The following is a 117,365-nucleotide window of genomic DNA, read 5'->3' as shown; positions in this document are numbered from 1 at the left end:
TGAGTAACTTGAAGAATGTTATTTAACCTCTTTAGGCTCCTGTTTCATCTGTAAAATAGAGAGAACAGTACCTACAATATATAGTTTGGGGAGGAATAACTATGATAATGTATGGAAAGTGCTAGATCTGACACACAGAAAGTGCCCAACAAAGATTAGCTATTTTTATTCTTCTTTAAAGCTTCTGTCTAGTGCACAGCAAGCATGCCTATCAATTTGGTACAGAAAAATACTGTCTTTACATAAAACTCAGGGTACATATGCAAATGAATTCGTAAGCCTGTATTTTCCTAAAGTAGTTAAGCTAAGCTAACAGTTATCTTAGGTTTTGGAAAAGGGGGACCGTTTGTGTGAAACAATCAGTGCAAGGTATTCAGGGTTCAAGGGAATCCAGGAGCCCTGGAATCTACATGGAGGAGCTGTGTTTTGCACACAGGCATCCTTCCTCCCTCCTCCCAACCCCACCAAGTGCAAGCATTCAGGGCCAGTCTGGGAATGCCTTCTGTGGGCCAGGCCTGAGGGCACAGCAATGCAAAAGCAAGAGGGTTCCCAGGCCAAGGAAGGGAACTGAGCACTCCGAAGGCCAGGAATCCCAAGCCAGATTCCCCACCTACCAGGAGTTTAAAAAGTAGTAGAACCTCATGGCCCAAAGTCCAAGCATAGCAGGAAAGTGGCCAGAGAATCTCGTCAGGTAGACATCTGATATAAACTGTCAAAAAAAGTTAAAGTTGAAGAGCTCATAACACCCACAGGCCCAGAGAAAGGTCAGTGTGAGCTGAGCAGCTGTTCCATCTAGTGCCAGGGGCCTTGGCTGTTGTCTTGTACACCCATGCAGTTTGAGCCTCCCTGATCAGCCCCACCTAGAAAAGCCAATTCTGCTCTTAAAGGGGACTTGCTTGTTTCTGGTAGGGAGTTTTACTCTTAGTGGGCAAAGCTATCTCTTCAGTATGAATGGGGAAAAGGCGGCAGAGTGTGTCAGAGGTTCAGCTGGCTCCAAAGCAAGGAGCTTGTGGCTGGAGACTGAACCTCCATATTGGGAGGACTACGCGCTTTTCTTTCAGAACCAGGCAGGGGCCTTGGCTGCCAGGGACCCTGACAAGCCGCGACTTGAGCTACGCCTTAGAGACTCGGTTGGCTTGAGAGCGGCACAGAGGAGGGCGGGCATTCCTGGAAAGGGGGTGAGGTGGGGAGGTGAGGGGAACAGCATGAGCAAAGACACGAAGGAAGAATGAATCTGCTGTGCGTTGAGAATGGCATGGAGACTTCACTGATTGGAGCCTGGAGTTCTTGCAGGGGGATGGAGGCAGCTATGATTGGATAGCTAAAGTGGGGCCAGATTTGGAGGGCTTTGAATGCCCGACTGTGGAGCACTCAACCCAGCTCCTCCTGACTTGCGATTTCCGTTCAAGACTGAATTACCTATAGGGTGGTTAATTCCAACGGGTGTTTTTCTTTGGGGGCTTCTTTAAAGTCAGCATATCCTCTTATCTGCTTCAATTCTCTTCATTTACCTAGGGAAAAAAGTAATCTTCACTTGTGGAGAAGAGGGGGAATAATGTTGATTAATTTTACTTTTCTTGCTTTGAAGATGCAAAAAAAAAAAATCCCATTTCCATGCCAAATATTAAATTTGGTTTCTCCTCCTCCGCCTCCCGCAAGTCCTCTTTCTCTCGCCAGCACCTCCCCCACGCTTTCCTGCTCTCCTCCACCCGCGCGGCCAGTAAGCCTCCTTGCCCGGGCGGTGCACGTTCAGGGCCCAAGGGGCACCGCGCTCGGCCTCCACACCCGTGCATCCTCCTCCCAGCCCCCGTGCCGCGCCAGGGCACCCGCACACACTGGTCCACGCCCCCCCCCACCCCCGCCCAGCGGAGCGGTAGGTGTTTTGCCGTCTGTGCTGGGCCGCAGTGCGGCTGCGCGCACAGGGCTGCCTCCAGGGCTGGCTGGGCAGCGGCGGCCGCGGGGCCAGGAGCGAGCGGCAGCGGAGGCGGCAGCGGCGGCGGCGGCGTGGGGAGCGGTGTGGAGCTGAGCTTGGGGCTGCAGCAGAGCGGGGGCCCCGGCGTAGAAAGACCCGGGGGCAAGAAAGGAAGGCCAGGCCCTGAAGTCTCTGAGCAACCATTCTCCTTGGATTTGGGGGAGCCTTGCCCCCCACCTCATCTTCGACGACCCCTCCTTATCCCTTAGCCCCGGCCGCTGACGGGAGGAGGCGGCGGCGGGGGGCTGAGGGGCGCCGCCATGCCTCTCCCGCGGTGAAGCGCCCCGGCCGTAAGGAGCCTCTTGGTCTCCCCGGTGATGTCCCCCAGGCGGCAGGCGACTCACTCGAGCCCTGGGGTAAAGGCCTAGCTTATCCAGCTTCCTTCCTCCTCCTCCTCCTCCTCTTCCTCCCTTCCCCCCTCCTCCTTCTCTCCCCTGTCGTCCTCCCCTCCCCGTCTATTCCCTCACCCTTCCCCGCGCCCCCATCTTCCCTCCCACCCCTCCAGCAGCGATGGCAGAGGAACAACAACAGCCGCCACCACAGCAGCCTGATGCCCATCAGCAGCTTCCCCCTAGCACCCCCAACTCGGGGGTGGCTCTGCCAGCCCTTGTGCCTGGGCTGCCAGGGACAGAGGCCAGCGCGCTGCAACACGAGATCAAGAACTCCATCTGGTAAGAGGATCCACCATCGCTGGGGTAAAAAAGCCCAGGCACATTTCTGCTGCAAAGGGGGTGGGGGCGGCGGGTGGGTAGCGGAGGAGCAGACTGATGTATTCATTGAATGTGGGTATCCAGGGTCGAATGCATATTTATGGAGCCCCTGGAGGTGTGGGGACTTCGCATCAGCCCTTGGTCTCCATATCCCCAAAATGCTTTTGCCCCCTTCCTCAATTGTAAGTGCAGATAAACAAGTTATTTATGGTTTTCACTTACGTATAAGAGAAATATGGGTCGAAATTGTCATCCTGCACGATGGTAGCATAAATTTGGGACCGAGGAATACGAAATGTGTTTACTCCTTTTTGCAGTCATACAGGGAGGAAGAAGTGTATTGTGAATTTTCACCAAACAGACATTGTGCGTAGGAATATTAATAGGTAGCACAAAACCTAATGTGTCTCTTCCTTTCAGTTGCTTTAGCTGCTCTTTCTGAACGTTTTTGCCTCCTTTATTCTGAGATTAAATTTCTCTTCCAGGCAGTTAATTCTTTGCATTGATTGTGAAGAAAGGGCTTCTTTAGCATAAGGTATTTTATTTTAAGGTGGTAGTTTACACCGTGATATTTTTTTAATTTAAGAAGATATCTTTAAAATAAATGCCTCACCATTTCGTGTGTCTTTTTTAGAAACCATAGGTGAAATGTCCTTTGCTATTCCTGTACTTTCTTGTACGAGAATTTCTAATATTTCCGTATTAGATTAAACTCTGAAAGACTGGTGGCAGTCTTTTAATAATTAAACATACTGAGTTAAGTCTGTCCTTTTAGAGCCATTGCAAATATTCTTTGAACATGAACTTGCATTCTTTTTGTACTATTCTTCATTAACATTTTTTAAAAATGTAGTGCCATTTTAAAATTAAGAGACTACTTCTAATAGAAGTTTAAAAATAGAATTTAATTGATATTAAAAAGCTCTGATTTAAAAAATGAAATCCTTTATGTCTATTAATTAAATGACCAGTAAAATATCAAAACTCCTTTTGCATTGCAATTTAAAAATAAATGTGTCATAAAATAGCTGGCATTGCAGTACAGTATTTGCACATTTAAAATGTGACAATTTTTAAATATAAATTTAAGGTTTGTCATATAGTAATTTTCATTATTTTCCTGGTGTACATCCATGTTGTCATGATGCTAATATGAAGTAGGTCAGTGCAGGCTCTAATAGTTTTACTACTACAGTAGGTGGCAGCTGAGGCTTTCATTTTTAATTTTAAAATGAAGTTTATATATTTTAAAGGATAATTTATTTTTGACTTTGACAGTAGTCATGTTGTGGCAACCTGAAGAGGTCAGGAAAATAGTATTTAGTGTGTGTGAGAACGAGTGAGTGAGTGTGTGAGAAGGCTTTATTCTTCAATGGGTACCCTTATCCCCTTTTAAAAGCCACAATTTAAAGGTAGAGATGGTTCAACTCCTGCTTACCAGAACTGGAGTGATCCTCCCCATTAACTTGATGTAATGTAAGTGTCCCTGAAGTCATCATTACAATGAATTTAAAGCACTTTGGTGTTTACATTCAGGTAAGGGGCATCCAGGTTGAAAGGACTAAAATATTTTAAGAAAGATATATTTTAAAAGTTGAATTAGTTATGTATATTTTAATTTATTATGAGAACACTGGGGGAAAGGAACCTTCTTTTTATATTTTTAAAATAAGAGTAAGTTGTACAGGCATCTGACTGAAGTGTTTGAGTTATAATGATAGTAGAGTGCTCTTTTGGTAAATCATGTGATTTAATTACTTTTTTTCATTGATAATTTATGTTTACACATCCATTACAACTTAACTGTGCTGACTTTAGTGTGAGAAAACTTATCCTGAGGTAGAGTGCACTTTTAAGATTTTGGTAGCTGCCCTGAAAAAATAATGGGCAACAAATACCTTAACCTTAATTCCCAGATGTCCAATTTTAATCTTTACTTTAAAATTATAGTGGCACACTTACTGGCATTTAATTTTCAACTCTAGAAATCCTATTTGCAAAAATTATTAAAACTATAGGAAAACATTAGTGATCATAAACATTAGTGGATATATTTAATGTGTAGTCTCATATTCCATGCTCCACAAGACTGCATTTATGGTATTCATCAAGTAGTTATATAAAATAAAGACATTAAGAAGTGAAATACCTTTATTACCATCTTCTAAGAAATAGTATGTATATATGTGAACTTAAAATCACTTATAATAGATAAGGTTGCAATTCTTAGGTATCTCATTTCACATTTCTTGAGGAAATAATGTCTTACCAGTTTTTTTATTATCTGATAATGTTCTGAGAAATTAATCAGTTATTTTCTATATCAATCTTTGGTAACATTACTAATGAATGTTTAAAATTACATTAAACAGAAACATAGCATTTAAAAATTATTAATTGGGTTTTACATTTAGGTTGACCAGAGTTCATTGGACTTGCAGCTCGAAAACATGTCTGTACTTGTTCTCTTATTCTTCAAATATAAATATAGTATGTGATGTAGGCCTTTAGCTGGACAATGGATTATTATCTTGGTTCATAATTATTTATTTTTGTTTGTTAAACTAAAATGCTATTTGATAAAAGTATTCCCATGATAATTTCAAGCATCAAGTGAGTCTTTGAAAAAAAAGATTAAGTATTCAAAGTTGAAATTAAGGTACTTAATGAGATCAGAAACTGTATTTCTTAAAAATTGGAAATATGTATTTTTAAGATACTTCTAGCAAATACAGATTTTACTAACTTCATAGTGGTGTAATATTTGTATAATATATTTATGAATAGCTTCAACTGAAATCCAGGTTAACAAGCCTGCATGCACTTTTCTTGACCTTCCTCATTCCCACTCCACAGACAAAGGTCCAAATGATTTACACTACTCGCTTGAAAGGAGATGTGTTTGCAGAAATGTGTTTAATACTGAATATACTGTAAGAATGTTATATATATTTTCTAAACAATTGAATTACAAACTTTTCATTAAGAAAAAGAAAACTAGTAACCCATTTTTTTTGTAAATGAAGACTCATACTGGCAACCTAAAGCAAAGCCACAACCACACCTCACTGCAGACTTTAGCTTACATTGCACCCTTCTTTGGTTACCTAAAAAAAAAAAAAAGAATACCAAAGCAAGTTTTCCTTTCCTCTTATCTCCAAGTGTCTTCATGGTTTTAAAATTATATTTTGCTTAAACAAAAAAATTTGCTAAGGGCTTTTCTTTTCCTTTTTGAAGAAGTTTTACTTGAAATCCTTATAGAATAAAATTGCTATAGAAAAATTACATTTGTGTTCTCTCCTGCCTGTTTGTGATTAGTTATTTTAAGAATAATTATTTACCTACTTGAGTGGGAGTGATTAACATATTTGCTATTAGGCTGTGACCCAGAGACTACAAACCTTTTCCTAGGAATTCAAACAAAACCCTGATGTTTTCTTGTAAAAAATATTCTAATACTGTATGTATTCAACAAGCAAATTCAGGGATTCTTAAAAGAATTAGTGATTATTGTTAATATTTATGTAACTTTATTATCAAGTAAGACCTTGTAAACCATTTCTTAAAACAGTCTTATAAGATGTGTCATTGTTCTACCCACTTTATGGAAACAGATAAATCAAATGACAGGTAAATTACTAGATTCCTCTGATTAATTATCAAACCATGGAAGCAGTGCAGGGACCAGAGCTCCTTGTCTTTATTCAATCTTTTAAGTCATACAGACTTCTGAATCTGGTATATTTTAGATTTACAGTTATAATCAGGGTTGAATTACACATGTGGACCATTTTGGATGTTATCTAAATTCTAATTTAATCTCAGATTGAGGAATTTTGTTTAACTTCCTTATTTCTTAGTTACAGTGAGCAAAGTATGGTGATCCTAAGGTTTATGTAGCCATTCCACATTAGTCCTGATTTCTGTGCCCTCTCCTAGAACTTGGCAGTTTTGTCCTTGGTTCTGGGTCAGGTAGTTTATTAGCTCTGTTTGAGAAACAGTTATTGTTCCTTCATCTGCAGTAGGAAACATTTACTGTAAAGCTCCTCACCCTAAAGTTGACTTTAACTGTAGCTCATGGCCTTCATTTTGCTTTAAAATTAAAGACTGACTAGTACATCAACCGGCTTTCATGTATTTTCAATTAGTTGGTTGACATGCTATCTACTCTGAGTTCAGTCTGTCTTACATACACAGCACTCCAAAGACTTAGAGTGCGTTTTGCTGGTCTGCGTTGAGGCTACCTGTTATGGTTGTATCCCAGCACTTAGTGTTTCTGATTCCAGAAAGAAGGTTCTCCTCTACATGTGAAACTTTTGAATTTGTCTTCTCTATTGACCAGAAAGGCAAGTTAAACAGTTTCAAGTTCCTTGACTTTCTGGCCTTATTTAGCTTAGGCAAAGGATGTGTGCATGTTTGTGTAAGTAATTGACCAATTTGCTCTCCCCATTGGGAATTACCTTTAATGATGTTATGTACAGAACTGATTTAGTTTCTATATCACTATTAGTTTTTGGCCTTATTGGGGGAAATGAGTTTCACAGTGGTAGAAAAGATAGAAGTGTTTTCATTTGTTATGAAACAGGCTTTGAATAAAAACCTATGTCAAATTACTTTTTATGTTAGAAAAATAATGTTGCATGTTAAAATTGTACAAATGAAAATAATTAAAATGAACGTTGACATTTACTCAAAGTTGAGCACTTTATGCAAGAACAGTAACTACTTACCTGACTACCAGCTGTATGTGAAATACTATACTAGAGACTGGCATTTGAGGACCATGCATTCACTTGTACAGTAGTATTAACCTAAGCAAAAATGTGCAATGAAACATCTCTTTTATTCATTGAGGGGACCACGGGAAAAGGTGACAAGTGCCAGAGTGTTAACTGTAGTAAAAATAGATCTTAGTTTCCTTGTCTGGAAAATGAAATGTTCATATTAGATGACCTTGCAAGTTCCTTTAAGTTAAATTATGACTCTTGTTACTAAATTAATATTGACAGCGATAGTAAAGCATACCATAAGCGCATTGAAAACTAACAGCATAGCCCTGGCTGGTGTGGCTCAGTGGATTGAGCACCGGACTGCAAACTGAAAACTAACAGCATTAACTAATCACAGTCAATCAGCAGAACATTTCGATGGACAAACTATTAGGATTTGTCAGTATTCCTTTGGGTTTTTAGCTCTGGAGGACTGTCTGAAGGTGGTATTCACTATTGTTACCATGTGCAAGAGTTCTGTGTAAATTCAGTCTGCAAATATTTGTTGGGCATGTATTACATTTAAAGTATTCTAAGAGTTGTTGATTATGCAGAAATAAATGCAAGGATGTGCAGTAATCCTGTAGTTGCAAGTGGAGAGATTTCACTGGGGTTGTTATTTGTGTGCTTGTTTTGTTTTTAAACAGGTGTTCAATTCTTACAAACACCTTACACAGGAACATTTTTCTGTAATAATTAATATTTTAAGGCAGTGGTAAATGTTCTACTATAAATTTGGTTATATAAATAAGAAAGGTTTGTATTCTTTTCAGAATAATTTAGGGTAGGATTCAGCTTCACAACTTCTCTTCTAGGATAGACATTTTAATGTGTAGTAGTGACAGAGTGTTCTTTGTAAGTATAAAGAATAGGACAGTTAGATGGTTACTCTGTACCTCCTACCAAATTTGACCATTCTTATTTAGTGCCTATTTTTCCATCAGTCTCTGTGTATCTAGTTGCTTCTCTTCTGTTTTCTGAAGAGTCTAAGAGTTCAGGTTAAAGATGAGCAGCATAGACCTGAAGGAGGAAAATCATGCCCTGGGCAAAATAATAAAGGAATAATAATCTCTAAAGCCATAGTGTACTTGATTGCTGACTGTGAGATTAAGATAGTTAACACTTAACCTAACCCACGTGAGTAAAAACTAAAACATTTAATTTTTTTTCTTGAGACATTTACTTTGTTCTGTTTCATGGCTTATGTGCCCCCAATTTATAAGAGGAAATAGAAAACAGTGAGGTTTGGTTAATTATGCACAGTACCTCTGTCAGACATCTAATACAGTAGCTTCTGTATATATATAATAAAATGTCGTGTAGGTGAGATTTTTGTATTCATCCTATCACAGAACAGATTGAAACATATAGGTATCCCTTGCTACTTGAATCACTATTTGATTTTTGAATTCAAAGAGTGAGAGGTCAGAGTGACATATTGCAATCTGTTATTGGAATTTTGGAAGACAAGAATCCATATGGTGTGAACTACCATCTCCTCCAAATAGCCTTATCTAAAAAAAAAAATTTTTTTCACCTTAATCCATTCATAGTCCAGATTTGGATAGCAAGGGTTCACAGAGCAAAAAGGTACTTTCTTAGCCATGTCTACACAGGATTAGCAAATTCGCTTGAATTTGAATGTTAAATCTGTTTGATTAGTGATGCTTACCAAGGGCGTGAGGATAGGAAGTGATGGTAGTACATATGCCCTATAATTACTTTCCCCTTTTTTCCCTGAAATCTGTGATTTTTAGAGTGTGAGCTCTATTATACGTAAAATATTAAAACCATTGGTTATCTTCGAGGGTGATAGTCCCTAGTGTTATGGAATTGCCATTTAAGATATCTAAATTTAAGACACAGACCAAGCATGGAGAGCACTTATGTTTGTGGTTTTCTTTTTCTACTGTATTTTATTTTTCTGTGACTTTCCTACTTTGATCATCTGGTACTGCTAAGTAGCTACAAGATGAAAATAGGGGATTACTGTATTAAATGGCTTATTTCAGTTTGTACTATGTATAACCCTTTTTCTTTGTTTTCATTATCTTGTTTCTCTAATTATGCCTATGCTGGTCTCTTTACCTGCTACCTTAAGAACTTTTCTCCTTTTTCTACTGATGTAAGTGTCTTAACTTTAAGATCTAGCTCTTGTGCCACCACTTCAGTGAAACTCCCAGGGCACAATGATCTGAGTTGTATAAATTAATTTTTTTCAGTAATTTAGATTCATCTTACATGAGATAATTCCATTTTAGTGAATTTTTACTGAATTAATGAAACATTTCCTATATAAGCAATTCTAACATATAAAGTTTGTAGGATTTCAGAGACCAAATATGCCTGAAACAAAGCAATCACTACATAATAAGTAATTTATAGTGTGACAATAAAATATTGAGTAGCCAAGAACTTGCCATTGATTTTGCAGTATGTATGAAATCTTAAAAGTTAAATTGGATAAGAGTGTCACTTCAGTGACATCTGGCTGGAAGTAAAGTTTGTGCTTCGGGGAGCTTGGGAAATTAATTTGAACAAGATGCTTTAGTTAATGTAAGTGAATCACTTCCCTAATTTGATTGTAGTCATTAGATCTATTAAATCTAAAATTTAACTGTCAGATTAGTAAATGCATGATCCATTTTTCTGAAGGAGGAGATACTAGCAAGGAGTGTGTGGCCAAATTCTGTATACACACATTTAAAGTAGTGAGATGGTCAAAGACTAATCCTGAATTTACAGAATATAGTGGTAAAGGAAAACTGCATTAGTACATTTGTATTTTATTTTTTTAAAAGATTTTAGTTATTTATATTTAGAGAGGGGAAGGGAGGGAGAGAAACATCCATGTGTGGTTCTCTTATGCACACCCCCCCCCCACGGGGCATATACAGGCATAGGAAGATTAAAAGGTAATAAGACACTTTCTCTACCTTCAAGAGAGGCATCTTTTGGGTGGTAGTTTCATGCATCATCAATTGAATCTAACAAAAAGATTTTGTTAAATGCTTTGGTGTAACCAGTGGTGTAAACAAATGCAGAATTAGAAGGGAGAGATTTGGCCCTGGCTGGTGTGGCTCAGTGGATTGAGTACTAAACCTGCTGGGTTGCCGGTTTAACTCCCAGTCAGGGCACATGCGTGGGTTGTGGACCAGGTCCCCAGGTTGTAAGAGGCAACCACATAATGATGTTTCTCTCTCTCTGTCTCTCCCTCCTTTCCCCTCTCTCTAAAAATAAATTTTTAAAAATATTTTTTAAAAAAAGAAGGAGAGAGAGGGATTTGATGAGGACTCTGGGGGAGCCCTACCTGCAGGGTCCCCCCCCCCCCACCAGCTGCCACAGATGAGAATAAGTCTACCAAGACATGATCTGCTTGGAGAGGAAAGGTGGCCAATCTCAAAGGATAAGGGCCAAGTACCTTTTCTTCATTGGGCTTTTATTGGGTTCAGTTTGCACAGGTATACAGGTAAAGCTCATCAATCATTGTCAGGCAGTAAGGATCAAACAATAGATAACATTGAAAGAACTATGAGGGCTTATTCTGAGTCAGGGTCAGATAGCTAAAGGGCTATAAAACTTTGGGAAATGAACTCATTTCTTGCTGGGACCCTTATCAGAAAATTGAGAGCATTATTAGCAAAGCAGGTTTCACGAGATTTTTATGCATCCTTTTTTAGGCCTGATCACCTCAGGGAGCCCACACATTCCGGGCCAGGGCTTCACTGCCCTCTGTCATTGTTTCAGGCTTAAGTCAGGCAGGGGGAGTGAGGCAGTCAAGAGATTAGGAGACTTCTTGAAGAAAGAATGAGGACTCAGGCTATGTCAAAGCTGAGGGGTGAGGGTCCATCACCCCCTTTTTTGGTAGCTCCCAAAGTCCTTCCATGAGGGCCCTCTCATGACCATGCCTGTTTTATGTTGTCCCTCCCTTGAGGAATCTTACCCGTCATTGGCTAACCTCATTGGCTAACCTCATTGGTGAACCAGTCAGGCCTAGGACCAAGCAGCGTGAATTAAAAGGGGGCAGAGGCAGTGCCCCTGCCAGAGAAATAAGATTTGTCTCCTTAGTGGCTTAGGTCTCAAAGTCTCTCACTCAGCTTTAGCCATGGCAGGTTACAGCTTTTAAAATCAGGCAGGGTGGTCCCAACAGAGGACATAATATCTTTATTGGCAAAATTCAAGATAGTGGCCTTGACAAAAAACTAGGGGATGTGCTATTGGTCCAGATACACTCATCAGTGTGCTTACTGAGAAGTCTTTATTCTCACTAGCAGGAATGATACTGAGAATTGTGGATAATAGTAAACCTTGTTAGTAATGAGAATAATTAGAGAAAAATAGCTTGGGACAAATTTTGCCTGACTGAGGCATGGCTTTTCTACCAATCACAATCCTCTCACCTAAATTTTAATGTAGAAAGGTTGAGGAAAATTTATAAAGTAATGATGGAGAAGAAAAGGTTAAGTGTGAGTGATAACTGGGGCAGAGGACCAGGAGCTCCTCTGATAGGAGTCTTGGAAGAGGACTGTATTCTGAATGGACAGTCGGTGAAAGACGACCACTTTATGAAGAGGAATAGAATATTTGGTATGGGGTTCCTCATGTATCTCATTCATTCAGCCGTTACCCTCATTTTTGTATCTTGGCACCTGTGTCTGTGTACTTTTCCATAATCAGAGGCAGTTTGTTTTCCCCTTTTGGATTCATCCCTTTCCGTGTGTTTATGGAATTTGTTCTAACACATGCCCTGTTTCTGTCAGCATCATCAGACTGTTCTTTTCCACTGGCTGTTCTTCCTGTGACTTTATACATGCTTATGACTTTCTTAAAACATCAACAAACAACTTTGGAAGAAAAGTTTTTACAGTAAAACAAAGAGTTGATCTCTCAATGACCTAAAGAGCTCATTCATAGAGTTAAAAAAAAATGTCATTAAGGCCCTGGCTGGTGTAGCTCAGTGGATTGAGCGTGGGCTGCGAACCAAAGTGTCACAGGTTTGATTCCCAGTCAGGGTACATGCCTGGGCTGCAGGCCATGACCCCCAGCAACCGCACATTGATGTTTCTCTCTCTCTCTCTTTCTCCCTCCCTTCCCTCTCTAAAAATAAATAAATAAAATCTAAAAAAAATGACATTAGGTAAGTGAATGAAGAATGTAAATACTCATTTTATAAAGTGAAATATAAACAGTTAAAATATGCAAAAATCTTTACTGTCAATAATAAAAATAATGAAAGCAGAAAAGTAATATTTTGACCATTAAGAAAAAGATTTAAGAATTATAGTAACCATTGCTAGCTGATCTTGCCCTGGGTTTTGTTGTTTTCCTTATCCCTTTCCATCCCCCTGCAGTCTCTCAATTTCTATTCTGTTGTAGGATATGTAAGCCCAGTCATACTTTTGGTGGAATAAGTTTGAACATATATGTTAAAAGTGTTAACTATGTTTGTACTTAGGTGGTGGAACAATGTACAGTATTCCCCCCTACTTGATTATTCTTCAAATTTTCTTGAATGACTTGAACAGACACTTCTTCAAGGAGGACATACAGAGGATCCAAAGACACATGAAACGATGTTCAGTATTGCTAGCTATCAGAGAGATGCAAATTAAAACCACAGTGAGATACCACTTCACACCAGTCAGAATGGCCATCATAAACAAAGCAACAAACAACAAGTGTTGGAGAGGTTGTGGAAAAAAGGGGACCCTAGTGCACTGTTGGTGGGACCACAGACTGGTACAACCACTATGGAAAGCAGTATGGAACTTCCTCAGAAAACTAAAAATGGATCTGCCTTTTGACCCAGCAATTCCACTGCTGGGACTATATCCTGAGAGCCCTAAAACACCAATCCAAAAGAACCTATGCACCCCAATGTTCATAGCAGCACAATTTCCAATAGCTAGATGCTGGAAGCAACCAAGATGCCCATCAGTAAATGAATGGATCAAAAAACTATGGTACATTTACACAATGGAATTCTATGCAGCAGAAAGAAAGAAGGAGCTCCTACCCTTTGCAATAGCATGGATGGAGCTGGAAAGCATTATGCTAAGTGAAATAAGCCAGGCAGTGAAAGACAAATACCATATGATCTCACTTTTAACAGGAACCTAAACAACAAAACAAAGAAACAAGCAAAATATAGTCAAAGACACTGAAATAGAGGACAGGCTGACAGTGACCAGAGGGTAGAGAAGAGGGAATTTCAGGAGAGAATGGGTAGGGTTTACAGGAACAGATTTAAAGGACACATGGACAAAAACTAGGGGGAGGGTGGTAATGGGAGGGAAGTGGGGAGGGATGGGTGGGTGGGCTGGAATGGGAGTAAAAGGGAGAAAACTGTACTTCAACAATGATTAAAATAAAATTTAAAAAAAAATTTCTTGAATGAGTGAAGTATATTTTTAGTTTAGAAAAATATCCAAACAAGTAAAATAATGCCCTTTGTCTACCCTGCTGCTTTTTGTTTTAGTTGATGTCTGTCCATCAGCTTACCACCCCTGTATACCACTAGATCTCTCTGCTCTTGTCCTTTTAAACTCTTGCAGTCTGACTTTCTGCTTTTCTTGCCAACTTAGTGGTCCTTTTTCAGTCTTTATCTTTCATTATGTCTTTAACTTTTCTTCTTGTCACTCTGATTCCTTTGAAGGTTTGAAATTCTCATTCATTCCTTTTTGAGAGCTGCCTTTGTATCAGCTACTCTGCCTGGCATTAGGGATTCCATGAGCAAAGATGCAAAATCCCTGCTTTCTTGCACCTTACCTCTGATTAACATTTTATTTTTCCTGCTCTCTTCTTCTAGATGCTCTTCTGTTTTTTTTTTTTTTTTAGAACAGCTTTTATTTATTTATTTTTAGAGAGGAGAAGGGAGGGAGAAAGAAGGGGAGAGAAACATTGATAATGTGGTTGTTTCTCTCATGCTGCCATCTGGGGACCCAGCCTGCAGCCCAAGCATGTGCCCTGACTGGGAATCAAACCAGCAGCCCTTTTGTTCACAAGCTGGTACTCAATCCACTGAGCCACACCAGCCAGAGCTAGACGCTCTTTAATTGTGAATATCCAGACAGTTACTTCTCAGCCATCCATTGTTTTTTCCCTTTTCACGGCTTTGCTAACAAGAAATAGATGGGCTGAACAGGCAACTCTAACCACATCTACTCATTCTTTCACCAGAGTAGAGGCAGCTACCTACCACTGTCATCTTAAACTTGGCATTTCACAGCAACCTTTCTTCTGTGCCATTGTGCCTTGCTGCCTCAATTTGCTTTGATTTCCAGTTCTATTTTTGGTAGTAGATATCACTGTTTCTTCATTACATCAGGCCGGAAACATTGGTTTCATATTTGATTTTTCTCTCATCCCTGTGCCCAGTATTTTAACAAGTTGCCAAGTTTGCACTGTTGCTTAACTTTCTCCTTATTTTCCTATCTATACTTTGGACCATAATTCAGTGCTTTACCATCTCATTCCTGAATTATTCCAGCAGCAACATAGTTGCTTTTTGCCCCTGACCTTTACTCCCACCATTGAACTATGCTATATATTATTGTCAAAATAATTCTTCTAAAATATCCTTTTTCATGTAGTCCCCTTCTAAAAACCTACCATAATTTCACCTTATCTACCATGTCATATCTAAAGATTTCCATGAGGTTTCAATGGCCTGTGTAATCTAGCAGCATACAATCAATCCAACCCTATTTCTTGCTCTTAACCAGCATTCATCTTCACTTCAGTCTAGTGGGCACTTCACTGTCTACCTTATACAGGGCCCAGCACAAAAATGCCCCTTTTTATTACAAAATAATAAGCATGTAATTCTGTAACATAACAACATAATACTCAAGCACACCATGTGACATTTTAGGTGAAATGTTCAAATTAAAACTATAAATTATTACACCCATATTATTATTCTACCAACCACACTCAAGCAGGCGTTACTTCTGCTGGACCCTGTATTTTGTGGTTCTGTTTTATATCGTCTGTGGGACTTCCACTTCCCTGTCTCCTACTCCTAATCATGTTTTAACCATTTTTGAAGTCATAGCTCAAATCATTGTGCTTTGAAACATTGTTGGCTACTCTAGTTCACATTGGTCTTTTCTCAATCTCACATATAATGAATTCTGTACAGTTAAGCATTTAAACACTGTTAATTTTTGCTGTGCTATTTCTTAAACATTTTTTATTTTTCGATTAGTTGACATACAATATTGTATTAGTTTCAGGTGGATACCCAGTGATTAGACATTATGGAACTTACTAATTGATATCCCAATAAATCTTGTACCCATTTGACACCATGTGTAGTTATTAGAATTTTACTGACTATATTCCCTATGCTATACTTTACATTAATTAGCATGACTATTCTGCTACTACCAATTTGTACTTCTTTATCCCTTCACATTTCTCACCCAATCCCCTAACCTGCCTCCCATCTGGAAACCATTCAGATGTTCTCTCTATCTGTATCTATGAGTCTGTTTCTGTTCTGCTTATTGCCATTGTATTGTTCACATTTTTTATCTTCCTCCTCCTTCTCTTCTCTTCTCTTTCTCTTCCTCCTCCTTCCCTTTTTCCTTTTCTTCTTCTCTTTCTCCTCCTCCTCCTTCAAAAGCACCCTTTAACATTTCAGGTAATACTGGTTTGGTGGTGATGAAATTTAGCATTTTCTTGCCTGGGAAGCTCTATATATCCTTCAGTTCTGTCCTCTTTGGGACTCTGTACTTCCTGGACTTGTATGGCTCTTTCATAAGGCTCTTCCCTAGGTTGGGGAAGTTTGCTGTCATCATTTTTTCAAATAGGTTTTCAATTTCTTGCTCTCTTCTCCCCGCCATGATGTGAATGTCACTACTCTTGAAGTTGTCCCAGAGGCTCTTTACACTGTCCTCATTTTTTTTTTTTTGGATTCTTTTTTCCTTTTCCTATTCTGATTGGGTGTTTTGTATTCTTTATATTCCAAACCACTGATTTGATTCTTGGCATAATTCACTGTACTGTTGATTCCCTGTAAATTATTCTTTATTTCAGTTAGTGTAACCTTTATTTATGACTGGTTCTTTTTCATGATTTCCCTATCCTTTTTTTATGCTGTTGAAGTTCTCACTAAATTCACCTCTTTTTCCCTTAAGTTCAGCTGAGCATCCTTATAACCAGTGTTTTGAACTCAGCATCTATTAGATTGCTTGTAACCATTTTGTTTAGTTCTTTTTCTTGAGTTTTGTTCTGTTCATTTATTTAGGCCATGTTTCTTTGTCTCCTCATCTTGGCAACCTCCCATTGTTTGTTTCTATGTATTAGGTAGAACTGCTATGTCTTTTGGGCATGGTGGAGTGGCCTAATGTAGTAGGTGTCCTCTAGGGTCCAGTGGCACAGCCTCCCCCTTCACTGAGCCGGGCACTTCAGGTGCACCCCTCCCTAGCTCCCACATGGGCTATATACACTCTCATGTTGTTGTTCACCCTTGATTGCTATTGGCACATAAATGGGAGGAACTTTATCCCAAGGTCATTCAGATGTACAGAGGCCTACCCAATGGGGCAGGACTGACTTCAGGGGTGCTCTGATGCCCACTGAGTCTTCCCCTTGAGTATGTCACATGTGAAGATGGTGTTTTGATCTGCTCCAAAGCTGTCTACAGGGTGTGCTGACTCTGGGGCCTCCCAGGAGGTGTACACTAAGGTCAGCTGCTTGTGTTCTACCCAGGGCCACCTGGTATGAGTTACAAAGCAATCTGCAGATGGCTACAACTTTTGTGGTGCTTGGAGGTGTTCAGCAGAGGCCAAGCTTTGTACCAAGGCCGGCTGCCATCAGTGCCATTTAGGGATAGGTATGGGGTACTCAGAAGCCAGATGCTGCTTTTTTGAGAAATTTTAGGAAAGTCTGAGCATAAGGCAAGACAGGCTATTCATATGGAAAGGCCACTGGGAAACAACTTGGTTGGCAAATTGGTGAGTCGGGGGTCCCAGGGAATCAATAGGATGGGGCAAACAGTGTTAGCCAGGTTGATGGAGACTCAGATATAGTACCTGTCTGCCAGTTCTTTGTAGAGGGCTGAGAAAAGGAACAATGTCCTCTGTCTGTCTGAGAGAAAGCTGCCCCTCCAACTTGTACACCCTTTTGCAAGACACTTCAGTTCCTCCCTGTATGTCCCTGGTTCTTTTGGAGCTGCTGCCCCATTGCTGAATGAGTCTGAATACGTCCATGGGTGGGCCCTTGAAGAGGAACTGCTTGGGACTCCAGTAACCCTCCATCTTACTCAGCCATTTATTTTTACAGCCATAAGTTATGGAGGCTTCTCTTCCTGGCAGTGGAACCTTGGGCTGGGGGGCCTGCAGAGGGCTGGGACCCCTCGCCACTCAGGTGGCACCTCACAGCTGAGATATCCCTCCCAGTTTTTATCCCCCACACATGTGGGACCAGCGTGTTCAGTGTTTCCACCTCCTACCAGTCTCGATGGGGCTTCTTCTTTATGTGCTTAATTGTAGGACTTTGTTGAGCTAAATTTCAGGTGGTTCTGAATAATGGTTGTTCTGTAGTTGTGTTTTTGATGTGGTTGTAGAAGGACATGAGTACCACATTACCTATGCTGCCATCCTGACTAGAAGCTTTCCTATGCTGTTTTAATAAACAAGTCCTTTGAGTCTAGGGGCAGCACCTTCTGCATCTTTGTATTTCTTGTCTAGCACCAGTGCTAGTGAATAACATTTTTGTCTACTACATTCTTAGAGGCACTTTGTTTTTTTTACATATTCATATTTCTATATCTGATAATTTTAATGTGATAATTTCCCCCAAAACAAGTTATTAAAATCATGCTGCACTTTACAGAATAAAGGACTTACAGCAATTAATTTTTTTAATTGCATTGGCAAAACTAAAGTAATCATTTATTTAAAGTTTCAGTTCTACTAGTCTAATATCTTTTACTACATAAATAAATTTTAAGATAGCATGTCTCAAGTGAGAGCTATTGTGTCCCTTATTTTAAAAATACGGTGCAGATGTCAACTACATAGTTTAGTAGCCTTTCATGACTGAGTATGCAATAGTAGTTAGTTAGGGTTTTGTGTGGACTAATCAACTATCTGTGTCCCCTATTAGTTCCCAAGAGATAAACTTGGAATTTTGAAGGACGCCCTCCCTCCCCCAATGTAGCATTGAACTGGAAATAATTTCTTTTAAGTTCAGTCCTGGTAGGGGGTTGACCTATTCATTTTAGGAGCCATGATACAATGCTAAGTTAACTTGTTGAGTCATGGCCAAAGCCTGAAGCTGACAGCAGAGAAAGCCTGTGTGCTAAGGGCAAATAACCGAGGGTGATGGATTTATGTAGGAAATGAGGAGGGAATGACTAAAATAGGAAAACAATTCTGAGGTCCCATTGTGTTTCAAATTCATAAAACAGGCTAGTCTGAGGTACAGCAGCTCGATTATCTTAAAAGACCCTGTTAGCTTAATATTATATTTATGCGATGCATCACCTGAGAACTTGGAATGCAAATTTCAGAGCTCCACCTCAGATTTACTGTGACAGCAACTCTGGGGCTGTGACCAGTAGTCTTTGTTTTATAGCCCCTCTGGGTGGGTGATTCTGATAGTGAAGTTTGAGAACCACTGTCTTAGAGGATATGTCTTTTAATAAACAAGTATTAAGCCAAAGTACTTTGTGGCAAAACTTTTGTACTCTTAATTCCTGAGTACCTCAGGTAGAATTAATTACTTCTTTATTTTAATTTTTATTTTTTACATAATTTCACTATACCTGTCATTTACACTGTGTTGAAAGATTTCCACTAAACCAAAATTGTTAGTGATTGTATACTAAATGAATTGATGGATGAATTGATTAATAAAAATTAAACAGATAGTGCATAGTCATTTTGCACTCAGCCCTGGTCAGCAATTAAAAGACATACGTGCATGTTCGGGTGCACACCCCCCCCCCCCCCCCAACACACACACAATACCAGTGATCCCATGTGCGAGAAAGTATAGGATGTATAACCCAGGGGTAAGCTAGCTTTTTCTGCAAAGGGCCTGGTAGTAAATATTTTTGGTTTAAATATTTTTGGCCTTGTAGGCCATAGGGTCTCTTGCAACTACTTTACCCTGTCATTGTATCAGGAAGGTGGCCAGAGACAATATTTAAATGAATGGATATGGCAAGATTTGTTCCACTGCTGGCAGGATGTGGCCTTTGGATAGCAGTTTGTGGACTCCTGTATCCCATTGCTGAGAAAAATTACTCGGAGAATACAGATAACAGTTACCAGTCTTCGCTCCCCTTTATTGACAAACAGTGGGTGATAGTCACCAGCTTAATATTAATTATTTTGTAATTCTCCCTTGGGTAAACCCCGGATTATGTGTAAAGCTAACAACTCTTCTTAAATCCATCAGAAAATTGAGGTCACAGGGCACACTGTTGCTTACAGGTAGATGGCAGAAGCCCAGGAGTAGAAACCAAAAGCTAAAACCACTATAGGTAGGAACACTGAACTATAATTGATGAATTGCTGGAGACTTATTGTGGGCTAGCTTGAGTGTTCCAGCCTTAGGAAAACCCCACACTTTTCTGAGTTTTACCTCAGGAGCCCTACCAGGTTCTGCCTGTGGTACGAGAGAAAAGTCTCTTATTTTTTGCATGGGTGGAGGAAAGGTAAGGGGAATGGTGGGAAGAGGAGAAAAGTAACCATTTTGAAATAGCACAGAGTTCTCTCTTTTTTTAAACAAGGTCTGCAATAAGGGAAACAATTTTATCAGAACCTAACCAACTGTGGCATTACCAAAACCTCATTGGCCTGGGGGAATGGAAATACCCAACTTCAGCCCTCTCAGTCTTCCCTGTGGGGGAAGGGAAATGTCTAATTCTGGCTCACTAACGGACTAAAACCTAATCCCAGGACAATATCCCTACCCCAACTTTATCACCACGTCACTAAAACTCCTGTAAAATAGTAGGATTATTGATAAAACAGCCATAAGCCTCAGACTTTAAGGAGTCTTTAGGGACTCCCAAAGAGAACATGGGAGATAAAAACAAGGACATTAGAAAAAAATTTTAGCCTCAGAGACCACAGCTATGGCAAGCAGTAAATACAGTTTAACTCCTGGCCAGATATACATAAAACTTCATACTGAAGGCCTGCCTACCTCAGGTCCTTTTACTTAATGTCTGGCTGTTAGTAAAAAATTACAAGGCCCACTAAAAGGCAAAATACACTATTTGAAGAGGTAAACCAAGTATCAGAACCAGACCTAGGTATGGTGTAAATTTTTGAAATATCAGACTGAATTTAGAATCATTATGATTAATATGCTAAGGAATCTAATAGAAAAAGTGGACAACACGCAAGAACAGATGAGTAATGTAAGCAGAGAGGTTGAAACTAATAAATACAAAGGAAATGCTAGAAATCAAACACACAGTAACAGAAATGAACACCTTTGATGGCCCATCAGTAGACTAGAGAGACACACCTGAGGAAAGACTCAGTGAGTCTAAAGGTATGTCAGTAGAAACTTTCTCAGACAGCCAGAAATTCAGGCAATTTGTTACTAGTATACTTGTTTTGTATGAAGTGTTAAAAGAAGTTCTATAAAGAGAAGGAAACTGATATAGGTCAGAAACTCAGATCTATATAAAGAAGAGTTAGAATAAATGAAGATAAAATGTTTCCTGTATTTTTTCTAACAAACTTTTTCAAAGTAATGTCTGTTGATTATAGTTTATGGGAAAGTGAAATGAATGACAGCAATGTTGTAAGGGAGGGAATGTGGAGAATTGGAATATTCAAGGTACTTGTACTAATTGTGAAGCAGTATAGTGTTCGAAAGTGAACTTGAATTAGTCATAAAAGAATACTGAAAACCCTAGCAGGGGTGTGGGTATCCAAACTCTTGGTGTTTCTCTGGGCCACACTGGAAGAAGAAGAGTTGTCTTGGGCCACACATTAACTACACAAACACTCATGAAAACTGATGAGCAAAAAAAAGGTTTTAAGTAAATTTACAGTTTTGTGTTGGGCCACATTCATAGCCGTCCTGGGCTGCATGTGGCCTGTGGGCCTCAGGTTGGACACCCTGCATGATTGCTGAAAAGATTTTAAAAGGAAGTATAATTGATAAGAGTAGAGGGAAAGGAATCATGTAAAATGTTAAATAGAACCAGAGAAGACAAAAAGAAAAAAAGAACAAAGCAAATGGTCAATGAGTAATAAATAGTTACAAATATGGTACATATTAATCTATATCAATAATCACTTTAAATGTTAATGTTCTAACTGTTGCTGGTGGAAACATGGTTCTTTTGAGCTGTCACAGGAAAGACATTTTGGGGATACACACATAGGAGGGGGGTATTGTGGAAAGATTTATTAGAGCAAAAACAAAGGACAGCCCTCAAGTGCCCTATGTCTCATCCATGACCAGGTGGCTCAGCTCTGGCCTGCTGTGGAAGACGATGAGCCTCTGGGGCTGCAGGGCTGCAAGCCTGCACCTGCGCCTCTCAGGCCCAGGAGGGCCAGGACCTAGAGATTCAGAACTTCTGTGTGTCTCATATCCCGATCTGCATGTTCTCTGCTGCCAAGGCTGCACTTGGGCCATTGGGCCCAAAGGGCTGCTACAGGGAGAGAGAGTGACAAAGGAGCAAATTCACCTCAGCTTTGATTATATCTTGGGTTTGAGAAGGGTTAAGCTTTCTTTCAAACTAACCAATACCTTTTCTGGCTCTTCGTGGGCTTGTCCTGGGCCCTTCCACTAACCAGTTCCTTTCCTGGGTCTTTGGGGGTTTTGTGCCCTTACCCAATCGGATCCTTTTCCCAGAGTAGACTCCTGCCTATATGGTCACCTACTGTGCATCCCTTCTAGTAGAAGGACCTCCCCCTGTGCAAAGCCTGGGCAGAGGAATTTCCTCTATTGTATTTTATTTAGCCCACTCTGCCCCCCTCCTCCAGGCAATTGGCTGGTCCCCCCCCTTCATCTTCCTGCCTGCACCTGGATTAAGTCCCCTTTGGTGGCAGGTGTCACTGTCCCCTGGGATGTCTGAAGCTGTAACTTCCAGAGTTAATCAGGTTTAGGCTTAGCCAGTTTTGTTGCCTGCCTTTTTGTTAATATCTAACTAGATGACTGCCTGCTGTGATATAAATATACCAATTAAAAGACAGATACTGTCAAAATAGATTTAAAAAACAAGATCCAACTATTTATAGTCTACAAGTATATCATTCGCAGACTTTGGTACTTCATCATTTAGTAACCAATTACTTGTAACATATTTCAGAAGCTGCGCTGTACAAGCTGCAAGCAAATGGTGAACTTAAATTATAAAGAGCTCAAGGGGTAATGGCCACTTTTGTGCCCACTTTTGTTTATAAACTTTTCATGCCCTCATTGAGAATTACATTTTACAAGTAACTATTTAGCATTTCTTATGTAGATTCTGATTTTCTATTTGAAAAATTTTTTTAATTGTATTTTTTTCATTACCATTTAGTCCCTTAAACCCATACTCACCCCCACCCACAATCACCACACTGTTGTCCATGAGTCCTTTTTCCTTTTTGCTCAACCCCTCTTCCCCTAACCTCTCCCCGCCGCACCCCCCCCCCCATAGCTGTCATCCTGCTCTCTGTGAGTCTGTCTATATCTATTTTGTTTGTTAGTTCAGTTTGTTCATTAGATTGCACATATGGTGTTTGACTTCTCTGACTGGTTTAGTTCACTTTGCATAATGTTTTTTTTTAACAGCTTGAATGATTTACATGTCCTTAAAGTCACCTGTTTTAAGATGCAATTCAGTGGTTTTTAGTATATTTACAAAGTTATGCGATCATCACCATGATCTAGTTTTAAAAGGTTTTGATTTTTTTTTTTAGGTAGGGAATTATATTGACTGGGTTGATTAGAAGTGGTAAGGTTATTTAATTATTCTGAAGGTTCAAAGGCAGTGGGAGCATTTGAGGTAGTGTTTTTGTTTTACATGTTGAGGAGTCTTAACAACAGGATTTGGGTTTCTAGAAACTCAAAAGATGAAGTTGCTCTAGGCTGTATTATTTTTCTCTAAGGTCTTCTTTGTCTTTATTCTCTGTGGACCAGGTTTTCATTACTTTAGATGTGAAAAGACTTCTTCTATTTAGATACTTACTGCTAAAATAATTAAGTATTGAGCTTCATAACTCATCAAATACTGTGTGAGTCTTCCTATGGCACACATTATTTTCAGACATTTCTACTTTACATATTTATAATTATAGAGCACTATATGAGCTGTCACTTTTCTGTAACATTTTTATTCAGTGAGGTGATTGTACCTTAAACTTTTATCTTTGGGATGCTTAGAAAATTTCCCTGCCAAGCATAAAAACAAAATAGAGTTACTTTATTTTAAAAACCTAACATATTTAACAGTTTTAAAGTAAAAATAATCAGAATCACAAAGAGACAGGTGGTATAAGTCATTACAATGCATTATGAAGTTAGTTGCCTGGGTTTTGCTGCCCAAGTCACATAACCTTTTGAAGTTGTTTCCTTTTTCAGTAAAATGGAAATAACAATACCGTATTTTGCTGTGTATAATGCACACCCACGTTTTTGTGTGCAGTATACACAGGATTTATACCCATTATTATACCAATGGTATGTAACCATTATGCCCATGCATATTGTGCAGTATTATTTTCCCCTCAAAAATTTGGGCAAAACAGAGCACATTTTACATGGCAAAACATGGTAGATCCTATCTCATAAGGTTGTAGTGAAGATTAAATGGGATAATTCATCTAAACCATTTAGTTTAGAATCAGACATATGCTAAGTATTCAATAAATGTTAACTGTTATTTTTTAACCACCATGAAATTCAAAGAACTTTAACATACCATCTGTTTATGATATTATATGGTTACTTTTGATTCTTATTACTATATTACTGTACTGTAATAGAGGGAACCATGATGATATTTGAAGGAAGAGATTCTAGGCAGAAAAACAGCAAATGCAAAGGTCGTGAGAAGGCCACCCCAGGAGGCCATGTGGCAAAAGTATGGTAGAGTGGACAGTGATCTCAGGGAGTGGAGGGGGCAGATTTGTAAAGGGCCTTGCAAGTCTGTTAAGCACAGAGACAGGCTTTCGTTCTGAGATGGGAGCCACCATTAGAAGGCCCTGAGCACAGGCATGACGTGACCCAGCTGTGATTTAAAAGGCTCACTATGCTGCTACTGTGTTGAAGAAACTGTAGTGGGGCCAGGGCAGACACAGGGAGAACAGGCTGTGATGGGTTACTGACTTTACACTAGGAGTTGTGTGTATGTGTGAAAGATGACGTAAATATTTCTGAATAGTTGCAAGTGGTGGTCTTAGGGTGTTGCAGTTAGTTATGAGTAATTTCATTTTCCTTATGATTTTCTTTGTTTTCTAAAAATTTTAAGTATTTTTATAATCATAAACAACTTACCATTTTCTTTAAAAAGAGCCATGATAAAAAATTATGCAACATATTAGACTGATTAGTGGGACATATTGCATGTTAAGTACAGTGTCATAAGTGCTGTTACTAAATTTGAAAGATTTGCCATCAAAGAGACTAAATGTTCATAATCTGTTTACTGGAGTATAATGAAGTATCAGCAATTTGGAGTAAAGGACCTAACTAAACTAGCAAAAATGAGAATTTGAATATAAAACATTTTACATATAATACAATTATTTGAAATAACTGGAGTGAAACTGGATTAACAATAGAGGTTCTATTTTAAAGAAATGCAAATGATTATCATTATAACAATCCAGTAGCCTTACTGGTTTCCTCTTACATTGGAGTTTTGTAAATTACTGTCTTTGAACTCTCAAACTCTTGTTTAAAATAATTCCATTTAGATAGTGATTTCAGTACCCTAGGGCATGATTCTGGAATCTCTCATTGACCTTGTTCCTGCCTTTCTTCACCTGCTGTCCATTAGCCTGGTCCCTACCCTCCCAACTCTGATACCATTCCCTTACCACCGCCCCCCCCAGTAAATTTCTACTTACCCTTCAGAGCACAACTGAATTAACTATAAAAGGAAAGAGTCCTGAATCTTTAGGATAAGTTAGGTCCTTCATCACTATTCTTCTAAACTCTAATTCTTGTTGCTATACATTACAATGTTAATAAATAAATTGTTTGCATAAATTCTTAGTGTCTTCTGTTGGAATGTCAGCACTATAATGACAGGGATTGTATGTCTCACAGATATTTTCCCATATAGGATGAATGCATGCGTGAAGGCAAGAGTTCACTCAGTAAATACCATACATTCAGACTTCATTTGGGGATCTGGTACAGTTTTCCTTTTTTTCTTAAAGGTGTTATTTATTTTCAGAGGGGAATGGAGGGAGGAAGAGAGGAAGAGAAACATGAGTGTGCAAGAGAAATATTGATCAGTTGCCTCTCACACTGTTCCCAGCATGCCACTAGCTGGGGACCAGCCCGCAACCCAGTCATATTCCCTGACTGGTAATTGAACTGGCGAATTTTCACTTCACAGGCCAGTACTCAACCCACTGAGCCACACCAGTCAGGGCAAGTGTTTTCCTTCTGTTCCTCCTCCCACATTCCACTGTCCACTCCCTCATGTAGTGTTTTAAGTTATGTCACAATGTGTAGAAGTTATGAATAAAAATAGCAGACTTGTTTTTACTATTAAAAATCTTAAGTTTTCTTGATGTGCCATTTTCAACAGTATAAAAGTATAGCTGTTGGAAGTTTTTGTTTACAGATGAGCTTTTTGAATGTTTGATTTAGTGTTAATATAGACAGTATTACCAAAAATTAATCATTTTATAAGAATGCAAATTAGTATGTATAATCTCAAGTTGCGTCCTTTAGTTTGAAGTACGAAACATTTTTCTGAAATTCACTTACGTGTTCCCTTTTTCCCTACTATGGTAGATTTTAATGGTATATTCTGTGTACTGCCTTACAATGTTTTATTGTAAAGAAGTGTTCATTGCTGTTCATGGAGATTTATTAAATTTTTAAATAATTTCTCATTGGTGACATGGAGGAGGAGGAGAAGAAACAACTTTGTGGTGTCACTGCCACCCTTTTTCATTTTTAACTTCTGGAAATTACGACATATCAGATTGGTGTAGCCTGACTAACTGAAAACAAAGTATGAGGGAAGGTCGGGCACATTGACAACCTGTGTTTTTAGCTGTGATGCCTAAGGCTTAACTTGGGGGTAATATAGTTTCTTTCTTGAAGGCCGTTCCCAGAGAATTCAAGATTAACTACGTACTTATGCTTCTATGTCTGTATCAGTTCTTTAACAAATCTTTCTTAATCACTTTTTTCCCTGTTGGAGAGCAATAACATTATTCACTGTTTCTTGCTCCCAGGGATTCTTCAGTTTTCTTTTTAAGCAAACCAGAGAACTCCAAAAAAGTTTCTTCTATATAAAATAGATATGAGGAAACTCCAAACAGAAAGGTCCCTTTTGTTTTTTGGTTGGTGGTTTACCACTCTTACTGCCATCCCAGTGTTAGATGCCACTTTTCTCTGGGGCTGTAGTTTTGTTTTTATGCTCTTCCTCTCTGGAGGGTTTCATATAGTATGTGTACAATTATTTATAGCTTTCCATTCCATATTATCATGATAAGGAACTCTTTGGGTACAGACTTGAATAGTAGTAGATAGTTCACATTAGGACCACACTTTGGTTGTGCTAAATAGCAGGGCTTAACACAATGTGTAGGTATTTATAGTTGTCTCTCTGTATTAATTTCTTCTTCCATCTTTGCTTCTAGCACATTTAAGCCTGGGTCTTTTTTCTCAGTTCCTTTCATCGTTTTGTCTTATTTTCTCTAGTTCTGCTTCTGCGATGACACACATCTGTTTGTCACCCTTCCCTAAACTATTCCTTGCTTTCTGATTCTGGGTGACTACCCTCTGGATAACTGAGTTTGAATGTATACACCTGTACTTCCTCTTAATCTTTATAGTTAATCACCAGTTCCTTACCTCTCCATCCATTCGTTACTTTAGGCCAGTAGTTTTCCATCTTTTTCATCTCATTGCACACATAAACTAAACACAAAACATGCATTGTGATTCAATCACACCAGATGACTGTTGTTGTGTTGGCTCTTGTCATTTTTAAAATTTGACATTCTAAGGGAAAAGAGGTCATTGCCCCTGACTAAATAGTCAGGGATTGCATGCTTTAAAAATTCTTGCAGCACACTAGTGTGCCATGGTTCACCAGTTGAAAATCACTGCTTTAGGCAGATTCTCTCTGGTCCCAAAATATCTGTGTTGGTCTATTGTATCTACTTCTACAAACTTGTGTTTTGTTAATTCGGATCATCTAGACTAACACAGGACACAAAGTAATTACCAGCAAATTGTGAAGAGGAGTATTTCCTCACAGATAGTGCTCAGGTTACTATAGTAACTCTAGTTTGTCAACTCCCTGGATTTCTCTATCCCCTTTATTTTATTGTCTTGTCCTTTTTTGTTCTTATCCTTTCCCCCTTTCCTTTACCTTTTTATTTATCTCCCACCTTCCTCTCCCTATTATAAAAAAAATTATATAATTTATTTAAATGTTATGTCTGCTTTTCTTACATTTACAGTACAGGAAGTTGACAGTTTTCTATTTATCAGGTTGTTTCAAAGCCTAATCAGGTTATTTAAGAAAAGGCATGATGAAAGGTTATGAAAAAAGATTATGCAAAATTATTTAATAGTGTAGCATATACAAGGTGTGAGTCATCAGGCAAGTTTAACAGAAGTGTTCTAGGTGATTGCTTGCTGGCTTGCTTTAGTCTCCAGATATAAGGCTACCAAATTAAAACCGCTTGAAGATGGTGAAGAATTAAGCAAAAAGGACACTTCAGGATTCCTAACTCCTGAAGTAAGATGTGAAATGTGATTTCTCTAAAGTTTTAACTTATCGGGATAGGAGCACAACTTGTGTCTTGCTTTATTTAAGTAATAGAATAAGTTGTCTGTAGTTGTTGAAAATCAGTTTTTAAGGAAGTTGGAATTTGTAGTCCGGCAGTGGCAGTGCAGTATAAAAAATACGTTGTTCAGGCTACTGCTCTCCTCAATGTAGACAGTGAACTGTGAGGGACTATAACTGAAATCCAGCCAGAGAAATCCAGTTTCATAGGAAATTTTTCTGGGATGTCAGTGTACAGTGTGTTTGCTACTTGATTATGTAGCTGAGGTTACATGTGTTTAATCATTGTGATAATTTAAGAGATGAATGGGCTGTGGAGTGATTGTGGCAGATAGAAAGCAAAACAATTTTGGATCTGCATAATTTGGATATTTTGGATTGCAATTGTTCATCCCTTGAGTTCCAAATATAAAACTGTCACATTCAGTAATATTTAATAATGAAATCTATTAGTTAGGGTCATCATGCTTTTATTTAAAATTTAGAATCATAATGTAGTTGAATTTCAATTTGAAATGCAGAATTTACTGGATATGTTTAATGGAAAATTGGAAACTACAGAAGAAAACTTGAGTGAACTGAACCACAGAGGAAAAAGTAGAATAAAAAATTAACAAGGTGCAGTAAGCCATGGGTCAGTAATGGAGTGGTAGAACATATGTGTAAATGGAGTCGCAGAAAGAGAAAAGAGGCTGGAACAGAAGAGTATTTGAAGTTAGAATAGGTGAAAGATTTTCGAGTTGACGAACACCCACAGGCCTGTGGAGGTCATCAAAGGCAAAGCACAGTAAACACAAAGGAGGGCTCCAGTCAAGATGGAGTAGGCAAACGCTTTGCTTGCTTCCTCCAATGACTATATCAAAATTAAAACTAAAGTACAGCTAACCAACATAGAGAACTGCTTGAAGTCTAGCTGAACACAAGTCCTATAACTAGGGCTATACAGAAGAAGCCATGTTGAGACTGGTAGGAGGTGTACAGGCACAGAATGGGCTGGTTAAAAATCAGGAGGGTTATCTTGGCTACAAAGGTCCCTCTAGAGGAGAAAGGGGGCCCAGCCCCAGATTGGCCTCCCCAGCCTTGGTTTCTGTGCTGTGAAAAGAAGCCCCCATAACTTCTGGCTGTGAAAACCAGAGATTATGGCTGAGTAAGATGGAGGGCTTCTGGAGTCCCAGGTGTTACTTTTTTTTTAATCCTCACTCTAGGATATGCTTACTGATTTTAGAGAGAGGGGAAGGGTGGGGAGGAGAGAGGAAGAGAAACATTGATGTGAGAGAGAAACTTCTATCAGTTACCTCTCATACATGCCCCTTCCGTGGACCAAACCCACAATCTACGCATGCACCCTGACTGGGAATCAAACTTGCGACCATTTGGCCCACAGAATGATGCTCCAGCCAAGTAAGCCACACTGCCCAGGGCCTCACAGGCATTACTTTTAAAGGGCCTGCAAATGGACTTACTTGCTGATGGACTCACTTGCTGATGGGCTGACTTGCTCTGAGTTCCAGCATAGGGCAACAGCTCAAATGTTGCCAGAGATATATAGGGAGGAACTGAATTGTCTAGCTTTAGGGTGAGGGCTGGAGGGGCAGCTTTCTCCCTGACAGCAGTGCTGGCAAAAGCTTTTGTTCCTTTGCTGAGCCTGCCCATGCAGGCCCAGGCAAGCTTGATATCTGACTCTTTATCACCTTAGCTAACATCATTTACCCAACCCTGGTAATTCCTCCTGTCCCTGCCCAGCCCAAATTTCAGACCCACCCAAGCCACTTTCAGTGGCTTTTTCATTTTAATGGCCTGTCTTGGCTCATGCTGCAAAGTTTCCTAAGATCTCTGAAAGGTTCACAATTACAAACAGGCAACATCTGGCCTTGTTGTCTCTCATGCCTTGTGCTAAGCAGCCCTGAGCCCAGCACTGGGAACAGCCATTCTTTGTTTGCAGCTCAGCACCTCCAAGTCCAATACAAGTGACAAACATCTGCAAATCACTTTGTAGCTCATACCAAGTGGCCCTGAGCAGGGCACAGGCAGCAGCTGACCTTGGCCTTCATTGCAACCCCTCCCAAGAGGCCCAGAACCAACACACCTGGTGGCCAATTCAGATCACACCAGAGCACCACTCAACAACTTTTGCAAATGACAAACCCAAAGGGCAGCCTTGGCAGCCACCAGAGCCCTGCTTTATCTTACATGTAGGGTCAGCCTGTGCACAATAGTTCCTCCAATATAGTCGTGGCCAGTCCTCACAAGCAGTCAGCCTGAGGGTTAGTCCCTCCCACTGGTGTGCTAATAGCAGTCAAGGCTCAACTACAACAAGAGGGCACACTTGGAGCACCTGGCTTAGGTGACCAGGGAGACTGTGTGCCACTGGGGTCCACAGGACATATATTACATGACATCACTCTACCAAGGCTGGGGGTTGTAGCAGCTCTACCTAATATACAGAAGCAAACACAGAGAGGCAAACATATTGAGGAGACAAAGGAAAATGGTCCAGATGAAAGAGCAGAACAAAACTCCAGAAAAAGAACTAAACAAAACAGAAACATAATCTACCAGTTACAGAATTCAAAACACTGGTTATAAGGATGCTCAATGATCTTAGAACTTCAACAGATAGGAAACATAAAAATGGAGATACATAACAAAACAGAACCAGTCAGAAATAAAGAATACAATAAATGAAATGAATATATTAAAGGGAATCATGAGTGATTTTGAAGAAATCACCCAATCATAACAACAAAAAGAAAAAAAACATCTAAAAAAATAAGGATGGTTTAAGGGGCCTCTGAGACAGTATTATGTGTACCAACGTTTGCGTCATAGGGGTAACAGAAGGTGAATAGAGAGTAAGGAATTGAAAACCTGTTTGAAGAAATAATGACTGAAAACATCCCTAACCTGTCAAGGGAAATAGATGTACAAACCCAGGAGGTAAAGAGTCCCAAACAAGATGAACTCAAAGATGCCCACACCAAGACACACCACAATTAAAATGCCAGAGGTTAAAGACAAAGAGGGTTTTAAAAGCAGCAGGAGAAAGGCAGTTATTTACTTACAAGGGAGCTCTCATAATATGGTCAGCTGATACCTCAACAGAAGCTGTGCAGGCCAGAAGGGGTTGTCATGAAATATTTAAAGTGATAAAAAGCAAGAACCTACAACTAAGATTACTCTACCCAGCAAAGTTATTTAAAATCAAAGGACAGAAAAGAGCTTTCTAGACAAGAAAAAGCTAAAGGAGTTCATCATCACCAAACCAATATTACAGGAAATGTTAAAGGGACTAGAGCAGGGGTGTCAAACTCATTTTCACCAGGAGCCACATCAGCCTCGCCGTTGCCTTCAAAGGGCCAAATGCAATTTTAGGACTGTATAAATGTACTACTCCTTAACTAGGGGCAAGGAGCTCTACATTTGGCCCTTTGAAGGCAGCCGTGAGGCTGATGTGGCCCCCGGTGAAAATGGGTTTGACACCCCTGGACTAGAGGAAGAAGAGCGGCAGGATAGAGGGATTAAAAATATGAGTAATACAATAAATACATATCTATCAAAAATTATTTTAAATGTAAATGGATTAAATGCTTTAATCAATAGACATAGGGTGATTGAATAAATAAGAAAATAAGACTGTTAGGTATGCTGTCTATAAGAGACTCACTTCAGATTAAAAGAGATATATACACTAAAAATAAAGGGATGGAAACAGATATTTCATGAAAGTGGAAATGGAAAAAGAACAAGCTGGGGTAGCAGTAATTACACCAGACAAAATAGACTTTAAAGCAAAAGCAATAACAGGAAACAAGGAAGGACTCAGAAGTTCTACTTCTGTTTATTTATCTGAAGAAACCCAAAACACTAATTTAAAAAGACATATGCATCTGTATGTTGATCAAAGCATTACTTATAATAGCCAAGATATAGAAGAAACCTCAGTATCCATTGATAGATAAATGGATAAATAAAGAAGTATTACACATATACAATGGAATATTACTCAGCCATAAATAAGATTGAAACCTGACCATCTGCAATTACATGGATGGGCCTAGAGGATATTTTGCTAAGTGAAATAAGTCAGACACAGAAAGACTTTAAATACCATATGATTTTGCTTGCATGGAATCTAAAAAACAAACAAGCATAATAGAAACAAACTCATAGATACAGAGAACAGAATGATGGCTGCCAGATAGAATGGGATTTGGGAGCTGGGTCGAAAAGGCGAAGGGATTAAGAAGTACAAATTAGAAGTTAGAAACAGTTAATGGGACTAAAGTACAGGACAGGGAATATAGTCAGTGATACCAAAATAACTGTAGGGTGCCAGGTGGGCACTGGACTTGTCAGGGGGATCGCATTGTAAGTTTTATAAATGTGTAACCACTATGTTGTACACCTGAAATTTATATTACATTGAATGTTAACTATAAATGAAAAAAAGTTTTTAACTGGTTAAAAATTTAAAAAATAGACACCCCAGAAGCTATTATAATGCATTTTAAGTCAAATTTCTGAAAAACAACATAAAGAGAACATCTTAAAAGTAGCAAGAAGTAGGGAAAGACATATTGCATTAAACATATGGAACAGAAATAGGAATGAACACTGACTTCTCATAAAAAATGATCCAGGCTGAAGAATATATTCTTAAAAGTATTGAAAAAATAACCTGGAGTTAAAACCCAGAAAAATATTTGTTAGCATTATAGGCAAAATAAGATGTTTTCAGAGAAGCAGATACGAAGAATTCATCATCATCAGACTTCACTAGAAATATTACTAAAAAGTCATTCAGGCTAAAGGAAGTGCCATTCAGAAACTCAGCTGTAAATGAAGAGGGTCAGAACTGGCCTTTATATAGGTAAATATAAATAATTTTTTTCTTGTTTCTGTTTATAAAAATTCTGTAAAATTGACTTAAAACAAAAATCTAATGTGTGTTTATAACACATGCCAGTAAAAAACATGGCACAATAGCAGAGGATTGTAGGAAGACAGATTGAACTACATTGTTGTAATATTATGAAACCATACAATATTAATTGAAGATAGACTATGATGGGTTAAGGATATATGTTGCAAATCTGTAAAACAATTACTGTAAAAAAGTGGTATGGCTAAAAAAGCCAATAGCAGTGATAAAATAGAATACATACAAGATGAAACAAAGCCAACCATATCAATATTTACCTTCAATGTAAATGTACTGAAAACTGTAGTTATAAGGTAGAGAGATTTTCATACTGTATAAAATGCAAGGCCCAGTTATATACTGTCTACAGGAGATATACTTTACTTTTAAATTTTTTTTATTTTTAAAGTATATTTTATTGATTATGCTGTTACAGTTATCCCATTTTTTTCTTCCTTTTATTCCCCTCTGCCCTGTACCTCCTCCCACCCTCATTCCCTCACCTTAGTTCGTGTCCATGGGTTGTACATATAAGTTCTTTGGCTTCTCCATTTCATATACTATTCTTAACCTCCCCCTGTCTATTTTGTACCTACCATTTATGCTTCTTATTCCCTGTACCTTTTCCTCCATTCTCCTTCCTCCTCCTCTCCACTGATAACTCTCCATGTGATCTCCATTTCTGTCATTCTGTTCCTGTTCTAGTTCTATGCTTAGTTTGTTTTTGTTTTTGTTTTAGGTTCAGTTGTTGATAGTTGTGAGCTTGTTATTTTACTGTTCATAGTTTTGATCTTCTTTTTCTTAGATAAGTCCCTTTAACATTTCATATAATAAGGGCTTGGTGCTGGTGAACTCCTTTAATTTGACCTTACCTGGGCAGCACTTTACCTGACCTTCCATTCTAAATGATAGCTTTGCTGGATAGAGTAATCTTGGATCTAGGTCCTTGTCTTTCATGCTTTAAATACTTCTTTTCAGCCCCTTCTTGTCTGCAAGGTTTCTTTTAAAAAATCAGCTGATAGTTTTATGGGACTCCTTTGTAGGTAACTGTGTGCTTTTCTCTTGCTGCTTTTAAGATTCTTGCATTATCTTTAATCTTGGGTAATGTAATTATGATGTGCCTTGGTGTGTGCTTCCTAGGGTCCAATTTCTTTGGGACTCTCTGGGCTTCCTGGAAGTCTCTGCCTGATTGGAGAAGTTCTCTTTCATTATTTATTCAAATAAGTTTTCAATTTCTTGCTTTTCTCTTACTTTCTGGGACCCCTACGATTCAGATGTTGGAAAGTTTCAAATTGTCCCGGAGCTTCCTAAGCCTCTCTTCATTTATTTGAATTCTTGTTTTTTCATTCTGTTCTGGTTGAATGTTTATTTCATCCTTCTGCTCCAAATCGTTGATTTGAGTCCCTTTTTCTTTCCCTTTACTGTTGGTTCCCTATATATTTTTATTTCACTTTGCATAACCTTCGTTTCTTCCTCTATTTTGCGACCATACTCAACCATTTCTGTGAGCATCCTGATTACCAGTGTTTTGAACTCTGCATCTGATAGGTTGTCAATCTCTTCATCACTTAATTTTATTTTGGGAGCTTCCATCTGTTCTTTCATTTGAGCCATATTTCTTTGGGCACATCTGTTATGTTGTAAGGGGGCGGAGACTTGGGTATTCACCAGGACTGGGCAACCCACATTGCTGCTGTTGTGGTGCTGTATTTGGGGAAGAGGTGAGTGAGGGAACAATGCCCTTTGCTGGAGAACCTGCTTTCAGTCATTTACCCTGGTACTCACAAGCAAATTGGGCCCTTTTGGTGCTGATTTCCAGGTGGGTGGTTTTGTGTACATTCTAGGACCCTGTGGGTCTCTCCAGTGAACTCTCCTGTGAAGCTGGGAGTTTCTCCTGTTGCTGCCACCCCCACAGATTTTTACATGCAGAGGTTTTGAGGCCTTATTTCCCTGCGTTGGAACCCTTTATTTGTGTGGTCTGTCTTGCTCCCCAGTTGTTCCTCCTGGTTTATCTGCATGCAAATGTGGCACCTCCTGCCTGCCAGCTGCCTGCCCTGGTTGCCAGCCACTGCCTTGCCGTGTGTCCTCTCCACCCTGGCTGCCTGTCTGCCCCTCCTACCAGTCTGAATGAATGTTTCTTCTGTAACTCCTTGGTTGTTGGACTTCCATATAGTTCAGTTTTCTGGCAGTTCTAGTTATTTTTTGTTTTTAAATTTGTTGTACTTTTGGTTGTGCAAGGAGGCAAAGTGTGTCTACCTGTGCCTCCATCTTAGCCAGAAGTAGTGAGGAGTTCCACTTTAAAGACACAGACTAAATGTAAAAGGAAGGAAAGAAGACATACTATGTAAATACTAATTATCAAAAAACTGGAATGATTCTATATAAAACAAAGTAGTCTTCAAGACTAAGAGTATTACCAGTGATAAAGAGGGATATTTCATGATAATAAAAGAGCCAATTCATCAAAAGGACAAAATCCTGAGTATGTATTCATACCATATATTGGAGCTTCAATATCCATCACAAAGGAACTAATTAAACCAGTGGTTTTCAACTGGTGTGCTGCAAGAGTTTTTGAAACATGCAATACCTGATTATTTAGTCAGGGGCACTGACCTCTTTTCCCTTAGCTTGTAAAAAAAAAAAGAACATAACAATATCTGTCATATAAATGAATCGAAATTAATCATGGGCAAAACATACATTTTTTGTGTGCCACAGAATTTTAGTTAGGTAGTTCATGTGTGCCATGAGATTAAAAAGATTGATAATTGCAGGATTAAACTAAGGGAAGAGAGAACAGTACTTCAGTTAATAACTGAGGTAGTATTACATTTTAGCTTTTTATAATAAATTATCATATGTTGTGAACCTCTTGTTTTTTAAACATTTTATTTAGCTTTAGAGAGAGGGAGAGAAAGAGGGAGAGAAATACCATGTGAGAGAGAAACATTGACCATTGATCAGCTACCTCTGTAAGCCCTCCCCCAACCCCCACTGTGGACGTACCCTCAAGGCAGGCCTGTGTCCTGCCCTGGAATTGAACGGGCAGCCCTTCACCTTGCAGCCACCTGGGCCACACTGCCCAGAGCTGTTGTCAACCTCTTTTTCTCCGAATGTCATCCTGGCCACTAAGTTTTTTATTGGAACTGAGTTTCTTCATTCATTTACATTTGTTTGTTTCACTGTTTTGAAATACATTAACTCTCTAATTGTGCAGTTAGGTCTGTTTCTGTTATCTAGTATTGGCAAATAGAATATAGGTTTGTCATAAGACAGACCTAGATTGGAATTCTGGAATTTTCCTCTTATGTTCTCGATTTGTATAGTTCTTTGTACCTCATTTCATAATTAATGCACATAAAATACCGGGTCTTGGTACTCAGTGCATGATATCATTATCTGGGAGAGTTTTTATTTTGTTTTATTGTTATTATTGGTTTATTTCTTTTACATGGAGGTGATTAGAGCCTTCTTGTTGCTCACTGCACATGCTATTAATGTTGGGTCCACTTCCTTCCCACATGGAGAACAACTGTATTTACTTTGTTTTCCCTCCTTCTAGATGCTGTAGATCTATAAATCAGGCTTACTCTGTTTTCTCAAGTCTCCCAGTTCGTATGCCTGGCAGTCCTTTACCCCAGCTGTGGTTTTCCAAATGGGCTATTCACAACCTAGGGACACTGTTTTCTTCTGTTTTGGATTTAAGACCTCAGAGACTAATTATGTGGACAGTAGTCAGTAGTCAGTGAATTGTTGAAGGATTGATTCCTCAGGACTCTTCTTTTAGAGAAGGTATAGGGAAAGTTTAGAATCTCAGTCATAGCTGTACCAGGGAGGAAGGCAGGAACAAGGAATTTGGACCTCTTAATATGTAATTGAATTTTAGGATTAAACTTCGTGGTATTGCTCATATGTGATAGACATTGGTGCTGGCTCATTACTGGAGAAAAATAAAAATGAAAAAAACTGACAAATTAGTTGTGTGAAAGAGTATTGATTACTTCATTTACATGAGCTATTTAGCATTCGTGCCTGAATACTTTGCCACAAAAAACACAATTCTGCATATCATTAAATTCATGTCAAAGTTACAAACAAATTTTATATATCATGCAGTTCAGTTAATCTACTCAGACACCCTAACTGGCACTCAAGTTATATGGACTTTGACTCATAACTTAAAATCTTTAGTGTAAAAAATAAAGCATTTATTTTAAAATAGTCTGTGGATCATTCACTTAATGCCATCAAGAGGAAGCAGTCACACAAATCCAGAGTATGTGACATTTTGAACTCAGCTGTCCTGGACTCTTCAAAAAGTGAATAACCTAGGGAGAAAAGGTGGAAGGACTGTTCTAGACAAAAGATACAAGAGCCACTTACAACACATGAATCTGGATTTCATCTTGTTGTTGAACAAAAGCTCTATAAGGCATTGTTTCCTGAAAAAGATTGTGTAGAAGTGGTGTTAGTTCTTAAACATTTGGTAGAATTCCGTAGCATTTCTGAGCACTTATATTTAATTGTAAAATTTTCTTAATCTTGTGTCAACATAATGAAAGTGAAAGGGTAAATTGCAAAATGAGAGAAGATAGTTGCGACACATCTGATAGGTTAGTATTTGAAATATATAAAGAAGTCCTACATATTATTACTAAGAAAGAAACAAGCAAGCAAATAAATTTTGGCCCAAAGCATAATCAGGCATTTCGTAGAAAGGAAACATGGTAAAAAATAAAGCAGCACTAGAACTTGGGTTGTTGCTGCTCAGGGAAAGACAAATGAAGGCAACTCTTTCATACTGCCAGACTGGTAAAAATTAAATGTCCCCTGCTACTGGCAGTTACAGGTGTCTTAATACTTTGTTAAGCATTACCTTCACTTTATGTTTTCTCTCCTTTGATCATGTAGGGGAAGCATTTAATCCAGATTAGGGATTTGGAGAGATCACAGACTACTTTTTGGTCTGTGTTCTTTGCTTTACCAGTGATGCCTCCCACAAGCCATAGAAAAATCTCCCTCCTTTGGGGAAATAATTCCTTTTTTATTTTTTACTTGTATTGTGTTAAGTGATATTCTTACAGGGTTTTTTTGGTCCCTTTTGTTTCTGGACAGTGGCTGTTTTAGATGTTTCTGTGTAAATTAATTATTCTTACTGCTTGGTTACTTATTTAACTTTGTTCTGTGAAGTTCACTAAGTTTGTAGACATGCCTGGTTTCAACTGCAGCAGCTCTGAAATCAAGTGACCCACTCCCATTTGATTTTAATAAAGTTTCTTTTTTGGTCTGTAGGAGCATAGGACTAAAAGATGGTTTTGATAGGGTTTTAATTAAATTACATTTTTATTTCATCACTACTATTGAGTGTAGGAATAGGGTGGGTATTATAGCTCTACAGACAGACCTTTTATATTTGACCAAATTAAAAAGGTGTTCCTGATAATTGAGTCTTTACAGTCTGTGTTAGAATGTTAGGAACTACACCCTAGCCCCACAATATACTCTTTTTCATAAAGCCCTTACCAGTACTCTATCTAGCATTGATTTTCCCTGTGATTATGAGAGTAGTCCTACGTGTGCTTCTAGACCATTATTTTCCAACCTGGGATACTAGTTCCTCAAGATGATCCCTGAAAATATAAGGTATTGAGTTATTCGGGAAATGCTGGAAACTATAGCCCCCTTTCTAACTTATTCTAAATGGATACAGTACATAAAAGCACATTAAGATCTGTAAATAGTTTTCTTATAGGGACATAGAATATATTTAACTTTATTTAACTCAGCAATTTCTAACTTTACTTGAATATTGGCTACTTACCCATGGGATACCTATTTTTATTGGGAAAAACAGTCCTCCACAAAAAGATCTCTAGTCCCTAATGTATACATACTAACTTTGCAGTTCTCTGTTCCAGATGACTGGTTTCTAACATTTTCATACTCCTTTATACTTGACAACTATCTTTTGCCTGTGTTGTGATATAATCCCTTACTGACAACAACATATAAATGCTTTATCATCTTTGCCTGTGATTCTTGGCTTTAAGTGAAAGACACTAGGATATATTAGTTTAGTGACTTTTGTGGGTGGGGTAGAGGTAGACACCGGGATACTGGTCACTTGACTCTTCTTGTAAAATCTAGAAAGGACTTAACTCTGTAAGTCTCGTGGTTGAAGGCAGTCTACCCAAGAGATTGACAGTTTTATATACTTTTTAAGGAGTATGTCCTATAATTAACGAATAACTGATAACCTGTTTTGTCTCTGCATACTTAACTGTGAATTAGTCATCAAACTTTCTTACATTCTTTTAAGCATCATTCATGATATGTACTATACCATAGACCTACGTTGTCTGTACACTAGCCACTAGCTACCTGTGGCTGGGGCTAAATCATACTGAGATGTGTGGTTAAGTATAAAATGACATACTGGATTTCAAAGACAGTATTGAAGAAAGGATCTAAAATATTTCAGGCCCTCACTGGGTAGGGTAGCTCAGATGGTTAGAACATCATCCAAATATGTCAAGGTTTTGTGTTTGATCCCTAGTCAGAGGATCAACCAATGAATTCATGAATGGGTAGAACAACAAATTGATGTCTTCTCTTTTTCTCTCTCTCTACCTCTCTCTCTCAAACCAATAAATTTTTAAAAGTTAAAATATTTTAACATTTTATATTGATTATATAATAAAGTGGTAATATTTTTAATGTATTCATACTAAAATATTTCATTACAATTAATTTCATTGCTTTTTACTACTTAATATGACTACTAGATAACATAAGGTTACTTATGTGGCTTACATTATATTTCAGTTGGACAGTGAAATAATAGATGCTTTTCCCGTAAACTGACAGGTGTCAGAGACTGAACCTCATTATTTAGGTTTTTGTAAAGTTTTCTGCCCCAGGGAAAATCTCTGTTTTTATTTATGTTTAGAAAACTTTCATCTAAGATCAGATGATCCTTTATTCGGTAAGTGTCTTTGAAGTAACCCAAGAACAGATTACCCTCAGAGCTTCATGTGTAGAATTATACACTTTAGGCACAAGGAGAAAGATAAAAAATCTGTATCTTTCAAATTATATAATTTATAAATTATTTTACCTATTTTCACTGATAACTATTCTACCTTTAAAATATGTCAGTCTTGGTATCTTCTTCTCGAAAGCATCATTTCAATGCTGAGTATTCTGGAGTCTCCTTAGATAGTTTTCTACTTGATAGATTGAAATAATGTTTTTAGATCAGGCTTTCCACTATTGGTTCTTTCAGTGCTTTGGGAGAGAGAGTTTTAATATTAACTATGAAATTTATTTTCATGCTTGTTACCTTATGTTATGACAGAAGTCCTATGCTCCTGGGGATCAAATAGAAGACAATAGGGCATCAAACTTGGTGGCTTCATTTTTTTTTGGAACAAATAATTAGGATACTGAACCTTCCCTATATTGTTTAAACAAAATCTGGAAAAAAAAGTAGCAAGTCATGTCTCAAGAGTTACCTCAAGAGCGATATGAACTTCAATTTTAAGAATTTTAAGAATTATTCTTGTAGCGGTTTACATGAGACATTAACATAGTTTCCAATCAAGCGTCATTGCCTGAGTCTGCCATCTTAGAAGAAATTGCGGTTTAACTTCGATCCTCTATAGCCATTCCCATTTTGGTTTCCTTCCTTGAGAATCTCAGTTAATCATCTAATGATACACACCATAGGTTGGTTTAATGCTTTTCAGTTTAAAAAGACAACATATGTTATTACAAGTCTATTGGTGACACATAAGGTACATTCCCTGTCCAGTAAGAGGTCACTTACATTTATTCCCATGTTTATTTGTTTGTTCAGTTTAAAGATCTGCCTTATCTCTGACCAAGCTTTCTCATAACACACAAAAGAAGATAGATAGTAAGTCCATGCCTTTATGATTCTGAAGCAATGCAGTAGGGGAAGAAGAAGAATTTTCCCCACTGGGCTATCCTTATGATTCTATCTTGCTCTGTGTTTCCATTTGTTTTTTAAAGTTTTATATGTTTACATAAATTCAGACAAGGACAAAAAGTGTAAGAAGCTTTTTTAAAGTTTGAAAAGAAAGTAAAACCTCAAAACCTCACCTCCCAAGGAAAAGAGTCATCCTTATAGTTGGGTCTCTATGTGCATGTACCTACCTCATGTTTGTTTCGTTTCATTATTTGTATGGACATTGTTACTTGTTCTGTGCACCAGGTAGATCTGCCTGTGTTAGAAACCTGAGGCTGCTTCTACAGAGTAGCACTAGAGGGCATTGAAGCCCAGCGAAGAGTGTATGACTTGGGAACTAGCCAAAACCTTTATCTGGCTCACTTACTGGCAATATCTACTATTTTTTTTTTTTTGGAGAAGGAAGTTCCAAAATAATGAAACCAGGGTGCAATTTTTTTTCTTAACTAAAAACCCAGTGTCAAATAGAGACATTAATGTCAGGTATAATAGTGGCACTGTTATATAAATGGGACGAAATAAAAATCAATGTGTGACCTTGTACAAATCATTTAACCTTTTTGATTCTCCGTTTCCTTACTATAAATGAAAGGATAAGACTAGATTTGGTTTTACTTAACATTTACTAAGCATCTATTACTTGCTTGTTATTGCCATATGGTCTTGATATAAATCATCTTGTTTGATTTTCACAAAAACTTCGGAGCAGGTGTCATATACCTGAAGAAGAAAACAGTTCATCTGAGTAACAGGCATATAGCTAGTAGTGGTAGCATCAGAATTCTTTCTTTTAAAAACAAACCATGTGGAATTTTTTGTTTGTTTGTTTGTTTTGCTAAATATACCATGGAGTTTCTTATTAGATAAATTTTGAAGGGTTCTTTAACTTTCAACAGTTTGTATGAGCAGGTGCCTTTCTTTGAATTTTTATTATCAACATGAAAAATCTGTGTGCACTGAAAAAAACATGGGCAAGAAGATTGAGGCTAAAGAGAACAGCAAAATTTGTTTAGTGCCTTTGCTTCCCCAAAGTATAGATTTAGTGGTAAGATTCAGCATTTGGAGCAACCAGCAATTGTATAATGAAAGATGCCTATATGTGAAAGAAACAAAAAAGGAAAATAACTCAAAAGTTTTTTTATAAAAATGAGTCATTTTAGTCTAAACTACTACTACTACTAACATACTCTTTCAGTATCACTCAGTGTCTGTTTCGTAAACCTCGATGAACAGTAACTCAGTAGTTATTGGCTATAGTGGGTGAATCTGTAATCCTTGGTTTTCTATATAGTCTTACAGAGTTTAAGTCCTTCATATTTTTAATCAACATCAGAAGATTTTTAGGTCTTCCTACAGCTAAGAGGCTAGTTTATCTGCATGGTTGACATGCTTTGCTTTTGAAAAGGATCTTCTAAGAACTCCTCCCTTTCTAAACTTTTCATTTGGAAAAATTTTGTCTTTACAAAAGGGGAGAGATTGTTGGGTCCTTGTGTCTTCAGTTTCAACAACTAATCTCTTAATCTTATTTATATGTAACCCCATATACAACCCTCCATTGGTTATTTTGAAGGAAATCCCAGGCATCAAATTATTTCATATGTAAATAAATAGTTATATGATTAATCCACCAAAAAAGTGTAGGAATTCTTTAATATTAGCAAGCATACAGTCAGTGCTCAAATATGCACATCTCATTTTGTTTTGTTTTCTTTACAGTTAGTTTGAATCAGTATCCATACATTGCTGTTGGTTATTATCTCTTAATCTATAGGTCTTTTAAATTTTTTTCTTGAAGTTTTTTTAGTTTTGAAGAAACTGGATCATTTATCCTTTGGAGTTTCCCACAATCTAGGTTTTGTTGATTTCATTCTAATGGTGCTATCATAGTTTCTTCCCCTCTGTTTCCTACGTATTGGTAGTTAGATGTAGATATGGTTCCATATGTAGACATGTTTCACAGTTTTGGCAAGAATATTTCATAGGTGGTTGTGTAGGTACATGATGCTAAACCTCCTTATACTCTTTATGGAACATACTTCCTCGACTATAATGATTTCATAAGGTTGCTCTAGACAGCTATTTGTCTGTTGAGCGCCACCTAGGCAAAGTCATGCTAGGTCCCACTCCACTGTTGTTTTCTATTGTGCACCCTTGCCCCTCCCTCTCCATTTGACCTTCAGGTTAGAGCTGGTTGGAAGAGATTATCCACCCACCTGTCGTATGTTCCTGGGTTATTTAGTTAAGAATATATAAGTCAGATAACTATTCTGAATAGTAATAAATGGGTATGTCTTTAAACAGCTTTTTTGATCATTCTAGGTTTCCTGTGGTGCATATAGCACCTTTGTTGCAGGGAGAATTTAGCTACCATTGCTGTATCAAATTCTTGCTATATCTTGGCCCCTTATACCTAGGCTTTCATGAACACTCTACGAAAACAACCATAATAATCAAGTGATACCAAAAAATGTCATGGCTTTCTGGATTTTTTGACCAGTTCAGCACCAGCAAGACCATATTTTCATCCTAGGAGAGAGAAAGCAGCCTCAGTACCAGTTGCACATGAGCACTGTCTTTGCCTCCAGCACTCCAGAGTTCTAGAAGGCCCATCTTCCTTTTGTCTACCCCCTGAATCTGATTAATACACTGTGTCTTACTTGGTTATGATATAAATACCTACCATAGTTTGCACCAAGGACCAAGATCCATATACTTTTTCCCACACTCCCATTTCTACCTGGCTTCCCTTCCTCTCCCTTTTCTTCCCTCTGTCCCTCCTTTTATTGATCACAAATTGTATTGCCTAACGTGTACCAGAGAAAGTGTGAGGTTACTACACCTATACCTACTACACCTTTAGTTACCTGTCTAAGGAAGGAAAAAACTTCACACATAAAATCCTGGGAAATTCAACCCCAGATGTGCAAATCTAACATTTAGAAGGAAATAAATCTGTGACATCATGAAAAGGAAGGATTTTTAAAAACAAGACACCAAAAGCACTTCTTATAAAGAAAAATATTAATAAATTTAACTATATTAAAATAAAAGCTTTCTGTAAAAGCAGTGAATACCATGAAAGGAAAAACAAGTTGCAGATGGGGAGAAGATATTTGTAATTCAAATAATTAGGATTCAAAGTGTAAAGAGAACTCCCATAAGTAAATAAAGAAATAGTAATAGTAAAGAAGGCAAACAACCAAGTAGAAAAATGAATAAAGATATGATTAGGTAGTTCACAGAAGAAAGTTTAGTGGTCAGTAGACATGCAGAGATGTTCACTAATAGAGGAATGCATATTAAAACAAAATATTTCCCCCATGCCAGGATGGCAAAAGTCTGTCATTATCAGATTTTAGAGAGAACAGAAAAAAAATCATTCTCATACACAGCTGATGGAGTGTACTTTGAAAAGCAATTTAGCAATAATAGTTGAAGATCCACATACCAGAATTCCCCTGCAAGGTTTGTGTGTGTGTTTGTGTATGTTTGTCTGAGAAAAAGTCTCGCAATGGTATATAGCAAGATCCATGTGCCAGATGTCTGTTGCAGTATTATGTATTACAGTATAGAGCTGAACACGCCATTAAGAGTCCTTAAGTGAAAGCATGTATGAATAAAAAGTGGTATGTTCAAATAATGGAATAATAGGTGTATTATCTGCCAGGGTTGCCCTAACAAAGTACACAGTAGGTTGCTTGAACAACAGAAATGTATTTCTCATAGTCCTAGAGGCTAGAAGTCCAAGGTCAAGTTGTTGGCAGGGTTAATTCTTTCTGAGGGGTATGAGGGAAGAATCTCTTCAGGTTGCTTGCCTTGTTTTGTAGATGGCCTTCTGCCTATGTCCCTTCACACCATCTTCCCTTCATGTGTGTCTCTGTGTCTACATTCCCCTTTTTTATATATAAGCACACCAATCATACTGGATTGGAGCCCACTCAAATGACTGATTCATTCATTTCACCTTGATTGCCTCCATAAAGATCCTGTCACCAAATAAGGTCACATTCTGAGGTACTGAGGATTAGGACTTTAATGTGTGAATTTTGGAGTAAGAGGTATACCATTCAACACATAACTCTATGTGACAGTTAAAATAAGTAAAATAGAATGAATCAAAATAAACAAACCTCTTCTAAAGCCTGTTAAGTAAAAGGAAAAAAGTAGACTGTATATGCATCCTGACTTCATGTCTATAAAGAAAACAAAACTGCTTTACGTTGCTTATGGATATACTCATCACTTGTAGTAAAATTATAAACATCCATGGGAATGGTAAATGACAACTTAAAAAGAAAGTGAAATGAGATTGAAAAAGGGTCCATAGGGACTTCAGTTTTTCTGTAAAAATTTCCTTAAGGGGAAAAAAAGCAAAATGTTCATATTTGTTATATTATTCTGTATAACTTACCTATACACTTGCAACTTTGTTATTTTAAAATAATAATAGAAAAGAATAGCTTAATGAATGGATGTCACTAAGTTGAAAGTTTAATTTTATCAACAATTAAATAGTAGGCAAGTTACCTGGTGGTAGAGTTAATTTTAGTTGAAATTAGTTTTAATGTTCAGAGCAACAAAATGAGTTTTATGATAAAGTTAACAAACACTTATAATACCTTGTGTGAAAAGCAAGAAGTTCAGTTTTGATATGACTCATTTGTGGAACATTGTGCTGGGTATAGTAAAGAACTTACATGTGACTCAACACATAGTTCTCTGCAGTCTGTAGAGCACTGGTTCTCAACTAGGGGCATATGTTGGTATATGGGACATTTTTGGTTGTCAGAATATCTACTGACATTTCGTGCATAGCATTCAGTAATGCCAGATATCCCTTAATGCACAGGACAGACTTGCCAGTAAATGTCAGTGCCCCTTTGAGAAATGTTGAGGTACAGACTCAATTTCCTTTCAAAGGCACTTAAGAACAGGCAAAAGCTGTGGACAGTGACTGTTTCAAAGGCATTCTGAGTTATAAAAAGGAACAATTGATACTTTGTTCACTAGGCACTGGCAGTATCAAAATGAATTTTTCATGTTTTTATGATCATGTTTGCCTATCATTGAGGTAAAATTTATATAACATAAAATTAGCCACTTAAGTATGCAATTCAATGGCATTTAGTACATTCACAATGTTGTATAACCGTCACCTCTCATTATGTAACATTTGATCACCCCAAAATGAAACTCCATGTGCATTAAGCAGTTACTCCCCATTCTCCTCTGCCCTCAGCCCCTGGAAACTACCATCTGTTCTCCATCTCTGCAGATGTAGATATTCTGGATATTTCATGTACATGGAAGCACATTAAGTGATCTTCTGTGCCTTCTCTTAGCATAACATTTTTTATTTTCACTTATGTGTTAGCATGTATCAGTACTTCATTCCTTTTTGTGGCTGAAAATAATATTCCACTGTATTGATATACCACCTTTTGTTTATCCATTCCTTTCAATGACATACATTTGGGTTGTTTCCAGTTTTTTGGCTCTTGTGAATAAGTGCATCTATGAATATTTGTATACAAGTTTTGTTGTAATACCTATTTTCATTTCTTTGAGTGTATGTACCTAGGAGTAGAATTGCTTGCTGGGTCATATGTAATTCTGTGTTTAACTTTTTGAGAAAACACCAAACTGTTTTTCCACAGCAGCTATATGTCATCTAACATTACTACCAGAGTATACAACAATTCTGGTTCCTCCGCATTATCACCAACAGATGTGAATTTTTTTTTAAGATTTTATTTTTAATTTTCAGAAAGAAGAGAAGGGAGGCAGAAAGAAACAGAGAAACATTGATGTGTTGCCTCTCACACGCCCCCAACTGGGGACCTGGCTCACAACCCAGGCATGTGCTCTGACTGGGAATCAAACCTGCACCTATTGGTTCACAGACTGGCGCTCAGTCCTCTGAGCCATACCAGCCAGGGCAAATGTGAATTATATTTCAGACAACATACTAAGTAAATAAACTAAAATGTCCAGATGGGGGATTCAGGGTAATTTCTGTTTTCCTTTTTATAGTTTTTTGGCTATTCCCTTTAGTTTTTATGGAATTAATCACTGTTACTAAAGTTATTTTTATAAATTTAAAACTTTTGTTCTCATTTCAGCAAACTAAAAGTAACTGCTTTCCATTTGTTACAGACAAATATAAGGTAAATATATGTTTTGCTATGATGGACTGTCAGCTGAGTCATAATCCACAAAGAGGATCTGAAGTCAATAGATTTTTAACAGAATTTATTATTTTATGGGAGAGTTTCATTTGTTCTGGCAAGGCTACAATGTAAGAACTTTTTACATTTGCTATATTACATTGTACCCCCCCACCTCAAGATTTTTCGTGGGTGAAGACTAGTATCTAGTATTCAGAGATCTCTATTTCTGTAGCACAAGAATTTTGAATCAAATATATACAGATTATGAGTCACTCTGAATTCAGACTTGGAGAATCCAAATAAATATGGAAATAGTATTGAAGTTTTGGATAGAGGCCAAGCCCGGTATTGGAAGGGATGAGGGGGATTGTCTTAGAATGATATTATCTCCAATAAACGAATATTTTTAAAATTATTTTATTGTTGTTCAAGTACAGTTGTCTGCATTTATCCCCCACTGAACAAATAATTTTTAAGCAATTTGTTGAAGCAGGGAGACATAGGATCTGAAATGTTCATAGCAGCAAAGTCTCTAAATGTTCTTTTAGGCATATTTTTACTTACAGTGTATTACATACTATGTATGTTTGACCCAAGACTGCTAATTTACTTTCTTGTATCATGTTTAACTCTGAAGAAAGGGAGATATTAACATGGTATTTTGTGTAATGTTTCTGTAAGGTAAAGTAGGCTAGAATAAATGTTTTTTGTTGGTTCTGTTTTGTTTTTAAACGCATATGTCGTAAATACACTGTCTGTCTTTTATAGGCCCACTTAGTAAAAATGTTTTTCCCCAGCTTCACTCTGTAATTTGATTTAGGAAAAACAAAATGCTTTCTCAGACTTTATTCCTTAAATTGTTCTATGCTCTCTTTATGGGTATGTTTTCCCCTTTCTCCTAGGATTGAAGTTTACTTTATAATAATGTGATGATCTGACTTGATATGCAGAAACTTGAACTGAAAGATTTAGAAGAATAATTAGCGTGTTCCATAAACCACAGCAAAATTATGATACAATATTTTTATCTCATATCAAAATAGCAGATTGATGCTATTAAAAATTTTTACAAAAGTAGTAGTTAAAAAACAGTAAGACCAAACTTGTAATGCATATCAACAATTGTAAGCTTATCAACAATTTAGAAAATTTCAAAAAACTTGGAAAAATATTAAAGTTCAACATACACTATTATTTGAACATAAGTTATTTGTAGATAAAATTAATAAAATAAATTTATTCAAAGAGAATGAAGAACTTCTAAAAACCAAATTTTATCCACCATTTTTTTAAAATTATATTTTATTAATTATGCTATTACAGTTGTCTCGGTTTTCTTCCTACTTTGTCCCCCTCCACCCAGCATCCCCCATTCCTTCAAGACAGCCCCCACACCTTCATTCATGTCCTTTGGTCATACATATAAATTCTTTGGCTCCTCTATTTTTCTATTGTACTTTATATCCCCATGGCTAATCTGTACCTAGCTATTTGTACTTCTTAATCCCCTCACCTCTCCACCCATTCACCCAAACCCTGTCCCCCTCCCATCTGACAAACATCAAAACACTCTCCGTGTCCATGATTCTGTCTCGTTTCTTCTTGTTTGCTTAGTTTGTTTTTTAGATTCAATTGTTGATAGATACATATTTATTGCCATTGTATTGTTCATAGTTTTTGTTTTATTTTTCTTACGTAAGTCCCTTTAACATTTCATATATTAATGGTTTGGTGATGATGAACTCCTGTAGCTTTTTCTTGTCTGGGAAGCTCTTTATTTGCCCTTCAATTCTAAATCATGGCTTTGCTGGGTAGAGCAATTGTAGCTGTAGGTCCCTGTTTTTCATGACTGAATATTTCTTGCCCATCCCTTCTAACCTGCAAAGTTTCTTTCGAGAAATGAGCTGACAATCTGATGGGAACTCCCCTGTAGATAACTAACTTCTTTTCTCTTTCTACTTTTAAGATTCTCTCTTTATTTTTAATCTTTGGCATTTTAATTCTGATATGTCTTGGAGTAGGCCTCTTTTTTGCATCCATCTTGTTTGGGACTCTCCCTGCTTCCTAGACTTGCATGTCTATTTCTTCACCAAATTAGGGAAGTTTTCTTCCGTTATTTTTTTTCTCAAATAAATTTCCAATTTCTTGCTCTTTATCTTCTCCTTCCAGAACCCCCGTGATGTGAATGTTGGAACGCTTGAAGTTGTCCCACAATCTTCTTACACTACCCTCATTTTTTTAAAATTATTTTTTCTTCCTGTTGTTCTGATTGGTTGTTTTTTGCTCCTTTATATATCACATCATTGATTTGATTCTTGGCTTCATCCACTCTACTGTTGATTCCCTGTAGATTGTTCTTTATGTCAATTAGTGTGTCCTTCGTTTCTCACTGGGTCATTTTTATGCTGTTGATGTCCTCACTAAGCTCCTTGAGCTTCCTTATAACCAATGTTTTGAACTCTGCATCCGATAGATTACTTATCTTCGTTTCATTCCATTCTTTTTCTGGAGTTTCGATCTGTTCTCTCATTTGGGCCATGTTCTTTGTCTCCTTGTTTTGGCAGCCTCCCTCTGTTTGTTCCTATGTAGTAGGGTAGAACTGCTTTGACTCTGTGTCCTGGTAGTGTGGACTAATGTAGTAGGTGTCCTATAGGGTCCAGTGGCACAGCCTCCCCTATCACCCAAGGTGGGTACTTGAGGTGCACCCTTCATGCATGCTGAGTACACCCTCCTCTTGTAGTTGAGATCTGATTGCTGTTGGCTGGTCAGTTGGAGGGATTTACCCAGGCCAGTCAGCTGCAAGGACTGGCTATGGCCACTGACCACCAACCTCCATCCTCCATGGAGGATCAGCTGTGCAGGGGCAGGGTGGTGGTACTTCTATAGATTTCCACAGATTGTGCAGGCCCTGGGGTTTCCCAGCTGGTGCAGGCCATTGCCAGCCCCCACCTTTGTTTTTTCCAGGGCCACCCCACATGAACTGCAGATGCATGCTATTTGTGCTGGGCCTGGAGATTCCCAGGTGAAGCCAAGCTGTGAATCTGGGCTGTGCCTGGGGCAACTTAGCAGATATGGGGGTTGGGGTCTTGCTGTGGCCTGCTCTTTCTTGTTTGAGAGGATTTAGGAAGCTGTGAAGCCTGAGCCAAGAAGAGCAGGCCTTCATACAGAAAATTCACTGATAACAGCTTGAGTGGGCTCTTAAGTTGGGTGAGGCAGAGCCTCAGGGGATCTCCAGGGCATTGCAAACAGTGTTAGCCAGGTTGATGGAGTCTCAGATAAGGCACCAGCCTGCTGGTCTGTGACTCTTTGTGGGGTGGGTTCAGAAATGAGACAGTGGCCTCTGCCCACCCTTTTGTCTGGGAGGAAGCTATCCCCCAGGGCTTGCCTTGATGCCAGACAATTCAGTTCCTTCCCATATGCCACTGGTGCCTTTTAAGCTGCTGTCTGAGTGCTGTAGCTCAGAGAGAGTAAGTCTGTGTGTGGGTCCTTTAAGAGAAACTGCTTAGGACTCTAGAAGTTTCTTCCACAAACTCAATCCCCACTGCTTTTGCAACCAGAAGTTATGAGGACTTATCTTCCTGGCACAGGAGCCCTGGGCTGGGGGCCCTGGTGTGGGGCCAGGACATTTTGCTCCAGAGATATCTCTCTAAAGTTTTTATCCACCACTTGTGGGTATGGTACCAACCCATTCAGCGTCTCTGCCCCTCCTACCAGTCTTGATGGATGTGGTTTCTTTAATTCCGTAGTTGTCAGACTTTCATTCACCTTGATTTCTGACAGTTCTGAGTGATGGTTGTTCTATAATTTAGTTGTAATTTTGATGTGGTTGTGTGAGGGTGCAAACCGTTTTTACCTATGACTCCACCTTGTTAAAAAGTGCAGGCTGTGCACCTGTCGTTCATTATTGAGTGGTAGGTATATTTTTGTGTGTATTTTTCTTGCTACTGGAAACTTTTCTTAAAACGTAGCTACTCAGAGTAATGGTGAAAATATAAGCTAACTCCAAATATATTCATAGGTAACCCATATCTTGTTTGATAACTTTGAAATATTTGAATTTAAATTTGTATATGTTTGATTTCAACTTTTGAAAAGTCTTAAAAGAATTGCTAAGAAGAACCACAGTTCCCCAGCCACTAGCTCATTGCCTTTCAGAGAGAAACAAAGTGGAATAAGTACCTCCCATCCTTTCTTTCACTCTCTTATCTCCTTGTAATGACTAATATTGGCCCCCACTGGAGGGGAAAGGAGCCATATAGATACAATGCATAAAAGCCAGTCCTTTTGGTTATTACAAAGAGTGGAAGTTGGATTTGGAAGGGGGAAAAATAAAAAAAACATGCAGCCCAATAGTTTTAATTTCTAAGACATCACTTTTTAGCTCTCTCAAAGAGAGCTTGGTATATATAATTTTTCAAATTATATACTAAGGTCTGTCCAGAAAAAGTCCAGCCATTGTTACTATAATGAGAATGGTTTGTGCAACACTGATGTATCCTGGCAGCTAAGGAAAGTGAACTGGAATGCTCATGCATGACCAATGGCGACTTCACTGTACTAGTCATGGGGGCGGTAGATGCTGTTGAGTGAGCATGTGTACTGTGTGGCCATCGCATTCAAAATGACTTGAGTGAGTAGAGTAATGAATCTGCATCAAATTTTGCATTAAGTTTGTATATTCCTTTTTGGAAATTATTTGGGTGATTCAGAGGGCCACAGCTATGGGCAACTGGTAACAGCAGTTTCGTCATGACAATGCACCCGCTCAGGTATCACATCTCATGCAGTGTTTTTTGGCAAAACATCAAATCACCCTGGTGATTCAGCCCCCCTACAGCCCAGATTTGGTGCCCTGTGACTTCTGGCTTTTCGCAAAACCTAAAATCACCTTTGAAACGGAAGAGATTTCAAATCATCATGAGATTCAGTAAAATACAACGGGGCAGCTGATGGCGACTGGAAGAACTGGGCGAGGTCCCAAGGTACCTACTTTGAAGGGGATTGAGGTGTCATTGTTCTGTGTACAATGTCTCTTGTATCTTGTATCTTCTTCAATAAATATCTCTAATATTATATGGCTGGATAATTCCTGGACAGGCCTCATAATACATACATGTGTATCTGTGTATATAGTATCTAATTTTTCTGTTTTACTTTTGTGAGTATTAAATTTTTTTTTCTTATTCCAAGTAGGGGATATGAACTCCGTTTTTCAGGAGAATGTTCTTTCCTAATTGTGTACCCATCTTAATATATTTTAGAGAGAGGTACAAAAAGCTGATAAGAAGTTCTTTGCAGGTGGATAGGGCTTCTGCCTTCTGGTTCAGTAGATCTGGGGTGGGGCCCACAAATTTACCTTTCTAACTAGTCCCAGGCAATCCTAGTCCAGGAATCGTATTTTAGGACCCACTTTGTTAGGGAATGCTCTTGAGATTCACTTCTATGGAAGGAATGGACAGCAAGGAAGCAGAGAGAAAGTTAAGCTGTGGTGCTGGAGAGTTCTGAAGCTGGGATGACCCATCAGAGTTGTCCTTAGTCTAGACAACTACGGGCTTTTGGACCCCCATTGATCAGCCTCTGGATGTGGGCTGTCTCTGAAAGAATATGTGACCTTAGGAAGGGAAGTTTTCTTCAGCATAAGCAATCCCAGTAGGGGGCTGACAACTGAGCACTTTCTACTGAAATCACTTCAGCAGCTGAAGGACAAAGTCATTCTTTTCTGAGAACAGGAAATGGGGCAGTGTGTTACAGAGGCCATACAAGTTCTTTCCTAATTATTCCCGCACCCCATCCTGAGACAGCCACTGTTTCTCATTTTTCTTTTATCATAGATTAATGTTACCTGTTCTAGAACTTCACATAAATGGAATTATACAGAATGAGTTTTTCTTGGTAGTATCTTTGGCTTAGTATAATACACAGTAGATTCACCCATGTTCTGTGTATCAGAGGTTTTCTTTTATTTTTTTAATTGTCCAGTATTTCATTCTATGAATATAACACATTAACCACTTTTATATTGACTGCTATTCCATTGTTTCTAGCTTAGGACTAAAGATTAAAGATTTTGTGAACATTCTTGTACAAGTCTGTTTTGGGAACACATAGTGTCATCATTTCTTTTGCATAAATATGTAGGAATAGAACTGTGGTGTTACAGTATAGGTTTATATTTAACTCCTAGTTTTTATTGATTTTTTAGAGAGAGGAAGTAAGAGAGAAAGAGCCATCAATTTGGTGTTCCACTTATTTATATATTCATTGGTTCATTCTTGTATATGCCTTGACTAAGGTTTGAACCTGCAACCTTGGCATATAAGGCAACACCCTAATTGAGCTACCTAGCCATGGCTTAACTACTAAATTTTTCTAAAGCAGTTTTACCTTTTGCATTTCTACCAGAAGTGTATGACAGTGGTGGTTGCTCCAAATTCTTCTCAACTTTTGGTATTTTCAGTGTTTTTCATTTCAGCCATCCTATTGAATATATATAATAGTATATCATTAAAATTTTGATTTACATTTCCTTGATAACTAATGATATTGAACATCTTTTCATGTACTTATTGGACATATTTGCATCCCTTTTTTATGAATTATCCCTGGACATTTGTACATTTTTTTTCTTTATGAATTATCTATTCCAGCTGTTTGCTCATTTATTAATTGGGTTACCAGTCTTTGTTATTAGTTCTGTGAACTGATGGAACAGGAAAATGTGCTCCCTGAGCCAGAAGAGAGCTGACTTATATACACAGAGGTCCCTACCCTGGTCCCTAATTTATCCATCCTCATGCCAGAGAAGACTCCAAATCCTCGCAGTTTGGTCCAAAAAACACTATCCTGATTGGTCAGAATGCAGCCTTTCTGATTGGACAGGGAAAGCCTCAGTTCTATTGGTTCAAATACTATGTGAGGAATTCCTTTATAAGAGCTGGCTCAGATGGCAGAAACACACCATGGGAGGCAGGCAGCTTAGTGGAAGCTTCTCCCAGAAGTGTGGTTTGCATGAGAGGCCCCTGGTTAGAAAAGGCTGCTTAGGCTGTGCTTTTAAATTTGAGCCCAGATAACCTACCTTCTTGGTAGGTTGTCTTCTTTGAGTCCACAGTTGTAGGAATTCATTATATATTCTGGGCATAAGTCTTTTGTCAGATATATGTTTTACAAATATTTTCTTTTGATTAGTGGCTTATTTTCTTATAATGGCTTGATGAATAGAAGTTGGTTTTCATTTTGATGGAGGCTGATTTATTTATTTTTTAAATTGCTACTGCTTCTGTACCCTAAGACACCTTTGTTTATTCTCAGGTCATGATACTCTCCTAAGATTTCTTTTAGGCACTTTATAGTTTAAGCTGTTATCATTAATTTTATGATCCAACTCAAGTTTTTCTGTAGAATGAGGTATGTTCATTTGTTTATAGATACATCCAGACACTCCATCAGCCTTTGCCTGAAGGATTTTCCGTTATGTCCTCAACTGCTTTGATATCTCTTTTGCAAATCAGTTGACTAAATAGCTATCATTCATTCATACCACCTTTCACAGCATACAGTGCTACTTTACTCTGGCTGCCTTAAGATTTACTTTTCCTTTTTGTGTTTTTTATCCCTTCAACCATGATGCAACTTTGTGTGGTTTTCTTTATAATTATCTTGCGTGGAGTTTTTCTGAGTTTTGGGGGTATGTAAGTTTGTGTGTTTCATAAAATTTGGGGAAATTTGGCCATTTATCAGATACTTTACTGTCTTATTATCTCCTCTCCAGTTGTACGTAAGTTGACCACCTCTTACTGTATTACCAGTCTCTGAAGCTCTGTTTATTATTTTGAAAAAATCTTTCTCTTTCTCCTTTTGATTCAGTTAGATGTATTGATTTCCAGTTTAGTGACCTTTTCGTACTATATCTGATTTTCTGTTAAGGGGTCTCAGTGTATTTTTTTTTTTCATTTCATATGTACTCTTTAGTTTTAGAATTTCTATTTTTTTCATAGCTCCTATTTCTCAGCTGAGATTTCTTCCATGCATACATTTAACATGATCATATTTTCCTTAAAATACTTGAACATATTTATAATACCTCCTCTGAAGTCCTTGTGTAGATAATTTAGTTTTGGGTTTCTGAATTGTTTGTTTGCTTGTTTGTTTATTTTTCTTGACTCAGAATTCCCTTTTTCTGTTTATTCATTCTGGTAGATTTTGCTTGTGTGATGGGCATCGTGGGTGATACACTGTAGACTGTCGATTCTGTTCTGTTTCTCTGATGAGTATTGTTTTTGGTTGTTGTTCTGGCAGATAGTTAACATGACTGGAGCAGCAGAAGGCTCAACTCAGATCTTTACACCTTCAGGCTGTTGCTTTTTGTTGGAAACCTTGGCGTCTTCTTCAGACAAAGGTCATCCAAATATTTGGGCATGGTTTGCACAGAAATTTTGTGGCACCTCCCTTTATGGGATTTCATCTTTCACTGTACAGTGGCTCTGGCAGCCCCAGACTTTGTCCTCTGGCTCCTCTGCTGGCAAGACAGCAGATTTCTGCTTCAGTCCTGAGTGATCATTCCTGCAAGGGCAGATACATGCCCTCAGGCAACTGTTTTATAAACACAGTTCTTAAACGAAGTGTAGTTCCTTTGTTTCAAGGATAAATTCCCTCTAGTTGCTACCTGGTTTTGGTCACTTTCTTTCACCTTAGTGTTTGTATTTATATTTTGTCCACAGTATATAATTGGTATGTATGTATATGTGGGAAAGTTACTCCATTATAACTTAACTGTGTCATTTTCCAAAGCAGAGCATTACAATACTGAAGCATTATTTTGAATCTAAGCATTCAGTATTCAAGGAATATTTTAGGAAATTATAAAGCATCAATTAAGTGGAGTATTACAGTGTGTTATATCAGAATGTTGAAACAAAATTTGAGAAGAGAACAAAGATGTCAGCTATCACTGCTACTCTTCACTGTTAGACTAGGAATTTTAGCCAGAGTAATTACATAAGAAAAAGGAGTGGGGGAAGAGATATAAAGAATGGAAAGGGAGGAAAATATTTTCATTACGAGATTGTTACCTACAAGAGACTCTACATACTATTAGAACTAATAAGAGTCTAGGAAGACTGCTGGGTGTAAAGTCAGCATAGAGAACTAATAGTTTTTCTGCACACCAGCAAAAACCATTTGGAATTATAATAAGAAAAAAGATACTATTGACAGTATTTATAAGCTACCTAGGACTCTTCCTAACAAATGGTAAAGAGAAAATTACAAGACCTTTTTAAGGACAAAAATAAATCCAAATTATTAATCAACTCCCCCAGTTCAATCTATAATACCAGTATAGTTCAATGTAAATCTTAGCAGAACATTTGTGGAACTGGAACGACTGGAAAATGATAGGTCCAAGGATTATCAAGACTGTTCTGAAAATGGTCAAGGAGAGCCATGCAAGGAAATAATCAGACCTAATTTTTGAAACACTAATAAATTCCAAGTGTTGTGTTAGTTCAAGGATAGATGAGTGTGTTAATAATAAAACAAAAAAATCCAGAAATACATTTAAATATATATATGGAAATTAGGCTTAATAAAATAGTTGGCTTGTAAGATAGAAGAAATGTATATGTTATACCATACCACAAGAATAGATTCTAACTAAAATAAGTATCAAAATTGAAAATACTAATTTAAAAAACTTGTAATGAAATATATAATCTCTTTAACATCTTAGGTAGGATTTCTTAAGACAGAAAACATAAGTCATAAAGAAAAAATAAATTTGATTCAATCAAAATTTAAACTTTTGTAAATATCATTACTACTTTCACCTTATAACATATTAAAATATATCACTAACAAAGTTAAGTATATGTAACAGGATTAATATCCAAAATATAGTTCAAGAAATAGTTAACTCCATTTAAAAATGGGCAAAGGTCATGAACCAGCAGTTTACAGAAGAGAAAACTCATATGACCAATAGCAAATGGAAAGGTACACAGTACTGCTACTAACTGGGAAAATGACAAATTTAAAAATTTCATATTAGAATGGCAATTTTTTAATATGTGTATTTTATATATTGTGTATTAATTGTATATATATATATTTATGCAGGTTGTAGGAAAATAGGGACTATCATACACTGCTGATAGAAGTATAAATGGATGCAAGTGCTTGGGAGAGAAATTTGGTGATATATAATAAAATTGAAAAGATACATCCTTGAGCCCCTGAAAATCAACTTCTAGATACATAACTGAGAAATTTTTCCATGTGTATATCAGAAGACATGTACAAAAACAGTCAGCATTGTTTGTAGAGAAACTGCAAAGTACGTAATTGGCTTCCAATAGACAAATGGATAAATAAATGTGATGCATTAAATTCAGTGGAATACATTTTAGCAGTTAAAGTAAATGATCTTCATCTAAATGTATAAACATGGATAGATCTTAAAACCAATGTTGAACAAAAAAAGACAGTTGCAGAATACATACACTGTAGTGGGGTTTATATAAACATTTAAAAGCACTGAACAACATCACATGATGCTTACAGATAATCGTGTATATAATACAATTATTGAAATATCAGCTGAAGGTTACAGATCAGATGGTCGTCTAAAAAGGTGGGGAGATATGACACCAGAAGAACAAAAGGAACTTAAATTTCATTTATATCCTTCTGGTGTTCTTGTATTAAGTATGAAGTAAAAATAATCAAAGGATTAGATTAAGTGATTGCCAAGGTTCGTTCATATCTAACTCAGATGTACTTTCCTTTTACTTTATAAGTTGATTCTTTAAGAAGTGCCTCTTACATAGTATACTTTTTACAGATTTACTAGGTTGTTTGTTTGTGATAGGAAGACACAGTCATCCTCTTTGATATCCCATAGAGCAGTTTGTTTCTGGTAGAAGGGAGATATACTTAGATCTGTGGTTTAAAAAATAATCACTTTTTAAATTTTGTATTAATTTCTCTAAAAACTTTTTCTTAGATGATCACAGTCTTTCCAGAGTTTTCTGCATATGGGGGACTGCATATGTTTTTTGACATTTATTCATTCAGCAGATTTTATTGGACACCTAACGTGTGCCAGGTGATAATACAGCAGTGAGCAAAACAGACAGAGCCTTCTCTCAAGGAGTTTAAATGCTAGTCAAGGAAGATAGCCAGTAAACATACATATAAATTAATAAAAATATAAAATGACTGGTGAAAGTGCAATAATGAAAAGTAAAGCAGGGGAAGAGGGATAGAGAGTGACAGAGAGTATTTTATATGGGTAAGGCCAGGAAGAACTGTCCATCAAAGATAACATCAAACAAAGTCACAAAAAAAGTGAACAAATAAGTTATATGAGAGAAGAGTGTCAGCAGCTGACAGAAAAAGCTAGTGCAAAGGCCCTGCTCCTGCCTTGAGAAGTAGCATGGAGGCCAGTGTAGCAGCAGGAGCTGTGAATGAATGAATAGGTTAGTAGGAGATGAAGTTAGATAGCAGAGGATGAACCATCAGGGCTTTGTTGGCCGTGTTACAGACTGTGGAGCAGAGAACTAACCTGGTTTGGACAGAGAATCACTCTGGTAGCTTTGTTGAGAATAGCCCTTTGTTGGTGGAATAAAGACAGAAGCAGGATGACTAGCTAGAAGGTTATTATAACACTTTACATAGGAAATGATGGTAGTTAATACTCAGGTGGTGAGAATGGTTGGATTCTTGATATATTACTTTTTAGTAGCAATTCTGTGTCTATAGATTACTGTATTATGTGAGGGAAACAGCTATTAAGAGAGAAAAATAGCCCACTTTAGCAGTTAGTGGGTAATAAGCTATACAGAAGTATCTCTTGTTTGTTTTAGTCGTTCTGAACTTTGTAATTGTGCTTAATTCAGTTATACTTTGTATTTTAAAAAAATGAAATTTGAAATCTGAGTACAGATGTAAAGTTTTGAGGTTATTGATTGCAAACAAACGGGATTTAAATGCTGATTTTTTATTTACTGTATAGCTATATATCAAGGCAAATAGCCACTTTTTTGATATTTATTTGGCTCTAAACATTAACATCTTTTAAAATTATAGAACCTATTTCTAGACTTGGATGATTTCATTGCATTTTTACTTGAATGTATTATAACAAAATCCAAATGACCGTTTATTTTATATAGTCTTCATTTGTGTTAATGAAGCAAATATACAATAGTTCAGTTATATTCAATAGTTCATTTATAGTTAGTAGCTCACTTAAGTTAATATATATAGGCTATATTTGCATTACTTATTTCTAAATATATTCTTTCCCTGTAATTTATTACCATATTAATTAATCTTTGTTACTACTTTTATGTCTAGGGAATCCTTTGCTAGTGTATGTTTGTGTGTACACATGAGAGAGTGTGGGATAGTCTGTAACAAGTCTTTAGAAATACAGATAATGTTACACCATTGTGCCTCTTAAATGCTAAACAAGTTATTGTCCAGAATAGTAGGCATGCAGTAAAAATCATAATTCATTATAAACTCTGTGTCTTATATCTAAGTATAATAATACATTTACACTTTTATGTATCATTAAAAACTTATTTATTCAGAACATCTGTTAAAACAGTACTGTGCAATAACAAAGGTTGTCTGTAGCAGTGAATTTGAAAAACATTCTGATCATGCTTTGGAATTCAATATAGCACAATGAACGGGATATAGATTTTTAAATTTCTTAAAAATGCAATTTTAGGATACAGTGCCTGATCTTAATGGGTTTTGGATTATTTTTTCATAGTAGGGAAGACTAATTAGCCATCTGTTTGAGATATTTCAGGTACTTAATAAACGTATCATTCTTATTAACCTAACTTTGTTTTTCTTTCAGCAAAACTGTACAATCTAAAGTGGACTGCATTTTGGTAAGTAAAATAACTTACCTTAAAATTCTTTATAATAAGGCTTTACCATTATATAAAATATATTGGTCTTGAGTCAATATTTGTTTTAAATTGAACCCAATTTTAGTGAATAAAACTTGACGTCTAATTACAACCCTTGGGATGCACTGTCTATAAACTATCTACCTTCCTCTGTTTCATCAATAATGAAATAAAAATCTGAGGTAATTATATGTTTTTGGAACTTACACTAAAGATCCCTTAAACATTTAAAAAAGTAGATGTTTATTTTTTCTGTCCTAGTAACTCTAAAGGACTTGTTTAAAGATAAGATTTAAGATGTTTGATGGATTAGTTTTGTTGTGATAGCATGTTTTGTCATATTTGGGTTACTAGACTTTGAAAATTAATGCTGCAATAATAGTTTAAATTTAGTTTGTACTTACAGAACTCTGAGCATTTGTTTAAATGAAAGCTTTTTAAAGTGCCTCATCAGTTAGTTTTTGTTGCTATAATATACGTTTCATGTTTGGATTGCTGGCCTTCAGGAATTAATGTCATCACAATAATAGTTCAAATTTATATGGTATTTGTAGTTCCTTAGGTCTTCTCATAAACATGTGAGGGAATTCATGTGCAGCTACAAGGGCTACTGGAATAGAACTGACTTTCGTGAAATTTCTGTTGATGGAATCCTCCTTAGGTTCTAGACTATTCAGTGACTGTGCTGTTAGGTTCCCCCAGGTGTCACTGGAGTTAGTCCTCTTTCTCCACCTGTGACAGCAGAACTTACTCATTCAGGTTTGCGTCTTCCTTATAAGCTAATTTTTATTATTTACTTATTTATTTATTTATTTTTGCTTCACAATAACCCTTTGAAGGAGGTAATCTTATTAACTCCTTTTTGCAAATGAAGAAACTGATGCTTTTGCATTTACTTTAAAAAATCGCCTTTTCTCATTAATAGTTACTTGATTTTTCCCCATCTATAATAAAAATACTTTCCACAACCCTTCTCTAGCTACCTTCCTGTCTTCTTTCTTTTGAAAGAAGGAAGTCAAATTTTAGTTAAAAGGGTTGATTGAGTTCGGACTCATGCTTCACCTTCTGTTCAGTCTTCAACCCCAATAACAGATCTTCTCCTAATAATCACTCCTTTGAAAATTGTGTTTGTCAAGAACACCGTGGCCTCTTATTGCTAAATATAATAGATGCTCTCAGCCCCTAACTCGACAACACTTTTTCAGTTGGCTCTATTGATCATCCTCATACTCCCCTGGTTTAAGTATATTCTTATTTCTTAATTTTTTAACTCCTTAGGTGCCATACAGTCCTGGTTTCCTGTTACATCTTAGGCTGTTCCTTCCAACTTTCCTTTAAGGGCCTTTGTTCCTTTAAGTCTTCTGTATTTGCTCATGGTGATCTCAGCTACTTTGATGGTTTCAACTAATATACTAATGACTCCTAATTTTACATCCCCAACTTAAACTCCAGGCCCATATATCCACCTATTTATAAATTGACTAATTTTACCAGAATGTCCCATACATAGGTACTTAAAAATCAACTTTTTAAAAGCCAGTCTTCTTGTATCATATCCCAAATTCTGAACCTATCTTTGTTAATTTCCTATTGCTGCTATAACAGATCTCCATAAACTTCATGTCTTAAAACAATGCAAATTCACTGTCTTTTAGTTCTCTAGGTCAGCAGTCTGACACAGGTCTCGCTAGGATAAAGTGAAGGTGTCGGCTCCTTTTGGAGGCTCTGGGGGAGAACATGTTTTCTTGCCTTTTCTAGCTTTTAGTACCTGCATCTTCAAAGCCCGCAATGGCTGCTGGAGTCTTACACAGTATTACTCTGACACTTCTTTTTTTTGTAGTCAGATCTCCCCTCAGTCTTCCTCTTATCAGGACACTTGTGATTGCATTGGGCCTGCTGGACAAATCAGGATAAACTACCCTTCTCAGAGCCCTTAATTTACTTACCTGCTTAATCCCTTTTTCATGTAAAGTAACTGATTCGCAGGTTCTGGGGATTAGAGGATTAGGACTTGAACATCTTGGAGGGCTGTTATACTTTACCTAACTGTATTAGTGAGTGGACTCACTCATCTAACCTAAAAACCTGGTAGTCATGCCCTGACCCATGTGAGTCCATTGGTTGATGCCATCCTACAAAGCACATGATCACCAGTTCAATTCCTGGTCAGGACACCTGCCTGGGTTTCGGATTCAGTCCCCAGTTGGGGCACCTCCAAGAGGCAGCTGATCATTGTTTCTCTCCCTCTCTTTCTGGGGCGGGGGGGCGGTGCTCCACCCACAGGGTGTCCCCCTAGCTGCTACAGATGAGAATAAGTCTACCAAGATGTGATCTGCTTGGGGAGAAAAGGTGGTGGATCTCTCAAAGGAGCCTTTTCCTCAGTGAGCTTTTATTGGGATCAGTTTGCACAGGAATACAGGTAAAGCTCATCAGTCATTGTCAGGCAGTAAGGATCAAATAGTAGATAACATACAAAGAACTATGAGGGCTTTGAGTCAGGGTCAATTAGTTAAAGGGCTATAAAACATTGGGAAACAAACTCATTTCCTGCTGGGACCCTTATCAGAAAATTGAGAGCATTCTTAGCAAATCAGGTTTCACAGGATTTTGTGTATTCTTTCTTAGGCCTGATTGCCCCGGGGAACCCACCTTTCCCAGCACTGGGCTGAACCCACCTCCGGCATTGTTTCAGGCTTAAGTCAGGCAGGGGGAGTAAGGCAGTCAAGAGATTAGGAGACTTCTAGCAAACAGAATGAGGACTCAGGTTATGTCAAAGTCAAGGGGTGAAGGTCTGTCACCCCTTTTTTCTATATCCCCCAAGTCCTTTCCTGAGGACTCCTTCATGACCATGCCTGTCTTAGGTTATCCCTCCCTTGAGGTATCTTACCCATCATTGGCTAGCAAGTCAACCCCCCAGGGCCAAGCAGGCTGAAGTAAAAGGGGGCAGAGGTTGTACCCCTATCAGGAAGATAAGCTTTGTCTCCTTAGTGTCTTATGGTCCCAAGGTCTTTTTACTCAGCCTTAGCTACGGGGATTACAGCTTCTGAAACCAGGCAGTGCAGTTCCCAACATCTCCCCCTTTTTTGTTTGTGAACACAATTGTAATTGTTAAGCCTGTGAAACCTACTGTTGCTGTTCCCAAATGTGATCTTGAGAAAACAACCTCCATATACATCATAAAGCACAAAAAAGGATTAAGACAAGGAGGCACCCAAGGGCTGCCATGACCCAAACTTGTAAATTCAGTCCATCAAACCAGTTCTTAGGGTTCAGCCATTGTAAATTATCATGAAGGGTCTGGAACACTTCCTGTTCAGTAAGGCATTTGGTGTCACTGAACTGCTTCCTGGTGGAGCTCAAGCTGGAGCTGATCAATCTGTCCTCCGAGATTGGTAGAGAATGCGCCCTGCAAGCACTGATGAATATCTCTGCCCAGCTCTGATAAATATCTCTGCCCACGCATGTTGACTGGAATTCCACTTCATTGGGGTGACACACAGCTTAGAGAAGCCCGGATTGGGAGAATCTGATGGAGCAGAGGTGGGTTATGGCCAGGGAAGCCTTTTCTGTGATATGGCTTCACTTTCCTCGCCAGCAGCTCCAAAGGTCCTTCTGGAGAGGAAACACAAGCATACCCTCTTCCCCAAGTCAATAGTTCAAATGGGCCTTCCCATCTTCCTTCCCCTAATGGCTCTCTGTATGAGACCAAAGGGTTCAGGGCTGTTTTGCACAAAGTGTTTGTCTATGGGTAACTTTAAATTATTATCACAATTCAGAAAATTTTATGTATATATTGCCAGCATGATTAAGTTCCTGTGGGGTGTTTCCTGACTCCCCCTTTTTTGTTTAATAATGTTTTAAAAGTCTGGTGAGCTCTTTCAACAATTGCTTGGCCTATAGTGTTATAGGGGATACCTGTTTTATGCCGAATTCCCCATTTTTCTAAGAAAGGCTGAGTGGTCATTATCTTAGGCCATTATCAGTGTATACTGATATGCAGTGTATACTGGGCCATTATCTTGATTTTTGTGGGCAGCCTAGGTGGCTGAAAGCCTGGAGCTCTAACATTCTTGGCTGATTCCTCAATGAGGGGAGTGGCCTGTAGAACACCTGAGTAAGTGTCTGCTTAGAAAGATGGGCCTCCTCTGTTTCTGTAAGCTGCAATGAGTTTGAGCAGCAAGTTAATTACCCTATTTTCAGGACCCGGTAGTTCCTAGGTCTAGAATTTGCAGTGTTTCAAAGACTTAGATGCTTATTATTCTTGTTATTTCTCTTATTTCCTTTCCACTTCCACTTCCCCTCTTCAGCTATTCACTCTAATGTACTTTCTTTCCCTGCCACACATGAATGTGGTATCTCTCTTTTTCCTTTATTCCTTCTTACCCTCCTTCACAATCCTACACTTTCCTTTCCTTCACTTTTTTAATTTCTTCTTTACATAATCCACATAACATTCCAAAATAAGCATGATAAGTCTTTTAAAATTAAGCCTGATTATATTGCCAAATGTTTCACTTAAGGAATATATTATGAAATGAATGGGGGGATAGTGAGTAACATCTGTTTGCCAAATTATTTGAGGTTGTAACCCTCTAGGGTTAATGCCAAGAATAGGGGGTGCTTTCAAAAGCACTTGACAATCTGGACATTCTCTGATAATCTGTTTTGGTTGGCCCCATGGAATATTAAATTGTTTACGTAGGGCCTGACTATTTTGGTGGAAAAATTGACGAGACATTACCACAGATTGAAAAGTATTTGCTAGGCTGACAAGAGCATCAGCCCAAGAATTACCCTCTGCCATAGGTCCAGGCAAGCCTGAATGAGATCAGATATGGGTAACAAATAAGGGGTGCTTCCTTTTATCTAAAGGATTTTGCAGGGTTAGAAATAGACTTAGTAACTGAGTAACTTAGTAACTGAGGCTCAACAGACCCTTTTAATAGAGCCTGATCTATATGAAGGAGTGTATATACAGTATAACCAGAGTCACAAACTAAGTGAAGAGGCTCTTTGGGCCAATGCTGTAGGGCAAGAACAGCCCCTGAAATTTCTGCCCGTTGGGTGGAAGGGTGCCCTCCAGAAAGAAGACATTTCTACTCATTCCCTTCTTTCCAGGTGATAACAGCTTTACCTGTTTTTCTGAACCATCGATGAAGTTGGTTCTAGCTTATGAATAGGAGTGGCACTGAATTTTTCCCTTATATGGATATTAAGAGTGGGGAGATTTTGGAGAAGTTTATCAGAAGGTAAATGAATATTAAGATCCCCTACAAAATCAGCAATTGCACACTGAAATTACTATAAAGTTGTTGTAGATAGACTTGGGTGAGTGGAACATGTATAACAGCTGGGTCATGGCCAAAAAGCTGAATTACTCTATCATGGCCTTTGATAGTAAGCTGACATAGTACAGTAATATAGGTGCACTGGGGATGATGGGATAAAAATAACCACTCATTCTTTTCTTTTTTTTTTTAAGATTTTATTTATTTACTTTTAGAGAGGGAAGGGAGAGAGAGAGAGAGAGAGAGAAACATCAATGTGCAGTTGCTGGGGGTAATGGCCTACAACCTAGGCATGTACCCTGACTGGGAATCGAACCTGCGACACTTTGGTTCGCAGCCCATACTCAATCCACTGAGCTACGCCAGCCAGGGCCACTCATTCTTTTCTAAATTAGGAGACAACTGTCTGATTAGGTCAGTAGGCGTCCCCAGTGTGGGGAAGCAAAAAAGTCTGACAGGAACTTGTCCATTTACTCTAGTGAGCTACCTGGAAGAAAGGTATTGATTGGTTAACTAAATCTAATTCCTGTCTAGCCTGATTACTTAAGGATCTAGGAGAATTTAGGTCTGAATCCAGATAGCGGCTGGATGGTGGTAGCAATATTCTCTATATGCATTATTCGATATGGCAGCTACTTCACATGTAGCAATTGATCACTTTAAATGCGTTGGTGCGAGGAATTGAACTTTTAATTTAATTTTAATTAATTTGAAGTTAAATAGCCACATGTGGGTGGTGAAGACCACTTTGGATAGTGCTGGTCTAGAACAGTAGTTTTCAACTGGAGGCAGCTTTGCTTCTCAGGGGACATTTGACAATATCTGGAGACGTTTTCTGTTTTCACACTCAGGGTGTGCTCCCAGCATCAAGTGGGTAGAGGATAAGGATGCAGTTTAAACATCCTATAAAACATGACACATCACCCCATAACAGACTAATCCGCCCAAAATTCTCAGTAGTGTTGATGCTGATAAACTCTGGTCTTAGTAGTCTAGACTAACCCCCACCCCACTCCACTCCTTTTGGTGGGGGGGTGGCTATATCTACTTATATTTTAAAGTTCATCTTAGATATCACCCTCTCTGGAAAACTGACTTCTCAGGTCTGAATATGATACATCTTTTCATCTATGAGAATTATAATTAGCATTTTTACATGTTCTTGGCTTCTTATGTATAAGAACATACTCATTGGATTATGCCAGAGGCACATGAGAATGACCAATAAATATTTGTTAAATGTATGAGTATGAACTAATGAATCACTTATGAAAGAAATTGCAATTTAAAATATTAAAAAGGGTTGCCACCTTCAGTTTAGGCCTTTTAGAGACCATACATTTGTTAAAACACCAGAATTTGTTATTTGGAATTACTTCACATTTTGCCAGTAAGAATGGAACTTGTCACATTTCTCTAAAGGGAGAGAATACCTGTATTTTTGTTTTTCTTAACATCTTTTCCTTTAATTCTCTCTTACTCAGCTTAAGTATGCCCCTTCCTTCCACACTTTCCTATTAAGAGATAACCATCCTGAATCACCCCACTCTCATCCCCAGAGGAACTGAAACTTTATTGTATAGATTCAGGGAGGATGTAAGTAAGTGGACAGGAGTGTAGAGGCAAGAAACTCAGGGAAATGGATTAACAGTACATCAGAGTGGCTCAGAGTGGCTCAGAGCTAAGGCTGTGGAATGAAATAGACCTAAGATTAAACCTTTGCAGTAGCCATTATTGTCATTGTTGTCTGACCCAGGACAGTTTTAACCTAATTTAGTTCTGTGGAAAAGAAAGGAAGAAGATACTGTCTAACCTGCTGAGTTGTTGTGAATATTAAATGAAATAACTAGTGTAAATGCAGTGCCTGGCAGGCACATAGTAAACACACATGGCAGCTTCAGTTGAAGGCATTGTATGTGTAAATTGATAATGTGGACCTGTTGACTTAATTGCCATAAATTTATGTTTCTAGAAGTCTAAACATTAGTCAAGGATCACATTTTATATACATCACAGAACTACCATTTGAAAATGAAGGTTCATCATGTAGAAGCACTGAGGAGAGAGTATTGAATCAATCCCTCAAACATAGGAAGTGGGAAATGGATAAGGATGGGAATCACCTGGCTGAAGCCATCCAGGAAGCCCGAGGGTGCATATTGTAGAACAGATGCCAGTATCAACACTCTGCACTTCCTCCCCCTCCAGGCCTCTGTGGATGCTCTGCCAGCTGTGCCCTTCTCAGATTTCTTCACTTGGATAACTGCTGTTTCCTTCTTTTGGACTTGGTTCAAAAAACTTTTCAGAAAGCTTCATTTATCTACTAGGAATGCCTTCAGCTGCAGATAAAAGAAAACTCCAGCTATTGGTGGTTTAAAGAGATAGTTTCTGTCCTCTAGTAAGTCCAAAGTTAGGCATTCAGGAAGTGGCGCAAAAACTAAGTGATGCCCACCCCTCCCCCCAGTCCTCTGCTCTTTCCTTTTTGCTATGTCATCTTTTGTTGTGTTAGGTCACTGATGGCTGTTGCACTTATGCACCTTCTGTCTAAGTGCTGAGGTGGGGAGAAGGAAGGAACTGCAAAAGGGCTTTCTTCTAGGGGAGCTCTGTCTATATTTTCAGGACGCCTGCTTTCATTTTGAAAACCCACTTCAGGAACTTCAGAGTAATAACCTCTAGTGTAGCAATTTTCAACCAGTGTGTCACAAGAATTTTTAAAACATGCAACACAGCCCTGGCTGGCATAGCTCAGTGGATTGAGCACGGGCTGCGGACCAAAGTGTCACAGGTTCGATTCCCAGTCAGGGCACATGCCTGGGTTGCAGGCCATGACCCCCAGCAAGCGCACGTTGATGTTTCTCTCTCTCTCTCTTTCTCCCTCCCTTCCCTCTCTAAAATTAATAAATAAAATCTTTAAAAAAAAACATGCAATACCTGACTGTTTAGTCGGGGGCACTCTCTTTGCTTATATTGTCAAATTCAAAAAAGGATGACAGCCAATATAACAATAGCTGTCTGGTACGAATGAATCAAAATTAACCTGTTTTTTTGTCAGATCAACAAAAAATAGTTTTTTTGGTGTGCCACAGAATTTTAGTCATTAGTTTATGTGTGCCATGAGATGAAAAAGGTTGAAAATAACTGCTCTAAAGTAATGTCAACTTGGGTACCCCTTCCTGCCAGGGAAACTAGGGCACAGAGCATTTTGTTTTCTAGCCTCTATACCAGGGGACGACGGAGGAGAAGGTGGTTAGCAGTATGCATGAGTCCAACCTAATGCCATCTCTGCTTTTATACATCCCCATAAAAAGCTTACCCCTTTTAAAGCTTTTATCATCCAGTATGCTAATCACCAGGCTAATTTTTCTTCTCCAAGAATCTTTTGTAACTAAGGACAGTGTTCCATGGCTTTGTATCTCCAGTGCTTAGCACAGTGTCTGGTATGTGGAAGACACTCAGTAAATAATTGCTGAATAATTGTTCACAAATAGTAATTACCAAAAAGAATGTATAATCCACACACAATATCCTCTAACTGAAGAGTTGCTTTGTATTTGTTGTTGATGTTATTAGCATTTATTTAGTATTTATTACCATGTGCCAGACAAATGCGTTACATATTTCACCATTCAGTTTTAATAATTTGCCTATGAGGTTAATTTGTTATCATCCTCATTTTACACATGAAGAAACAGGTTCAGACAAGCTAAGTAACTTACCCAAGATCTTAAAACTTGCTTATTAGTAGAATTAGGCTTTTAATCCAGATACTCTGACTCCAGAGCCCAGGCTTTTAAAAACTATGATATACTATATCATTTTTAAAGTGTCTGAAATTTGAGCTTATATATGAATTTTTAAAATTCTACTTTATTTTATAATCAAGAAAATGTTCCTGACATTAATTTTTCACCTTTAAAATTGATCTGGAGTGAAAAAAATAAAAGCTGTCATTATCTTACTGGATTTTACTAATCAGTAATTCTCAGTGTAGTCTATTTTTCACAAGCAGGTTGTTTAAATGCCATTTTTAAAACTTACAATATGCTCACTAAAACAAAATAGATAAAATAACTTTAGTTATTTGAATTTATTAAAATTGTGAAGACTGGCACTATGAAATATGCTAAAAGTGAAAAATATAAATTTTATATATGATCATAATTTTAGTCACTTTTCATGCTTATCAGTAAAGACAAATGAAGATATTTGTAATAGATTAATTGTAAATAGTTTTTATTAATATTTTAATGATTTTACAATGCAAACAGTTGGTTTTTACTTAATTTTAATAACCTACATGTCCTAAATTTCTCAAGTTGTAACAATTTTAGATCTATAATGTCATTGTACACTTGTAAAGCTAATCCAATTATATTTTTCATAACCAATGTAATAGTCCAGGCAAAAATCTTACCCTTGACATATTCAACACTAGAGGATTAGCTAGAGCCCAGCAAAGTCTGAAAGCTGCTCAGTCCATATTCACTAGTCCCCATCTTAGTTCAGTTAAGTTGGTCTTACCTAATTGATGTAGCAAGGCCTAAAATGTGAGAGAAATAATACTGACTGTTTGGTTAGAAAGGCCTGGTTTGTTGGTGAGAGTGAGCCACAGGAGGATGGGAAATAATTAATCCTTGTTTCCCAAAATGTGATCCTTAGAAGAGTAATTCCATAGGATGTTAATGTTACACAAGAAAAACATTCCAAAAGTCAAGTATGTTTCAAAAGCTCTGGAATAAAAGGTGTCTTAAAAGCTATTTTAATAGCTGCTGTATATTATGAATCTTAAACAGTATTCAATGTGTTCTAAAATTTTTTTCCCTCATAACACTTCTCATAAAGCTGGTGATCTAGGGCACACTGGGAAGTGATGGGTAAAATCCATAGGGCAAGTTTCTAGAGTAGAGAAAGTACTTCCCACTTGTGAACCATTTAGCACTGTTGGGATATTGTGAACTGCCTGTTTTTATTATTGTGTTTTAGGTGTGTATACCACCAGGAAGCAGTCTTCCCACCAGTTTCAATATCCAGATCCCCTAAATTGATTAATTCTGCTTTGGGGTTATTAGAAGTAATAATAGTTAAAGGAGTGGGGGGGTAGGGGAAGTGGCCGTATATTTTGGTTACCATTAGGAAAGGCTAATGTAAACAGTAAATAACATTCAGCTTGCTGGGAAATCAGCTGAAAGCAAGAAGAAAAATACTTTTGTCTGATGGACTAGACAGTTCAGCAGCAATCCTAGTAATATTATACAAGTAAGAGCGGGCAGTCTTTGTTAACCTTTTCCCTATCAGCTGAAGATATAAAAGACTTAAAACCAGGAACAAGGATAGCCTGAGTATTTTAAATCCACTTTAGTTCATATTTTAAACCTCCCAGGAAAAGTGTATACTGCCTTATTTTTAGGGCTTTCTGATTGACCCGTGGTCTAAGAGAGGACTTTTATGTATTGCCAGCTACTTCTAGGTTTTAAAAAGTGTAGTGTTGGCCCTTCTTGGTGACTTAGCATAGCCTGATAAAACAGCTGCTTTGCAGAAAATGCTCTGTTCTGCACCTCAAAAGTGAAGTTAACTCACCTGGGCAAAAACTGAACATGTCCAGTGAGTTCCTTGTCACAGATGAGTGTAAGGGTTCCTGACCTAAGTCAGCTTTGCTGGGTTTATTCAAGCAAGTTGACCAGAGGAGGACTTCCTAAGATTTTCATTAAGAGAGAAGAGTTGAAAGTGTTGTGAGGTTGCCAGAACGCCTGTTCCTTATGGAGGGCTAAAGAAACCTGAAACTAGGTGACAGATGCCATCATTTAGATTATTCAATAGTGAGATAGGTTTTCTCCAAGGGAAAACTCTCAATACGGTCCTCTTGCAAAGGAATACAGTAGAAAACTTGAGAAAGTGGAATTGTGTCGAGTGTGTAGTCAGTGTATCTTAGGTCCTGAGTACTGATTAAGTAATCCCCTAGGACCTTTGCTTTCTGCCTCCTACCCCCACTGGAATAGTGTCTGTCCTCCCTGGGGAAATAAGCAAAAAGCAACAGCCTAGGCTATATTCTATAAAAATTTTCTTTAGAGGGCACTAAAGCCTGTTATTAGATAAACCTTAAGAACCAACTGGGCACGCAAGTTGTCCATTACAAAATGTAAAGCCTGGAAAGGCAATCACCACAGAGGTACTGAACAATTCCTCTGAAAAATCCTATTTAGCATAGTAATAAGCCAGTAAGAAACAGGTAAGGGGAAAGCAGGGCAAGCAGTCTGCGTATAGAAAGTTTATTCATTCATCTTGGATATCTATGTGGAAGTTCAGCAGTACCTGGATTCTCACCAGGGTCATGTCTGGAACACTGCGATAGAGACTTTCCTGGGTGTAACCTTTCTGGTATCATTTCATCTTGGTTTATGACATATTATTCATGTGCTTGCTCTGAATCTAACATATTCCCAAGATCCTGAATTTTAAATGTGTGGTTGCTCAGATATGCACTGGATGGTTAACAACAAGCAGGCCTGGTCCAGCAAACCAAGCATTCCAGTGCTGACAGCCCTGGAAGAACTCATGCCTTGACCCAGTAGACCAGAGGAGCTAAACTGGCGACCCACGGACTAGATCTGTTCCACAGAGGTGTTTGGTTTGGCCCACACTGACATTTTTTCAATTCCAGATTGGCTGCCATATTTCAAAATTGGGAGAGTTCACAGAAAAGATGAGGTGTCTGGTTTCTCTTGAAACACGGAGTTCTTCTGCATGACAACGGTTGGCTGGACCTAGGTAGCGGTTCCCCCTTTCAAACATAATATGTACTGCCCAGCCTTCCCCATCCCTGCCATGTGTTAGCTTCTCAACATAGATATTTTTGTTACCTGTCGTCTGCTTTCATCATTCCCATTACCTGTCTGGCACTTAATTTGGTAACCTCTGTGTTAGGTTCTTTTGGGTCAAGGTTCTTCTGAGAGCCATTCTTAGCAGGGTTGGGGGGGCTATCACAGTATCATGAGGACAGAGAATGAGAAGGCAGCTTCTATTTTTGTCTCTCAGTAGTGTGGCTTCTCTTCACTGTCAGTTCTTGCCCTAGCCATTACAACAGCCAGTCAGTAAAAAGCCAACGCAAGGTAGAAGAAAGAATGATGACTGTCTTGAGAGTCTTCAACCACGATAAAGACTGATTAACCACGATACAGAACATTTTTATTCTTCTTACTTCTGTGAAGCCTTCCCTGACCACTTTAGTTTAAATTGTACCCTCTTGCAACACTGTTTCTTCATTGTATTTATCATCATCGTGTAACATATTTTACTTTTAAATTTTGTTTTTCTTCTGTCTCCCTGGTACTAAAATGAAAGGTCGTGCCTGAAGCATAGTAGGCACTCAGTGCTGGGAGGTTGAATGTGTGGATGGATGAATGAATAATTTCATTTAATTTTTAAACTTTTCAAATCTATCCTATGGTTAATGTTTGAGGTTCAAAGCCAATTCTTTTAATGTGTCTACTGTTGAAGGGATTGGACAGGAGCTAAAAGATTCATGAAACACTTGGGTACAGAGTACCTGTTCCCTGAGAACCAGACTAGTATTGTTCGAGGGGGACTTCCTGATGTAGGTGACACTCTCTCAGCAATAAATGTGAGTAACTCACTCAAGGGGTAATTCTTACCAGGTGGGCTCCCTGCCTCTCCTCTCCTCTCCTCTCCTCTAGAGTCTGTAATAGGTCCTTGAGGCATGTGTAAGGTGGATGCAACTTACAGAGACTTCTTCCCTTTCCTCTTTGATGGGAGAAAGCATGCTTTGTCACCTCACATCCTTGTTGGAGTGAATGCCAAGTGATGGCCAATGTCAACCTGCTGACCCAGACTGGATGGAAACTAAAAATTTTGTTTAGGGTATCTAATCTGAATTCATTATGGCTTGAAAAGGGCTTATTGTTAGAATAGAAGATAGGGTTTATCCGGTGATGTGACAGTGGGGTTACTGTTAGTAAAGACCTGTCTCAGAACCCCACATCTTTCTGTCGTTTGGTGGAGAATAAATGGGTAGCTTTCAAAAGAAAGCATTTTTGTGTGGAATTTAATTGGGGGGTCGTAGGATGGGACTTGACAGGCATGCCAGATTTAAATAGCTGGGTTTGTTTTTGGTTTTTGAGTATCACAAAAAGAAACAATCTGGATAAGGCCATGCCGTTTGGAAGATTTTTAAAAACTGATTTGTTTTGTTTTTTGTTGTTGTTTTTTTTTTTTCCTGTTAGGGGCTCAAATGGACTAAATTGCCATGACATGCCCATGTCATGATCAGTTTTGATAACTTTTCTATTTCATAATTATTACAGAGTGCTGTAATTACTGTCTTTTAAATAATTCATTTTAAATTCATTTTCTTGTCACAAAGAGTAGAGAAAAATACATGGGCTACCTCACCATTACCTGTAATTCAATTTTCATTAATATTATATTCAAAGTGGCATAATATAGAAAAATGTGCTCTGATAGACAGCAAATACATTCTTAGAGTATTCTAGTTTTTCTGTCTTTGCATTTTAAGTCACTTCAGACTTGCAGAAAAGTAGACGAAGGGAGAAAAAAGGGAATGTTACTAAGAGCAGAGACAGGAATTAAAGAACTGGCTTTTCCTCTCCATGACCTATACCTTTGTTGATGTGTGGCTTTGTAGTTTTGAGGAATCAATTAGAAATTCATTTTTTGGAAAACATAACAGAAGCTGGGCTCTCAGGGACCATCCTTTCTTTCCATGCTGAAAAGTTAAAAACACAGTGACTGGAATGAATCCTCTCTAGTGCCCCCAACCCCTGTCCCTCCCAGTAGTGGATAGGGATCTTTCCGGATAGCATACAGAAACACTGGCAATAACCTGAGTGTTCCAGAAAAATATTACATGATCATCCTGTGGTGGTCACTTTTTGTAGAATTTAACTGTGGACAGAGGGTTCTCCCTGTGTCAAAGGGAATCAGTCTGTGGGTGTATGTACTCCCTGCCTATTCAGACCCTAGTACTTTGCTGTATATAAGTGTTACAGCAGTATGGTCTTGTCTCAACATTTTATGTGGTCTTTAGTCATTTGGGTGCTTATGTAGCCATGAAACTTGCTACCTTGTTATTTATTCTTTCAGTTTCAGAGATTCAGCTTCCTTTTTCATTAGTAAACCCTAAAACAAAAGAGTATAGTTTAGACAACATTAATAAAAATGACCACTGTTTAAATATAACTAATGTCCTTGGCGATCTCTTTAACTTTCTTCTTTTATTATTTAATCTTCTCTCTGTTTTATGTGCAGAACCTTTCTAATAAACACAGAATTTACTCAAATATTTTACATATGTGCCTTGGAGTGTGAATTTTTCAGTGCTTACATTGCAGTCCCTTAGAGTTGCTTTAAGTCAGAATTCCTCTAGACTCCATTGTAGTTAAAGCAAGTTGAAAGGGGTTTTTTGTGTGTTATTTTTTTTTCTTCAGGTGGTCATGAGTTCTCTAGGTCACCCAGCAGAATTACTAAGAAGAAAGTGAGAAACATTTTGGGTTTTGCTGAAGTCTTGCTTCAGTTCTTAGCTGTGCCCTAGTAACTGATGTCTTTAGACGCATCACATTCCTTATTTCAGAATAGAACATTTTGAACAGAAAGTTAAAACCATTTTCATTTTACATCAGTTCAATAGGTTTGTAAATAGAGTAAATCCTCACAATAATACAAATACAATAAAATTTACTCTTCATGTTTGATGTATAATTTTTAGAACTGAGAATAGAAAAATGGTTTTCCCTTATTGTTGGTAGTATAACATCACACACACACACTATGGTTCTCTTAGCAGGTTAGGAAACTGAAAATTAAGAACTCTAAGCAAAAAGCATTAACAAACAGAGTCCTTTTCTCTGTCTCCTTTATTCAGTCCTGTGGAAGGACAGCTTTCACAGCTGCCTGAGACAATATAGTATCAGGTGTGTTGACAGTTTTCATTCATTTAAAAAGACTATGAAATAAGATCTTACTTTTCTCTTTTGGTCCTTCTGTCAGTGACACTGGTGAGTCGTTTTAGTAACTATGCTCCTGAATTAGTTTCACCTGAGGGGAAGGATAATTAGAATGTTTACACATGTTTGTTTTGTTTTTGTAGTTTACAAAATCAAGGGCAGAAATGTCAAGTGTCATTATCCTATTAGTGTATACTCATATATTTTCCCTCCATACATGGTAGCTTAACTGAAGAAACTGTCAAACTGGAGAATTTAGGTTTCTGGATTTTAAGCTGACTGTTCTAAATACAAATTTAAATTAAAACTTTTCTAAAATAATTTTTTTGATACCAGTTGGAAGAGTAAAGTTTAAAGAACTAATTATGATAAAACTTGTTGGTCATCTATCATTGGAACTCAGTCATTGTCAACCTGGACAGCCCTTTGAAAGGTGTGTGTATCTTAACAGGAGATTTCTGCTTTTTCTGGAAATGAAAATTACATACCTTGGATGTAATTTCTCTGTCAAGGATTTGCATGAAAACTTCTCCATTAAGCCTTTGATTGTTTTGGTCTTTATAAGCATCGGCCCTTCCCCAGTTTTGTGACTTTGGAAAACAACTTGAATAACACCTGAGGGAAGTGTCACAACAGAAAACACAATTTATGTCCAACAGGAGAAATCCTTTTTTCTTAACTTTTGAGAAATTGTAGTCAGCCTGATTCAAGATGGTCCTGTAAAACAGGAGCAGATCTCCACTCAGACCACCTTGTACTGTATTCTCTGCCAGTACAGAGTGGGAACATATTTCCTTACCATCTGCTTTGAAGGTCTTCAAGTTTTACTAATAAGACATTCAAAACTCCAGCTGGTTCTCTGCGATCCATCTGGTATGTATTGACAGTTGAGAGACAGATGTCCTAAGAAGACAAACAGAAACACTAAAAATTAACTGTTTATGAAATATAGAATATTGTTTTAGGTTATTTTTTTAATGACAGAAGACAACAAATGGAAAGTTACACATTTTGTTCCAAGTCCAACATGGGGAAAAGCTTTTATTTCTGACCAATACTGCTTAGGTTGATTTTGTTCTCTGTAGTACCCCAATTGTCAGAAATATTGTCTGACTTCATTTTAATTTTAATGACTCAGGAGAAAATAGTTTCCACCCTTTTTTGTGCTCTCCCTAAGGAAAGTCAGTGCTGATGGAACGTTGCCTTCAGTAACTATGGCCAAATCTGACGCTCACATAAAATCTAGGAGCCTTGCTCTTGCGGTGCACCTCCCAAGTTAGTGGAGGTCACCAGGTTAAATGCTTGCTACATTTCTTAAGATACCTTGCTTTTTCAAATAAAAGATTCTCTACTTGTTGGTGTAATTTGATTATAAACTCTCTGCCAAACTCTAATTTTAAGCAATTCTGTATTTCAGAATACGTAATAATAATGCCTATCGTGCATATATTTTATAAATTGCTTTCAATACTCACCAAAAAATTGAGCAATTTAACACCATTTTACATATTTAAAAATTAATGCTCAGCTAGAATAGCTTGCTTAATGTCCGTTATAAAGCTAGTGAGTGGCAAATGTGGAATCAGATCCAGGCCTTCTGATTCTGCATCCTGTACCTTCACCACTGTGTCCTCCTGCTTTGGATAGATTTGATTTAAAGGGTTAATCAATCAAGTTCAGGTGGCAATTGCTTCATTCACCTATAATATATAATAGAGGCCTTATATTTTTATTAGGTATTAATTTATCAATAGAATAGGATACATGCCTATTAACCCCAGATTTATAAAAGCTGCATCAAAGCTGCTTCATAACTGATCAGTTACTGGGTGATATTCTTATATGGAAAGTTTCTGCGACGCAAGTTAGAGACAATCAGTGAATCATACATTTTGCTGTAAGACCCTCTTAAGAATAAATTGTTGACTTTTAAATTTCAACTCTGAGAAATATGTTTTTAAATACTGAAAATAAAAATGACAGCTTTTAACCTGTAATAAACAAGAATCCCATAACAGATGTGGAATGAAAAAATAGAAAGGAATTGGTAAATTATTCAATAAATTATACTAGGACAATTAAGCTAACCTTGTCAAAACTTTAGGTCCTACCCTACTTTATCTTTTATAGGGAAATAAATTTCAGAGAAATTAAAGACCTAAAGACCTAAATGTGAAAAATAAAACTTTAAAAAGAAAACATAGGGTACCTTTATGATATTGGGCTAGGGAAGGATTTCAAAACAAGATGCAAAAAGCACAGATTATAAATGAAAAGATTGATATATTTGCCTAGAATTAAATCATCACATGACTCAAAAGCAAAATAAAAAGATAAGCTGTAATTAGGGGGAGATATTAGAAGCACTTATAACCAGCAGAGGATTAACATATAGACTACATCTTCGCTATCCCCCCCTTTTTTTTAGTGTCCTCATTTTTAAACGTGCAGTTGGTTCTCAAGCCTCACTCCTGACCCACTGAATCAGAAACTCTGGCTCTCTGGAGGTGGGGTCCTGCAATCTTTAAACAAGCTCTCCAGGTGTTTCTGGTGCATACTGAACTTGAATAACCATTGTATTAGCGTCAACTCAAATGATAACATGAAAAGATAGTCTGATCATCAATCAGAAAATGTAAAATAAAGCAATGAGATACTTTGGGTAATTGTATCCATGAGCTTAGCTAGAATTGATATCTTGAGTTTTCACAAGGATGTAGAGAGATTATAGCATTGCTGTGGAAAATATAAATTGACATAACAGTGTTGGGAAGTAATTTGGAAATAAATACCCAATAAAATTGATAACGTACATCCTTTATGACCAAGTACTTCTACTTTTAGTTACATGCCATAGAAAAAAAGCTTGTACAGGGACACAGCCGTTACAAATAAGGATTTTCATTGCAGTGCTATGTGAAATAGTGCATTTTTATAATAACTAATTACTTATCAGAGAAATGAACTGGTTTCAATCCATATAACACTATTATATAAATCTGTGGAAAAATCAAAGAATTCTGAACCAAATGTAGCCAAAAGTTAGCATCTTTTAAATATGGACTGTGATGCATGTGCATCTACTTTGTAAACTTTATTTGAAATACTTTTAAATTTTAAATGGGGTATTAAAATAGTAAAAGCATTGCTAATGAAAAACATTTTAAAAAATCAATAAATGCAAATTTTTTTTTAGTTTTAGAGAGGGAAGGGAGGGAGCTAGAGAGAGAGAGAGACATCAATGTGTGGTTGCTGGGGGTTATGGCCTGCAGCCCAGGCATGTACCCTGGCTGGGAATCGAACCTGTGACACTTGGGTTCGCAGCCCACGCTCAATCCACTGAGCTACGCCAGCCAGGAATAAATGCACATTTAATGACTGTAAATTCATGAGTAATTGCTGTGGACCAAGCTAGAAGGACAAACAGTCACACTGTAGGATCATGTATGCAAATGTTATGAGAGTTTAATTTTAAGTAGCTTTATTGTTATTATTATTATTATTAAAGTAAAATTAAGTGGAAGAGAGCTTGGAGGCTGTATATTCTCAACTGGTGCTTCTGAATCATTTTTTTAGCTCGTACCCCATTTTGATAAATATGAATATCACATCCTTGTTTAATATAATTTCAAAATAAGGTGAATATTCTAAAAATGAATAAATGAAAGCTTTTTAAATTAGAGAGGAGCCCTTTTCTTCTTGCCACATTTCTATTTGCTTATATAGAAAGGAGCTTTCATTCTTTTAGAAGTGATAGAAGGAAAACATGTAACTTTCTGTATTAATCAGGAGGGGCTAGGCTGTGCTGCTATATCAAAGTAAGCCCAAACTATCAGCCACCTAACCACAAAAATTTATTTTTTTATTCATGTTATGTGTGCTGCACAAATCACTGGAGGCCTCTGCTCCACATAGTCCCTCAGGAACTCACATTGACAGACACATCCATGTTAGGGGCTCACAAATAAAACACATGACTTCGAAGGCGCCACAAAGCAGGTAGAAAGGATAAAAGTGACACACTGATTCCTGACTATGTCCCCTTAGAAATCATATACATCACATTAGCTCAGTTCATGGCCCTAAGCTAACTGCAGAGGAAGCTGAGAAATTCCAGTTGAGCAGATAGGATATTTGATGAACACTGTATCTCATGCTCTTTTCACCACTTTATTTTCCCCACATGGGAGCATTAGATAGCTCTGTGCCACTAGTTCCTGTGTGAATATTCTTTATCAGCCAAAACTTCAGAAGAAAAGGAGATCTAGTGGTAGGATTCAAACACCAAACTTCACCTTGAACCTCCAAAAATAACTTGATTTTGCATCTCTTGTACTACACCTTTATTTTCTTCTGGTTCACATGCCTTCTAAGCAGATATTGAGTCTGATCATTAGCCACAAGCTTTTCTGTCCAGGATGTGAAAGAATAAAGTATATCTAGGTCATTTTTGACATTAAGTCTGTAGCATTACTTTCTTTTTATAGCCACGGGTTCGAAAAAGCAGTTTCATGAATATATGCTCATGTGAATGGCGAGGTAACACACATGGTCTCCTTGCTTATTTGGAGTAAACAGGTTTTTACCAAAATTCTCAAAGTGGTTTTCTGGAATGTTTTCGACAAGTCAATCAAACTTCAGTTCAAAGATTCCTTTTGGGTATCTTGTAAAGATGGAACTATGTGAGAGAGAAGTCCTTACTAGCTTTTGGGCAAGATTTTCAACCACAATTTTAGGAAATTATCACCTTAGTTTATTCAGTAGACTAGGTAATATTTGAGGTTTCCTTTAAACCTGAAACCATTTTCAATAACTTTTCCTTGAGAGCTTAACTTCTTCTATTGACAAAAATGAAGACTTTCAAGTCTAATGAATAGGAATGTTTAGTAATTGCCCTTTTAAGTTTTAAGTCAAATATATTGGATATGTCTGTCAGATATGCTGAGCTGTATTAAAAATTATATATTTATTTTTAAAGATTTTATTTATTTTTAGAGAGGGAAGGGAGGGAGGGAGGGAGGGAGGGAGAGAGGAAGAGAGAGGTGGGGGGAGAGAGAGAAACAGAAACATCAATGTGTGGTTGCTGGGGGTCATGGCCTGCAACCCAGGCATATACCCTGACTGGGAATTGAACCTGCGACACTTTGGTTTGCAGCCCGCACTCAATCCACTGAGCTACGCCAGCCAGGGCTAAAAATTATAATTTGTATTATAAAATACACACACAGACTTTACCATTAGCAATATTTAGTCTATTCACAATGTTATGTAACTACTAATTCAATCCAGTACCAAACATTTTCTTCACCCCAGAAGTAAACCCACTAAGCAGTCAGTCCTCCTGCTTCCCTTCCCACAATCCTTGGCAATCACTAATCTATCTATGGATTGATTTGCCTGTTCTGGATATTTCATAGAAATGGAGTCATGCAATATGTGGCCTTTTGTGTCTAGCTTTTCACTTAGTATGTTTTCAGGGTTTGTCCATGTTGCAGCATGTATCACTACTTCATTTTTATGGCTACATTTAAAAATTACTATTTTTAAAAGTTTATGCTTTGGTCTTTTTTTTAATGCTCTAAAAATTGAGCAACTTGGTCCTTCATTTCATAAACCCAGCCAATACATTTCTTTTTAACAACCAATGCATTTTAACATGGAACAAATTTCTTGATATTTAAATCTTTACAAAGCATATCAAATAATCTGACGTTTAACATACTTGCCACCTGATATTCTTGCCATGATAAACAAGGATAAGGTCTCTACTACACCACTGATTGTTGCTTTGGAAGCCGATAGATAACCATAAATAACATGGTATATCTAAAACGAAAAATATTCATAGTGAACTCAGCCTTGCTGGGCTAAAATGCTATCTCACACACTTGAGTCATTTTGTTCACATGTGCTTCATAGAATTTTGGTATTATCAGTATTAGTAAACTCAAGCTGTTTCTTCTGTGTATTGAGTCCCACATAACAAATGAGTTAATAATTGACAGTAGTAAGTTTTCATTGTTCAAAAGGCAGAAACAAACAAAACAGGGCAATTTAATCTTTTTCAAAACTATTTCTCTAACATGGCCTTTAAGTCATCTCTTTGGCACTGTATCCTAATTTGTATTATCTTCTGAATTCCCTTTGTAACTTCTATGGTTTTCAATTTTTTAAAGAAAAGAGTTCCTTTAAAATTTAAAAACTATAGAATCCAAGGTTTCTCCAATAATATAAAGTTTTTTAAAAATTCTTAGTTATTGAAAAATGTTTTTTCTTTGATTTAAAAAAACGTATAATTGACATAAAATTATATCAGTTCCAGGTGTACAACACAATGATTCGATATTTGTATATATTGCCTAGTGATCACCTCAGTAAGTACAGTTCACATCCGTCACAGTACATGGCTACAAATAAAAAATTTTTCTTGTGATGAGATACTCTCCTAGCTACTTTCAAATATGCAGTATAGTATTATTGATTATAGTCATCATGCTGTACATTCCATCCCCATGGCTTATTCATTTTGCAACTGCAAATTAGTACCTTTTGAACCCATTCACTCATTTCTCCACCCCCCACCTCAGGCCACCATCAGTCTGTTCTTCATATCCATTTAGCTTGTTGTTTGTGTAGGAGGGGGGAAGAGGCTTGTTTTTTTTCTTTGACTGGTTGTTGTTTAGATTCTACATAAAACAGATGACCCAAGCTCTGGCCGATGTGGCTCAGTTGGTTGGAGCATTGTTCAGTAACTAAAAAGTGGTGTGTTGGATTCCCGGTCAGGGCCCATATCTAGGTCGAGGGTTCATCCATGGTCCAGGTGCATACCTTCCCTCTCCAAGTGCGTCCAGTAGGTCTCTCCCACATCGATGTTTCTCTCTCTAAAGGCAATAAAAAATGTTCTCAAGTGAGAATTTAAAAAATAATTTTAAAAAGATCATCCAATATTTCTGTCTGATTTATTTCATTTAGCATATTGCCCCCAAGGGCCATCCATGCTGTCACATAGCAAAATTTCCTTCTTTTTTATGGCTCAGTAATATTTTATTGTTATGTACCACATTTTCTTTATTCAGAAATGGTGTTTTATATTACATTTTCTCAGACTCTGCCTAGAATTCTAGTTTTTTTGTTTTGTTTTTGTAACCTACTATGGATTTAACATGATAGGCATTAGTGGTTAATGTTAATAACATTCAGTAAAAAGTACCTTAGGAACTATATTTAAGACAGATTAAGGTGGGGAGAGGTTGGTGGCACAGAAACCAGCTTGTTAGACATTTTAATAATATGAGAATCATTGTAAGTTCCTTAAAGGTAAGGACAATTGTGTTGTTCATCTATGTATTTCCAGCCTTTCTATATGTTGTGATATGCAATATTTTTATAGTTATAAATCACCTGTGGAAGATGGCAGAAAATATAAATATCATACATACATACATATATACATATGTTTTCCTTCATTGCTAAAGGCTGCTACAGACCTAGACTAATAAAGTAGCTGGGAAAATAGAGTACAGAGAGAATAAGGGGGAAAGAGATAGAGGGATAAATAAAGGATTAAAGTGGAATGCACAAAGAGGAACAAAATTAAACAGACAACAAAACTGAACACTGGTGAGCTGGAGTGAAGGAGGAGTTGCCGTGGCCAGTGTGGCTCAGCTGGTTTGAGCGTCCTGTAAACCGAAAGGTTCTGGGTTCAGTTCCCAGTCAGGGCACGTGCCTGGGTTGCCAGTTTAGTCCCCAGTTGGGGAGTTTACAAGTAGCAACCAGTCGATGTTTCTCTCTTTCTCGCTCTTCCTCCCATCTCTCCAAAATCAATAAGCGTGCTCTCAGGTGAGGATTAAAAAAAAAAAGGTGTTAAGTAACAGTTGAGAAAGGAGATATGTATGTGTTTTCCTTTTTTTATGGGAAAAGTTACAAAGATAATGCTAGTAAATCTATTTAAGGTGTTAGAGCAAGAGCTAATTGGAAAATACCACACAGACAGTGTAAAGGGGAAAAATATGGGTTTAGGAGTTATTTTATTTACATGTAATTGATAGATTAAGTCATTCTGTGGACTAATTCTAAAATGACACTATTTTGTGGGTGAATTCTTATGAGAATAAGAATAGGCTAAGTTATATCATTTTAAGCTTTTAAAAATTTAGATTTATGTTTAAGCTGTGCTTTGTTGTATAAGAATAAATTCTGCTACCAGGTATTCGAATAATGTGTTCACATTTTCGATCTCAATGCAATGAACTTGGCTACCAAAATTTTACAATGGTATTTTTATTGTAATAGGATTTGTGGCACACTTAAAGATCTTCTGTGGCAAACTCAGGAAAGAAAGCTATACAGTCCTGGTTGTAGCAGAAATTATTTTAAAGGGTACATTTATAGACAAAAACGACATCATTGTAGAACAATTGTGATAGAAAATCACACAAGTCAGTTCTCCAAATAGCAGCTACTCTTGCAAGTCAAAGCATAAGTACATCTGCATAGTGCAGGAAGGGATGCTGGTTGTCCTTGAGTACTTTTAAATCTCCGTTTCTATCCATAGGCTGACAGCATCATTAGTCATGTGTTCTGGGTTTTTGAGAATTAGGAAAGGATGCTAGAAATCATCTCATCCATTTTATAGTTCTAAAGAATATTTGCCAGACAACCGGAATCTCATAGCCAGTTAAGTGAGTAGGCTAAGACGAATAATAAATATTCTCTTGACTTTCAGTGTAGTACTTTTCTAGTAATACTGTACAACTCTTATTCTTTAAATGTGATTAAAAGTGGTAAACTTTTATCTAAGCATTGATCTATGATTTTATTTAGACCTAGAATATATTCATAGGAAAGTTACATTTTTTTCCTTAATTGTTTTACATATAATAAATTTATCAAACAGCTTAACTATATTATTTTAATGATGAGGGAAAAGCCTAGATTTTGTTTTCTTTGACAGGTGATCCATTTAGTCTGGCTTAAATTTATACAGTATTTTTTTTTTACTGATGTGTTAGTAAATTTTAAGAGAGAAACCGTGTTTTTAAAATGATCTTTCTTTTTAATCTTTTGTAACCAGCAAGAAGTTGAGAAGTTTACAGACCTAGAGAAACTCTACCTCTACCTTCAGCTGCCTTCTGGTCTCAGCAATGGAGAGAAAAGGTATGTCTCTGCTTGTCTTTGCCTTCATTGCAGTGTTCACAGGCGATCCCTAGGAAGTAAGTGTGTGGGGGGGGTATGTTTTATAAACAGATTAATATTTTTATGTAGTAAAACCAAAGAATAAGTACATAAGTATTGTGAGCAGTAAATTAACTGCAAGAGTTTTTTAGGTACTGTCAGGTGAGCATGTCACAGAATATTAAAAAGAAAATAGTGAGTTGCCTGTATGAAGCATAAATTTCTGATAAATGTAAGGTGTTTTAAGTGCTTGTGTATATTATATTTCCTTATTTAAAATATTTATTGTCTCATTAGAAACTTGAGAGAAACATTGCTGGTTCATGCATTCTGTTCTTAAAGTTTCTATACTCTTTTAAGTATTTCTCAGAATTAATTTCATTCACATAATTTATACAAAAATTATATTCTGTCTGACTCATTGAGTGCTTTAGTGAGATTTTAGGTAGTTACTTGAGAATGGTAAGCAAATAAAAAATACACAATTGCTTCCATAACTTTAGTTTTGAAAGCTGCAGGTTTGGTAAGTTTAGGCAAATGAACAGGCAAGTAAGTGAGCAAATATCCAATTAGAAATCATTTTAGCCAAAACAAATACCTGATATTGTTAGTGTTGCTTCTAGAGATGGTAGGGAGAGCTGGGACAAGGCATCAACTTTAGTCGGACCCTAGTTATAGAAAATAACACCCACATCCACAGGTGGATGACTTCCATATATAGATAACTGGGCACCTGCTGTTTGTACTGAGTTTGGTTTGGTCATTTATAGTATGTTTACACATGGCTGGCTATTCAGTGGAACATTTAGACTTGGCTCAAAAATTGTCAATGAGTTGCTGTCTAGTTCAGCTAAACATGTTTTTCTTCTGTGATTAGCGATCAGAATGCCATGTCATCTAGTCGGGCACAACAAAAGCATGCCTTTTTCTGGATTCGGAATACTCTAGAGGAACATCCCGAGACTTCACTGCCCAAACAGGAAGTCTATGATGAGTACAAGTAAGTGTTGTATATATATGCCAGGCTTGCTAATGTATTAAAGAGCTTAAGCACTATACAAGGCTTTAATGATTTATCATTGGTGAATATTACAGTGATATATAGGAATTTAACTTAGAAATCTCTCCTGTTCCCCTATCTCTAATGGGTACAACTGTAATTGAACAACAATTTTAGAAAGTTGAAAAAAAAATTCTCTAGTAGTATATGTAACAAAGGACAGGAATCCTAAATTAAAGGATTACTCTGGAGCTCATCTGGATGACTGGAGGTGGAGGGACAATGGTATAGGATTGCTGAATTAAATTCCTGCAGAGTTCTTTAAGAAACAGGAAGGGTATGCCAAGGGTTGGAAGGAAGATGGAAGGCAGTAAATAAGTCAGTGCATATGGAGAGCTAAAACATGTTTTTTTATTTAGACTTCTTAAAGGCCTTTTCATGCATCCATGAAATCCTTTTAAAATCCTTTTCTATACCAACCAAATAAAATGATAGGATTCTGGAGTGTTGTGTGGCTTGCACATATTAGACACTCAATATAATTTTGATTATATAGATATTTATTTAAACACAGGAAGCAAAGGTATAGACACTAATGAGTTTTTCTGGATAGAGAAAAGTTAATAGATGCTAAATCTAGCTTTGTTTAACATTTTTATAATTTATTTGGAAAAAGATTTATTCGGGCAGAGTAAATAAAACCAAAATTTTGGGGGTATTGAAATGTTAGAGCAGCAGGCATTAATGTGTTATACAATTTGGAAGAAAAGTATCAAATAAGTGCTGCTGTTCACCAGTGTAAGATGATGCAAAGCAACTCCACTTTTAAGGAGGTTATTGGTATCTAGAAATAAAACTTCCTCTACCCTCATTCAAAATTTTGATTCCCTCACCTTAAAAAACATAGTGGACCTGGAGAAAGCCTAGAGAAAAATGTCTGAAATGATCAAGGGTTGAACAAAGTTAAACTGAAGAGCTTTAGAATTTCTTCTCTTTAGGAAAATTAAAGCTAAGACTACATGTGATCCAATTCTGTGAAGTTCGTTTTCTCGGTCCACAGCAGTCTGTTGAACACCTGCCATGTCCTGCTGTGTACTAGACCCTGTAATAAGTTCTGAGGACATGACACATGAGATACAGCTTCTGCCCTTGATGAGAATATGAATATGTATATTCATATGTATTGAATTCTTCACTAACTTCAGGTTAATTAAAATAGAGATAACTCTTGACACTACAAAAAAGCAAATTTGTAGTCACTAAAAGCTAATTAATATCAGGCAAATGTGTGGTATGTTGAAATCCTGGTTTGAGGAGCAAGAAAACAGAACCGTCATTAAACTTAATATAACCTGGAAATATATTCTAACCATTCTTTTTGTCAGTTGCATCATCTATAAAATGAGGCAGTTTAAGAGTTTCTTTTAGCTCTAGAATTCTAAAACTTGTCTGAAGAAGGAAAATGGTGAAGAACTAGTTATCCAAAAATGTCTTGCTAGTTTCCCAAAAGACAAATTGGACAAATTAATGTATGACGTCACTGTATAAATTAATAAGGAGTTTAGGATATTTTATGTATTTTTGAAGTGATGTCCTTCCACTCCACCACATTTGTAACTAGTTTGTGGAAGTGTGACCCTGCTTCATTAGTGCAGTCCTATGCTCCTTAAAGATTTCTGCCTTTGGCAAGGCATGATTATATTTTTCTATAATATTTTCCTGAACTTTTCTAGTAAATCATTTTCTAAGATTTCCATAAATCCTTGTAATTTTTTTCACTAAGAAAAGTTAAAGAGTTTTCCTGTACAAAATAGAACAAAAATCGTATCTTTTTGGTGTATAGAGTAGGTGCTCCAATTTTGAGCCAGTAATTTGCAGTTCAGTAGAAAGCAACAAAAATAAAAAGAAAGTAGGAAGTTGTTTAAAAGGAAGTAGTAGGTAAGGGAAATTCTTAATAATAATGTTACAAGGAAAGAAATATCGGTTCTGGGCATGAAATTTGAAAGAATTAATGATTATGCTTGTCTTTGTAATCCATATAGTAATATGTATACTACTATATGGAGATACATATACACACACACACACTGTAGTACTATACCTGAGTCTGCATATTTTAGTTCAAAAAACATTTCATTAAGAACATACTTTATTTACTGTTGTTTCCCCACAGTGTTTTCACATAGTAGTCACTACCTTAATATTAAGATTAATTAGAATGGAATCTGATCCCTTCCATTGATGATAAAATTAGTGTTGTGAAAGACTTCGTTAAGTCTTCTAGTATACTTCCACCCCACTAATGTGTGGGTGAAAACATTAAAGCCCAGAGAAGTTCGGTGAGTCTTCCAATGTCACAAAATTAGTTAGGGGTGGATGTAAGCCTAGATCTCAGATTCCGTGAGTGGTTCATAATAGGTAAGAAAGCAAACTTACTAAATTTGAGTATATCAAACTGAGGGGGTAGAAAAGGTTAAGCGAGTTGTTAGAAGTCAAGGTGGTGAGGACTTCCACATAATGTGAATAAATTAGCTGCTCAAAGTATAAATTTGTTTATATATAATTAATATGTATGCATATAAATAATGTGTTATAAAAAACACAGTAACATGTACTAATAGCACAACAGGTGCTAGAAGAAAATATGTTTGTATTTCCAGAGTTCTAGCCATGTGAGAGCTCCAGGCTCTTCTCTTGTTTGATTATACGTTGCCTGAAATCATAGTTTGCCATGTGCATTTAAATAACTTGAGAGATATGAAAAATAGACTACAGGCAGGCAAGAAGTATTAGGAAATAGCTGGTTTAAAGTTTTAAAATTATCTTGTCTAAAGAAAGCAAAATGGAGTGTAGCTATTTATTTTTTTTTTAAGAAGAAAAGTTTTAAATCACAGGAGAGATTTCAGTTAGATACAAAATAACACTTTCTATCTGTAAAAATTTTAAGAGAAATTTTGTTCCTTCCCAAAGGCCTTTTAGACTAGTCATTTTCCTATTTTGGTGCCTTAATGAGTTTTCCTGAATAATAATTTACCATACATAGAATGACCAGTCTTAAACAGAATTTCTTCTGAATATTTATTAGAAAGATATTATTATTGATATGAAATATACCTTTATTTTAAGCTATTCCTATTGCATATGGACTCTCGTATAATTCATTGTAGCGGTGTTTAGATATATTTGTGTAAAAGTCAGTCTTTTTTTTTTTTTTTCATTTTAATTGTTCAAGTATAGTTTTTTGCCTTTTACCCTGATCCCAGCCCACCCCCCTCAATCTTTTAATAGTCATTAAAAATCCCTTTGAGAGAAAAACTGAAGATGTAATCTAAGACATTTGGCTTCTTTTAACTGTATTGTCATGCTAAATTAAGATATTAATAGAACCAGCCCTGGCTGGCGTAGCTCAGTGGATTGAGTGTGGGCTGCGAACCACAGCATCGCAGGTTCAACTCCCAGTCAGGGCACATGCCTGGGTTGCAGGCCATGGCCCCCAGCAACCGCACATTGATGTTTCTCTCTCTCTCTCTCTTCCTCCCTTCCCTCTCTAAAAATAAATAAATAAAATCTTTTTAAAAAATCTTTAAAAAAAAGATATTAATAGAACCAGGAAGCTTTAAAGGGCTTTCAGTGTGCAAAGACAGTTTAATTTACAAATGATTGTGAAGTTCTTACATGTGTTTATGAAAATGATTTTTAATGGGTTTATATTATTTTTCTATTTATAAAAGTAATATGTACTCATCATGAAAGTTATGGCAGATAGTTATAAATATATGAAAAAGAAAACTAACATCAGTAACCTCACTACCTATAAATAACCACTTTACTTTTTTCTAATGCCTTTTTCATGTGTATATTCTTGTTATTTAACCAAATTCGCCCCCTCGTTTACACAATTTATGAAGGGGGACAGTCGCAAACAACATTGCGGTGAGCATTCTTGACCATATAATTTAATATAGATCATCAGAATTGGGGTTGTTGGTTTACACACCTTTATATATTAAGGATATTAACTATTAAAATATAAAAATTTTTAAGATGCCCTGACTGGTGTAGCTCAGTGGATTGAGCACGGGCTGCGAACCGAAATGTCGCAGGTTCGATTCCCAGTCAGGGCACATTCCTGGGTTGCAGGCCACGGCCCCCAGCAACCATACATTGATGTTTCTCTCTCCCTTTCTCCCTCCCTTCCCTCTCTAAAAATCAATAAAATCTAAAAAAAATAAATTAAAAAATAAAAATAGCACAATAAAAAAATTTAAGATTACTGTTTATTATTTAATTTTAATTTTTATAAGTCTAATTTGCCTACTGTTTTGCAGGTTGTAACATCCATTGTTATACTTAGAAAGAATTTCCCTCATCCACTAGTAGCTGTATACTTACATGCATTTTTTCCTAGGTATTTCATTTTTCACATACAACCCTTTATTCCATCTGGTATTGATTTTGTTGTTGTTGTTGTTGTTGTTGTTTTTCCCTTCACCTGAGTACATGTTTATTGTTTTCAGAGAGAGGGGATGGGAGGGAGAGAAGAAACATTTATGTGAGAGAGAAACATGGCTTGGTTGCCTCTCACACATGCCTTGAATGGGGACCAAACTTGCAGCCTAGGAATCGAACCCATGACCTTTCAGTTTATGATGCTCCAACCATTGGAGCCACACTGGCCACAGCTGGTATTTATTTTGGTAAATGCCTTAAGATAAGGGACTAATTTTAATATTTTTCTGAATGGTTAACTAATTATTCCAGCCTTGTTCACTGAATAATTTTTTTCTTTTAACACTAATCTATTATGCAACTCTTACTGAATTTTCTTCCTTTGTATTTTCCATTCTTATTTCAGTACCATACCATTTTTAAGTGTTTTAGTTATTAAATGTTTAAGAAGCTGGTAGAACCAATCTTTCTTCATTGCCCTTCTTTATCAAAAATGTCCTTGTTTTTTCACACCAATTTTTTTTAAGTGTTTATACCAATGTTTTCATATGAAGTTTAAAATCATTTTTATTCTTTTACTTTAAAGAGGAAACCTAAAAGGAATTTTGATGTGAAAATTTATTGTAGAAAAATTAACTTCAGAGTTAGGAGTATATTTCTTGATTTACATCTTTCTCATGCCCTTCAAGTACAGTTTTAGGATTTTTTCCTTCAGTTAAGCTCACTTATTTTTCTTGTTAAGTGTATATATTCCTTGTTAATTTTTACTTGTGTCATATTATGAAAAATAATTTTTCTGTTAGTCTTCCTGGTTTAAAGGACATCTGTAAATTTGTTATGTTGAAATTTTATATTTACTGAATTTTGCTTAATCCTAATTTTTTCAGTTCTTTTGACTCTTCTGGGTAGAGTTTATCCTGCATGTCTTTCTCCTTCTCTTTATTACATCCAATCTCCCTTCTGACTTTAAATAAGCAATGTTTGTATCATTTCCTCTTACAGTTCTTTGTGTTAAGGATGTATCATTTTTAATTAACCAAGACTGTAATTTGCTATTTTATGAAAAATGGATATTAAAATTCATCAGATACTTTTTGGGCATCTATTGACATTAGTATGCATTGCTTCTTCTTTGAACTATTGATGTTATATTATCTGTAGTACCCAATATGAATCCTTTTATCCACTAGAATGAATGCTCTCTTCATATGAAGATCTGTAATCTTTTAGTGTACTGTTACTTTCTGTTGTCAAGCATATTATTTAGGATCTTTGTATCCATATCCATCCATAGGGGAATTTGGTCTGTAATTTTCTTTTTTTATGCTTTGTCAGATTTTGATAATAGAGTTGGGCCAGGTTCATAGAGTATTTGGAACTCTTTCTCTAATTGTGTGTGCTCTGAAACAGTTTATGTAGCATGGGACTTACTTGTTCTTGAAAGTTTTAAAGAACTCAACTATAAAACTATCTAGGCCTGGAGTCTTTGTTGGCGGTAATTCTTTGACAACTTTTGTGGTGTTCTTCTATTAGGTTTTTACTTCGTTAATCAGTTTTGGTAATTTGTTCTTCCTGGAATTCATTCAAATTTTCAAATACATTAGTATAGCATTATGTATACTCATCTCTTGTAAACTGAATGTCTTCTGTATCTGTTACAGCCTTTGTCCTATGTCTAATCTTATATACAGGGCGGGGCTGAAGTAGGTTTACAGTTGTAAGTACAGGAAACAGTGTATTATTGTATTATTATTTATTACTGTATTTTCTTCATAAACAACTGTAACCTACTTTGCCCCACCCCGTATTTCAGTTTTCCCCATATTTTATCAAATTGTACTTAGCAATAGTTTATTTTTATTAGTCTTTAAATAAAAGGAAAGTAAGCATGATATATCAGTTTTGTCTGTTTTCTCATTTATTTTCTCATTAGATGCCTTTTTTTTATTCCCCTGATTTTTGGTGTGTCTTTTTTTTCCTTACTCTTTAAATGGGATGCCTACTTTGTTTTCATTCTTTTTATATTTAAGATGTGAATATTTACATCTATGAGTTTTTTTAATATAGTTTTAGCTATATTCCTCAGGAATGAATATGATTAGTTACAATTATCATTATTTTCTAATAGTGTAGAATTATAGCTTTATTGTTTTCTTTGACCCAAATAGTTAAAAGTGGGTTTTTTTAAGCCTTTCATATCCTTAAGGGTTTTTTTCCCCCCCATTTTGTTTTGTTTTATTGTAGTATGGTCACGAAGTATTCATTTCAGTTAAAGTTTATTTTCAACCTAACACATTATCAGTTTTTATAAATATTTCTGGACATTCTCATTATATTACACTGTTTATTCACTGTATATTAATATGTACTAAATTCATTTTCCTGTGTTTTTTCAAATCCTTTAAATTCTATTTAAAAATTTTTTTTCTTATAGTTTATCAGTTGAGAATAAATAGTATATTAATCTTTTACAAAAGTGATGTTCCTTGTAGTAGTTAATGGATTTTAATTTATAGATCTCGGGATATTTGACAAAAGGAAAAATAATGATTATATATATCTTTATTATAGTTTTTGCCTGCTATCAACAAAAATGTATTCATGTCATATTTAATGTATTTTGTCTTAAAGTTTTCTCTAATGTCAATATTTACAACCCACTCTGGATATTTGTCTAATATAAATATATACAGGGTGTGTCAAAAGTAGGTTTACAATTGTGAGTACACAAACCAGTTTATTCTCTTATTATTTATTAATTATTATATTATTTTCCATATGTACAACTGTGAACTTACTTTTACCCCACCCTGTATATATACATATATGCCCATCCTTTTATGTTTATCATTTGTATCATTTTGTTTTAGGCAGTTTACATTATTATGTTCCTAAAAAGTTCCTGGTCTTTAAATCTGACCAATAGAGGAAGCTGGAGGAAGAGGAGTTTCTATCCAGAAACTCTGGTGTATGCAGACACATAGCAACAGAGGCAGTAACAACCGCAGATCCTGCTGCTTCTTCCTGCTGCATGATGGAGAAACAAAGCATTAATCTCAAGTGGATTTCTTATTAAATAATATGTAGCCTGTTTTAGCATTCCTAAAAATCTGTTTGCTTTCATTCTGGGTAGAATCTCAAATGTGCAGATTTTTAAATTTGACAGCTTTGTTTCCATCGTTTCCTGGCACAACTGTTCTTCCCAGTCCTTTCTTTTCCATCTATTTGATTATTTAAATTTTTTAGTTATGTGTAATAATTAATTTTGTATGTGGATACTTTTGTGCTTACAGCCTAAGTTTATATTTTCTGTTGTGTTAATCGGTGTAAATTAAACTCTTAGGACAACCCTGAAGGTAGAAATAGATTCTTGAAACATGTTTGTTTTAAAAGCATTAAAATAGTGAACATTTCATGTGCTAAATGACATATAGGTCAGGCCTAAGCATGTATGTATACTTTCTCAAATTTATAATATATTGTTTAATATTATAGCATCTGCATAAAATAAATGGAAGCAGATACTATTCCTGCTTTATGGATGAGGTCACTATGACTCAGAAGTAAATGCTCTAGACAACCTGTACCCAGGTTTTCTGACTTCAAGGCTGGGCTTTTTGATTTGATCCCTATTACATCTAGAAACTCATTCCAAATGCTAGTCTTCTCTTGATTAAAATATGTGGAGTAGAATTTCCCAAGCCTTAATTATATTTTAAATATTTTAGCTGATTAGAAATAGTAGACTAAAGTTTAGAAAAAACTATACTGATCAATTTCAGCCACAAATGTCTCAGCAAATGAATCACTTCCACTCCACAATCCTAAAGAATATGATTCAGAATATGTATTGGCAAAAATCTCAGTTTACTACACGTCCTAAGGCAGTTATTTTACAGATAGGCAAAACTATAAATTTTTCTTTTGTTCTTTAGATTTTTATCTTTTGAGATACAAATCACATATTATAATACTCAGTTTTAAATTATACAGTTGAGTGTATATTTATAAAGTCATGCATTCGTCACCACAATGTGAAACTATTTTCATTATTGCCCCGAAATTCCATATCCGCTAGGAGTCACAACCCATTTTTCTTTCTCCTAGACCTTAGCAACAAATAATCTACTCTCTGCCTGTATCAGTTTACCTATTCTGGACATCTCTTATAAGAGGGATCATTTATTATGTGGCCTTTCCTCTGGTTTCTTTCATATATCCTGATGTTTTCAGGGTTTATCTATGTTGTATCATATATTTAGTGCTGCGTTCCTTTTTATAGTCAAATAATATTCCATTGTATGAATATACCAGTTTGTTATCCATTCATCATTTAGTGAACATTGAGTTGTTTCTACTTCTTGTTATTATGAAAATGCTGCTATGAACATTTGTGTATAAGGTTTTGTATGGACATAGGTTTTCAGTTCTCTTGGTCATATACTGAAGAGTGGAATTTCTGGGTCATATGGTAACTCTATTTTAACTTCTTGAGGAATTACCAAACTGTCTTGCAAAATGACTGCACCATTTTATATTCCCACTAACAATTATGAGGATTATATTTCTCCACATTCTTGCCAACACCTTCATGTCTTTTTTATTATGGTCATTTAGCCACATGTCAAGTAGTAGCTCACAGATTCAATTTGTATTTCCCTGGTGACTGATGATGCCAAGTAACTTTTCATGTTCTTATTGGCCATTTATGTATTTTCTTTGGAAAAATATTTATTCACATTCTTCTCTGATTTTTAATTATTTGTCTTATTGTTTATTTATGTGTTATACACATATTCCATATACTAAATTCTTACTAGATATATTATGGTTTGTAAATATTTTCCCACCTGTGGGCTGTCTTCATTGTTTTGACAGTGTCCTCTGGTGAACAAAAGTTTTTCATTTTGATGAAATTTATTTTTTCCTTTGGTTGCTTGTGATTTTAGCTATCATAACTAACAAAGTGTTGCCTAATGCAAGGTCATGCAGATTTATACTGTTTCATTATAAGAATTTTATTGCTTTAGCTCATACATTTGGATCTTTGCATTTTATTTAAATTTTATATGTGGTGTGAGGCAGGTACCCAAATTCATTCTTTTGTTCATGGATATTCAACAACCATGCATCATCTGTTGAAAAGATTATTTCTTCCCCATTGAATGGTCTTGGAACCCTTGTGGAAATCAATTGGCCATCAATGTATGGGCTTACTTCTGGGCTCTGAATTCTGTCCCATTGTTCTTTGGATCTTTATGATATCATTACACTGTCTTGGTTATTTTAGTTTTGTCATAAGTTTTGATAATAGGGAAGTGTCAGCTTTCCAGATTCATTTTTTTTGACTCTCTGGTTTCCTTAAATTTCCACATGGATTTTAGAATTAACTTGTTAATTTCTGTAATGAAGGCAGAGGAATTTTCATAAAGATTGTATTTAGTCAATAGATAAATTTAGGACTATTGCCAGCTTAACAATATTCTTCCAATCCATGAACACGGAATGTATTTCTGTTTACTCAGATTTTTAGTTTTCTTCAAGAATATTTTGTAGTTTTCATGTAAAAAATCTTGTACTTATTTTGTTAAGCTTATTCCTAGTGTTCTTTTAAAATAGTGTAAATGGAGTTACTTTTTAAATTTCACTTTTGATTGTACATGTGTATAGAAATAAGACTGATTTTTATACAGCCATGCACCACATAACAATGTTTTTGTCAATAGTGACAGACCATGTATATGATGGTGATCTCATAAGATTGTAATGGAGCTGAAAAAAATTCCCATTGCTTAGTGATGTCCTCCCTATCCTAATGTCATATCTCAGTGCATTACTCACGTGGTCGTGGTGGTGCTGGTGTAAATAAGCCTACCGTGCTGCTGGTCATATAAAATTATAGCACATACAATTTACAGTGGTAGGCTATACCACCTAGGTTTGTGTAAGTACTACACTCTACAGTGTTCGAAGAATGACAGATTCACTTCCTGACACATTTCTCAGAACATATTCCCATCCTTAATTGGCATGTGACTATATATGATTTTGTCTCCTGAACTGGTTAATTAACTCTAATGGCAGTGTTTTAGTACATTCCTTAGGGTTATCTATCTATCTATCTATCTATCTATCTATCTATCTATCTACCTATCTATCTGCAGCCCTGGCCAGGTAGTTCAGTTGGTTGGAACATTGTCCTGATGTGCCAAGGTTGTGGATTTGATCCCAGTCAGGGTACACACAAGAAGGAGCCAATGAATGCAAAAATAAGTGGAATAACAAATCAGTGTTTTCTCTCCTCCTTGCTCCCCCCCCCGCCCTGACTCCCTTTCTCTCTCTAAAAATCAATAAATACAAACTTTTTAAAAAATATATTTTATTGATTATGTTTTTGCAGTTGTCTCCGTTTTTCCCCTCTTATGCACCCCTCTGCCTAGAACCCGCCCCCTTCCCTCCAGCAGTCCTCTGCTCTTCATTCATGTCTATGGGTTGTACATATAAGTTCTTTGGCTTTTCCATTTCTTATACTATCCTTAACAGCCCCCTGTCTATTTTGTACCTACTAGTTATGCTTCTTAATCCCTGTACCCTTCCTCGATTCTCCCCTTTACCCCTCTCAGCTAATAACCCTCCACATGACCTCCATATCTATGATTCTGTTCCTGTCCTGGTAGTTTGCTTAGTTTTTTTAGATTGTTACCAATAATTGTGAATTTGTTGTCATTTTGATGTTCATAGTTTCTATCTTCTTTTGTTTCTTAAATAAGTTTCTTCAGCATTTCATATAATAAGGGCTTGGTGATGATGAACTCCTTTAACTTTACCTTGTCTGGGAAGCACTCCATCTGCCCTTCCATTCTAAATGACAGCTTTTCTGGATTAGAGTAATCTTGGTTGTAGGTTCATGCTTTTTATCACTTTGAATACCTTTTGCCTGCAAAGTTTCTTTTGAGAAATCAGCTGATAGTCTAATGGGAACTCCTTTGTTAGTAACTTTCTGCTTTTCTCCTGCTGCTTTTAAGATTCTCTCATCTTTGAACTTTGGCATTTTAATTATGATGTGTCTTGGTGTGGTCCTCCTTGGCCCCAACTTGGTTGGAACTCTTACCTTTCCCAGACTTGTATGTATATTTCCTTTGCCAAATTAGCATAGTTTTCCTTCATTATTTTTTTCATATATGTTTTCGATTTCTTGCTCTTCCTCTTCTCCTTCTGGCATTCCTATGATTCGGATGTTAGTATGTTTGGAGATGTCCCAAAGGGTCCTTATACTATCCTCATTTTTTTAAGTCCTTGTTTCTTCTTGCTGTTCTGGTTGAATGTTTATTTCTTCCTTATGTTCCAAATCATTGATTTGAATCTTGGCTTCCTTCTTTTGATTGTTGGTTCCCTGTTGATTTTTCTTTATTTTGCTTAGTGTACCTTCATTTATCCTTTATGTTGTTGCTGTACTCATGAATTCTTAGAGCATCCTGATCACCTGGACTCTGCATCTGATAGGTTGTTTATCTTTGTTTCATTTAGTTCTTTTTTGGGGTTTTGTTGTATTCTTTCATTTGGGCCATATTTCTTTGTCTCTTCTATTTGGTAGCCTCTCTGTGTTTGTTTCTGTTTGTTAGGTAGAGCTGCTTTGACACCCTGTCTTAGTAGTGTGGCCTGTTGTAGAAAAAAACACCTGTAAATTGTGTGAGGCAGAGTTTTAGGTAATTGCCAGGGTGGGGCAACCCTCCTCACCACTTTGTGGGATTTTGGGTGCTCAGAGAGGGGACTGTGCAGCTGCTTAGCTTCTGGAGGTTTGCCTGGCTCTCATCCCATTTCCAGTCATTTCCCCCACTTCCCATATGTGACTGATGCCCTTCCATCTGTTGCCCTGGTGCTGAATCCCAGAGTGGGTGGGTTTGCATACCTTCTAAGTCTGTGTGGACCCTTTAAACAGTCTCCTGAAAATATGACAGTTTCTCCTGCAGCCTACACCCCCACTAGTTTTTATAGCTAGAAGTTATGGGGATTTATCTTCCTGGCACTAGATCCCTGGGCCTTTTGGTCTGGCCTGGGACTGGGCTTGCTTGCTCCCAAGGTGTCCCTTCTGATTTTTATCCACCATACTTGAATGTGAGACTCTCCATTCCGTCTCCACCTCTCTGTTCTACATCATGTCTCCATGCCTCTCTTGCTTATCTCCGAGACTCTGTCCCTCCTACCTGTCTGGATGAATGTGGCTTCTTTAAATCCTTGGTTGTCAGGCTTCCACACAGCATGATTTTCTGATTATTCTGGATGTTGTTTGTTTTGAGATCTAGTTGCTATCTTTTCTGTGGTTGTGTAAGAATGCAAAGCATGTCTCCCTACGCCTCCATGTTGACCAGAAGCCTAAGCCATATAATAAAAACAATTTTAAGATTTTTACACATATATTTATAAGGATATGCTCTGCATTTTTCTTATGATATCTCTGTCTAGTTTGGAGTCAGAGTAATGCGGGCCTTACAAAGTGAGTTTGGAAGTATTTTCTGTTTTTATTAAAGAGTTTATAAAAGATTGGTATTGATCTTTAATAGTTTAGTAGAATTCACCTGTGAAGTCATCTAGGCCAGGTCTTTGTGGGTATTTTTTAAATGACTAATTCAGTCTTTTTTTATAGATCAAATTGTCTCATTTCAGTTTGAGTCCATTTTGGTACTTTATGCCTTTCTAGGAATTTGTCTATTCCATTGGCATACAGTTTTTCATAGTACTCTCTTATAGCCCTTTTATTTCTATAACAGTAGTTGTAATGTCTCACTTGCATTCCTGATTTCAGTTATTCGAATCCTTTTTTTTCCATCTTGGTCGGTTTAGCTAAAGGTTTGTCAGCCTCATCGATCTTTTCAAAGAAACAAGTTTTAGGTTGGTTAATTTTTTTCTATTTCCTATTTCATTTATTTCCACTTTAATCCTTATTATTACTTCTGTCTGCACTGGATTTGGTTTCCTCTTATTTTTCTGGATCTTTAAAATGGAAGATTATGTTACTCACTTGAGGCTTTTCTCTTTGTTTAATGTAGGCATAAACAGCCATAGACTTTCCTCTAAGCACTACTTTCACTGCATCCTGTAAATTTTGGTATGTTGTGCTTTCATTTTTATTTATCTCAGAGTATTGTCTAATTTTTCTTGTGATTTCTTCTTTGACCCATTTATAGTTTACATATGAGTGAATTTTCAGTTTCTTTCAGTTATTGATTTCATATTCCAACACATTATAGTTGGAGAAAATATTTTGTATAGATTTATTACTTTTAGTGTACCGTTGTGTTTATAGCCTAGTATACCATCTATCCTGGAGAATAATCCATGTGCACTTGAGAAGAATGTATATTCTCTGGTTGCTTGGTCAGGTGGGTTGTTCTGTAGATTATATTTTAGGTATAGTTGATTTGTACTGTTGTTTTATGTCTTCTGTTTCCTTGTTTCTCTTCTTAGTTCTATCCCTTATTGAAAGTGAAGTATTGGATTGGCCCAAAGTTTGTTTTGTTTTTTCTGTAAGGTGGCTTCTGGATTCTTAATTGTCTTTAACTTCATTCGAAACAATTTTGTTAGATTGTATTGTGACAGCTGTCATATCAGCTTGCATTTTTAAAAAACTTAATCAAAATTGGTGAATTTTTGTATAGCCATTTTAATATTGAAGATGGAAGAAGATACACAACATTTTGGCATATTATGCTTTATTATTTCAAGAAAGGTAAAAATGTAGTGTATGGAGGTGCTGTGACTGATCGAACATGTCAGTAGTGATTTGCAAAGTTTCATGCTGGGAGTTTCTTGCTGGATAATTTCCCCACGGTTGGGTAGACCAGTTGAGGTTGGTAGCAATGAAATCCAGGCATTAATTGAGAACAATCAAAGTTATACCACTCAGGAGGTAGCTGACATACTCAAAATATCCAAATCAATAAAGTTATCAGTAAAAATGAGAAATGTGTCTTTTATTTTACAGAAAACAACATATGGACTTTTGGCCAACCAAATATTGCAGTTTTTCAATTATTAGTGTTGAATTATTAGTGTTTTTCTCTCACAGTGATGTTTCTGTCTTCGTAAAATAAATTTTTTTAACTTTTTAATGAGGAAAAGTGTGACAGTAAAGGAACTGATTTTAAGAATGGCATCAAAGTGTTTATTATTTTATAAACAGAACATTCTGTGTTTCTCCCCATCTTTGAGTTTACATAAATATAATCTGACACTGAGCTAGGTGTTGACACCTAACTTGTATCTTGCTTGATCAGCATGCAATTAGTTACGAAGCAGGAAAACGAGACACAAACTAACAAAGATCTCCATGTGTCCTGGAATGGCCTATGGTTTGTCATATAGCACTGGATTTAAAAATTATGACTAGGTAGCGTATAAATACCTACTGAATTAGATTAAAAGCAGAATCATTGACTAGCCAGATATTCCCAGTGGAGGAGGGGCTTTAACAATGAAATTCTTTTTCTTTGAAAATGAGAACTGCTGAAAATTGGGTAGACTACCTCAATAACGCCTTCCCCATCAGGGCGGTGTTCACATTGCAGTGGCCCATCATTTGGGGATATGGCCGTTTCCTCCTCTGGCAGGAAGTTGAACCATACAACTGCTGAGCTCATTTTCAGTTCCAAGATTTCACAGAATTAGAGCAACTGAGGACATGTTTCCAGCATTGTTATTGTTGCCTTTAAATTGAGACTCTCTTATTTTGTCTTTGATGTATAAGATGTCACAGTATAGAATTTTGAATCATAAGATGTTTTATTCTTAAACTTTGTTTCCTTTGTATTCAGGAAGAATAATTTGAGCTGTTTATGTGTCTACAAGATATTTTTTATATCCACTAAAGATAAGGTTATTATTTTTAAAGTCATTCTAAAGGTGAATTCCTCTCTTGTAACAAAAAAATTAAGAATCAATTTCCAGATGAACTCAGGTGGTGAGCATCTGAAATCTCACTTAGGATTAGTTCCATTTTGACAAGCAAATTGGTCATCTTGATCGTTAACTTTGCCAGCCTTTTTACCTATCACATCTACCAAATTAAAAAGTTTTGGCATACTAATACAATAGAAAAAATCAGAATCTAATCACAGAGAGAGGATAAGAATGGATACATTCTGTCCCTCGTCAGGCTCATTGCCCTGCTTTTCTTTCTTTAGTGTCAGTGTTTTTAGGCCCATCTGCCTATGCAATCATAGGAGCCCATGGGCATTGGTTTGGGGGGATTGCTGGGTTGCTTGTTTGTTTGTTTGTTTTTGTATTTTTGTATGTTTGTTTAAAGTTTCTTGTCATTTTAAATACTGCATACTTAATGTCAAATCAAGGGTTAATGTGATTCTTAAATCTTGCTCCTAGTGCTGAGAATAAAATGGTGAACCAGATACATGGGGTGGGCAAAAGTAGGTTTACAGTTGTAATATAAATAAATAATATAGTACTTAATAATACAAGAATAACTGTTTCACATACAGCTGTAAACCTACTTTTGCTCACCCCTGTACATGGTCACTGCCCTGATTGAGGAAACAAGTAAATTGGCTGTTGCTTAGTGTAAGTACACTAATAGTGAATGTGGCTAGGTGTAGCAGGAGGGCATTGTGGTAGATAGAAGAGATCCTTTCAAAATCATAACATTTAAGTTAGGACTCGAAGGTCAAGAAAAGTAATGATCCAGACAGGGGAAATAGCATGTGTGCAGTTCCTTCCGTGCAAAGGAGCCTCATGCACATTTTCTTTCTGTGCTGGTTTAAGCCATGAAGGTGACTGATTTAACTTGCTGCCAAAATGGTTATGACTTAATATAATTCATTAAATTGTCAGCACCCAGAAACAGTCACCTCTTCAGCTTATACTTAAACCTTGATCCCTGAACCAGAGTATTGTAGTTAGTCTCAATTTAAATGTGATGTTCAGATACTTCTGTAGAGGGAACTCTCCACATGTGTTAGCTTCTTCCCCTGCCCACCCTCACCAGGGCAATGTGGGCATAGGGAGGGCGTGATCAAGAAAAATGCCATTGTCTCCAGACCTATCCCTTTTCTCTCTATTAAGACTCCCAGGGGTCCTTACGTCATCCTGAGTATCTCCTAATTCAACTTCTTGTGTTCAGGTCACTTCAGTAATGTCAGGATATTAATAAAAGCCTTCTGGTTCTTTTCCTTTGTTTCTTCATCCTAAATCTCTTACTTTGGCTCTCCCCCACATGCACGTCTTCATCAAGAAGCTGCTCTGGTTGATGCTAAAGGGGCGGGGGGCGGGGGGGACTTGATTGAAGCACTTGGAAATTCCTCTGACTTCCTCTTCGTTATTTCTCGGGTAGTGGTTCTCTGAAAGGCCAGCAGTTGTGAAGAAGGTCTTGGCAGCCACAGCAAGTTATGGCTTTGGCCTGCTGCTGAGCTGCTAGAGGAGAGATTGTCCTTTTACCTGTGACTGGCACTTTTAGAGAATAACAACAGCTGATTCCAGGAGTAATTAAGACTGAGTTTGTTTCCCTGGTCTCACTTGAAGATACTGCCCTACAAAGTACTTTTTTCCTGGCAATAATAAGGAGGGTAGGGGTGAGAAGAGAACACTGGACCTTTGGAACTTCTCTCTGTGGCTTCCCTTATGGGTGAAATGAGAGTGTTAGTATAGTTGATCTGTAAGATCCCTTTTTGTTCTAATATATCATGTTTCTGTATTAAACTGTGTAGTGGTTTTGTCTCTAATACCTGATGTGTGTATGCCATATATATACCTATATGTATATATGTGGAAACTTACGGCCTTACTGTTTTGAGCTGGATATACCCAATTCAGAATGCAGGGTTGGATTGTCATTGAAAAACTTCATACCACCCACCTATCTCTTACTGAAAGTTTCTTGAATGCTACTGAAGGCAGCGATACAGTACACCCTGAGGATAAAATAATCTAACCCTGAGTTAGTCTCCAGAGAGAATGAAGACCATGTATCAGTGAAAGCTGTGGTGAATGACTTGGAGATGATGTGTTTTTTCACTTTGTCGAAGGGATAGAATTCTATTGAAATAGCACTGCACTGTATAATTCTGAGTTGTGTTGCTCTCTAAATTGGTCCTTCCTTCTTTTGCAGGAGCTATTGTGACAATCTTGGTTACCATCCACTAAGTGCTGCTGACTTTGGAAAGATTATGAAAAATGTCTTTCCAAACATGAAGGCACGTCGTCTGGGCACAAGAGGCAAATCTAAATATCCTTTACCAGGATGATTTTTAGTAATGTCTGAATTTTCACATATTACAGGACACCTGTTGCTGTAGTTCAGTTAGCAACTATATTTAGAAATAAATTTAAATCAGTAAATATGAACAATGCAAAAGTACTTAGTGGAATAATTACCAATGTAATTTTCCCAGCTGTGTATCAAACTGCAAGAGAAATAACAAATAGTGGATATTTAAGACTGATCGATTTCACCTTTGTTTTGTTACTGTAATGTGTTCTTAGTGGCCTGATCTCCTTTTCTTTAACAAGAATGACCACGGCATGCCGCAGTATAGCAGTTGTAAATGATCAATTCAAACGGAGGAATGTGTTAACTTGCTTTCCTTCCTTCCTCTTATTTAGAAACATAGGGATCTCTTTTGCAAAATATATAACATTCAAAAAATTTCCTTGTGGAACTTGTACTGGAATATTAGTGCTGTCTTCAAAGCAGCCGTCTCCAACCTTTTTGGCATTTGGAGACCCGTGTTGCGGAAGACACTTTTTCCACGGACCGGGTGGGGGCATGGTTTCAGGATGATTTAAGATTCAAGCACATTACACCCAGTCTCACCTCCTACTGTGCATCCCAGTTCCTAACAGGCCTAGACTGGTATTGGTCCAAGACCGGGAGGTTGGGGACCCCTGCTTTAAAGTATTTTTCAGCCAACTGTTTAAAATCTGTATTAAAATTAAAACCAGGTTCCTCTTGTGATAGAGAAATACTTAGGAGCAAACAAACAGAAATAAGGAAATGAAAATTAAGAGTTTATTAAAGTTCTTTCTACTCTTGGAATAAGATAGAGGGTCTCTGTATCATATTAGAAGTACTTCATCTCTCTCTGCTTAGCTCTTGGCCTTTTTCACAGCATAAAAATTCACTGCAGTGGAGAGGAGAGGAAGGGGATGCTGGAAGGCTGCTTTTCTAGAATGGTTCCAGGTGTTCTTTCACCGTGTGTTACATGACCTGCCCTTGTTTTCTGAGTACAAACAACAGTGTCTTGATGTGTCTTTGGCATGTTGCAGGTGATAATCCTGTGTGTTTCAGTGGAAAAAGAGAAATGAAAAGGTTAAAGCCCTTGTGACACTCTTAAGAGTTGTTTTTGTCCCAGTGCCCTGGGCTAAAGTTTCCCTTCTCTGTTCCAGGTTTCCATCTGGATATTTCTTTCCTTCTGACCTGTTTGTTACTGGTGGCTGGCACAGCTTATTAGAAACATTTATTCATTAAATTTATAACAGATGAAAATTATTTTGTTTTTCTTAAGACAGTAACATTCTACAAAGACTGTTCACATTTCAAAGGAGTACAGATCCTAAGTTTATAAGATTTCTTTCTTTTACTGAAAAACTCAAAAAGTAGATGTTATTTCATTCTGATTTTATTTTCACTTCATACATGGTTACTTCTCAGGTGCTAATTATGTAAGCAGTCCATCTAACTTAGAATACTTCAGACCTTAACTGTTCATTACATATTGCTACAGTGGACTAAGGAAAAAAGCTTTTGTTCATATGCCAACACTGCCCAATCTTGACTTTCACAAAACTGGAGATGGGGTAAGAATTCTGCCTTTTCTTTTTCATAAGTTGAATTGTACCTTAAGTCAACGTTGACATGTATGCTGCATAGTCTCGTTTGGATAAAACTAGGGACCTGGAACTCTGCCTTTTACAAAATAAATGAGAAAAAATTGAACAGTGGCTGAAAAATGTTAGCATATATGACTTAAATTAACATGACTTCTGAAACTAGAGGGGACAAGATAGACCTAAACTTACCAATTTGTAAATATATCCATAATATATATGACAGTACATATATTGTCAGAAGGAAAGATTACATTGTAGAATAATATGTATGTTATACATGTCTGCAGAAGAGAAAATAATGACTAGTGGTATGGTTTTACTGATATCAGAAAAGACTTTCAGAAAGATTTAAACTGTCTCTTAGTCTCCATGTAGGTTTAACAACCACTTAAATGTTGTATTCACAGCGCCTCTGGTGGGCGCAGGTGCAGATGGGCCTTCTACATGCAAGGCTCTTACGATGCCTGCCCACATGTCTCTTCATAGTGCTCAACCTGACAGATTTGGATTCTACCATTTAATTAAGATTGCATATCTTGAATGTGCTTCTGCTTAATTTCTCTAAACCTTCTTTTACAATTTAACGTTTCTTTTTCTTTTGTTTAGTTGGAAGGAGCTGAACCTTCTGGGCAGCTTCAAAATATTGACGAGGAAGTTATTTCTTCTGCTTGCCGCCTCGTGTGTGAATGGGCCCAGAAAGTGTTAAGCCAGCCGTTTGACACAGTCCTGGAACTGGCCCGCTTCCTTGTGAAAAGTCATTACATCGGCACCAAGTCCATGGCAGCTCTGACTGTAATGGCAGCGGCACCACCAGGTACAAAGTCACTGTGCACCAGCAAAACTGGCAGGGGTGTTATTATCTTCAGAGCTGGTAGGAAAAGAAAGAGTTTAGCCAAAGAACTATTTTGTCTTTTTAGTATTCGTATGAGTTCACTCTTCACTTAACAATAAATTCATATGGGTTTTGTGGAGCCAACAAAAATGGTAATTAATAACAGTCCTTTCATTTTAAAGATTAAAGCTATCGTTATGTATATTGCTCTGCTGAGATATGAAACTTTTAACATTTCCCTCTTAATAGTAACTCTTCCACTGCTGTTTTAAAATTGAAAGAATACATGTATTTGTACTGTTAATTTTATATGTGTACCTAAAGTAATACGTATTAGATGAGCTTAAATTTTAAAATTACTTGAAAAGACTCCTATCCCAGAAACTAATGCTTATAAATAAAATGATCTTAGGACAATGTGAGATGATTTAGTTTCACAAAAAAAAAAAGAGAGAGAGAAAATTTCTAACTGAGCAGATCATGGTGAGTAGTCGTGTCCCAGGCCTGTAATTTTTTTAGTGAAAGATTTTAAGCCAGACCTAGGTTATCTATGTTAACACACCTTTGAAATACCAGAATACTCCCAGAAGGGGGTATCAACCCTCCAGAGAGCAAGCACATAATCTTGTTAACAGTCCTGTAATCCAATGCCCAGCTGGTTCTCCCACTTCCATGTAGTTCCCGCCTTACTTCAAATGCATAAAAGAAGCTGCAGAACTCTTATTCCCCTGGAGTGTCTTTCTCCACTGCATGTGTGATCAGTTTGGCTCAGATAAAACTTACAAACATCCCCAAAAATAAACTGTATGAAACATTACTATAAAATAGGAAGTGATTTTAATATGCAAATGAGTATTTTCATTCAAATAGGAATTTTAGAATTAACAATATTATTGGGATAAATTACTTCTTTCTAAATTAATGGTTGTCTAAAGCATATAATAAAATGTTTTAAATGTCACATCGTGGTCATATGTTATAAACCTAAAAAAGAGTAAATTGTGTTATTAGTCTAGGGAATTATAATCTCTACAGGAAAAATGTGTTAATATAAAACTTGTTTTCCAGAGATGATTCTTCTAATTGTTTAATGTAAATATTTTTAAATTTACAAAAAATCTATCTCAGCCAGAATATAGTCTCTGAAATAACTTCACTTTTTATCTTAATCATTTTAATAATCTTTTTTTCTTTTAGTTTATACTTATCAGAAGCTTTTAAGTTTTGTGGGGGAGCGGAGTGTTTGATGTGTAATTATTTTGTCATTTTTTGGTCAGTTGAGGGCCCACTTCAGCAAAAGAATCTCTTAGTAGAGCCTTGCCATAATTTTTCCTGTCTAAATGCAAACGGTATGACCCAGATCTGTTTGCACATACTTGTTCGTGAGTGGGAGACTGCTTGGACAGCCTTATCTGGCTAGATAGCTTGCATTTGACACCTGATTTATTCCCCCAGCAGTCCTATAAGGTGGGTGATGTTTAGTCCCATCTTACAGACCCGGAAACAGACTTGGGGAGGTGAAGAAATTTGTCCGTGGACAGATAAATAGTGAGGCCAGAATTTGTAGTGATTTGTCTGTCTTAAAAGCCCATGTTAACTCAGTTACACCACACTCTGTCCTTATCTTCTGGCAAAGTGAGTTTTTGAAAGACAGGGGCCCTTCAGTGCTCAGTGTTCTTGCTCTCCTGCCCCTGCACACGCCCGGAAGGGCCCTGGAACGAGGTGAGAACGAAGGTATAATGGGGAGAAGAAACATCTCTGTCTTTCTTGTTTCCCACATTGTTCACAAAGTCTGGAAGAAACATTGAAAGATTTTTTGAAACATAAAATGTAAAGAAAAGTGTGTTTTTTAAACAAAGATACAAAGAATCACAAATGTGAACATGTTTTCCCTTTATGAAAGTAGTCAGTTTGGGAAGATGACTAAAAATTGCATTATCACTCAAAACATCTTTAGACTCTCTCTTGAAATTTTGTTCTTAGCCATTGCCACATTTTTTTAAATACCTTTTGTAGTGATTAATCTTCATCCTTTGAAAGTGAATTTGTTTTTTTTATAAATGTAGTTCCATATTATAGAGAACAGGTTGTGTTACAAATGTTCTTTTGTAAGTCAGCTGCTTGGAACTCATTCCTGTCCAGAAACCCTGGCAGGGGGGGTAAGACAGCTTTGAGCCTTTGGCAGAAACTCTCAGGAGGCAGGTGCTAAGAAGCCAGAGCTGTGGCTAGGGGCCAGGAGGGAGCGGAACAATTTGGGCTGGATTTGAAGAGGAAAAAAGACTACTTAGGAGATGTAGAGGGTGGGGGGAGTCAAAAGATGAGTGGTTATTGAGGAGCGGGAGAGAGTTTACAGTTACTTCCTTCTCTCCTTCCTGTGTCTCCCTCCCCAAGCTGTTGTTAACTGAACAATGAAAAGCAGAAACAGGGCTGGGGGAGGAATGGCGAAGTGCACCAGCAGGATGCTGCTGTCCTCTCGTTTCCTCCCCACTCCTCGTACCAGCCGCAGCTTCACTCTCCAGTGGCCCTAACGCCATACCCGAAATGTGAAATGAGCATTTTAAAACATTGTTATATGGTCAGTTTTTCTTCAGTTAAGATTTATCTCTTATTTATTTTATCATTCCTTTTTCTCAGCGACGCTTTTTCAAAGTATCTTAACCTCAGTCTTATTAAGAACCTGCTTAATTTCTGATAGGTTGTACTGGAATAATTGTACAGCAGTTAAAATAGTGGTACCTATTTTCATGAATTTCTGGTAGAATTAAAGACACTCCCATATAATTTCTTCCCTAAGATATGGATGGTTTCAGTAAATATTTACTGAGTGCCCTTTGTGGGCTGAATATTAAAGTTATGAAAATTCATGGATTTTTATTAGAGAAGGAGGGAGGGAAATTTCTGACATCTGGTAGAATGTAAAACATGCTCTCTTATTTATTTATCTTAGCTTCTGCACATTTATGACATAGCACTATTCAAACTCTTCATCTGTCACTGTTGGTTTAATGGAAACTGTCACCTGAGTCAAACCATATTTCAAAGTGTCCCACCAAGACCATATTGACAGATGTTTATAACTTAGAAATCTAATACTCAAGCTTTATAAAGAAACTGTGACTTAAAATTTTCTGGTTCTGGTTGCTTTGTCCAGTAGATGGTTACGTACTCGAATAGAGCTGTAACTGCCTTTTACGAAGGAGAGTGTTTACTTTAGCTCTCCTTTCTGTTTATTTTCAGGAATTAAAGGAATTACCCAGCCTTCTGCTTTTATACCTACAGCTGAAAGTAATTCCTTTCAGCCTCAAGTGAAGACTTTGCCATCGCCTATTGATGCTAAACAGCAATTGCAACGGAAAATCCAGAAGAAGCAGCAAGAACAGAAACTACAATCCCCTTTGCCAGGGGAATCCTCAGCAAAAAAATCGGAAGGCACTACAACCAATGGAGTGACTAGTCTTTCTAATGGAAATCCTGCAATCCTCTCTCCTCAACCTATTGGCATCGTCGTGGCAGCTGTCCCTAGTCCCATCCCGGTAATGTCATTAAATGGCGTTTGGCCTCATTGGGGTGGTGCGAAATAGATCATGTAATTAAAAGTAGTACATGAGAAGGAGGCAAATGTGGTGTAGATTCGGTTATAAACTAATTTTGTGACCACAGATAGATTCTGTTTTAGTTGGCTGCCTTTTATTCAAAATATACCTTGTTGATTACAAAGTGAGCTATACAATGAATGTAAGTAAGAATACAAAGATCCAAGATATATAAAATATGCATACAGCCATTCAGAGAGAGCTTTATGTAAGAGATGAGTCATTTTTAGAGCTGACACAGTTGCAAGCTTTTTGGGGTTTAAACTTTTTTCTTTGTAACATTCAGATGGAACAAAATTCTAATGTGCTAACATAGACCTAGCTCTGTGGCTTGCTGGACATAGGACCTTGGGCAAGTCCCTCAGCTATTACAAGTCTTGTTTCCTTATCAACAAATAGAGGTTGTGGTCTTAACCTTTCCTATCTCACACAACTGAGGTTATGATGAAAGGGGCTTTTACAATGAGAGTGTGTTGTGCTAAAACAAGGTGCTATTTTATGTTATTGTTGTTGATATTATTGAGGAGAGATTTCATCTTGTTTTTCTTGTTCTTAATCATCATCGCTATCATGTCATAAAACGTGAACTACCTGGCAACCATATTCTTGCACTATTCACCATAGGGCAAACTTGAAGAGACAAGCTCTGTCTGAGACCCACCCACTGTGGTTTAGTTACTAACGTCCAAGGCAGACCATTTGTAAGACAGTCTCCCTGTGAGTGAGTCATCTTCTTGGCACAGACTCCAGTAGATACCTTTATAGTTGCGTGTTTCTTCAAGATCGTATCTCCTTTTCTTATAATCTCCTTAAAAATAATTGTTTTAGTATATATTCATTATCTTAATGTTGTTCTTAAATATTGTATTTTGTAACTATATTGCACAGTGTTGCATTTATTATAATTTATAATATTTATAAGCCTGTATAGAACTCATCTAGAAGAACTCTCATCTAACATAGGAACTTGTTTCTTTTTAGCATAACATTTATGAAAATTTTTAATACTATATAGATATGTGATCTACAGTTAATTTTCTAGACTTGTTAAATCTGATTTTTTTTGTTTTTCACTTTGTAATAGGTCCAGCGGACCAGGCAATTGGTAACATCACCAAGTCCCATGAATTCTTCTGATGGCAAAGTTCTTCCCCTCAATGTACAAGTGGTCACTCAGCACATGCAGTCTGTGAAACAGGCACCAAAGACTCCTCAGAACGTCCCAGCCAGTCCTGGTGGGGATCGTTCTGCCCGGAACCGCTACCCTCAGATCTTACCTAAACCAGCCAACACCAGTGCACTCACCATTCGCTCTCCAACTACTGTCCTCTTTACTAGCAGTCCCATCAAAACCGCTGTTGTGCCCACTTCACACATGAGTTCTCTAAATGTGGTGAAAATGACAGCAATATCCCTCACACCCAGCAGCAGCAGTGCCCCTCTGAAACATTCTGCCTCAGTAAACAGTGCTACGGGAACAACAGAAGAATCTAGGACCTTTCCACAGATCAAGAATGGTTCTGTTGTTTCACTTCAGTCTCCTGGATCCAAAACCAGCGGTGCTGGGGGAACGTCTGCTGTGGAAGTCAAGATGGAACCGGAAATCTCATCAGACGAGCATCCTGTGCAGTGCCAAGAGAACTCTGATGGTACTAAAGCTCCTAAAGCAATGTCTAGTGCCCTTTTGGGACAGAAAAGTAATACTGATGGAGGAGCGCAAAAACCTTCAAATGAAGGGGTCACTGAAGTCAAAGCAACTAAGGTCTGTGACCAGAGGACCAAATGTAAAAGTCGCTGTAATGAAATTCTCCCAGGCGCTTCGACAGGCAATAATCAAAGCACTATCACTCTCTCAGTTGCCACTCAGAACTTAACATTCACCAGCACCAGCTCACCATCTAATGGTGATTCAATAAATAAAGACCCTAAATTATGCACTAAAAGTCCAAGAAAGCGACTCTCTTCTGTATTGCAAGAGTCCCAGGTGCCTCCTGTAAAGAAACCAACTGTGGAACAGTTTTCTGCGGTTATCATAGAAGGTCAGAAACCAGGCAGTGTTAAGAAGGACCAAAAGGTTCCACATTCAGGGAAAACAGAAAGTTCAACAGCAGGTGCTCTGATTCCTAGCAAGGTATCAATAAATGTCAACTCACACATAATGGCAAACCAGCCCTTGAATTCTTCTGCTCTTATAACCAGTGATTCAGCTTTGGAACAGCAAACACCATCATCATCTCCAGATATAAAAGTAAAACTTGAAGGAAGCGTCTTTCTCTTGGACAGCGATTCAAAAACAGATGGCAGCTTTAATCCAAACGAATGGCAACAGATCACTAAGGATTCTGAGTTTGTATCCGCCGCCTGTGAACAACAGCAAGATATCAGTGTTATGACAATTCCTGAGCACTCTGATATCAATGACTTAGAGAAATCTGTTTGGGAATTAGAAGGAATGCCGCAGGACACGTATACACAGCAGCTACATAGCCAGATACAAGAATCTTCTTTGAATCAAATACAAGCACAGTCTTCAGATCAGTTACCTCTACAGTCCGAACTGAAAGAGTTTGAGCCTTCAATTTCCCAAACGAATGAAAGCTATTTTCCTTTTGATGATGAACTCACACAAGATAGTATTGTGGAAGAGCTGGTGCTCATGGAGCAGCAAATGTCAATGAACAATTCTCATTCTTATGGTAACTGCTTGGGAATGACCCTTCAGAATCAGTCAGTGACTCCAGGAGCTCCAATGTCATCTCACACCTCCAGCACTCACTTCTACCATCCGATCCATAGCAATGGCACTCCGATCCACACACCCACACCCACACCCACTCCTACTCCAACACCGACCCCAACCCCAACCCCAACCTCTGAAATGATTGCCGGGTCTCAGAGTCTGTCACGGGAGAGCCCGTGTTCCAGGCTAGCCCAGACCACACCTGTGGATAGTGCTTTAGGAAGCAGCCGACACACACCCATTGGTACTCCACATTCTAACTGCAGCAGCAGTGTCCCTCCCAGCCCTGTTGAATGCAGGAACCCATTTGCATTTACCCCTATAAGCTCCAGTATGGCGTATCATGATGCCAGCATTGTCTCAAGTAGTCCTGTGAAACCGATGCAGAGACCCATGGCCACACACCCTGACAAAACCAAGCTTGAATGGATGAATAATGGGTACAGTGGCGTTGGTAATTCATCTGTTTCTGGACACGGCATTCTCCCAAGCTATCAGGAACTAGTGGAAGACCGTTTCAGGAAACCTCATGCTTTTGCTGTGCCTGGACAGTCTTATCAGTCCCAGTCCAGACATCATGACACTCATTTTGGTCGTTTGACTCCTGTCTCTCCTGTCCAGCATCAAGGTGCCACTGTAAATAACACCAACAAACAGGAGGGTTTTGCAGTCCCTGCCCCTCTAGATAATAAAGGAACTACTTCGTCTGCCAGCAGCAATTTCAGATGTCGGAGTGTGAGCCCTGCTGTTCATCGCCAACGTAATCTTAGTGGAAGCACCCTCTATCCAGTATCTAATATCCCCCGATCTAATGTGGCCCCCTTTGGGAGTCCAGTAACCCCAGAAGTTCATGTCTTCACAAATGTTCACACAGACGCATGTGCCAACAACATAGCTCAAAGAAGTCAGTCAGTTCCATTGACAGTCATGATGCAGACGGCCTTCCCAAACGCTCTTCAGAAGCAAACAAACAGTAAAAAAATAACCAATGTTTTGTTGAGTAAACTGGATTCTGACAACGATGATGCAGTGAGAGGTTTGGGCATGAACAACCTGCCTTCCAATTACACAGCTCGGATGAATCTCACTCAGATTTTGGAAACTTCCACTGTTTTTCCTAGTGCCAATCCTCAGAATATGATCGATTCCAGCACTTCTGTATATGAATTCCAAACACCATCTTACCTCACCAAAAGTAATAGCACCGATCAGATCAGCTTTTCTCCTGGAGATAATCAAGCACAATCAGAAATTGGAGAGCAACAACTAGATTTCAATAGCACTGTTAAAGACCTGTTGAGTGGAGATGGCTTGCAAGCCAGCCAGCGGCTGGTAGGTCAGGTAGCGTCGGACCTCACCAGTGCTGCGTCCGATTTCCCTAGTGATATCAGGTTGTCTTCTGAGCTCTCAGGCAGCATCAATGATTTGAACACGTTAGACCCAAATCTACTGTTTGATCCAGGTCGTCAGCAGGGACAAGATGATGAAGCTACACTGGAAGACTTAAAGAATGATCCATTATTTCAACAAATTTGCAGTGAATCCATGAGTTCTATGACTTCATCAGGTTTTGAATGGATAGAAAGCAAGGACCATCCTACTGTTGAAATGTTGGGTTAAATTGTGTTTTATAATATGTAGCACACTGTATCTAAAGACATATGTATTGTATTTGTCTTAATGGAAGTGCCTCCCGCAGCAGAAACACTTACTATTAATTGTGACATTTTAAAAGAGTTTGCTGCAGAAGTGGTTTCTTCAATAGGAAATGGTTAGACTCGCCTCAGTTCTTTAAAAGTTTCTGAAAAGACAGTAGGCTGTAGAAGAACAAGTATTAGGTTTTAAATTGTATAATGTTCCCCATTTTAATCACATTGTTTGCTAGTAAACAGTTGACTGACTAGCTTTTTACAAGAACAGGCTAGATCTTTATTTTGTGTAAGTTCATTTTAATTCATTGGTTGATCTACACAGAATTTAGAGGAAACCATTGATTTTAGGCATAGGCTTTTTGTTGTTGGCATTATCTTTTAGGTAAGAAATCATAGGTAAGGTGAATTGTAGACAAGAAGTTCTTGAAACAGGGATAATATTCAGGTTATTGTAAGTATTTAGGCTTGAAGCATAGAGCTACTGTAGAGTGGAAAATCTCTGTAGGACTTTCTGGGACTTCAGTACCATTTGCACCTGCAGTAAGGGCTTAAGTAGAAAAAGTAACAAAAAATTAAATATTAATTTAAGGAAAGCAAAAGCTGCACTATAATTTTTAAAAGGAAAAACTAGTAGCCATTTATATTTGTGACCTTGCATTAATCTTATTTTACAATGTTGATTTTAATATGGAGCCAACAGATACACACACACACACAAGTAAATAACTCCAAACATTGTAATTTAATAGAATAAAAACAAGCATGTTAGAAAAATACTTTATGTTTTGTTATTTGGTAATTGAGATAGGGGATTTTAGAAGGATAGTAAAATCATTTTTTTGTTTCATCACAATGGCTGCTGCATGCATATAATATGGTAGAATTCTATTTAAGATTAATTTTGAAGTTTCTTTAATTATAATATTCTTAAGTCCTCACCTTAGTAACTGACTCCATCACTCCTCCTGAATATAGTAATACACAATTTGATCATGGGACCTCTTTGAAAAACAAGCAGGAGGGAGATAACATAAAAAACTGAACAAAAAACATTTCACCACCCAAGGTCTGAAGCCACAAATCTTTGTATCTCTGATAAAACAAAGGGGGATATCAATATTACTTGAAGAAGAGGAGCATTTTATTACATGCTTAATTTATTTATTGTGATAACCACAATTGCAAAATAAGCACTCAGGATTTGTTTTAAAATGTTTCTCTCAATGGCTCCCATTTTGTTTTATGAATAATTATTTATGAATTTCATGTTGGCACAAGTCTGCTCACTAGTTGACAGCTCCATTTAACTGTTTTCAAGATTACTTTCACATAGATTTAAAAATTGCCATGAAGTTTTAAAGCTGACATTAAACCATTGCTGTGCTACCTTGAACCTAGCTAAGTTTTCCTTTATCTCAATTAGTAAGCCAATCAGAAGATTACAATCAATGAATATTTAACAGTTGTGATGAAGGGTGTAATTTAATAAGGTTTCATTGTTCACTAAATTTGCAAGGTGTAGGGTATTAATATATTTTGATAAATAAATGGTGCTAGGTTTGGCTCAGAGGTTTATATATCGATATGTCCTAGTTATTGGCATTTGTGTGTGTTTGCTGTTATCTTGATTCAATTATCTGTTAGATATTTTTTCCTAGGCTAGTTATTTCTTCACTGTACATTGAGACACAGCACTACTGCACACCAAAGTACGCAATTCCCAAAGGAAAATGTGTGATTTCTTCTAACAAATGATGAGAGCCTTTCTATATGAGATACTCTGAAGAGGAGATTTTGAGGCCATTCTAATCCCATGTTTACATTATTAACTTCCTACTAATATGAAAATAATGGAAATCTTTTTTGATAAAAATATAAAAACTGGAGGATTTTTAACCCCCTGTACAGTATTGCAGCAAACACTTTAAATTTGGTTGAATTCGTCCAGCAAACTTTCCGGGGTTCATATATTGCACTAAATTTGTTGAACCTGTGGTAGGCACATCTCTTAGGATAAATGCAACCAATACAGTCCACAGATTAAACTTTTTAAATGTGTTTCATTATGAAAAGACAAAATGTCATCAAAGTGACAGATAAAATTGTCTTATGTAGCAATGTGCATTGATCTCAATGAGATATTTCTATTTCTTATTCTCTTACATGAGAATATTACAGCAGGAAGAATTAAGTTTAGTTTGCTTCACCATGTTAATACATGATCACAAAATGTGCATGAGTGTTATTGACTTATCTTGTACAGTACTAGGTATTCCTGTAACCACTTTTTTTTTTTCTTGGCTGTATTGAAACTGGTTCAATGTTAACCAGGCAAGCATAGTTATTCACAAGTTATTTTTTACGTTTACTAATTCTGCTTAGTTATTGTTGACTATGTTCTTTTTCTCAGATTATTTTCATTGTTTTGATGTTTAAAACATTTTGCATACTGTTTATCATGATAAGACTTCATGAAGTAAATAATTTTGCATATAATTGCAATAAGCACTGACTTTTGAACTGAAAAGAAGGAAAGTGTTTTGTGCATTGCATCTGAGGTTCATATAATAGTCTTGTACTATAATGTGCTTAACTACACCATAAATGACAAAAACAAGCCCTGTTTTATGTTTTCATTTAGTGCAAAAAGTCAGATTTCCCCAATGTTTTGTTGTCTGTTGTACCTGCTAAAACTACAGTAGTTGAATATTGCAGTAGCATTTCAGTTCTCTTTTTTTATTGAAAGTGCTCAAAAATTGTTTTTTAAATGTTTTCAAAATCAATTAAAAACATTTTATATTAAACTGACTGGATCTTAAGGTGATTTCTGGGATCTGTTTTTAAGTAGGCTGCGTACTGTTTTATAAACGGACACGATGCCATTCTTTCTTAGAGCTCATGAAATTAGGGGAAATGGATAAAATTCAGTACAAGGTAAAACAATGCTGCTAATGTGCCCTCTGCTCTTAATCCAGGACACACAGGTATTACTCATCAGAGCCCTGCTGTTCACTTGGGACTTACTAATGGCACATGGTATAGAGCTTATTACACACACACACAATCTTTTTGCTCATTCATATAATGTTTGCTTTAAAATGTTAACCTACTTGGTACCTAGATGTATATATTCTTGGAGGTTTGAAATAAAAATAATAGAAAAATTGACAAGATTTTTAAAGCACAATGGTATTCAAAAGCAAGTTAAGCAAGCCAAAAATACAAAGTGGTAAGTGTACTGAATTTGTAAATCAGAACCTGAGTTGTAGGTCTGGTCAGAAATTTCAGCCCCTACAGGGTAATGAAACCAGGGTTTGAAATGGAGTCTTCTCACTCTTGAAACTGAGATGAAACAAATAACTTACATTGTAGAAACTATAATATATTGTAGCCAGGGCCTGAGCCAAA

The 117,365-nt window shown here is 37.1% G+C and overlaps 1 protein-coding gene across 2 annotated transcripts; it reads left to right on the top strand.

Moving 5' to 3' along the window:
- Nucleotides 1-2,200: 2,200 nt before the first annotated feature.
- Nucleotides 2,201-116,776, top strand: RFX7 (regulatory factor X7). 2 transcript variants are annotated; one of them, XM_045822633.1, is made up of 10 exons: nt 2,201-2,328; nt 2,478-2,643; nt 60,363-60,396; nt 84,756-84,838; nt 85,734-85,856; nt 103,420-103,536; nt 105,023-105,107; nt 105,747-105,954; nt 109,210-109,505; nt 110,650-116,776. In XM_045822633.1, exons 2-10 carry the CDS (start codon nt 2,483-2,485, stop codon nt 113,923-113,925), a joined length of 4,383 nt encoding a protein of 1,460 aa, XP_045678589.1. In that variant the 5' UTR covers nt 2,201-2,328; nt 2,478-2,482; the 3' UTR covers nt 113,926-116,776. The 2 variants fall into 2 exon arrangements, with proteins under 2 accessions (XP_045678589.1, XP_045678588.1); XM_045822632.1 differs by having other exon boundaries at nt 2,213-2,328; nt 2,481-2,643.
- Nucleotides 116,777-117,365: the final 589 nt, after the last annotated feature.

The sequence above is a fragment of the Phyllostomus hastatus genome, unplaced genomic scaffold (assembly GCF_019186645.2).
Source record: "Phyllostomus hastatus isolate PE091 unplaced genomic scaffold, TTU_PhHast_1.1 phas_scaffold_501, whole genome shotgun sequence".
NCBI lineage: Eukaryota > Metazoa > Chordata > Mammalia > Chiroptera > Phyllostomidae > Phyllostomus > Phyllostomus hastatus.
Note: the sequence above shows the minus strand (reverse complement) of the source record. Positions and strands in the feature narration are given on the sequence as shown.

Coding starts and splice junctions, on each gene's coding strand:
- RFX7 (XM_045822633.1), top strand. CDS start 2,483: ATGGCAGAGGAACAACAACAGCCGCCACCACAGCAGCCTGATGCCCAT. Junction 60,397..84,755: donor CTAAAGTGGACTGCATTTTG/GTAAGTAAAATA, acceptor TTTTGTAACCAG/CAAGAAGTTGAGAAGTTTAC. Junction 84,839..85,733: donor CTCAGCAATGGAGAGAAAAG/GTATGTCTCTGC, acceptor TTCTGTGATTAG/CGATCAGAATGCCATGTCAT.